The sequence below is a fragment of the Stenella coeruleoalba genome (assembly GCF_951394435.1).
Source record: "Stenella coeruleoalba genome assembly, chromosome: 13".
Classification (NCBI taxonomy): domain Eukaryota; kingdom Metazoa; phylum Chordata; class Mammalia; order Artiodactyla; family Delphinidae; genus Stenella; species Stenella coeruleoalba.
The window spans coordinates 13,732,077-13,872,589 of NC_137159.1; the positions used below are offsets into that span (position 1 = coordinate 13,732,077).

Genomic DNA, 140,513 nt, shown 5'->3' on the forward strand with positions numbered 1-140,513 from the left:
TTTCTGGTTTCCCAGTGCATATAAAAGTTATGTTTATACTATACTGTAGTCTGTTAAGCGTACAGTAGCTTTATGTCTAAACAAATGCACATACCTTAATTGTAAAAACTTTATTGCTAAAAAGTATTAACCATCATCTGAGCCTTCAGCAAGTCGTAGCAGTAACATCATAGATTACTGATCACAGACCACCGTAACACATAAAATAGTGAAAAAGTTTGAAATATTGCTAGCGTTACCAAAGTGTGACAGAGACATGAAGTAAGCAAATGTTGGAAAAACAGCACCAGTACATTTGCTCAACGCAGAGTTGTCACAAACCTTCAATTTGTAAAAAACACTGTCTCTGAGAAGCACAATAAACTGAAGTGCAATAAAAAACAAGGTCTGCCTGTAGAGCACTTAAAAATTCTCTAAAAGTCTAAAAGCATCTCAAAACCAAATGTACTTTTTTTAACCTATGCAGCCCAAGGTAGAAAACAAAGGTCACCACCTGCTCTGAAATTCAACAAATGGGAAGAATGTTCTAGAACAAGAGTAGAACAGGGGTTCTGTCGGAAGTTAGGGCGAGGTTGCTGCTTCTGAATCCACCAGGGGCCAAGAAATGCAGCTCAAGGAGATGTACTGTCAGTGAAAAGCACTGATAGCTAACTCCTCATTTGTCCAGTATCTCAGGGCAGGTGAAAGCATTGACTACTGGTGCTGATGACTTAATTCCATTCTGTGACTCAAATTTCACCTGTTTCCTGGCTGAAATACATGGTTAAGTGTGGCAGAGACTGCAGGTTGCCTTCCTAACAACCATTCTCCCCTTCTTCCTTACCAACAGAACTTTCATTTTATTACAGGTGGCGATGTGCCAGGCTCAAAGACTACATTTCCCAGACTTCCTTGCGGCCAAACGTGGCTAGTAAGTCACTGCGTAGAGCTTCCAGGAAAGACTTCAAAGGGGCTAACTCAGCTGGAAGCCTGTTCTTTCCCCACTCCTCTCCTCCTCCTTCCTGCCTGGAACACAGATTTGATCAGAGGTGAAACTGAGGCCACACGTCAAGGCTGTGGAGCAGAATGACAGGAGCCTGGGTTCCCTGATAGCGTGAAGCCACCACACATACCCCAGACTGCCTGCAGCACACAGGGTGCTAACTGATACACACTAGCACAGACACGGACCCTCAGCCCAGATTTCCAGAACCACCTGTCAAAGCTTTCACAATGTAATAATTTCCTGTGAAATTCCTCTGTAGGGCTGACTAGCTCCTTAATCTAAAATAACTAAAAGCAACAGTCTTGTGTTGAATGAAAGGAAACCTAAAATGCATTTCTAACCTGATCAAAAGGGGAAAGCTCCCGAAACAGTCTTGAACGCTAACAGATAACGTGTTTCCTTTTAAGGTACATCTTTGCTTCAGAGGGGAAAGGACACCAAAGACCTTCATTTGAAGGGCAGCACTTGCTCTGTGGCTGAATGCAGTCTTCAAACGGAGTAAACAGACCAGTCCCGGGCTTCCCTGGTGGCGCAGTGGTTGAGAGTCCGCCTGCCGATGCAGGGGACACGGGTTCGTGCCCCGGTCCGGGAAGATCCCACATGCCGCGGAGCGGCTGGGCCCGTGAACCATGGCCGCTGAGCCTGCGCGTCCGGGGCCTGTGCTCCACAACGGCAGAGGCTACGACAGTGAGAGGCCCGCGTACCGCAAAAAAAAAAAAAAAAAAGACCAGTCCCAACGGGAGACTGGCATATCATTACACAACCCCCATAGTGTAGGGGACCAGTATAAGTAAGCAGAGTGTGGAGAAGTTAGAAACTCACCTAGAAACTGGGGACAATAGAAAGAAATGGGAATATCTTCTAGAATACCAGAGCAAGGAGTCCCATTGCTTTGAGAGACAAGAACGCTTCAAGGCCTCTATATATTACAAAAGATTTTGGAGCACTGTGTGTGACAAAAGCATCACCTTGCTGCATTTTCATTACACTTCTCTCAGATCACCCTCACTGAGAGTAGAGACCAAGTCTGCCTTGTTCACCACTCTCCTCCCGGAACCTAGAGTGCTCAAGAGAAACTCACTCTCAGCTTCATTACCTACTGTACTGGCCTCCCAGGGTCTAAACTCCTCCTCTCCCCAACCATCTTTCAGACCACTGTGGCCAGAGTGGACCTTAAAGACACACAAATCGGGAAATTTCCTGGCGGTCCAGTGGTTAGGACTTCACGCTTTCACTGCCGAGGGCGCAGGTTCGATCCCTGGTTAGGGAACTAAGATTCCCGCAAGCTGCGGGGTGCAGCCAACCCCCCCCCCCAACACACACATAAATCATTACATCTCTCCTTTCTCTTCTCTCCCATCATCCTCCAGTAGCTAGGTCACTGGTGGGAATTAACCTCACTAAAGGGTCTTTGTACTTTTCTACTTTTCTGCACCTACCAGCAGTCCATAAGCTCCTGGAGGCCCAGGAACTTGCTTCCTCCCAGTGCCTGGCGCTTAAAAAAAAATTCCATGTTTAATGACTGAAGATGTCATTCCATGATATGTTAAATACTTTCTGCATTTAACAGGCACACAACTGCTTAAGTTACTAATGGATTCTATCGCACAAGCCAGTATTTAGCTTGAAGCACTTTGCACTTTCCTAAGCTGGAAGGAAGCATAGCTAAGGAGGTACAAAATTCCCTGACACACACGAGCCCTTGCTTAGGCAGTGCTTCTAATGTTCAGAATTATTACATTTGCTAGCGTGGAAGGCTCACGGGAGCGTAACACCCCGCTGCAAGGAAAAGGTTTTTGGAAAAAGAAAAAATACTTTCTATCATACATATTGACAGGAGATTTCAGTGAAGCTTTGTGACTGGATCTTTACACTATCGTCCCTTAATGCAAGGCTGGCTGGCTTGCCTAACCACCCATCCATCTATCCATCCATCCATGCACGCACGCATCCATTCATGCCGGACCTCGCGGCTTCTTGGCCCTCAGCCTTGAAAGCGCAGAATCCTGACCACTGGACCGCCAGGGAATTCCCAACGCAAGGCTTTTTTAAACAGTGGATCCCGACCCCTTAGACAGTCATGAAATCAATTGTTTTGACGAGCATTAACCAAATAATAAAAAATATCAGAGTACACCACACATAAGCATTAAATATATAGTTCTGATGAGTCTCTCTCTCTGAGAAAATACACAGAAGCAGCACAAATAGATCCTTGGTCTCTACCACCTTAGTGTGTCACGGTGATGACAAGACCATTCGTCCTCTGTTCCTCCTCGGCAAAGCTGGGTGTTCACGCCCCACTCCACCAGCAGCCTGGGCAGAGCTGTTACCGGGCCCCTCTTTCCGGTCACACGCTATTCACTTGGTCAGAGGGTCCCAGGCAACCACAGGGTGAGTATGAGGGGCAGGAACCTGTAAACATTAACCCGATTCCCCCCTTAGAAACTGGGGACAGTGCCCAGCCGCCTCCTCTTCTCACACTGCCGGTGGCCCAGAAACAGGATGAGATGGTGACAAAGATATCTGCTTAAATTCTTCACATGCAGACCCTCAGCAAATACAGACAGCGATGTTCTCTTACCTCCATACTCCCTCCCTCCTACCTCTGGCACCTGTCACATTTATACAGACTGGTTCCACAAAACACTTTTCAAATGTGCATTTCTTTTTAATTTTTAAAAATATACACAGGAGAAGCCATGTGTTTTACATAGGAATACACACATTAACAAAGCATTTCTTATAGTTTTCCAAAACTCTATTATATCAGTCTGAAATTTATAAATTAAATATATCAGAACCTTTTAAGTTAAAATGATATCCCTGAAACTACTGGATATGCTAGACTTTTCTCAAGATCGAATGAACAGAGAATGTGAATATGGTTTGTGTTAAATAAGGTTTATTGTTAGCTTTATTGCCTATAGTCTATAAGATGCAACTTTATTGTGCCTTTGCAAACAGGATACATTTCTTAAAAAAACTGATCAAAATTTTCCATACATATAGCTCTATATGATAGATTACAGTGCAACACTATTGTTACATAATTATAGAAATACTATAGAACCCAAGAGCACAGGGTAAGCAAAAGAAATACAATCCTGAGCCATCTGAACAAGATGATTTGATGAATCCTTTTAGTATAAGTCTAGAAAACATGGAGGAGGGCAAAAAAATACATGCACACTGCAGTCAGGAGCAAAATACATTAAATACCTGTTCCTTGCTAGACACAGGTGGGGGTAATGGTGAATTTCAGACACATGCACACTCATTCACGCTCCCATTTTCTTCTCTTAGCTTCCCTCCCATCCCCGATACATTCACTCCCACCCCTTCCCCAAAGAAAAGATCAGGCACTAAGTCCTCGTGAGCCCCACATCTGCCTTGCTGGAGAACATTAAAATAAGAGTGTAGGTCATCACCCATAACGTGAAACAAAGCATGTGCTATAAGCCAGTTCCAGCTGCTTCTGCCTCTTTGGAAGTAAGTGAAGCATATGCTCACTACAGTATCAAACTGTAGAGGGAAATGTCTTGAAAACGAAACTGTTTTCTCTCCCTACGTCTTGAAGTAGAATCAACAGCGGAAAAACTCGCCCTAAAACTAATTGCCTCATCTGCTATTAAAATACATTTGTCATTCCATTTTTGGTATCTATTCAATTATCGTTAAGAACAGTTCATGAAGTTTGTACCTGCTTATGGTAAACACCACCGTGCTACATAAAACCTGCCACAGCTGGACAGGCTTACGAAGCACCAAACCTTCTGTTGTGTTCCTTGCTGACATGCCCCCAAGACCAGAGCATTCTGGTGTTACCAAAGATAATGTACGAAGAGTTAAGTAATTAAAGGTATTTGGTCTGTGTCTTCACCTTACACATCCTAGTGATGAAATTAACCAAACATGCCTCCATGCCTTCCCTGAAAATAACCTGAGTCAGCTGACTAAGTAGACTGGCCAGCCTGACTGTCAATCCACTTAATCAGAGGTTGAGCTGGAAAACCAGAGGGCTAATGTCTACCAGCAGCTTGTCTTGTGCAGATAAACCAAAGTTCCTGGTTTTTGCAGTATCTACTGTTCCAAAGGCTGAAACCACCGAGGTGGAAAATAACTCACAGCGTAAAATATACTGAACTTAAACTGCATAACCTGTGGGACTACCTGGAGAGAAAAAAGGATCCTCGTTCCCCCACAAAATGTGGCGTGGGGTTTAGTGTCTCTGTATACATCAGCTGCTACACAAAAATCAAAACAAAAGATTTACTTCATAATCTCCTTAGTTTCAATCAAATGCTCATTCACCCACAAAATACTCACACACCCTATGAATATGAGGTGGCTCTTTTCTTCAAAATTTTAAAAATCAAGAGGCACCAATACCCGTTCATTTATGTATTAGAAGCATCTTATGATCACCACTAAAGCAACAGAAATGGCATTTGTGATGATCACACAAAGGAGAAAGAAAGATCAAAAGACAACCTTAGCCACTGCACTTCAGATGGTACTTGAAAGCACAGATGCTCTAAATCAGAATCTAAGAATCTGATAAGGTTTTACTGGTTTAGCATAGTCCCATGGCCTCTGTCCATGACTGGTAAATGGAAATGGTTTCCTAAAGAAATTTAAGAAACCACTCTGGAATTCTGTTTTCAATGGACGTAACTAGTCTGACTGTAAAAACCTTGGCTCTTTTTCACGACCTTTTGCAGGAGGAAGCAGAGAGCGACGAAGCGCATCCTCCCGCACTGCTGACTGACGGCCTCAGTAATGACATGGTCCTGACACCATTGGTGAAGGTGTTTCTAGAGCAGAAAGGACAGCACGTTGTATTTCAGCATCTTTGGTTAAGGTCTGGCCTCTTCAAATCCACCTCTCTCCTTCACATTTAGTCACCAGTGAATTTGAAGTCCATGCATTTAATTAAAGAAGGTTAGAAGACATCATTTGCACGTTAAATTGTCAGATCAATAGAGTTTCAAATTTTTGGCCCTAACCCTGCCCAGTGGGACCACAAGGACCTCGCACAGGAAGCTGTAAAATCCAATGCTTCCATTAAAGCATATTCTTTCTAAAGTTTCATGAGCTGCACAGAAAACTGTCAGCAGGATTTCCAACACGGGGAGAGGGACAAAGCAGAGCTCTCGCCTGATTTTCTCCTTGAAACTGGCCTGAGCCAGCTGTGTGAAGTGTCTGGCCGCCAATAGACGTTTACCACCAGCCTCTGGAGCAATGTCTGTATTGTCCCAACCTTATGTAAAGCCTAAATGTTGTGCAGGTATTTGAGGTGGAAAGGTGAGAGGAAGTTGTAACTAAAACTAAAACTACATCTGGCCTAGTGAGAAAAAGGTAAAAAAAAAAAAAAGACACTCTGGGTTTCATTCAAAGGAAAAAATACATAATAAAGCAATTTTACATCCTCGGCCAGAGTGTCGCCTGGAGTTCTCTACCTTCTCCTGGAGTCCAGGGAGCTTCTCTCTGCTCCCTTCCTTCACTGTGTTAGTGGACAGAGGGTGCCAACAGGAAAGCCATGAGGCTGAGCCGGAGGCTGGGCACGGCGGGCGGCTCGGCAGGCCAATCGATCCCTGGCTAAGCCCCCCAGCACACAGTACCTCCTGCCATCAGCCTGATCACACACAGCAATCAAGCAGTACCCCTTTCCTTTACAAACAAATCCCCGTTCCCTCAGGTGAACATTTCAGGATACACCAGCCAGGCTAGGATACACTACAGCAAATGCTGCCCGTTTCCAATTAACTTAGCACCAAATCTGGTATCTCCCTCCCCCGCAAATGAAGTCAATCTGCAGTTTAAAATGTGAAGCGTCACGTTTCTCTTTGCTTCTGTGTTTTCTTCTTTCTTCATTTTCTCATGAAAGTTTTCCTCTATTGGTATTCGGTTCCATGTCAGACGACACAGAGTTGCAAAGTATTTGGTGATTTCCATATGACATTCTTCTCAAAATGAAGTAGCTTCATGGGTTTAAGTCAGAATTATGTCCACAGAAGTCTTTTCCACGTAGTTCAGCATCCAGAGAAAGACTCTTACGCATGGCTATTTCTGGACAGTGCATTAAATGAAGATACCTCACAAGAGAAAAGATCATTATCTGTATCCATGAGAATAATATACAGATTCACAGTCAGTGAGATGATATGCTTTGCAGAAGAGAGGCATTGAACAGTATACTATTCAAATATAAAAACAGCAATGAACATATTCTGCACTACAGAAAATCTGTTAGCTTCTAAGTTTAAGGGTTGCAAGTGATGAGTCTGGTAACTGCATTTTAGGACCGGAACATGCTTCTTCCCCTCCAGATACACAATGTTTGATGCTGGTGCACATATATATATACACACACACATATATATATATACATACACGCAACACTGTGCCTGCAATGATATACAAACGCAATATAAACAGCCAAGTCCTGAAAGCAGATTTGACAGAAGAGGGCTACCAAGACCAAGAGAGCAAATATCAACTTAAGAACACTTCTAACGTCACAATTTTGTTTTATTGAACACTCTTTTAAAACAAGCACCTCTTGGCAATAAAAGCAAAGAAACAACAGTACTGCTTCCACTCTGTTCTAGTGGAAGACTGCTCACACCAACCTGCTAATAAATTGGTGATGGAATTTTATAACAGGCAGCCTGCTGGGGCTACAAGCAGACCTCAGATGCAGGTCTGCTGACTACTTGGTGAGAGCTGGAGCAGAGGAAAACATCAAAAAGCAAATTTGGAATCTATCACAGCTCTCTTCCTTAAGGAAAAAGACCCCTGCAAATTAGTTTCATAACCACAATTCAGTTTTTCAAACTTTTTCTGAAGAATTTTCATTTAATTATGTACACATAACAGGAAATAAAACTTTTTCACAAACATTCTCAAGGCTTACAGTTATCAGGAGAATGACAAAAGTAAAAGCAGGAGAGATATTAAACACATGGCAGGAAGGTAAATTTCTGTTTCTGCTCTTAAAAAGTAAAAAAATCACCATATAATTAAGTACAAAAACCTGCATTGAATGACAACTGCTGGTGTATTTACTTGATCAGAAATGAAGACCAAGAATATAATAAAGCCCTATGATAATATTCATCTGGAGCACTCCCCTCAGTGTGTACACACTAAAATGTTGGCAAAGTTTCCGGAGCATTAGCTTATATAAACATGGGAGTCCTTGGTTAGCTGCATTAAATGGAACGTTCTCTCGATTCAGTTTCACTTACAAATTGCAAACTAAAGTTATTTCTTCAGAAAAATATCTGTTTGGCATCCCCTGGACTTTGTTCCATTGGACAATATGGACATTTTAATCTAAAGACAAGAAAGAAAACATTAAATCAAGGAACAGGATCAGTACTGAGCATTCAATTTTTATCTAGTTATAGAGTCTTTAACAATTACACACACACACACACACACACACACACACACGTCTGTTTTTTGCTTTGAGGATTAACTGTGCTTTCCCTTAATGTAACAGCCAAGCTTTGAAGGGTCACAAAGAAACACCATCCAAGCCAGACGCTAAACTCCAAGGCTCTTCTTCAGTGGAAATCAGTGAAAACTATTTTGAAAACAAAGACAACTGTTCTGAAAATTGCTTTCGGGGTTTCAGAAGTAAATCCAATTTTTCTTCTCCAAGGTTTAGCTTATACCTATCTCAAAATGACTTTCAGAGGTACTGGTGTCACAATCCACTCACATGCAGCAACCCTGATGCCAGCTGCTAAGCCTACAAGGCACGCAGCCTACCCAGAGCCGCCTACGTGCCCTGGCGTGGCACACAATACCCTGCAGTGGCACGTGAAACCAGCATGGTCTGAACCCCGACCAAGCTCTGGCTTCAAGTCACCACCTACCTGCACTCCCAGGGTTTCTGGGAAGAACATGAACTGCTCCAGGGCCTTCTCTTAAAAGAAAGACTTCACCATAATGGGTCTGAAATGAACTCCAATGAGAAATTTTCCAGCTGCCTTAGCTAGAAATAGGGTTTTGAGACTGTATTTTTAAGTTTGGGTTCATTATGTATAGAAATTATAAATGTATATACCTGTTGAATTACAATTCTACAAATTTATAAATCACATATAGATACGGTAATTCACTTTATAGTAACAAAAGTTCAATGTTCATCATCAGGGAGCCGGTTAAATAAATCATCACATTTCCATATGACAGAATAATCTACAGCTTTAAAAAAGAACGAGGGCTCTTTCTACACCATAAAAAAATCTCCAAGGTGTACCACTAAGTGAAAAAAAGCAAAGTTCAGAACAGTGTATAGTATGCTACCATTTGTGTAAAAGGGAGGGGAAGGGCTGGGATGACAATGTACCACCCACCCAAAAAGTTAAGAGTTAAAGATCACGGTTATAAATCTAATCAATAAATTCATGAACAAAGACTAATAAAGACTGAGAAAAGATACCACCCACTAAACTAAATAAGTAGTTAAGAAATCTATTTCTTTCTAAATTCTAGCTACATTTATTTATCCTTGTTACTTATCTTCCCACTAAGTTCCAAAAGAGTATTTGTTTCTTTTTTTTTTTTTTTTTTTTTACTGCCACTGAAAAAGTCAGACACTTACTTGCTACCATTAAACATTTTATTCAGGGCATCTCTTGATATAATGTGACCACAGACCAATTTCATGGGTGGATTGTTATCTGTGGTTTGCTGACGAAGAATAGGACAGGCAAATATTGAGTGATACCAGCACTTTTTACCAAGGTCCACTTCAATCTGTTTTTAAAAAAAGGTAAAAGGCTCAAGTTATATTACAGAAAACCATCCACATGTCAGAACGTACTCTGCAGCAAAGAACATTTATCAAACCTACTCATCTGAAGGTAACTTTTTACAGCACTCTTCTAAACTAACCAAAGATGGACAGTCTTTGGGATTCAAAGTATTACCTCACAATTCTAAATTATTTTTAACACTACGTATCAAACCAAATTCTGCTGCCTGAGAGCAAGAGTCAAAGGCAAGGCAACACTCTAGAAGTCAAATGCTCTTGAAAATCCATCAGCAAATATCGAAGAGTAAACCCGCGAGACTCCTGACTGTTTTTACAGCACCCTTAGCTAGGTGATGCAATTCAGCGTGATAATTCCTTTAAAGGCAGACTAAACATTGTTTACTGCTGTGTGGGCTTCAGATCCAGATCTTTTCCATGTTTTATGTGTAACTGTCCAGAGAAACTACCTGAAACAAGGGCTTTAAATTAAAGTTCAGCAGGAGAATTCGCAACCCATCCATCTGAGCTCACAGCACTTGTATCAGCTCTCTCTCTTTGCAGTGAACAAAACAAAAGCTATGAAACCACCTTAGCATAGTGGTTAGCACAGCACAGAGGCTCCACAAACATGAGTTCTTACTGTTTTCTTTCCTTTTAAACCTAAAATGGCTGTAGCAACATAATAGTCTATTGCTCAGATTCTTTCAAGAAAGGTGGCAAAGGGTAACAATAATCCCGAGAAAAAATGACCAGATCATCCCCCCCACCGCCCTCCCCGCAACTGTTTTATCACCCTGACACACGGGCTTTGGGTGAATTCAGATTTCAGTGTGCTTTGCTCTAGTGCGCAAGTGTCAAAGATACTGACAATACACCTGGGAAACTGCCAGGTTCTTGCAGGCACCTGCCTCAGCAAAGCGAGTGAAGACTCAAATTCGTTTCACTTGCTCAGATGAGCAGCAGCCATGCAGGGTCCTGCTCGTGTCCCGACCACGCTCAGGACTGGCAGTGCACCTGCGCCTTTAATCAGGACAGATCTCTGAGAAGCTGGGGCAACCAACCGACAGTTACCAGCTGGAAGAACAGGGTAATTGCAGATAAACCTGCGCACAGGGGTGGCAGAAAAAAAGCAAAAAGCCAAATGCATATTTTGGCCCTTTAGGATCTGTGACCAAGTCAAGACAGGAATGGTAATTCCCGTCAAAGTTTTAGTGCCTACTGTCAGAGGCCTGATGGACACATACACACACGATGACCTTTGTTATTGCTCCATGTCATAACCACTACGGCAACAAAACCTGACTACCTACTATGTGTCCTATATTATTCTAAGCATCCCTCTGTTACCTCCAGCCTTTAATAGCCCCATAAAGAGAAGGACGGTCCCCATTTCAGAGACGGACAAACCACTGCTTTGAGAAGTTACAGAGCTGGCAAGTGACTGGAGCAGATATTTAAAACCATGGCCCAGTCCATGACAACGGTGGACACACAGCACGGGAGGGCCACTGATGACCGCAGATGTCACTGCGACGACCTTTAACAGCTATATACTTATTTTAACTGGTATTAGAAAAATATAACCAGCACAAGCCCATGATCTCATAAATATCAATGTTCCAGACAAAACTAAATCAAGTGGACTCCCTGCTTTCATATTTTAAAAAGCTAAGTACCTGCACTTAGAACATACCACACGCTACAGTATATCCACCCTCCCCACTTCTGATGCCTTCCTTCATTAGCTGTCACTGCCACTCTAAGTCAAAATGGTAAGAAAGATCTTCCAGCGCCTCCAAAATGTACTAGCTCCCCACTTCTACTGTTTAGTCATGTCTACATACACATAAAAGAACCCCTGTCAAAAGGCTACAGTAATGTTCCCTGACTAAAAGGCAAGACAGGCATTTAAAATCCTTAACATCCACGTTCTTCTAATGACAGGAGAGGTAATAACTAACAGAAAATGGCACTCACAGGTAATTCATCTTTCTGGTTCCAAACTCCAGTGCACTGCCTCTGTTCGATCACAGCTTTGATATTAATTAAAGCTGGCAGTGCCACACAACCTGCTGAGAAACTGGGAAGGCAGAAGAGGAAATGTTAATGCCAGGCCAGGTGTCAGAAAGCTTGGTCCTAGGAAACATCAACTCCTCCAGACTCCGTGCTATGTGCAGAGGACCCTGGCCATTGGATTCAAAGCATTACAAAGCCCCCTATTTTGCGTGCGTGCACGCACACACAGTCTTAGTTTACAAAACCACCAGATTTAATGAGCTCTGCCTACCAGTCATTAATGGCATTCTTTTTTTAAAATTATTTTATTTTATTTTATTTTTGGCTGCATTGGGTCTTTGTTGCTGTGCGTGGGCTTTCTCTAGTTGGGGCGAGCAGGGGCTACTCTTCATTGCAGTGGCTGGGCTTCTCACTGCAGTGGCTTCTCTTGTTGCGGAGCACGGGCTCTAGGCACGCAGGCTTCAGCAGTTGTGGCACGTGGGCTTCAGTAGTTGTGGCTCGCGAGCTCTAGAGTGCAGGCTCAGTAGTTGTGGTGCACAGGCTTAGCTGCTCCGCGGCATGCGGCATCTTCCTGGACCAGGGCTCGAACCCGTGTCCCCTGCGTTGGCAGGCGGATTCTCAACTACTGTGCCACCAGGGAAGTCTATTAATGGCATTCTTAACATTAATGACACTCTGAAACATTTTCTTTCACAGTTCCTTCCAGACCCAGATCACCCCTGTACAGGGCAGAAGCACCTTTCTCATCTAGAAGTGCTGGCGGTCAGCTCTCCACTGAGTCCCCTTCAGGACTGTCCTCATTTGGAGAAAGCGACCTGACCAGGGACACGTTCGATGACTGCTCCACCTGAGGATACAAAAGTTGCACCAATTTGGGACAACTCCACAGGCCACTGCAGCTCCAGAGCTCCGCAGGGCAGGGGTGGACTGAGGCCTCTGGTGAGACTGGATCACAGTCCAGCTTCTCCCTCTGCCTGACCCTGCTGCTTTCATTCCCCACAGGAGCTGATCCCAGCACACTTCCTGCACGTGAGTCTCCGCTCATTTCAGAGTCTGTCCCAGAGAACCAGACCTGCAGCCCCACCACACCTTACACTTAACTGCACGAGTCTGTCTCCTCCGTTCAGGTGGAGCCCCTGTGGAATGCAGGCTGCGCCTTATTCATCTCTGTGTCTCACACAATGCCTGGCACGTAGCAGGGATTCAAAACACTGGAGGAGCCAAATAAATAGAAGAGCTAAAAAGGTTCTTTTTTTTTTTTTTTTTTGGCTGCGCAGCAAGGCACATGTAGGATCTTAGCTCCCCGACCAGGGATCGAACCTGCGCCCCCTGCAGTGGAAGCAGAGTCCTAACCACTGGACCGCCAGGGAAGTCCCCAGAAAGTTATTTCTTAAAACTGGTTCTTAAGCCTTTTGGATCTCAGGACCCCTTTACCGGCTTAAACATTAAGGATCTCAAAGAGCATTTAATTTTGTGGGTTATACCTATCATTATTTATTGTATTAGAAATTAAAACTGAGAATTAAAATATTGATTAATTCACTTAAAAATAAAAAACATGTTATAAATAACAGTCTCACAAAAAATAACTGTATTTTCCAAACCAAAAATAAACCTGTGAGAAGAGCAGCATTGCTTTACGTTTTTACAAATCTTTCTAATGTCTGGCTTAACAGAAGACAGCTGGATTCTTACGACTTCCTCCGCATTCAATCTGTTGCAATGTATTCTTTTGGTTGAAGTAAGTGAAAGAAATCTAGCCTCACACAGATGTGTAGCACTTACACCACCTTTTCAGGTAACTGTGGATAGTCTTCTTTAATGCCACACCAAAACTCAACAAATAGTAGTTTTGTTTTGTTTTGAATTGAGCTGCCCCGGGTCTTTGGTTGCAGCACGCGGGATCTTCAGTTGTAGCATGTGGAATCTTTAGTTGTGGCATGCGGGATCTAGTTCCCTGACCAGGGATTGAACCCAGCCCCCGCTCCCCCCGCTGCATTGGGAGCATGGAGTCTTAACCGATGGACCACCAGGGAAGTCCCAACAAGTACTAGTTTTTTTTAATGTTAGTTGGAAAGTGGAATCTGAATCCTTGCCATTGTACTTTTCGTACCCTGCTCCACTAAAACCCAATGGTCTCGGACTCTGAATGAATCTTTTACTCATGCATGATTTTGTGAGATCTTACTGATCTTCCAAGTGTTAGCACATTTCATTATGTAATATCAAAAAATTCAAATTCATTATTATTACCACCAATCTCATCAGAAATGTCTTTAAGCATTGGGGAACTGTCAAGCTTACAGTGGTCGGTTCAAGTCTTCCCAACTTTCTATTTTAGCTTACAATCTTGAATTTTACCACTGGAGCAAAAGATACCACCAGTTGCTTTCCCTGACGCGACAAGCTTAATTCATTCATCTGAATAAATATCTGCTAAAAACCTGAGTCTGAGTAACTATAGTCTGTCTTCTAAGACGTAAAAGTGAAAACTGTGTTCAAGTGAAAACTGTGTTCCAGGAAAAAAGCAACTAGTTTTTAGCTCATAACTCAAACATTATACAGATGCTTTTTCTTGAGACAATCATCATACTGTCTCATGATTTGGCATGAGCTGAAGTGCTTTATCTGAGCTTCCTATTTGGGCACACAGAATGTTAAAAAGATGTATATTCAAAGGTCGAAATTTAATAAAGTGAGTGACTTTTAACGTTTTGTCAAGAACAATCTTAAGTAAAATTAAAATATCTGCAAGTGTGTGGTGGATGAGGAATACAGCCAGTCCTTGTGGGGTTTGGGACCACTGCCCCGATCTGTGCTAAGGCTGGAGCAGTTTAACCCACAACGTGAACACAGTGGAAAAGGCTCTCAGAGACCCCCCAAAGGATCACAGACCACACTTAGAACTAGGTCACTGCCAATTGTGACGATCTCTTGAAATACCAACTGTACTCTTCTTCAGAAAGACACATGTTCTCTCAGCTTTAAACGTCAAGAACTAGACAACAAATTAAGCAGAACTGACCAATGCAACGCACATTTCAATAACAGGACAATTTCCATACCTGACACTGAGCGGGGACTCCACGGAGAGCCCCAGGAGGGCACAGGCATCCCGTGTAAAGATGTCACAGATGTCAGCCCACTGGTTTGCGTCAAGCAGGTGAACATATGGTGAGTTCTCAATCCCTTGTCTCAGGTACACGAGGCTTCCCATCAAAACCTGAATGTCTAAACAAAAGCAGAAGCAATTTGGAGGTGTGATGATCACACCTGAAACAGAGCTTTCAGGCAATACATTGAAAAAGGCAAGAATTCCCCCAGCTGACATGGCATAAAATAACTTACTGACAATGTCTTTTAAAATTCTGGTACTTAAGCTTGGTTTCTATTAAAGAAACAGCACAGAGAAAGAGAAGAAGAAAAGGGAAGCAGTAAATACTGAACTTATAATTTATACACAGCATAGTATAATTACCATTATCTAGAGAAGTAATAGTAATGTCATAAATGGGGTCATCACATATCTTTGGCTGTAAAACTAGTCAGTCCCTCTACACTGACACCTGGGGGTAACTGCTGCTGCCCTGTTGCAGCTTCAGACACTCTGTCGTGGCCATAACAGCAGTACGGTGGGGGGATGCAAGTGAATACTTTACGTTTTCTCTGTCTCCTCTTAGGTTACTGTAGAATCCCCCAAAATGCAATGTCTCTCTCTGACTTTTCAATTAAGAGGCTTTAATGCTTTTTGTTCTAGAGCCAGCCAAGAAGCTTTTTTTAGTAAGTGATTTATCATCTACAATTGTTTCAGTTTATTAGCAAATGTATATTAGATCTAGTTAAGATAAACTTAAATTCCAGTGGCGGCCATGGTCCTGTTCCAACCATTAAAAACAGCTGACTCTAGACTCACCTTTTTGATGATTCAGGGCAAATGGCTGAAAATTTTTCGCATATTGTAATGCCTCTCGTTGATTTGTAGTTCCACCCATTAACAAGCTAATAAAATAGAGCCTGTGTAGCTTAAATTCCAAGGAGCTGTTCTGGGCTATGAGCATTTCTCGGTTTGATACCGCCCATCTAAAGAAAAAGCAAAAAAGATATTTTTTTTTTCCAAAAAAGATTTTTAACAGTAATTGAGAGCACGAGCATGTGTGTTAAAAATGGTTTCAAACACCTAACACCAAAAAATGGGTTTAGTCTGCCATCTTGTGGAAGTCAGTGGTAACATCAAGCCCTAGGCCCAGAGACTTTCGTAAAGAAAGTAAACAAACTATACCTAAAGATGCTTTGCAGCCAGTGAAAGAAAGAAAAAATATTAAGTTAGATGACAATTACATATTTAATAAGGTTTAAAGACAAGACTGTCTCTGACATATTTGGAACTGTACCAGGCCACACTATGAAGCAGGTGTCAGCCATGAGACTGACTACTCACTGCCTAGATCCACTACTCTTTTCCTGTTAAACTGGCATGTTTATAAATGAAACACAAGATGCTGAAGGGGAACATCTATGTTTAAACTTTCACTGGTGCAAGATCTGGTGCTATACGTGCTTTGAGACTAAAAACAGTAATCGTAAGTATTTACCCTCAAGATGCTTTCAGTCTAATCAGGCAGATAAAGCTGTGTAAATAACATACAGTGTCAACACACAGCACCAAAAAGATTTGTACAAACAGTGCTAATGAGGGAAAGAACAACATGCAGTTTTGAATCATCCAAAGTACAGTGACGCAGGCCTCTAGAGTACGAACAGTTGGGGCTTCCCTGGTGGCGCAGTGGTTGAGAGTCCGCCTGCTGATGCAGGGGACACGGGTTCGTGTCCCGGTCCGGGAAGATCCCACATGCTGCGGAGCGCCTGGGCCCGTGAGCCATGGCCGCTGAGCCTGCGCGTCCAGAGCCTGAGCTCCGCAACGGGAGAGGCCACAACGGTGAGAGGCCCGCGTACCGCCAAAAAAAAAAATTAAAAAAAAATAATAATAGAGTACAAACAGTTGGAATAACCTTGAGCTGGGACTACCAGTTAAAGGTGAGTACTAAAGCAGAAAAGCATTATCAGACAGTTGCTAAAATCAGATTTGCAAGCAAGTGGTAAGAAACACTGCTTCACTTCTTTAAACATATTAAGATGTAGAAGATGTTAGTATCATTCTTCTTTAATCTGATCTTTACTTGGACAAATATTCCCCACCTAACCCGATTCACTAAGGACCCTCAGAATCTGAACTACTGGGTATGAATATAAACACTGAGTTACTCTACAAACTACAAGAGTAAAATGCTTCAAGTTATTCATAATGAATCAGTTGACTGGGATTAGATTTCATGAAGCAGCACTTTCACTGGATCCTGCCCTTCCCAAAAAGGTCTGCACATGCATATGAATATTCGAATCAATTTGTTGATACATCCACGTCTTAGAGTCAAATCATGAAGCTTCTCTGACCTCAAAATCAATGTGATTTTTAAAAATAATAATCACTTGGGCCTTGGAAATATTTGCTTAAATTTATTTAAGTAAGTCTTGGATCCTTACGTGGCACTAAGATTAATGCAGTCTGGCTGCAACACCAAGTCTGGAGGCTTGGTGACACCAACCAGGTACCTCCAGCAGCTCTCTTTTATGAATGCCCAGCACCAGCCGCCAGTACCAAAAGTACTGTGCATCTGCCCGTCTCCAGTCTGTCAGGTACCTTCCCGACTTCCAGGTCCAAGCAAGCATATTTAAACCAGATCACTTACCAAAGTTTTTCCTACTCCATTCTAACTCATAAAAACATGAGTATGTTTTCCTACTACCAAGTAAAGAAAGGCAGTGAGCCTTTTCTTTTTTCAGTTTCTGATAATGAGGTATATATCCAAGCGTTTGCAAGAGTCAAAGAAGGGAACTAACAGAGAGTAACTACAAACTTTAGTAAACGATGAAGATCAACAGAAAAGGGCAAAGTCCTTAAGTGGGCAACTCACAAAGGAGGAAAAACTCTATTTTTATAGGCAAATGTTCACGATACAATGTTAAAGGGGAGGAAAAGTTGTGATATATAGGAAAAAAAAAATTCTACTCGCCAAAATTTTTAACAGGAATGACTCTAGGAAAGTTGGATTCACACATCAACTGCTACAGTGTGGATTATGACTCACTGGAATAGGGCACCAGCTATTAGAGCAGCACCAGGGGGCTAAAAACACCCAGGAGGACACAGCGATGAACAGCAGCTAATAGCAGTCCAGATGACAGTGATTTTTAAGATAGAAGAATTTGGGCTTCCCTGGTGGCGCAGTGGTTGAGAGTCCGCCTGCCGATGCAGGGGACACGGGTTCGTGCCCTGGTCCGGGAAGATCCCACATGCTGCAGAGCAGCTGGGCCCGTGAGCCATGGCCGCTGAGCCTGCGCTCTGCAACGGGAGAGGCCCGCGTACCGCAAAAAAAAAAAAAAAAAAAAAAAGAGGAGAGTTTTCTATAATGAACATATATTACTTATTTTTATACTTAACTTTTTTAGCTAATGTAAAACTAAACAAAATTTCTTAACTTTCTTTTTTCATCAAAGAGCTAACGGTAATTGCAAATTACTTTTGTTAAAAGTAATTCAGGCTATGAATTAGAAATTCAAGCTTTTCAAGCTATAAATATATATACCTCATTTTTAAACTTGGAGAGGCATTTAGACAATGTAATTCCTAATTTACACCTTGAATTTATTTTGACACACTTTCAAATTTTGCTATAGACAGGGCTACAAAATAATCAGGAAAAACTAGCATTGCTAATTGCTGTCCCCCTACAATATTCTTAGAAAAGTAGATACCGATTACAAAAAAGAGCTGCAGAGAGTGTAGGGAGAATGCAAAACCTAAATTCATAGAATACAAGTTTTCCCGTGTTTCTCAAGGGTCATGTTTCTTGTCATTCTATTCTGAAACACTGTATTATCTTCATTTAACTTCTGAATAGTATATTGAGCTTAAATCTCACAAGGCCAGGGATTAGAATAAACATTTCTAAGTTTCTCCCTCTCTGGCAAGATGCCATTTTCTAAGCTAAGGCTGATCTACCCCATTTTTAGCCCCGCAGACACGTAAAAGCACATTTAAGCGTTAGGGTGAAACGCTTGCTGATGCGGCCTCGCCCTCATCCCCAGGATTGTACCCGGGCCCCCATGTTTGTATTTTCTTGACCCTAATTCCCGGGCCACAGTTAACCAGCCAGGTGAGTATAGGTTTAACACTCTGTGTTGCCTCCTAACGAGAGAGTTCATCTATGTTGATGTCCTTCATGATCACTTCGTGGTCCTACGTCTCTAGTTGTGTAAGTTCTTGATGGGGTTGTCTCTCTGGACAATCATCATTAACACCTGCCTTACCTAATCTTTGGAATCTGGGTACGAATTTCACAGCAGCTTTCTTATCCACGCTAGCAGCCTCCCTAGACAGTTTAACGTTAGTCGATTCACGATGATTTCTGAAATGCTGAAACCATCCTTTACTGGCAGTAAAGTCCTTCCTCAATCTCCTTTTTAAACTGTTTTCTTTCAATGAGGCAACTAATAACTTAAGCACTTTGGCCTGAATGTTAGCCAAACTGATGGGAGGTGTTTTGGTTTGTTTTGTTTGTTTTTACAAACAAAGTAGAAGTAAATGCACCATCATTTAAATCACAAGCAGCTTTCTGTTCCCAGTGCGATTTACATTAAAAGGTGTTGAAGCGACTTTAACCTTGGTTTTGACATTCATAGGACTTTTCAATATGCAGTGTACCATAGCTTCATGTAGGCCTAGGCCTTGTCCTAGCTTCACTTTGCTGTCATCATTTTCAAATCTTCCTCGATGCATTCAGTTTCACTTCTAGCAATTCATCTTTGTTGACCAAGTCCCTCTTTCAATGATCCATTTCTGTAATGTGTCATGTGGGCTTATCAGCAGAGGCAAGGAAGCAATACAACCACACCTTTGCTGTCTGAGGGCGAAATGAATTGCACTGTGACCAATCACCAACAGACTGAAAAAGCAGTGAGGTGACCAGTCATGGTCACGATGCACATGTGTTATTACGTATCTGTGGACTGAAGAGCTGGCAGAGAAGTTTTTATTTTATGCAATTACTCACAATACTTCATGGTGACCGAAATCTGAACTGTGTTGTTGGGGAATTGGTGTTATTTAACTAAACTGTGGTAAATGAAATTTGGGCACACTGGAATCGTGCAGAGAGAACTGTCCATCGGTTCAACAGAGAAAAGAAATAGGAGAGGAAAAACATAAGGCTCTCAGAGGCAGGAGGTTACTTTATAAAGGCAAAGACAGCCCAGAGTGATACAATGGAGAAAGAAGCTTGGGAACGGGGCCTGTCATCACTGAGATCTCTGCCCCTCCACTCTTGTTTCTAAGAGGGAAGGCTGGAAAACCAAGAGGTTGATGCCGACAGGCAGCACAGGGAAGGTGAAGAACACGGTGGCTGGCCAACAGGGTAAATTAGAGGCATCTGCCATGTGGTATAAAGAATTAAAGGAGGAAAATAAGAGGCCTCTTCAGAACAGAATGGAGGCAGAGAGAGGTGCAGGCCAAGAAAAACATGCAAACAAATTCAGACAACCTGATGTAGCGACATGCACCACCATCAACAGTGATGTGTCCAGGTGAATGAAAGCTGGTCCAGATAGAGGACTTGTTCCTTCTATGAAATTAGAGGACATGGTCCTATCTCCCAGTGCAGGTGCTAGTTACATTTTTACAATAGTACAATCAAATGGAGTAGCTGAGAACGGAATTGAAAAATTCAAGGCCCAGGCTCAATGACCATATTTTCTACAAGTTCCCTACTCATCTCTCCATCCACAGAACTCGAGAGGTTCTTTATTTGAACCTCTCCCAGCTCTTCACACACAAACTACTTGGTAGGACAGTTTCTGGTCTCTTAAAGCAGGGGCTCTGCCTTGCTCAGCTCGGTGCCCCTTCTACTCTGCATGGGGTACAGTGATAGAGGGCACAGGTTAATAGAGCCAAACATGCATGGCCCTTTAAATCCTGGCTCTGTGGGGTGAATCGGGGCAGTCTGTCACTTAATGCTCTCAAGTCCGTTTCCTTACTGTAAAGCGGGGGCAACTCAGAGGGTTATGGGCATTAAATGAGGGGGCTCGTAGAAGCACTGAGCCGGGAGACTGGCACAGACAATAATAAGCTACTTAACATGTGTTTACCGAGGGGATAGGCTTAACATTCTCCAAAGTCATTAGTAAGAAAATGACATTTAAAAGAGTTACTTGGGCATTTCCATGTAATACTCACTGCTGCTTTGATTTTTATAGAACCAACTCTGTGGGAATCAGCATGTACCAGTTAATCCCCTTCAAAATTTTTTGAAGTCGTCTTCGCTAGAAGTTCACACTGAATATTGGACTGTGTGATTCACTGAGCAGGAATAAGGGGTAGAACAGACCTTAATTAACCTGGTAACAACAAATCCAAAACCAACAAAGCACACGGGACTGCAAAAGCACAAAACTACAATCGGCACCGAAAACTGAATCCACTCGTCTACAAAGCACTAGAAGACATGTGACGGAAAGACAAAGAACAGTTAATAAGCGAACGGGGTGCTGTATTCGGGCTAATGGCGTTCCTAGCGGAAAACTTTTGATTTTTAATTTTTAAAAAACGAACGATCACTATACTACAACCAGCAAGCTACATGTAAACATTCAGGTAAATTATTAGCTTTACTGTGGTTTCTAAAATAAATTCTGCTCCCACATCTCCAATGTGTGCCACAAGAGCAATGCCAGCTTTGGAACCATTCCTGGTTTAGAGAAACACCGGAGACCAGAACAATGACACCCAATAAGGTCACCATGTCACAATTCTCTCTGCTCACTGCCACTGCGGTGACTAGTAGAGAGAACTTCTGGGCCTCTTCCATTAAAAGACCCCAAAACAATACTACTTACTTAGGTGATTAAGTCAGAAGCAATCCATATCGACGCAATTATCCCACAGAAACATGAAGCATTAATTATCTTCAGCGTCAGGCCTCCGAAAAGACTTGGCCCATTGTTAGCTCCATGTTTAGAATTTCCATATTAATCCAAAAATAATTAAAACAAGATTCTACCTTCAGAGCTAGCTGTTCTTTCCCAGAAACCTAACTGACAGCACTGGTCTGTTTATCTCTCCTCTCACCATTCTGCCAGCCTGGGCTGGGATCTGTTTCTGATAATAGTGAATAAAAATGCCTCTCTCCAGTTCCTACGGCACACTCCACTACAACCTTTCACAGCGTTTTAAAAAGGCTTACAAATACCTTCTTCTTCTAGTCTACCTTGGGGCTATCTTCTTGGGGGTACAGGCTGAAGCTCAGGGAAATGAGTGACATGCGTTTACTCCACAGGTGTGGACTGGCTGAATGTTACTGGTGACCGAATCAAGTGCTGAAAAAATCCAGAAACTGGAATTCAGCCAGAAAAGTGAAGAACCCTATCACTTTGCTTTAGGATAGCTAGCATTGGATTTCTGGGATATTTTCAAATGGCAATTCAGATATGAGTTGAGTCCATCGCTGGAACTACTAACGTTTTACTCATCTCGGAGTTGCTGTGGATCTCTGTCCTCCTTCCATGCTGTTTAAGAAACCACACGAACTACCGTGTTTCACGTTTGAATCATACCTTCAACTTTACATGAGGTTCTTAGTAACACAGGGCTTGGCGGCCATACCCAATAGCTACCTCTGACAAGTGGCCACTGCACTGGACAGCACAGTTCTATAGATTAGGGATTTTTTTTTTTTTTTGGTGGTACGCGGGCCTCTCACTGCTGTGGCCTCTCCCGTTGCGGAGCACGGGCTCCGGACGCGCAGGCTCAGCGGCCATGGCTCACGGGCCCAGCCGCTCCGCGGCATGTGGGATCTTCCCGGACCGGGGCACGAACCCGCGTCCCCCGCATCGGCAGGTGGACCCTCAACCACTGCGCCACCAGGGAAGCCCGTGATTTTTTAATAAAGTACTTAAATATGACTTTGCCTTATTTACTGCTAGTTTCCCACCACAAAACCAAGTTTTTGATAAGCTTAAATTAATAACCGTTCAGCATTTTATAAGAACAAATTCTAGAGTCCCTTTAGTTCCCCCTCCTGGCCTAGTTCAACTCCTTATTCTTTTAAACACTTAATCTCAGTGACAGTTTCTTTCAATTTTCCCTTTTTGTAAAAGAAGATTCTTAATCTCTCTATAGTCGTAGCTTGCCCACTCATCTCCAGTAATGCCCAGGTCCCTGGTGAGGAGGGATCCAGGTAAGAGATGGCCATGTCTCTTCTTCTTCCTGAGGAGTACCTACTGTCTTGGAACCTCATACAGACTTTTGCCAGCAACAAACAGAGAACAGACAACAGAAAATGATGTCCTCACCCCAGATATTTTTTCCCCTTTGGCCTTTATACTCCATTGTGCTTTTTTCTCTTCTGTGTTCTTGCCACTGGGCACCTCTTTCCATTTTCAATTAGCTTCTTTTTAATAGTCGCTCTCTCCACCAGACTTAGTGCATGGTCCCCGTGAATTAAAACAATACCCCTCAACTCAGCTCTTCTGCCCTTTCAGAATTAACAACCCCTGGGACACAACAAAACAAAAAAAGAAACAAGACAAAACAGAACCCCCTCAGACTGGGGGAGGGAAACCCAACTTGTTCAAACCTTGATTCCTCTTCTCCAAAAGTACATCTATCAGAGTCTTCATTCTGTGGTTCTATGTAGCTATTAAAAATGCCTGAATCAGCAAGACTGCCTGCCTACAGGAAGACAAAACTAACAACGAGAAAACAGACACCAGAAACAGCGTAATCCCGGTCACCCTCTTTGCCAGTGGCGGCCAAGGCTCTATGACCAGGCACCTTGGCTTGCTTCCTTCATTTTCACTTTCTAAAACCCTTCTCTGCTTATAAATTGTGTTTTATGCACTGATACCACAATTTCTCTAAGTCCAGCAACCATTTTCTTCTCCTCAGACCCACCGTTCACACACAGCACCAAGAAACCACAATGGCAAGCTCACCTCATATTCCTCTGTGGTTTTTATTTCTAGCCTCACCTAATCGCTAGGCTTAGAGATGGGATTCCTCTCATACTTCAACAGCTTGCCTGATACTGTTCATGGCCTGTCTAATTGAAAACTCTGCAGTGATCTAGACTAATGAAATAGTTTTTCTCTCTTCTTCTGTGAAAAATTCTATAACATCTCTTTCTTATAATCATTCAGTTAGTTTCTGTTCTCTTAATGGCATTCTACTGAGACTTTGCAAATAGAACTGCAAATTCCTCTAAACAAGTGCTATGAGGCCCCTGGGCCTGCTCTGGGTATTGAAAAAAAACAGGTTCCCAAGTCTGCAAGGTTGAGAGTCAGATTCTAGACTGCGGCAAATCCACCAAGGCAGGATTACTCTTTGAAACACCTTTAGGAAGGCAACCAAGCAGCTTCCCCTCGAGACAGCACTTTCAAAACGTCAGTACCTGGCACAGAGTTACAGACAGTTTCTATTTTTCTAATTTTCTCCATCTCCTCAGAGGAAGTTACTGTTATTCTTTTGTTGACACCAGTTATTTTTGGCTTTGCTTCTGTCTGCCACATGAAGGAGGAGGTCATGTTTGCTCAAAGTTCTCCTTCAAATTATTCCATCTTTTATTGAGTGCCTGCTAAGAAATAAGCACTATGCTAGATGCCAAGAGGAACTCAAAAAACAGATAAAGTGATCTGGATGAGGAGAAAAATCTGTACACAAACTCAGAAATACAGGGGCAGGAACAGAAGAGTAGGCAGGGTCCTGACTAGATCTGTATATATAATGAGCTGTTCTTCTGCCGCTTCTCTCTGCCATGTCACCATTCCTTACTCACTTCTTTTCCACCGTCTCTTATTAGTTGCGATTAACAGGTAATGCTCGCCAGACTTCCCTCTCATCTAGGCCTTCCATGACCTCTATCCACATTAATCTTTTTGGTTGGCCGCTGCCTCAACTGCCTAGGCTGCCTCGAGAGCTGCTGCAGGCTTTCACCTTTTGCTTTCTCTCTCGGGTGGTTCCACGGTGGTTTCTGTACCCCCCAGCAGGTACAAAAGAAGATGCCACACATGAAATATGAAAGATTTTCCACTGTGTATCTGAACCAAAATCCCTGAAACTCATGTCCCACATTTTTAAATTTTTGGTACAAGTTGAGTACAGTGAATTGTCCATACCTTGCCCATAAAATATGTTGAATGAGTATTTGCTTTGCATCCACCAATAGGCAAGAATTGGAGAAGTCTGAGTTTCTGTAATGGAGATTTCTGTTAAACTAAGATTTTCCAAACTTATGTTCTACAGATCACCAATTTTGTGAGTTTTAATAGGTGTCAGGAGACAGGGAGTCTGGTTAAATACGCATGGGAAACACTGGGTTTTACAGAGTTAAATGAGTTTCTTTACCGTAGGACTGCTGATGGCCCCTCTAACATGCTAAAGTGAATCTCTCATTTCTCTTAATTAACTTTTACTGGAATATAGTTGCTTTACAATGTTGTGTTAGTATCTATTGTACAGCAAAGTGAACCAGCTCTATGTATAAATGTATCCCCTCTTTTTTGGATTTCCTTCCCATTTAGGTCACCACAGAGCACTGAGTAGAGTTCCCTGTGCTGTACAGCAGGTTCTCATTAGTTATCTATTTTACACATAGTATCAATAGCGTATACACGTCCATCCCAATCTCCCGATTCATCCCACCTCCCCCTTCCCCCCTTGGTGTCCATATGCTTGTTCTCTACATCTGTGTCTCTATTTCTGCTTTGCAACTAAGTTCATCTGTATCGTTTTTCTAGATTCCACATGTAAGCAATATTAATACACTATTTGTTTTTCTCTTTCTCCCTTACTTCTAAAGTGACTCTCTTACAGGAGAATATTAGGGAATACCATGTGAAGCTTTCCTCGACTGACCTTTTGACTCCATATCCTTTTTTTCATGGAGCAACTTCCAGGCTCGATTCCCCCTCTGTAAACCCAGTACTTACTTCACGGGGTTATTATGAGGATTGAATAAACTAATACAAATAAAATGCTTAGAACAATGCTAGGCATATAATAAGCACTCCAAAAGAGACAACTATAATTAGGACTACATCCCCATATGCAGATATTTAACATGGCAATATTCCCAGAAAAGCGAAAGGAGAAAATTTCTACTGTACAGTTGGCCCTCCGAATCCACAGTTGCGGAACCTGCAGGTATGGAGGGCCTCTGCAGGTTCCGCAGCCGTGGATACGGAGAGGCAAGGCTACCAGGCCAGTTTACATAAGGGACTTGAGCATCCATGAATCTTGGTATCCACAGGGGTCCCTAGAACCAATCCCCCATGGATACCGAGGGACTGCTGTACAGTAGTTTCCACTGTTAGTGCCAGGTGGATGGAATGAGTCCTCCCTTTGCCCGAGAGGCACTGCTTGAGGCTACAAATAACAGAAAACATTTACAGAAATCATTGATATATATGCCATAGTTACCAGTCAGAAACTTAGATCTTACAGAAAAAGCCCAAAGTTAAAAGGGTCTTATGAATTTTCTTCATTCCAAAAGGAACAAGCCTTGAGAATTTTGAGGGCTAAGGCAGTCCAAATACTCAGCACAGTCTCTGGTACATAAGCACTCAATAAAAGTTTGATGATGAACCTGAGAAATTAATGGATAAATGACTATTACCTCAAATAACAACTCATATATTATTTCTAAATCACTATAAGACAACTGTGAAACCCATTACATTTTTATATTTAGGCTCCCTCACTCTCCTTTATAATTGTTTAATCATTTAGGTGGAATATAAAAAGTAGACAGAAGAATGGCTGCCATATTTTGTTTAAGAGGTGTTATTAGAGGTACTTGATTAAATTTAATCTCACAGGGATGTCACAATAAAATCTAAAAAAAATCAAACTATAAAGGTAATATGCATAGTACACAGTGGTGCTGCTTAAGTGACGTTTACATCTTTAAAGAATTAAAATAAATGAGGTGGTGCAGTGGTGGTGCAGTGGTTAAGAATCCGCCTGCCAACACAGGGGACACGGGTTCGATCCCTGGTCCGGGAAGATCCCACATGCCGCAGAGCAACTAAGCCCATGCGCCACAACTACTGAGCCTGCGCTCTAGAGCCTGCGAGCCACAACTTCTGAGCCCGCATGCCATAACTACTGAAGTCTGTGTGCCCTAGAGCCCGCGTGCCACAGCTACTAAAGCCCATGCGCTCTAGGGCCCGCACTCTAGGGCTGCAACTACTGAGCTCGTGTGCTGCAGCTACTGAAGCCCACGCTCCGCAATGAGAAGCCACTGCACCACAACGAAGAGTAGCCCCTGCTCGCCGCAAATAGAGAAAATCCACATGCAGCAACGAAAATAAAATAAACGAGTTACCTCATATTTACAATTTATAAAGAAATTTGATATTTATAAATTTACACAGGACTCTATCTCTGCCTGTTCACCTAGGCTGGTTTTAGAACTCTGCAAAATTTTCTAAGAACTGAGAAATGATGAGAAACAGAAAACTAACCTATGAAAAATTAAATGGGTTAGTAGAAGGAAAAGGAAGTGTATTTTTTAAAACTCATGAAGGATCTTCCCAACTATTTTTTTTCCTGATAACAACGATATCAAATACTTCCAGTTTTAAAATCCCAGGATTCTAAGGCTATGACCTCAAAATAATATCACTGCTTCTATCACCCAGTTTCTTCCTTTTATTTTATAACTTTCCTTCCTTCCTCCTTCCCTTTCTTCCTTTCTTTCTTTTTAAAACAAATAACCTGATAATTCTCACATTAAAAAATTCTAGGACAGGGGTCAGCAAACTATGGCCACCGGCCAAACAGGACTTGCTGCCTGTTTTGTATGCCAGATGGTCAAGACGGTTTTTTTACATTGTTAAAGGGTTGTAAAATAAAATAAAGAAAAATATGTAACGGAGACCTTATGTGGCCTGCAAAGCCTAAAATATTTACTACCTGGCCCTTTATGAAAAACTCTGCTGACTCTGTACTCGGATAATATTTATCAGAGCTAACCCAGTAATTTCGTATAATTCACATCAATGACCAGTTCACAGTGAATTATTTTATGACGGCAATTAGAGTAAAACTCCATAACAATATTTGTTCTCTTTATGTATACCACTTGGTTCCAATAACCAATTAAACTGCTTTTTTTTTTTTTTTTTCAGAATGCAAGCAGTGAACCCAGAACATTATGGAAGTTCAAATATCAAACTCAGACCATCTGAACAACAGTCCTTCAGTTATAAAGCTAGTCTAAAGCGGAGGTGTAGCCTAGCTAGAGGAAACCCTCTTCTCTCATGGGAATTCAGACCAACTGATAAGTGAAATAAGCCCTAACCATCTTCTCATATTGCATATCCCCCAAACTCACTTCGCTAAAAGAAATAAAATAATTCTCCCTTGATGCCTCTGAAGTCTACCCCAGGTGAGATATATATATAATCTCAAAATCTCTAACGTGTTTTCTGATTCCATTTTCTTACAGAGTTCTCTCAAAGTACTTAAAAGAAAACAAACTCAGTAACTCACTCCAGAGCAGGTCTCAGAACTCGGACTTTTAACGCTTCTAATATTCGGTTTAACTCCACAAATGGTTCTTTCTGGCTCGGGTCTACAGAAAGACCAGATTCCTGAAAAAATTGAAAGAACTTTCATTAGCAGTAATCAGAATAAAGAGATATGGTACAAGCATATTCTACATTATAAAATGTGAGGCAAATCACTAAAGATAATTTCTTTTTACCATGCATTTCTCTGGCAGAGACTGATGACTGAGCCCCAGCATCATTCTTCCTCCTTTTCTATAATAGTAAAACCCCAAATTTTAGCTGGGCACATAACCATACGGAATAAAGCTGGACATGGCTTTGCAAGATGTAAGTTCTGGCCAGTGAAACATAAGTATATACTCTTTGCCCCTTCCTGTAACACAAAATGTCTAGCTGGGGTTCGGGCTATCCTGGACCATGTGGACAAGGGACACCTTAGAAACAGCAGAGCTACAAGCAGCCGAGGTCCCTAAGAGCTTCACGGCACGCGGCTACCACATATGCAGTGGATGGCTTACTACCTCCGATTTCTGTGTGAGAGAAATAAACTTCATTCTTGTTTAAGGCATTGGTATTTTGGGTCTCTGTTACTTGTAAACAAAACTTAATCCTAAATGACACAATTTATTTTAGGAAATTTATATGGACACGTACACAAAATCCCATAACATACAGAGAAAGACTTGAGTTATTGCTTATCTGAATTGTTTAACAGAAAAGGCTTACATTAGAGGTCTGGTTTACAGACTGGCTTTAAATTATTTCATCCTTACGGTCCTTCATTTTTCTAAATGGAAAATACAACAGCACAGAATGTAAGCCACAGAACAGAGTCTGAAGACACACGAATTGGAACTGAATCCAAGTTCCTCCACTAAGAACCTGTATGGCCTTGGGCTGGTTACTTCTCCAGACCTCAGATTCCACCTCTGTAGAATGGGAGCAGTCATTTCTTCCTCAACCATTTCTTCCTCACAGGGTTGCAGTGAGGAATAAGGCAGGGCTTGGAGGGTGGTAAATACTCCATACAGGGCAGCTGCTAATATTATGACTATGTGGTATTGGGAAACTGTTCTGAGACCCCTAACTTCATGTCTAATGGAATAAAAGACAAATGCTGCTCACTTGAAGTAAATTTTAGCTTGAAATTCATTTGATAAACAAAGTTCTTTAAGCTGGGCTAGATGAGAAAAGCAAATATAAACCTCTTTGTCCTTTTCTCCTCTGCTATACTAACCTTCCCTCTTAAAAGAGATGTTTTATACATACTACTGTATATAGAAGATAACTAATAAGAACCTACTGTACAGCACAGGGAACTCTATTCAGTGCTCTGTAAGGACCTATATGGGAACGGAGTCAAGAAGAAAGTGTGAATATGTGTATGTATGGCCAGTTCACTTTGCTGTGCAGCAGAAACTATCACAACACTGTAAATCAACTATACTCCAATAAAAAAATTAATTAAAAAAATAAATAAAATGCCCTGGCCTTATTCCAAACAAACAAACAAACAAAAAAAAACAAAAGAGGAGATGTTTGAAAAAGTAGCATCACTTCTGACCCTTGATTGATGACCTGGGACCAACATTCTGGGGCAGGAATAAGGAAATAATTTGAATAACAAGTTCTAGGACTATAATTTTCACCAACTTTAAAAAAAAAAACAAAACTTCCTAGCAAACTGAAGTCAGCCCAGATGATTAAAATGTAAAAACCTGCCTATGGCTGAGAAGACTTAAAAACTGCAAGGACTTCCCTTGTTTCCATTTCCTGCTCTCACAGGTGGCACACTGTTACCTGGCAGAGCTCCTCAGCTACATCCAGCATTCCTTGTCGAAAGAAGTGCTCCACCATCACCTCATTGAGAAGCCTTTGGCTGTCTGCCTGCCAGCAGCCATCTATTCCCACACTGCTAATGTCAGAATCAAAATTCTGAAAAACAAGAAAGCACGTCATGAATTGACCAGGATACATCACTTGGTATGTTTTCACCCCACCTAACTTAACAGAAACAATGGCCTTTGTTTCACTCTGAGACGCCTCAAATAAGTACCCAATTCCAATTCATCTGTAGCCTATGACAGGAAGTAGCTTTTCCATTGCTCTTTTCTAAAACTTGCCACTCTCACTCATTATCTCTGGGAGGGTAAACAAGCACATTTTTTGAGGGTATTTTGGGGAAATACATAAATTTAACAATGACTTCTGTGAGTAAATTGATTTCTAGGTATTATACAATAGCAATATTTTCAGAGGTGTGCAGTGATCCCTGTAAAAGCATGTTCAGTGCAGCACTAACAGGAAAAAAAAAAAAAAGAAAACCCATTATGTCCAGCATAGGATTATTCAATAATCCGTGGCACATCCCAACAACTGCTGTGCCAAGGTGGAGACTGGGGATAGGAGAACGGCCAGATAGTTCAAAGAACAGGCTCTGGGGCCAATCTACCCGGGTTTGAATCCTGGTTCTATCTTACTAGATGTGTGATCTTGGCCAAAATTACTCAAGGTCTGTGAACCTCAGTTTCCTTATCTTAAGCAGAGAAAAATACTTTTATGGGTTGAACTGCATCCTTTCACAATTCCTGTGTTGAAGTCCTAACTCCCAATACTTTATAAAGTTAAAATGAGGTCATTAAGGAGAGCCCTAATCCAACAGGACTGGTATCCTTATAAAAGGAGGAAATCAGGACACAGACAGGCATAAAGGGAAGACCATGTGTTACAGACCGAACGTCTGTGTCCCTCCCAAATTCCTACATGGAAGCCCCAGCAACCAGTGTGACTGTATCTGGAGACAGAGTCTGGGAGAAAGTGCTAAAGGTTAAATGAAGTCCTAAGGGTGGGGCCCTAATCCGGGAGGCCTGGTGCTCTTGTAAAGACAAGGAACAAACACCAGGGCTTAGCTCGCTTGCTAGCTCGCTCTCCACCACATGAGGACACAGCGAGAAGGTGGCCAGCTGCAAGCCAGGAAGGAGGGTGTCTGCCTTCAACAGGCAATGAATTGGCCAGCACCTTGATCTTGGACTTCTCAGTCTCTAGAACTATGAGAAAACACGTTTCTGTTGTTTAAACCACCCAGTCTATGGAATTTTGTTATGGTAGCGCAAGCAGAGGAAGACATCACATGATGAAACAGGAAGAAGATGGCTATCTGCAAGTCAGGGAGAAAGGCCTCAGAAGATACCAACCCTGCCACACCTTGATACGGAACTTCCTGTCTCCAGAACTGTGGGAAAATAAACGTCTGTGTAAGCCACCCAGTCTGTGGTACTTTGTTATGGCAGCCCTCATAAATTAATATACTTCCTTACTGGTTCAATGACATGGTAACTGCTACTATGCTAGTATTACTATTCATAATTAAAAAGTGAGGTTCATTGCTCTGTATCTACTAACATGGAAAAATGTCCATAACACCTTAAGTGAAAAAAAGCAACTTCTACAAAACTACAAAGTTATGACTCCATTTGTTAAAAAAAAAAAGAATCCTTAAAAACCCAACCTGTCTCTCCCACTGAATGCAGTTACAAAATCAGGACTGAAACAAAAAAGTGAATAGTAGTAAGTGCACTGGGGAGGAAGGCAAAGAGCTGGCAGTGAGTTTACTACTTTTCTCCCTCCAGTATCTCTTAGCCTGGATGCAATGCAGCCAGAACCCACAACTGGGCACCCGGGATGTAGACAGAGCGCTCCAGGAGAAGCCCTTCGGTGCTGGCATGGGGAACAGGAGTGTATTCTCCTACCACATAGAGAGCGGGGGAAATCGCATGCTTTTTTCCCTCCCTTTTCTTGTACTGTAGCCAGGCAGTCTGTAGTTAAATCAGTTTCTATTTCTACCCTTCACAGCAGTACCTAGATTATGTTTGACTGAATAACCATGGGACAAGAATCTTGGGAGAACTTTAGAACTCTGTCTACCATAGCAGGAAGCCTAAAACTCTGAGGCACCTTTAGAAAGGGATCCTTCCTCTCCAGTCAGAGAAGCTATGGTCCCAAGAGCGAGGGGCAAAAACCCCTCTTGCATCTTTTCTCTCTGTCCTTCCACCTTGTAGCCCCAGATATAGGCAGAGTTATGGTAAATATACAGGAGAGCAGGGTAGGTAAAGCCCCGGATTTCTGGCTGGGTGACTAAAAAGGCAGCCCCAGAGAACCATAAAGTAGCAGGGAGATCACAGAGAGGAAGGAACGCAGGAAAGTGATCCCCCCACCAAGTTGTTTAGGAACTCCTGGGCTCACCCTCAAGTTATACAGGCATGGGTCTGACCCTCAGCAGCATACCACAGACTTTGAAAACTGAACTAAGAGACAGCCCTAGTTTCCAGGTCCCAGGATGGCCACTGGTCGGCACACAAACAGAACATATCTGAATAGCTCTGTAATGGCTTTGGAAACGAAGCTGACATTGAAACTATTTTAAAACTCAGAGAAGACTGAGGAGCCCGAACCCAACCAGGTCAAGTCCGCTAAAACAAAAACATCAATATTCTCCACAGAACTTAAATAAGACCCAGAGGCTCAAAACATAATATTAAAAATGTCCAAAATACAATCCAAAATTATTTGTCATATGAAGACCTAGGAAAACCTAAATTCACATAAGATGTTCAACAGACAACAATGCAAAGATGACAGATGTTGGTATCATCAAAGACGTTAGAACAATTATAAAATTGCTTCAAGAAGGAAGGGCAAACACTTCTGAAAAGACAGAAAGTCTCAGCAAGAAACAAGACACAGTAATCAAAATTAAAAACTTGTTGCATGGACTCAACAGCAGAACAGAGGTGACAGAGCAAAAGTCAGTGAAGATCAATAGAAATGATCTAATCTGAATAACCAAAGATTGAGAAAAAACGAACAGAGCCTCAGGGCCCTGCATGACAATAACAAAAGATCTAACAGTCGTGTCAATGGAGTGCTAGAACAACAGAAGAGTATAGTGTAGAAAAAAATGTTTTTAATATTTCCGAAACCTGGCAAAAGACATAAATCTAGAGATTCAAGAAGCTCAACAGACTCCTAAAAGGATAAATTCAAAGAAATCCACACTTAGACACTTCGTAATCAAACTGTTAAAAACTTAAGAGAAAGAAAAAATCTTCAAATAGTTATCAAGAAAAGTGATGCACTACTTATAGGGGAACTATGATTCAAATGACTACAGATTTCTCAATAGAAACCATGAAGACCAGAAGAAAGTGGCACACTTTTCAAGTACTAAAAGAAAAGAACTGTCATCCCCAAATTTTGTACCAAGTGAAAATATCCTTCAGGAATGAAGGTGAAATAAAGACATTCTCAGATGAAGGAAAGCTGAGTTTGTTGGCAGAAGACCTGCTCTAAAACAATCGCTAAAAGTTCTCCTGATAGAAGGGAAATTATACTAGAAGAAGACAACTCGGAACATCAAGAGTGAAGGAAAAACAAAGCTACCTCTGAAAGCTTTCCCTGCTCAATTTTACTTCCACCGCCTTATCTTTCATAGGCATTACCCCCTGGTAAACCTCTTGCTTTTCTTTCTTTCTTTCTTTTTTTTTGAAGCACATGAATTTAATTAGACGAGATCATTTAGATTTACTGAAATTACAATCTTAGTCAATCATTGCTTAAATACAGTCCACACGACACAGGATTATTTTACAGTACATACACGAACAGGTAGTAATAGAACTGCAAACCACCTACCATTTACGATCACTACAATGCAGGAGAGCTCTCCTCTCCAACAGTAAGCCCATTTTTCTTTAAAGAGCTATCTCTTCTTAGGTGTCAAGTCAGTAGCCTAAAACTAAATGTGCACATTAACATTTGGAATTACTCAGACAAAAACAAAAAGCAAAACTACTCTGAGTCTTCATTTTTCTTCATTTTCTTTTTATAGACCTCTTTCTTGGCCTGGTACTTAATCTAAAGAATGGAAATAATACAGGGTATCTAGATGCTACAGCAATAGTCTCCACGCCCATACTGAATAGACTATCTAGCACCGAAGAAAAGCCAGAATTGTTTGGATAAGGTTCTCTAATTTCCCATCTGCTTATCAGATTCCGCCTGTTGAGAGAGGATTTCATAACAGTTCATCAATACTTTTAAGCAAATTATTATATCTTTATGCTGTCTATGACAACTAGAACACTAGAAGTGAAGATGGTGCTATGTTGTTCCTCTTCTGGACTAAGGTACAAGCCTAGAAGGGTGACTGATGTACACTCTCCCATATTTTATTTCCCCTGACAAATGGCCATTCAAATGACTAAAGGAATGGGTATCAGATGACAGAATTTATTATGAACTCAGAAATCTGCCTATAACTGTATAACTGTCTGAATGCACCCTATAAGCAAGAATCACTGAGACTGATTAAGATTCCTCACTGATCTATCAACCTCATTCAATCCAAATACAACCTTCAGATTTCTACTTATTCATTTAATGGTTACTCCCCAACCGCATCAACCCCCAACAAATTTATCAGGTGTCTATTATTCTGCAGGAAAGAAAGAAAAAACTTTGGAAGACACAATGGTCAGCTCAAAGCACAGACCACATTAAAACAGACAATTTTTTTGGTAGTATATACTTAGTCAGGATTTTAATAGCTACCACCAGACAGTAACTGCTCCAATCAAACAAAACAATTCCTTTAAATCTTTGCTTAATATACATACCAAAGGTAAATGTTCATCTAGAAAACTTGATGACTTTAAAATGAAAGAGTTTAACATATAAACAAATTTAGATGGTTTTACAATGATGCTCTTCATGTAACTTTATTCCTATAATGTGTACCACGGTCACTACTACACAGGTGGTAAGAAAAATTGAATACCCTTGCACTCAGGATACCTCTACTACATTCAAGTTCTAGAACTTATTTGCTAGTCTTGGAAAATACAACTAAGCATGAATAAGCAATGCATTCAATGAAAATTTCTGAGCTCCCTTCTACCGTTCTGATTTTCCAGTTTAAACCACTGAGGTCGATAAGTAAATTTTTTTCATAGCTTATTTTCTGCTCACATGCAGTAAAAATTAAAGCTAAAATTATATATTAAAAAAAAAAGGTTGAGGAAATGCAATACAGTATCAGAACTCCTTTTGTTTTAACTGCACATTCTTACTGTTGCATCAGAGCAAGGATCAGTTCTAGCCCCTGTTGCTAGGTGACCAAACTCATTTCCATGGCTGCCCAGGAAATCAGCAGCACCGCAAACCAGCCAAGAAGTGGCTAGTGACGAGAAACATCTGTCTATTACCACTTCTGTTTTACTATACTTTTTCCTTTTATATTTTTAAAGGAAAAGAAAAAAAAAGTGGAAAGATGTTCTTAAATGTGAAGGCAGGATTCAAAAAAGAATCAAAAGCAGAAAAGCACACATTCAAGGGTGTGTCCGCCTAGAAAAGATATTATGGCTTAAAAAGAGAAATCAGGACACATAAATTCGTACACCACCTCATGTACTTTTAGTATCATTCACATTTTTGATGGGTTAAAAGTTTTAAAATCTGGAAGCTAGGCAGAGGAGGAGTAAATGACTTTAACAGACCATCACTATGAAACCATGAAATCTAAAACCATCCTACCTCTCTGCCGTATCATGAACATGCTTACAAATTGGTTAGATTTAAGGACTGGCTTTCATTGCTCACCATCCATTTCTGAAACACGTTTTATGAAATTATAATTATTGAGCAGGCAGTGATAACCATACACGATAAAACTCAGCATTTGTTTTAATTCCTAAGTGCCAACTCTTGAATACTGTTCATTTTTTTTAAACTTCTCCGTCTACTTTTGAAGAAAAATTGGCCTGTGAACCTAACTGTGTGCTACTGTTGCACCCACCAGGAATCAACTTCCCTTCTAAGCACCCAGTTAACCTGATTTAGCAGTGAGAGGTAAACTGCAAAGCATATTTAACAGAGAACAAAAAGACCTGGATTCTGGTTCCACGCAGGCTGGGAAAAGATACCGACTTCACTACAACCCCCAAGAGATTAGTATCCAAAAGAGGTTTTTTTTAAAAAAATTCCTACCAATCAATAAAAAAGACAAATAACCCAGTAGAAAACAATGGACAAATAACCAAGAAATTCACAAAGGAGAAAATTCACATGGTCAAACATATGAAAAGATGCTCAACTTCAAAGATGATGAAGGAAATGCAAATTAATACAAATGGATACTATTTCACATCCATCTGATTGATTTAAATTTTTTAAAAGTCTGATAGGGCTTCCCTGGTGGCGCAGTGGCTGAGAGTCCGCCTGCCGATGCAGGGGACAAGGGTTCATGCCCCGGTCCGGCAAGATCCCACATGCTGTGGAGCGGCTGGGCCCGTGAGCCGTGGCCGCTGAGCCTGCGCGTCCGGAGCCTGTGCTCCGCAAGGCGAGAGGCCACAACAGTGAGAGGGCCGTGTACCGCAAAAAACAAAAACAAAAAACAAAAGTCTGATAATACCAAGTGTAAGTAGGAATTGAGGAAACAGAAACTGTTATATATGTTCAGTAGGACTATAAATTGTTATAAACCCTTTAGGGAAAAATTGCTAAATTTTTACTAGTAAACTTAGTAAAGGTGATGATGAGGTATATGCCCTGTAATAAAATAATCCGTATGTAGGTATATACCAGACGGCAGTGCTTTGCCAACTATGGGTTGGAAAATAAATTTAGTAGTGTCTCATAATGAGCATTTATAAATGTTGCTCCTTTTAGACATTCCACTCTCCTCTGCATGACATTCATACCTCTCCTTTAGTTTTCAAAGTTAAGAGATAGGTGGATTAGCCAGATCAAGAAAGGTGTGGGGGGGCGATTAGGGGGTGCACACTGATAAGTTATTTCTTTATAAACGAAGGGGAGTCATGTGGCGTGGCCAGACATGTGTCAGACTACTCTGTTGGGCTTTTAAGATCCTTAAAATGCCCCACAATCTAACCACCTGTCACATTTACATCCCCGTCCTTCACAATTATTTTACATGTTATTTCACATACCTTTCTGCTCTGGTCAATCTGCTTCCCCAACTTCCTCCTTATCTGAACCAACTACAGAAATCTGAGTGACTATTTTACTAATTCTCCCAAAGAAGGCACACACCTCTTACCACTCTAGAAGCACAGGACAGAAATTCATACATACAGTGGGTGCCCTCAGGGCACCAGGAATTAATTCTTTCAAAGAACTCCAGCTGGGAAAGGCTCTTCAAAGTCTTAAAATCTGGGCTTTTATCCCAGCTCTTCCATTTGCTTTCTAGTTCTGTGATCTCAGGCAGGTTACTTAACCAAAGTCTTGGTTTTCACATCTGTGTATGCCGACCACAATCTCTACCTCACAAGGTGTTGCTAACGACTAAATTAAATAATGTACATGAAGATATCTACTATCAGTACCTAGTCCCTGGTAAGCCTTCAATAATACAGATGCTGAATCTGAGGGCCACGCCTTGCCACCAAATCTTCTGATTCTACATTTAAAAGAGCTTCATTTTAGAAAACATAAATAAAAATAAAAACACAAAAGCACTTTAACAGAGTCATTAATAATAAATTCATTAATTTAAAGTCACCTGAATACTATTACAGACTGGATTAGCTGGCACAGCGTAATAGGGACGGGGTCTGTTTCCCCTCTCAACCCAACCTAGCTTGGATGCTAGACCAAGCAAGCTGCTTCCTCTCGACGCAGGCAAAAGTGGGTTTGTGCCCCCTCCAGATCCAGTGGGGCTCTCTGACCCTGTATCCTAATCTGAGACTTGACTGCAAAGGTCCAGGCTTTCCTCTGTGGACTAGACTATAATTCAACAAATAATTATCATTACCAACTAAATAATGTAGTTTCATTCTGCTCAGAGCCTAAAACTAATAATGTAATGGGACACATGGCAGAGAAAGCGGAACTCAACTCCTCTTCTGAGAATGATCTCCAGACTGAAAAGGACAAAACCAATATCGTTTCACGGAAACTGAAGCCCAGTACAAGTGAAGAGACCCAGAGAGCAACTAGCTGCTTAAGTCAGGACTCTTGGTTCCTACAAACAGAAATCTCTTTTGCCCAAGCAAGTAGGATTTAAAAGGAGGCACAGGGGCTTCCCTGGTGGCGCAGTGGCTGGGAGTCTGCCTGCCGATGCAGGGGACACGGGTTCGTGCCCTGGTCCGGGAAGATCCCACATGCCGCGGAGTGGCTGGGCCCGTGAGCCACGGCCACTGAGCCTGCGCGTCCGGAGCCTCTGCTCCGCAACGGGAGAGGCCACAACAGTGAGAGGCCCGCGTACTGCCAAATAAAATAAAAAGAGGCACAGGTAACCAGGGGTAGACAGGAGGATAAACGGGTCTCAAAAGATTTCCCCTCCCTTATTCTCGTGACATGTCGGTTTTGCTTCCCACAAGAGACCAGATTCTTTCAAGGGCTACTAATCACTCCAGGGCTCACATATTTTCAGCCCTTCTTTCCATAAGGGCTCTAATGAGAAAGATCCTAGGGAAGGACGTTGAGGTACCCACCCTGGAGCAAACGAAGGTGGCCAAGCCTGGATGGCTCAGGCCCATCCTCACACCATGCAGCACTGTGGCCAAAGTGGACACGGTATCGAGAACACGGCTGCCTCTATTCAAACCACATAATTTAAAAAGAACAGCTTCCATCCTGACCCCAAAAATATGGGATTTTTATTAAATGCCTTGCTAGTAGTTGGTGGCGGGGGGCGGGGGGGAAGGCGGTTAGTTTGACATGTTTTATTTTTAGGGAATTTGTTCCTAGCTTCTAATCACTGTTGTCTTTTTATAACTTTGTTCAACATGCCTTTTCAATAATTCTAAAAATTCCACCCAAAACATAAATCAAATTATCTGCCTATATTTCAGAACTCAAAACTTAGCTTTTTCATCTTAGACTAAACTTTCTAGCCTTTTTAATTTCCTTCATTTCCTCCCTTAATCTCCTTCCTTCGTTAACGTCTCTCTACTACGAGGATTTATCCATTACACAGTAAGAACTTTAGAGCCAACCTCACCCACTCAAACCAAATGACTTTTTAAGGCTGAAGCCCCAAATTTTCTCCTGCCAGTATCTTTTTCTCCTCTCATACCCCAGTCATACCTACATAAAAGGCAGTTCCAAACGGCTCACCCAGAACTATCTTAAAATATTCTCTATTTCACTTTTTATAGCCTTACTCCATTTTTTTAAATAATCATCATGTTGCCTCACCAGTGCAGATGCTCCATCTAGTGGCAGAAGATTTTCGCCCTTAAAACATGACCAGCCCTGCAATGGCCTAACTGATTTCCTAGCACAGCACAGTGTTTAAGAACAAACGCTTGAGTGATACCTTTTCCCAAACATCAATTCACCACTTCCAAGCTGTACACCTGGGGTATGTTACTTAGTATTTCTGAATCTTAGTTTCCCCATATGTGAAATGGGAATAATGTACGTGCATCGTGGGCTATAAATGTATAAAAAGCTCTCAGCTCAGTATCTGGAACACGGTCAACACTCCATTAAGTGAGAGCTGTATTTTCCTACTCCTGACTTCTCCTTAGTCTAATTTCATCCTGTCTAACGAAGACAAGCAAGTGCTCAAATGCTTTCATCGTTCCCTCCCTTTCCCCCTCATCTCCTTGGAACAAATCCTGACGCCTTCCATCACTGGCCTGTCCCCAGCCTGATCTTGTCCTAGTCCTGACAAGGGCAGCCGCTCCAATCCAGTCAGTCCCTGAGAGTCTTTAACAGGAGTCAAGCATTTTCTCAGCTGTTCAGCTCCTTTCCGGGTGCCACAGAAGAACCACACCTCACTGCTCTGCTGCTCTAAATCTTACCCATTCTTCCAAATCAAATTTAAAATATCAACTCCAGAAACCTTTGATTTTTTTTTGCGGTACGTGGGCCCCTCACTGCCGTGGCCTCTCCCGTTGCGGAGCACAGGCTCCAGACGTGCAGGCCCAGCGGCCATGGCTCACGGGACCAGCCGCTCCGCGGCATGTGGGATCCTTCTGGACCGGGGCACGAACCTGTGTCCCCTGCATCGGCAGGCGGACTCCCAACCACTGCGCCACCAGGGAAGCCCTTCCCTTTCCCTTTTATAGTAAGCAGAGTCCATCCTATGCAAACTTACTTTATGTTGCCTCAGAATCTTTCCAGTTCTTTTATGTGTACAAAAAGCACCCTTACATGAACAAACTAGACCACAATCTTCTAAAGCACTGTATGTTTCACTTTCCACTGTCCCACAGCAAATTTTAGACACTTTAAAATCTTAGCACTATTTCTCACACACACACACACACACACACACACACACACAGGAGTCTAAAGCAATAATTGTTTTTATTGACTTTTCTTAGGAATTAAACTTTAAAAAAGTCAAAAGACTAAGTAAAACACTAAAATACACTAAACAGGAGAGAATTCTAGATTTTCTTAAAATAGAGAAGGAATTTAAAAATTATAAAATAAATATTAAAAACACATTTAAAATTTTTACCACAAAACCCAATGGTTGTTGTTATTATGTATTATAAACTATGATTATACTACAAGCATCTGGAGATAGTCAACACGTTAAAGCACAAATCTTCAATAACTTTTTATGTTGGCAATAATTAAAAGCCAGAAAATGTCTTGGTTAACATCATAAACTTCTCTTCTGTGTACATTTTCAGCGAAGTGATGACTAAAGAACTATAAAAGGAGCACTGAAACATTAAAGGAAAAAATAAATCATTTAAGCATGTCAAAAATTTACTGAAGTTCCTCACTCAACAACCAACCTGCTCATAAAGGAGTCACCGGCTTCTTTACTGTCCTCCTCTCAGCAGGGTGGGAACATGTGTCCATAACATGGTACTCACAGGCCGCTGGATGACATTCCAGTTTATTACTCAAGGCTGTTTGTTGTGTAAAGGCTTGAGCCACAATGGCTTCAGCTTCATCCTGTTTGTTTACCAGTCCACACAAGTCCACCCAGCCTTTATAGCAGGCGGCCCCGGAAGCTTGCACAAATTTACCAGGTGCAAACTAGAAGAGCCCGAAGACTTTACAGGCAAAGGAGTCTTGACAACAGCAGCCAACACAGAGTTCCTCATACGCATGGGAAGCTCATGTACAAGGTCTAGGTAGTTCTAGCAGGGTAACAGCTTCGTTTACAGCTGAGGCTAAGTAGATGCCCCCACCCCACCCCAAAAAAGGGGAGAGAATGCACTGGAAAATGTTAGCGAACTGGGCTAAGAGATCCAAGCTTTCTGCTGTGCCCCAGGACTATAATTCAACAAATATCACCACTATCAACTTAATGATCTTATTTCGTATGATAGATCAGAAGAATCTAGAAGCCGGGTCACCTAGAACCTAAACTACTTTCACAGGAACATAAAACCTACCAAAAAAAAAAAGCCCTTTTGAAAAAGCCCTTATAACTTCCAAGTACCTGAAAAATGTCTTCAAAGGAGAAATGAGTAAATTAAAATATTTAATTAGCAGCATTCACCTCAAACACATCCCCCCTAAAAAAGTCAGAATATAGATTACTCACTATGTGTTCCCTTGTTATCCAATCTCAGAAAGAGAACTTCCATTTCTAGCACCAAATACATTTAAATGCTTTGTCTCAAAGATTAGTCAGAACATGATAACCCTTGTGAATATCTATAAAGACTTGCCAGGTCGGGAGGAAGACATGTTTAGCAAGTCACCAGTAGCTGGGGGACAAGAGTGAAAGAGGGTTCTGATGATAATTATGACAGGACAAGACATAAGCTAGGAAATGAGGACATATGGTCACCCTACCAGTGGCAGAATGCAAAGCTCCTGAATTATTTGCCCAAATGTTCCAAATCTTGGTGGCCAGTAGTCCGCACACTTGAGGTGCGACTGCTGAGGCCGTCCCTACCTATTCCCAGAATCTGGGCTCTTTTCTCAGACGCTTTCTCTGATTGGCTGCTTTGGAAGCTTCAGCTATTCTCACCGTCATGGCATGTTCTGGTCCTGCTGCCCCCCGACACTGGCATAACTGCAGGCAGCCTGGTGGTCAATGTCTCCAGGAACCTCCTGGGGTCTGAACCATCATTAGAACGCCTTGGTCACTGTCAGCCACCAAAATCCGAAGCTTCCTAAACACCACCAGCAGTTACCTCACCCTAAAGAAACGGAGGGTTCCTCACCCACAGTGGTTTAAGACCACCTCTAAAGTGCCCCCGTCACCATTCCAGGAGGTCTTTAAGCAGCACACGCCAACAATCACTTCACGCACCAGCTGACCGCATCCTGCGCCACAGCCCCCAGAAGGCTGAGGCTGAAGCCACTTCCAAAGCTGTGTTCGCTCCCCTGCAATTAACAAACAGGCATCACAACCTCAAAGCTATTTCGGAGCACACTTGCTGCCTTCCCAGCCCCTGCTGGCAACGGCCATCACTGACCCAAAAATGAGGCTGCTGCCGCCAACACCACTCCTCTGCCTCTGGCTGAGGTGAAGCCCACGGCGCTGTGGGAGTGGCGAGAGCTCTCCAAAAGGGCACTAACACTTCTGAAGGCACAGCTACCCAAACAGTCCCCTGAGCCCCACCACTCACAGTCCTGTCACACCGCACCTACCAGTTAACCACATCTCCTTACAAGCATCTAGTGCTCACTGAGGCTGCCTCGAGCCTAGCTTTTCAACACTACTGCTCTGTAGGATTATTTCTAACAGACTTACCCACGAGTCAGAGCCACTCTGGATTCCACGAGTTTCTACGTTACAGCTACTGTTCTCGTGTATACATATGGAGCAGCTCATAAGACTGGTTTAACTACAAACAGCTCTCCCCAAAAGTTCCTCCTACCCTCCCGGAAGTTTACAATGTGTGAACAAAAATGTCCATAACCAGTCACAAACTCCCCGACGTCTGACTATTTCAAACTCCTCTGAAAGAGTCAGAGGTATCACACAGTAACCTTAGGCCACTTCTCTTAGTCGCCACTAGGACTATGAACTCCAAGGGCAAAATTGGCCCAGTGCTAAAGGTGAAAGCTGCTTAAAAGTAAACCACCAAGTTAAAGATTTAAGAGATGTCGCAAGAGCAACTATATTCCAATAAAAATTAAAAAAGAAAAATCACCCAATACAAGTGACAGGTCTTGCTAGCTAGCAACCAACCCACTCACACAGAAAGCAACACTGGAGAAAAGTGACTAGCATGCTCACAGGAAGACAACAAGAGTTAGAATGATGCAGGGGAGACAGATGCAAGCGTGTTATCCTAATCATCCCATAACAGAGGCAGAGTCATGGCCTGGGAATTACTCAGGAAGTAGGAAAAGTTACTTCTATAAACAAACTCCCTCATAGTAAGTTAAAATTTCTTGGAAATTTACTCATCGTGACACTAGGAGCGGTAATCATTTAAGCAAATGGGTAAAAAACAAGGCTGTAAAAAGGGAAGGTTTTTGGTGTGTTTTCTTTTTGTTTTTTAAATAACAGCAACAGGGAACCTGAATAACATAGGAAAACCAGATGTGCAAAAGTTTATTAAAAGCAAGGATAAAAGAAACAACATAAAATAATCTGAGACAGCTAATGTTACTGAAGCAGTGACAGGAGATGAAGGATGATGGTAAAGCACGCCAGACACTCCCTTCAACACCATACCTTATCAATGGCTTTTCCAACCCGAGAAACACTGCTGTGGATGTCTTTGTGGTCTGAGGCCAATTTTTGAACAGTATCCTTTATTCTCTTACAGCACTGTGTCAAAACAAGTGAAAGCGTCCCTGATAATTCAGCATCTTGACCTATAAAAAAAGAAAGAAAGGAAGAAGACTGGTTATTCACAAAAGCAAATCCAAAGATGGCAAGTTACACATTGGCCCTTTGGAACATGAAAGATGGAAGTAAAGTGAAGAAAAATCAGTGTCTGCTTTGAACAGATGGTCACATTCATAGATAATATTTTCCAAGTGAATTCTAAGAAAGCTATCTTAATTTTTTATTGTTTGGAATAAATTTTAATATTTTACCATGAAATAAATCACTTTTGTAATTACTAAAATCAGGAGACAATACTACTGTGAAGGCATTTTTCAGAAGATACGCCTACATGAATACTCACTTACTCAATCCACTTAAACTGTCCAAGGCATTCTCACATTCTGATTATTACTAGATTTCCTAAAGAGAGATAAATCTAAATGCTTTATGTTCTACATAAAGAAGAAAAAACAAACTTCTTTGGATACCATGATGAAAACAGTGAAAAGAGAAACAGGGCAGAAAAGAGTTAACATACCCCCACCTGTAAGCAAGAGTGAGCCACTCTGAACCAGTTAGGGGGTAGGAACCCTCCTGAAATCCAAGTTCCCAGATGCCAGCCGAGGGTCAACCTTGCAAGCAGGCCCGGAACCGGAGGGTTCCTACCACCCTAACTGGTTAAGAAAGGCTCACTGTGCCTAAACTGTTTGTATAATGTGGTTTGTGCTGAGCTACCTTTCTTCTTGGCATCCCTGGACTTTCGGTATCTGCTAGACAGAGGGGGCCTGTATGACTAGTACCCAGTAAACACCTGAATACTGTGTCTCTAAATGAGCTTCCCTGGTAGGTAACACTTCACACTCGTTAGGATTTGATGTTAGAGGAGTTAAGCGTGTCCTGTGTGACTCCACTGGGAGAGGACTCTTGGAAGCTTTCTTCTGGTTTCCTCTGGACTATGTCTCATGTGACTTTTCCCTTGGCTGATTTTTGCCTTGTATCTTTTTGCTGTAATAAATGTTAGCCATAAGTATGGGTGTGACTACCTGCTGAGTCCAGCGCATCCTCCTGGTAATCGCTAGAACCTAAAGGTAGTCTTGGGGACCCTGACACACACAATTAATCAACTGGAAGTTACTACAGTTTATATCCTCTTTCCCTGTGTTACTTCCTCAGGAAATAGGGAGGAGGAAGAGAAAGAGAAGAACCAAGAGAGGACAAATTCAGTTATACTTTTCAATTACCTCATAGATCTACACATCCAAACCTGTAAGCAACAGACCTGGCTCCTGAAATCCTGCTCACTGGTGGTTCTTAAACTTTAATTTACATCAGGAATTTGGCTGCGCTAAGACCCAGCGCAGCCAAATTAAAAAAAAAAAAAAAAAAAAGCCTGAACGTACAGTAGCCTTAGGATGTTTATTCATTCCACAGCTATTTATTGGGCACTCAATTATGTGACAGGTACAGAAGTGTCCAGGCAAAAATCTCTGCCCTAAAACCTACCTTCTGGTGAGGAAGATAAACACAAAGCCAGTCAATTATACAGTACCACAAAAAAGGATACGTGCCACTGGCAGGGGTTGGGGGAAGCAGAGTGAAACAAATGGGGAGTGTATGTGGCTTGAGCAACTGTAATCTTAAACAGGTGGACATCGTAGGCCTCACTGAGAAAATGACTTCTGGGTAAAGACTTGAAAGAAGCGAGGGAATTAGCCATGTGGAGACCTCGGGGTGGGGTGAAGGGTAGCAGAATACGCCACCCCAAAATCGCTTCTTTGGCGTAAGGATGATTTTGAGCTGATTATTCTGAGAAACAGCAGACACAGAAGCTCTGAAAACAGAGTAGAAGTTACCCTTTGGTAAAGGAAACCTAAATTTATAAAATAAATCTCCATTTGTAAGGGTATCTCCCTCTCTGTACCAGGCAGAGAAGAATGGCTCTAAACCTCTAAAGAAATTTTTTTATCATGACGACAGCTCAGACTTAGATCTGTATAACAAACCTTATTCTTGTTTACTGTGCTTTTCCTGGTAACCTCTCCATTACTGGCCTCCCCATACCAACCTTTCTTTTGTCTTTAGCTGAAGATGGTATTTAAGCCTGAATTCTAAGCTACCTCTTTGAGTTACTCATTTTTCCCTGAGAATCTCCCACACACACATGAGGTATACATGTTAACAAACTGTCTGTTTTTCACTGGTTAATCTGTCTTTTAATATAGTATTCTCAGCCAAGAACTTGCAAGGGTAGAAAGGAAATTATTCTTCCTCCCCTACAGAGGAAAGCGTTCCAGACTGAGGGGGACAAAGCCCTATTGCAGAAATATACCTAGATTATTCAAGAAATAGCAAAGAGGCCAGTGTGGCTAGAGTAGATTTCTGGCAAAGGAAATCAGTAGGAGAGGAAGCCCAGGAGACCGGGGCGGGAGTCCCGATCTTGTAGGGCCTTTCTGGTACTGTAAAGTCTTTGCCTTTCACTTTCTTTGAGTGATAGGAATGCCCATTGCAAAGTTTTGAGCAGAACAGCTACATAAACTGACGTAACATTTTAATACAGTCATTCTGGCTGATGATAGGAGTACAAGACAGAAGCAGGGCGATGAGTCAGGAGGCTGTGGCAGCAATCCAGATGAGAACAGTGGCTCAGCCCAGGGTGTTAGGTGTGGAGGTGGTGAGAAGTGGTTGGATTCCGGACATATTCTGAGGGCAAAGCCAACAGGATTTTGACTGGGTATGAGGGAAGAAAAGGACTCACAGATGACTCCAAGGTTTTCACCCCAAGTCAACCAGAAAGACAAAGCTGTCTTCAATTCAGATGAAAAAGATTAAAGGCTGAGCAGTTATGAGGGGGAGGGAGACATAAAAGAGTTCAGTTTGGGGCTTGTGAAAGCTGAGATGTTGAGGAGTCACCCCAGTGCATATGTGTAAGAGTGAGTTGGATATATAAACTTGGAGTTCAAGTGTAAGGTCAAGGTTGGATACAAATTTGCGAGTTACTGGCATACATATGATACTAAGTGAAATCAACAAGAGAGAGTCGGGGCAGACACACAGAAGTGATAAAAGGAGGGAGTCCTGGGAACTCCAAGTTTATGAGACCAAGACAAAGTAGAACTGGAAAAGGGGACTAACAAAGACTACTGAAATACTAACTCTGGTGTGGGAGGAAAATCAAGGAAATATGGTGTTCGGAAAGCCAAGTGAAGAAAGTGTGCCAAGGAGGAGGGAGTAACCAACTGCGTTAAATGTGCTATGTATCAAGTAAGATGTGGACTGAGAGCTGACCACTGACCTACAATACAGAAGTAATCAGTGACCATGACAATAGTTTTTCCAGAGTTTTAAGAAAAGGAATCTTGAAGATTGTAGGGACTGTGAAGAGGGAATATAGCAAGTCTGACTCAATGACAACCACTGAGAGAAGTAAAAAGATAACTGGAGATAGTGCCCATAAGGTACCCAATCCAATGTGGGGTGGCCAAAATAGAAACTACCCTCACTTCTAAATACAACTGCACAAAGTATATATCAGGTGCTTCCAATTTCTAATAACACAGTTTAGGCTAAGAGAATACTTGGTAATCCAGGAAAATTTTTAAATCTGTCTAAAAGGTGTCCCATACATACTTGGGGCCAAAAGAATCTAATTGCTTCAGTAAGCTCTGCTCTGACCATTTCTGGTCTTTCTGTATCTAAACCTTATCTAAGGTCAATGGCTTTATCTTCTCTATGAACTTCTCTGCCCACAGACTTACTCAGTCTTCTCAGTTCCTAATGAATTCTGTTCTCTCCACCACTCCTCTGGCACGGAATCATACACTATTTAACGATTTCATGTATATATGCCACCATCAATCTCAACTAGATGTAAGACCCAAAGGGAAGACAAGTTCTTATTGTAAACTGTATACTCCACAGTCTTATATGCCTTGCACATCTGCAGGCACTATTAATATAAGTATTTGGATTGATGGTAAATAAAGGGGGAAAAAAGTTAAAAAGAAAGTCATATTGAACAAATGGTGCTGGGATAACGAGCTATCCGTATGCAAAAGAATCATACCATAGAGAAAAATTAAATCAAAATGGAATGAAGACTGAAACGTAAGAGCTGAAACTATCGAATTCTTGGAAGAAAGTGGGTGCATTCTTGACCCTGGATTGGGCAATGGTTTCTGAGATATGACACCAAAAGCAAAAGCAACCAAAGAAAAAATAATTAAATTGGACTTCATCAAAACTAAATTTTGGGGGCTTCCCTGGTGGCGCAGTGGTTGGGAGTCCGCCTGCCGATGCAGGGGACACGAGTTCGTGCCCCGGTCCGGGAAGATCCCACATGCCGCGGAGCGGCTGGGCCCGTGAGCCATGGCCGCTGAGCCTGCGCGTCCGGAGCCTGTGCTCCGCGACAGGAGAGGCCGTGGCGGTGAGAGGCCCATGCACCGCAAAAAAAAAAAAAAAAAAAAAGAGCAAAGAATCTGAATAGACATTTTTTCCAAATAAGATATACTGGGAATTCCCTGCTGGTCCAGTGGCTAGAACTCGGCGCTTTCACTGCCGTGGCCCGGGTTCAATCCCTGGTCAGGGAACTAACATCCCACAAGCTGTGTAGTGCAGTCAAAACAACAACAACAACAAAAGATATACAAATAATCAATAAGCACAGGAAAAGGTGCTCAACATCTTTAATCAACAGGGAAATGCAAACCAAAACTACAGTGAGAGGGACTTCCCTGGTGGCACAGTGGTTAAGAATCCACCTGCCAATGCAGGGACACAGGTTCGATCCCTGGTCCGGGAAGATCCCACATGCTGCGGAGCAACTAAGCCCGTGAGCCACAACTGAGCCCAAGTGCCACAAATACTGAAGCCTGCGTTTTTTTTTGTTGAGGAACCCATGCTCCTCAACAAGAGAAGCCACCGCAATGAGAAGCTGGCACCCCAAGGAAGAGTAGTCCCTGCTCGCCACAACTAGAGAAAGCCTGTGCGCAGCAACGAAGACCCAACACAGCCAAAAATAAATAAATAAATAAATAAAATTTATATATAAAAAAAAATACAGTGAGAAACCACTTCACACCCACTGGGATAGCTATAACAAAAAAGATGGACAGGGCTTCCCTGGTGGCGCAGTGGTTGAGAGTCCGCCTGCCGATGCAGGGGACACGGGTTCGTGCCCCGGTCCGGGAAGATCCCACATGCCGCGGGGCAGCTGGGCCCATGAGCCATGGCCACTGAGCCTGTGCGTCCGGAGCCTGCGCGTCCGGAGCCTGTGCTCCGCAATGGGAGAGGCCACAATAGTGAGAGGCCCGCGTAACGCAAAAAATAAATAAATAAATAAATAAATAAATAAATAAAAAAGATGGACAACAACAAGTGTTGGCAAGAATATAGAGACTCAGACCCACATCCATTCCTGATGGAACGTAAAATGGTGCAAAAGCGGTAGAAAACATTCCTCAGAAAGTTAAACAAAGTTACCACATGACCCAAGAATTCCACTCCTAGGTATATACCCAAGAGAAATGAAAACGTATGTCCATACACGAACTTATATATGCTCATAGCAGCATTTAATAGCTCCAAAGTGGAAGCAATCCAAATGTCCAAATGATGAATCGATAAACAAAATGTGGCAAATCCATATGACAGAGTATTATTCAGCTATAAAAAGGAATGCTGATACATGCTACAACATGGAGGAGCCTCGAAAACAGTAAGTGAAATAGCCAGACACAACAGGCCACAAATTGTTTAATTCTACTTCTATGAAATGTCCAGAACAGGCAAGGAGATTCATGGTTGCCAGGGGGCGGGGGAAGGGTGGAACAGAGAGTGACTGTTAGTGATATGAGGTTTCTTCTGGGAGTGATGAAAATGTTCTGGAATTAGATAATGGTATGGCTGCACAACTCTGAATGTACTAAGAGCTAGTGAAATACACACTTTAAAAGGGTGATTTTTATGGTATGAGAACTGTAACTCAATTTTTAAAAAAACCTAAAAAATGCAAACCATAACTCCTATCCATCCAGACATGTTTGTTTCTACAGTCAGTAGACAACAAAGTAAGCAAATGGTTAAGGAACAGAAAAGCAGAGCCCAAGCTGGAGAGAGGGCATTTGGAATTTACCAGCTGAACTTCTATGCCCCATCCCTGAAATCCATCGATATTTTCGAATCTTAGCAACTTAGTTTTTATAAATGATAGATACTAGTAATATAAGGTCAATTAATTAACACTGAGAGAGTCTTCAGTATGCCCCAAGGAAAAATAATTTCTACAAACTATTTGGAAGCCCAAGAAAAGTATAATGGAATAATCTGAAAGAGAACCCTGGGAAAGCCCTGCTCAGAGAGAAGGATTCCACTAATGCATTTTCAAATGGATTCAGTGGAAAGCAGCCAAAGGTAAAAACAGGTTTGAAAATCACTGTAATAACAAACTGACTGAGACCAAACTTCTAAGTCCTGAAGGGAGTGTCCTAATGTTCTTTTGATTTATTTGTCTGAAAACAAAACATGCTTCAAGGAGAACCATTCTGTGAAAGAAATCTAACTGGATTCAGTTCCTAGGAGGAAAGCTGGGCAATTACTGTGGCAGCCATCTTTACCATAACTAAACCAGCTATGAAGGTGAACGCTGGATTCCAGGTTTGCCACTGGAGTGGCCGCTCTTTACCCAGGATGAGGTCCCGTGCCAACTGTGTCTGGCAATGCGATAGACCTCCCTGTACTCAGAACCCATACACAAACATGAAAGAAATCGTTCTGAGACAGTGCTCACCACTTAGTCACCACGAGTACTTTTTTTTTCTAATACTTTATTTTTTGAGAGCAGTTATAAAACTGGGAGAGAGCAGAGGAACAGCGAGCAGCTAAACGTGAAAGGTTGGCAGCTGAGAGGGCGTTGGTTCACGGTGTTGGTAGTGCCAGAGCCTCCAGTGCTGGGCTTGAAATTGAGACTGTGTAATACACTATCTGTTATTTTTCTGTTCATTCAGTAAATAGTTATTGAATGCCTGGTAAGTGCTGGTTGCCATGCTAAACGTTTACAACAAAATTGAGAGGAGGCACTGAGATTTCCCCTATATATGTTGCCCCTATACATGTACAGTTTAACGGCTCATTTCTTTTTATTTAGTCCACTGTCTGGACGTAAGTACACTTTGCTTATCCATACACCTACTGAAGGACATCTTGGTTGTTTCCAAGTTCTGGCAATTATGAATAAAGCTGCTATAAACATCCATGAGCAGGTTTTTGTGTGGACCTAAGTTTCAACTCCTTTGGGTAAATACCAAGGAGCCCTGATTGCCGCATCTCACGGTAAGAGTAATGTTTAGTTTTGTAAGAAACCACCAAACTGTCCTCCAAAGTGGCTGCACCAGAAAAGTACTTTTTTTTTTTAAGGTCACTTTTATTATTAGACTTGATTCAACAGGCAAAATAATTAGCATGTCAGTAAGAGATTTTAAATCCAAACAAAGAACCAACACACACGGTTGGTCTAAGTTAAAGATAATTTTTCTTTTAGTGCAATAGAGTAGTACCTTTTATAAACAAATTTTAAGCATGATATTCTCAGAAATTGGAATAGGCATGGTCTCCTCCAAAATCAGACATCTGCCAAACTAAATTAAACATATTTGAGTTAACTCCTAAATTGTTTTTATAGAGCCCAGCTAAGACTTCAAGCTCTGCCCCCGTTCAGCTTCACTGCCCAGCCATTTCAGGATTTGTGTCCATTAGTTTCACAGAAACTGTAAATTAGAAAAATATTTGTTTGCATAGCTTCCTGTACTTCTCTATCAGGGTTTCACACTACATTGTAAATATTTATTTGTCTATCACCCCCACGAAATTACTTGAAGGTAGAAAATATGAGTGTTTAATCTCCAGCGGTTAGCATGGCAACCAGCACATATCAGGCATTCAATAACTATTTACTGAATGAACAGAAAAATAACAGATCGTGTATTACACAGTCTCAATTTCAAGCCCAGCACTGGAGGCTCTGGCACTACCAACACCGTGAACCAACGCCCTCTCAGCTGCCAACCTTTCACGTTTAGCTGCTCGCTGTTCCTCTGCTCTCTCCCAGGATGCTTAAGCTGTACTACTCCCAAGAGCATTGCACCCTAAATTTCCCAAACACCAAATAAATACACCAATCAATACACTCACCAATTTTCAAATAAAACACATTCACAAAGTAGAGTCCCCCCAGTTATAAGTTCCTTCTCTTTTCCAAATAATGACACTCCCCAAAAATACCCTTCAACATGTAGGTGAAGACTTGGAATAAGAACTCACAGGCTTGTGTTTTGAGCCACAGTTTCCTTATTTGTAAAAGAAAATTATCCCAAAGCTTGCCAAAGAAATGAAATACTTCTCAACTTTAGTACATAATGTGTTCCTATAAAAGTGTACCCAGGGGCTTCCCTGGTGGCACAGTGGTTGAGAGTCCGCCTGCCGATGCTGGGGACACGGGTTCGTGCCCTGGTCCGGGAAGATCCCACGTGCCGCAGAGGGGCTGGGCCCGTGAGCCATGGCCGCTGAGCCTGCGCGTCCAGAGCCTGTGCTCCGCAACGGGAAAGGCCACAACAGTGACAGGCCCGCGTACAGAAAAAAAAAAAGGGTATTTTGTTCCCACAAAGCAAAAAATTATAAAATTCCTAATTTAACTTGGTTTTACAAATAACTTTTAATACAGTTTGATCATTTTGCTCATATATTTGTTCCATTATTTTCCTTCATTACTAATCACATGGCTTAAAACAGCCATGTGAACAACTCTGTGACATGATTTACTCATCATTTTGGGCCACCTAATACAAGCAAGACAATGTTATCATTAAGACTGAAAACTGAGTTTGCATCCCTACTCAGCGTTTGCATTTTCAATTTTGTTTGCCACTTATTTTTATGGTAGCCCAGGGAAAAAAACCACAAAAAATTACACCCACACAGTTGTTAAAGTGTTGTTAAAACTGAACAGCTGGTTGGTAGGTAGCTCTACAAATGCCATCAGTTGATATGTCTGCTCATCGGTAGATAATGAAAAGTTCTAATTTGGTCCATAAAAGGCAGTTTAGAGGTATCAACTACACCACAAAGTACATTGCTGCCTAAGAGTCAAACACGTGAGAGATGAGACTCATGATAATTGAGACCACTCTATAAAAGATGGTGAGGCACAACATAGAAAGGTGTTGCTATGATGACGATTATTAACGTTTCCCAAAAAGCTGAAAACCTCACCACCTAGGATTAGGACAGTTTGGTAGAAATAAATAAGACTCCCCAGAAATCACTAAGACTTTACTTAACGCTTTTATGAATATTGTGGAGGCAGGAAAAAATGTAAATATCCAAGTTTATAAATAAAACATATATGGCACTTGAGCTCTTCTGAGTTATTACAAGTTAACTCCACTTTCATAAAATGGACAGATTTTAAATTTGGAATTAAGGGGAAAGCAAAATGGCACACAAGTTTTAATCCAGATAAACAGAAAGAAATCCATTTACTAAACATAATCCTAACTGTACCTAAATGAAAACTCAGACCTCACAGAACTATACTCCAGAATTCATTCTAGATTAGTTCCTTTAAAAAATAATTAAAGAGGGGCTTCCCTGCCGGCGCAGTGGTTAAGAATCCGCCTGCCAATGCAGGGGACACAAGTTCGAGCCCTGGTCCGGGAAGATCCCACATGCAGCAGAGCAATTAAGCCCGTGCGCCACAACTACTGAGCCTGTGCTCTAGCCCATGAGCCACAACTACTGAGCCCGCGTTCCACAACTACTGAAGCCCACACACCTACGGCCCATGCTCCACAACAAGAGAAGCCACCACAATGAGAAGCATGTGCACTACAACGAAGAGTAGCCCCTGCTTGCCGCAACTTGAGAAAGCCTGTGCACAGCAACGAAGATCCAACACAGCCAAAAACAAATAAATTTATTTTTTTTAAAAAAGGGGAGGGAGAAATCACAACATTAAGAGTCAATGAACATTTGAGTGCTGAATGTTGTCAGCAGCGTTGAGGGTATGGATTAAGTGTTCTATACAGATTAAGCAATTTAGGATAGGAAGGAATTCCCTGGCGGTCCAGTGGTTAGGACTCGGCACTTTCACTGCTGGGGCCCGGGTTCGATCCCTGGTCAGGGAACTAAGATCCCAAAAGCCCAAACCGAACCAAACCAAATTAAAATAAAATGAAATATTATCTCAGTAAGCATGACTAAAGACAAAAAAGCTTAAAAAGAAAAAAAGAAATTTAGGATGGGAATAAAAGGAGATAAAGGATAAGAGTCCAAGACTGATTCTAAAGAAGTTGTGGACAAGGTGAACATATGTGCTTGCAAGATATTAAAACAGAAAAACTTGAAACTCTAAAAGGTAAGGCTGGTATTAAAAATAATAATAAAAGGGCTACTTCATACTGTGAGTAGCAAACCAAACTGTGGCCTATTGACGTTCTGAGCTTCTTATGAGCTACCTCAGCACCTAGAACACAGCAGCTGCTCATCAGAGATTTATTCAGAGGAAAAGGAAAAGGCACAAAGAGAAAACACTCATTTTTTTTCTAGAGGCAGTACATCCTGAAAACAAAATGAACTTTTTGGTATATGTAATGTACAAATGTACTGGCAAATGTACAAAGTAAAGGATAGTATTTGTTGGTCAACCTCTGACCTTTCTGAACAGAAAGGCAGATTCACAGATAGGTGTTCTGATCCACTGCACCAAATCACAGCCTAGTGGGCTGCAAAACCCACCACGAGAGAAAACAAAAACACAAAAATTTATCTTTGAGAGCTAAGTGACGTGGTACAGACTAACAGCGCTCCTGGAGCAGACAGCAAGTCCAACATGACGGGCACAAGTTGGAAAGGTGATGCTCTACAGTAGCCTGTGAGGCAAGAACTACCCAGAGAAGAGGAGGAAGATGCAGGCACACGTTTTTCAATGTCTGTGGGATATTTTTAGAGAGCCTGTTCGCTCCGTTCAAATTAGAAATATAGAGAATTAATCTCTAGACATCTATTTATCTCTGAAATGAATAGGTGAACCAGATAGGGCTTCTTTTAGCATTTGAATGTGAGTTTCACATTTAAAAATCAAACCCAAATTTCTACCTTCCCCTCTCCTAAACTTCCCATTTTCCTCCTGGTTCTATAATTGTCTACCTGTCATTCATGCTCAGACCTTAGATTAACCTTTGATTTTTCCAGCCCTTCTCTCCTACTCTGCACCAAGTCCTGGTAACTCCTTCCCTCAGGAGAGCCCACGCATGGGTCTCCATCCCTACCACCGCTACCCCAAAACAGGTGCCTATTTCATCAGATCGAGGTTGACAATAAACCTTAACTAGGCTTCTTGCCTCTAGTCAAACCTCACTCCCAACTCCGATCAACTTAAGTGCTAACTGGTCTCAGATCATGTCCCTGTCCCTTCCCTGTTCAAGATGCACCTCCCTCCCCTGCCCCAAGTCATTCAGTATCTTCCCAGTCTACCGCCTTCCCTGATAGCCATGACCCTATAAAACCTGATTCCAATTTAATTTTCATTCTTTTTACTCTTATCTCCGCACTATGGTCCTTCACTGTTCCCAGGACACCTTTGTTCTCGCCAACCTCCTCTCCTGGCAGCCCGCCCTATATTCCCACTCTCCACATTCAGTCTGTTACTGAAACTTCCCACAGGTTAGAAGAGTCTGTCCCTGTCTCAAACCCTACCCTATTGTTGGTACCATTCAATCAGCATTTGGCCTATCCTCTACACATGGCCTTGCATTGTAAAAACATACTGGGCTCATCTCCCCAACTACTCAGGAAGTTCTTACAGCATGATGAGGACGATTGCTTGTCCTCTGTAACTTGCACAAGACTTAGCCTAGTTCCACATATACTTGGTGATTAATAACTACTGATCAAGTGCTCTACAGTTCAACTGAAATAGCCCACCTCCAAGCAGCTCCTTCTAAGGGGTCCTCTCTTCCCATTTCTCTGAATTGCTAGTATTTATACCAAGCAGAAACACTTATCTATTATAGCGTACTGTGCTATGGCCATGGTTTTTTCCCCTCTCAAATGTAAAAGTCTGGCCTCATTATCCAAATACAGCTCCTTGAAGACTCTGTTTTGTATAGCTTTTGAATATTCCTTATAGCAGCAGTCCCCAACCTTTTTGGCACCAGGGACCAGTTCCGTGGAAGACAATTTTTCCACGGACCGGGGGGTGGGGTTGGTTTTGGGATGATTCAACGCATTACATTTATCGTGCACTACATTTATTGTGCACTTTATTTCTGTTATTATTACTTTGTAATATATAATGAAATAATTATACGACTCACCATAATGCAGAATCAGTGGGACCCGTGAGCTTGTTTTCCTGCAACGAGATGGTCCCATCTGGGGGTGATGGAGACAGTGACACCTGAAGTGTGTTGCTTATGTCCAGTCTACTCCATAAGATGCACCTTAATTGTCACTTGCCACTCACTGATAGGGTTTTGATATGAGTCTGCAAGAAGTTGATTTATTATGGTCTCTGTGCAGTCAGATCTGTCTGCTAATGATAACCTGTATCTGCAGCCACTCCCCAGCGCTAGCATCAGCACCTCAGCCCCACCTCAGATCACCAGGCATTAGATTCTCATAAGGAGCGCGCAGCCTAGATCCCTCGCATGCACAGTTCACAGTAGGGTTTGAGCTGCTATGAGAATCTAATGCCTGATGATTGGACGTGGAGCTGAGGCGGTGATGTTAGTGATGGGGAGCGGCTGTAAATACGGATGAAGCTTCGATTGCTGGCCCGCCACTTACCTCCTGCTGTGCAGCCCAGTTCCTAACCGGCTACGTCCTGGCCCAGGAGTTGGGGACCTCTGCCTTACAGTGTTAAGCAGACCACTGGATATAGAATGGTAGTTAACAAACACCAGTAATAAAGATATCTAAATAGTCAGAGTGTCTCAATTAAAACACTGCTTAACACTGCTTAAAGGTACAGACCTTAAAAATAACAAGTAGGGGCTTCCCTGGTGGCGCAGTGGTTGAGAGTCTGCCTGCCGATGCAGGGGACACGGTTTCGTGCCCTGGTCCGGGAAGATCCCACATGCCGCGGAGCGGCTGGGCCCGTGAGCCATGGCCGCTGAGCCTGTGCGTCCGGGGCCTGTGCTCCGCAACGGGAGAGGCCACAACAGTGAGAGGCCCGCGTACCGCAAAACAAACAAACAACAACAAAAAAACGAGTAAACCTTGTTTTACAGATTTCAAAGCCAGTTCATATCATCTATTTAATTCCCATAACTCCGTAATATAACTTATCAGTCTACTGAAGAGGAAAGAGGCTATGCAAGATTGTAGAACCAGTGAAGTGGCAGAACAAGGACTCAAATCCAGATCTCCTGAGCTCAAGGACAGACAAAGCTTTATGTTCTTCTCCACAAGCACGGACTCATCCTCTTACCTCCTGAACTAGCCTCCACCTTCCTGGAGGACTGAGGCCATGTATACAATGTTTCTTTTTAAAGAAGTCTCTCTTTATCTTCTCCCAAATGTCTTCATATACCAATACTAAGATATTAAATCTATATGGATTCCACAGATACAACAAACTCATCAAAGGTAACACACTGTGCCCAGGCCTCTTAAGTGGAGAAAGACTTGGCAACATAAGCCTTATGGACTCCCTGAACAATGTTCCCAAATAAGATGAAAGCTTATTTCTAAAAGCCTCAAGTTCTGCCAGAGATCCTAGTCTCTGTTCTTTGAGGCATTAGACTGCACGTAATCTAAGAGGAAGGCCAGACGAAATGCCCTGTTGAGAGCATCACCTCCCTGGTGTCTATCAACTTCTGGGAGTTACATGTACACAACTCAGGGCCAGGGCCCCCCCCCAACAGTTCTCCCCTCAACTGCATTTTGGGGTCATTTTCAAAGATTTTACAGATCAAGAAGCAGGGCCCAAAATAAAAACAAGACAGTTTTAATATCCCAAGTGAATAGTAGTTTGCCTAAAACACCACTCTCACTACTCGAACTACTAAGATTAAGACATGAAAACAATGGAATTTCTCTACTAACTCTAGTATGACAGTATCACAGAAGTGTTGGCAAGTTTCTCCCTTACCGATGTTATTATCCAGAGTCAGAAACTACTTAAGAGATAAGATAACCCTAGGAAAATTATACCAATCATTAAAGCAATTTCAAATAAGTTCCCAAAGGTAACATGAATTGAGTTGTATTCTCTAGTCTACAGATTAAGTCATACCAGCAACTCAGTATTTGAATTATATGAACATTACAGTTAGAAGCCAAGGCAAAAGCTAATAAAGAAACCATCTCAAAGAACACTGTTATCAAATGTAACTTGTAGCTGCTCAACTATCACAGACATCTATCACTTCTGTCTGGGTGTGCAAGTCTTCCTTTCTAGAACTCTCCCCTCTGAGCAACAGTGGATCACATGGCCATACATCTGACATTTGCTAAGCACAGCCCAAGGTGGCTAATGGACTCCACCCACCAGGCCCAGTTACTAATTCAGGAAAAGCTTATGACCTGAACCAAGACAATAAAGATATTCCCTGGTAATTTTGTTGCAAATACAGAAAACAGGCATGTTCCTGTATCTGGGATCACAAGCAGTACAAGGATGACATGAGTCCACTGGCCATCTTTACTTCCATGTGGAAAAAGCTCTGCTGAGAATGAAGCCAACCATGGAAAGCACAGCTGAGAGAGGAAGAGACCAAAATCAGTCCTCACAACACCCTCTGTGCCCCTGGAGCCGCTAACCTAACCTCAGCATTTTTAGTTATGAGTCAACAAATTCCATCTTAATTAAAACTATTCGGCCACTTGCAACCAAAAGGATCCTGAGTAATATACTAGTCTGAATGAGTATGGCGCCAAAGGACAAAGGAATATCTCCTAAATGAGCCTGAAAAGGAATGGGTGACAGTTAAATCTGCTTCTAAACCCAACTGAAAACACCAACACTAACCTATTATTATTATTCTCACCATATATAAAATAGGCCCAAGTAGCTTGGTGACTGGTCTATTCTCTTCCTTGAGTATTTCAACAATGGCTATTGTTAATCCATGCAAACTTTTCTGACCTACTTATCTGCTACCTTCCAGACTAGATGTTCAACGTAGATGTCAAATTTTATTCAATTCAGAACTTTAAAGGTATTATTCTCTCAGGAGTGTCTTGTCTAGCAAAAAGTTTGATTAACAAATGGAAGACCAAGCTACATAGTCTACTTGAAGTACACCAAAGAATAAAGGTGAATAAAAAGACAAAGCACCAGTCCACCAAACCCTGATCCTTTTACAATTCATTCAACACAGTACACTCAACACTGGTAGGCTCTGAAAAGCAGAGAATTTACATATATAAATAAACATACTTTTCAATATGTATGTAGTATATACAACCCAAATTCTAGAATGCAAAGGTATGCCTAACATGCGACCATGGACCTCTGGTTTTTGTCTACTGACACAATACCACAAAAATTAGTTTAAAACATGATCATCTATTTTGTTTTTTCTTTCATGTTTAATTGCCTACTTCTCATTTGTCACCCTCAAATTTAAAAAAAAAGGAAGCAATTCTGCAGATAGTAACTAAATTCTCTTTGATTCTCCAAAGAGATAAATAAAGATAGAGGATCATACTTTAAAAGATTTTTTTTTTTTTTTTTTTGCGATACGCGGGCCTCTCACTGTTGTGGCCTCTCCCGTTGCGGAGCACAGGCTCCGGACGCGCAGGCTCAGTGGCCATGGCTCACGGGCCCAGCCGCTCTGCGGTATGTGGGATCTTCCCGGACCGGGGCACGAACCCGTGTCCCCTGCATCGGCAGGCGGACTGTCAACCACGGCACCACCAGGGAAGCCCTAAAACAGTTTTATTACTAAGCGTCAGAACACACACACACACACACACACACACACGGAGTTTTAGATGATAATATGTATTGATCACACCCACAAATGAAATTGTCTTTACAAACTTGCAAATTGAGATAATACTAAGCCTAAATCACAGTAAGTAGAACCACAGGTCCAATGCTTCAAAGAAAAAATAAACAGTGATAAATTATCATTTCCCTGAATCCTCTTAAAATTTTTTCTGGAAACTAGCATCTCTGGCTGTGAAGTGGTCCAAGAATAAGAAAGACTGAGATGGAGATTTTTTTACTGGGTATCCTTTTTTATCATTTGAATTTATACCATTTACATGTATTATCTACTCAAAATAAATACAATTTTAAATTTAGAAAATTCCTTGAGAATCACTTTCAGAAACTATATGAGAACTCCCTTTAATAACAGCCTAAAAATAATAATTTTTTAAAATACTGTACATCCTTTACACTTACAAAGATTATAATTTTTTCAAGTATACCACATACATGTCATAAAGCCATTACCCAATTGTTTCAGCCTAATTTTCTATCACGAAATATGAATTTAGAGTATCAGCAATACATGATATATAGTTCTTTTATGTTCTCCCTTTCACCACAGAAGTACAATGAGAAACAAAATATAAATATACTTGCCAAAAAAAGATAATAAATAATCACAAGTCAAATCACCAAAATGTATCTATACCATTTATCTGTTAATCAAGGGCTGTCCAAAGTGTGGTTCCAATACCACTGATGTGAATGGTGACTTTAGTTGTATGTGAAATAATATTTTAATAGTTACAAATTTATTTTTAATACGTAGTTGATTATACCTAACACACCAAATCTATGATTTCACAAATATCACTGCCTAAAATGAGGATAAATCTACTTAGGTGAAATTGTGAATCCATTTGAAAAATAAGAGTGCACATGCGTGAGGGAAGTTTGAGAAGAACCAGCACAGCATCCACGTGAGATCAAGGGCACTCTGTGAACAATCGCCGAACAGCATCAACGGCATCAACTATACTGATTCTTAAATTAGACTGAACTTCACACTCACAGGGAAACTCTCATTGAAGAGCTGATACAACTAAATGACAACAGTGCTCTCTTCTTCCCTCAGAGTTGAGGAAATGCCACATGGGGCAATTTAGAGCAAATGAGAGATCTTAGGGCAGGCCAGGCAAGCACCCTTTGGGCAGTGTTTTCGATCTGGAATCAGAGTGGTGAGAGTGGACCTGGGTTGTCAATGGGCTTACAAATTAAACTCCACTGATGTTTGATCAGTTTCTACCACAAACCATCCTAACTGTCCTCACTTGGTATAGCTGTCCACTCACAACTTTAGAAAAAAGAAATTTAAACATAAGAAAGTGTAATTCAACCTCCAAAACTGACCTGATCCCCTGACCCTCGCTAATGGACACTTCTAAATCAGGCAGTCACTCACCAACAGTATGATGCAAACTAGGGGATCTATGAAGTCCAAGATTCTACTTTATTCACACCACATTCTTACAAGAATATCACCACAAATGAGCCCAGAGAATGAGATCCCAAGCCCTAATGGAGGGTCCCAATTGGAGCCCCTCCCTCAGGTCACCAGAGGCCACCAGATCACTTGCCCAGACAGGTACATTCAGAGCCTTGCAAACTTCCCTTTAAACTTGAAAATGGAGTTCCAAATTCAGATTTCAGTCGATATGACTTTGAGAAGGGTATATCTAAGATTCAATGTAATACCCTGCAGAGAACTTTAGAAATTACCTGCTTTGAAAAATACCATAACCCAGATAGCAAAGCATGATGTCTGTTGTTTTTATATGTAAGAACACCATAAGAAAGTAGACTTTATTTTGAAAACTAGACCTGGCACTTGTGGTACTTATTTTTCTTTCATGTTTTATAGCTGCCTTTAGTCACTTAATCCTATTACTAAAGAATTTTTTAAAAATCAAAGAGATTATTAATTTAAGACTGCAATTTGGTAGACAAGAAGGTTAAAAAAATAGGAGGCTGAAGAGGGAACACACACAATTCACCACATCAGACTGAATAGCACAGCAAACTCTGTGGCTAATACCCCGTTGACCGTAAGTTCCTTGAAAAGTTCCCAAGCAAAGAGGTCTAAAACACATTCCTGCTTCAGCAAGTTCTCAAAATTATTTTACCCATCTGGGATGGGCCCCAAATCCCCTAAAATGAGGCTCACAATCACATTTCCCTACAATTAATATGCCCTCTGTCTTCTCATGGAAGAAAGGGATTTTACTTTCCATCTTCTGCCTCTCAAGCTCTGCCTATCCAAGCCCTCAATCTCTGACCTGGTCCCCAAAAATGAAATGTTCCTTCCACCGCTCCAAGTCTGCACCCTGCACCCACTCCTTCCCTTTCTGTCTTTAACAAAACAAAGATCTCCTCTCCAGTTTAAGGCAGAGGGGGCACACCTTCAGCCCCATTACTTAAGCAGCCCCTCACCCCTCAATCTGCATTATTTTTCTTAACTCCCAGTCACCTAGTTTATTTTAACAATTCTATGAAACTGCAAGCAAAGAGGGTCACTGACTCCCAATAGCAAATACGAGTTGACCAACCTCTCTTTTTCTAAGCCTGTCCTTTCTGTTTCCGGGGGCACCTCCTGGCCCTCCGCTCTTCAACAGGAGTTCAAGCCTGTGGTTAGATCCTAGAGTCGTTCTTCCCTGCAGCCTAAGTAATCTCCTTCACTCTCCTCTGTAGGAATGACACCAGGAAACCATCTTAAACCTTACTTTCCTCCTAAACTCCATCTATACATCTTCAGCCACCAGTAGACATTATGCCCTTGGCTATCTTCATTGGCCTTTCAAGGCCAACTTTGTCCAAAACCAAGTTCACCAGAGCCTTGCCAGGAGTCCCACCCCACTCCACCTCTCCTTCCCCATCACAGGCAGCCGTCTAGGTCTGCTCATTTTTCCATATTCATATTCCAAGTCGTACCCCCACTATGGTCTCTGGTTTGCTTCTTCCCCGGAGTTCAAACGTGACTGCCAGTGTCCACGATGAGATGTTGCTGTTAAGACTCCCTCACCATGGATGAGCACTAACTCTCAACTGAAAGCAGTCTGGGAAAGGAAGGTGCACAAGAAGGAAGGAGAGGTGGAGAGAAGCTCGGCTATTGCCACTGTCCTCAATCGCTCCGACCACAGTATCGACATCACCCCAGCTACCAAACCTCCCTTGTCAGAAACTTCTGTTCAGCCTCTGAGTTGAGACCTCCCAACCTCTTCAATAAATCCATTAAATAAAGTCCTTTATTTCTTGCTCCCATCTGGGATGGGATTTGGGGCCCATGCCAGATGGATAAAACACTATGGATATTTTAATCTAAGGATACCAGACCTTTAACAAAACCAAAACCCAAAACCCTTCCCAACCAGCTTCCACAAGTTAACTCTGGCAACGTATCTGCCCCCAGGGCCCAGGGCAATAATATAGGGGAAACCCCTTCTAGAGAAAATCTGTTTTCTGAAAGGAAATCACGTAAAAACTTGACCAGGTAACGCAACTAACTAACAACTTATGTTACAATGTGTTTCCGGAGAGTTGCCTCTGTCTCTTCGCAGGCTAGGAGAGCTGAACAGTTTGATTTAGCCAGTTTCCTAGGAATCGTGTCGGTGCCGCTGCGGAGTTGAAGAAAAGCTACTTCTACACAGAGTCAAATTATGGACTTGCAGGAGCGGCTGTTCCGTTAATCCACAGCTAAGAATAACACTCGAGTTTCTAATTTAAGAAAAAGAAAGAAAAAAAAGAGAAGAAAGGCGAGGAAAGTCCCCGGGCTAAGTGTTCGGAGCAGGGGAGGAGGGGGGCTCGCTGCACTGACCCTCTCATGGCCCGGATCCTTGGGCCCAAGGCAATTGACGAGGAGCGCCCACCCCGGGAGTGTAGCAGTTTGCAGGTGCGAAGGACCGGCCCCCAACCCCGTTTAACCCGGGCTGGAGCCCGTGGCTCCGGAATGGGTTTCCGGGTGGGTTCGCGCTGACTCGTAATTAACAACGAGGACGGGGCAGGTTCGAGACAAATCGGGCGAGAGAAGGAGAAAAAGTCACAGGGGCCTGGTGGGTCTCCGCGCCCCGGGGAAGGCGGGACCGGGCACCCTCCTAGCCCGCCGGGGCCTGAGGGACGCGGGCGGGTGGGCCCGGCCCCGCGCGCCCACCCGGGCCGCCCTACCGTGGCTCTGCAGGATCTCGTGCTTGAGGCCGCCCGTGTAGTCGATGAGCTCCTCCAGGCCGCGCTCGCACAGCTGCCCGTAGCCTGAGAACTTGTGCAGCACCTTCTCCAGCTCGCGCTCCACCGTCACGCACTGATCCATCCCGGAGGCGGCGGCGGCGGCGTTCGGCTCCCCGGTGCCCGGGTGTCCGCAGCCGTTCGGCCCGGGCCCGGCCGAGGCCGCGTCCTGCTCCTCGTCCCCCAGGCGGGCGGCGCGGGCGGCCGAGGCGGCGGACGCGCTAGCCCCGGCGCCGGGGGACCCCGGCGAAGCCCGTGCCCGCCTGCCCCATGGCGCCCCGACCCCGGCGCGTCGCCGCTGCTCCCGCTCGCTGGTCACACCCGGCCCCGCGCCCCCGATCCCCGCGTTCGGCTGCCAGCCTAGGCGCCGCCGATTGTTTTTGTTTTCACGGGAACCGACCGATGACCTGGTTCTCCCGGGCGGCACCAAGCGCCACCGACCCGAGGGGGAGGCAACCACCCCAGCTAGAGAAGGAGGAGGCGCGGGCCGTACCAAGCGCACCCTCGAGGGGGGGGACAACCCGGCGAGCGCGGGCGGAGGAACGCGACGAGCGTCCGCTTGCGCCGCCGCTCTAAAGCTGTGGGCCGTACCACACGGGAGGCGTGCAAGGGAGCGGGAGAGGGTGGAGCAAGGACCCAATTGGTCCGAAGAGCTAAATAGGGAACTTTGGAGACAGCCCCAGAGATTTGAGAGCGCTACAACTACGCGCTCCGTAAACAAGAGGGTGGAAACCGTCCCAAACCACTCCGCCCAGAAACGGGGAAAACGAACCAATGGGCGCCGGGAATACGTAAGGAACAAACATCCTCCAATCCCTGGCCGAGGCGTAACCCTTCAGCCAATCCGAGACTAGGGGCCAAACCAATAGGCTCGCTGTTGGAGGGGGTGACTTGGAGAGCATCCCGGGAAGCAAGTCGTTTCTAGAAAGCCAAGAGGGAAAACAAGGCAGAAATAAAAAGGTCTATTTCCCGTAGGACTTCGCTCTAACCCTGAGTTATTTCATCCCCCATCACTCCTGGGGGTACTGTCGTTCCGAAGTTCTGGAAGACCGACTTTCCACCCCGGAGGAAAAATCAAGCCTGGCCAGGAGTGGTGGGTGGTGCTGCAGGCGAGGGTCGCTAAAGAGAATGGAAGGGGGGGGTGATTCTGGGGCGGGAGAGGGGGGCTGCCTGCTGGCCGGGCGCGGTCCGCGGTGCTGTCTCGACTCTTGCGACACTTGGAAGGTCACACGCCTCACACCTCCACCCCCGCAGGCCTCGGCCCTTTGGCCCCTAGGCCTGGAGCCTCTCCTGACCGGTTGCCTCACCCCGCGTCTAATGCGGGCAGCTTCGCGGAATGCAAATTCGCGTCGGAGGTCCTGACGGCCTGGCCCCTGCCTCTTCGGCGCCTTACTCCTTTGAATCGGATGGAGTAACCCCCTTTGCGTAAATCCTTTCCTTGACTTGCCGTGGCGCCTCCAACCTTGGCCTATACCTGCTTGCCCACTGAGCTGCACCTGCACGAGGAGCCAAGCTGGTTCTTGCTTCAGGGCCTCTGTCCTTAGCTTTTCTTTGGCCTTGGAAATCTCTTCCACCTTGTCATCCACCTTGTCATTAGCACACTTGTCCCACAGAGGGTCCTCCCCTGACCACACTAATGTATCTTCTACCCTCCCGCACTCCCTCCTCCATTGGATGTAATAAACTATATCATTTATTATAATACCTATTATACTACCAGTTTTATTCTTTTCGCTCTATTTATTAAAATCTGAAATGATCGGATTAAATTATTCGTTTACTTTTCTGTTTGCACCTCTTCAATAAAGTTCCACGAAGGCAGCCACCTTGCCTGTCTTTTCTGTGCCTGGAACAGTGTCTGGCAACATAGTATGAAATCTTTTTTTTTTTTTAATTAAGGTAAAATCTCTTTGAGCCTCAATTTCCTTTTTTTATAATTTGGAAATAATCAGAATTAATAACACTTCACGTCATTGTTAGGAAAAGTAAGTGAGATAATTTGTGTAAACACCCAGAAGCACGTGATAACCACATGATAAATAGTGATGGTGGTTGTTACTGTTGTTGTCAGTTCCCAGGAGTAAATCTGAGATGGCAGTTTAAAGTCATGGAATCATGTTGGTCTAGCACCCAATCCTGTAATTTATTTCTTGGTAATTCTCAAGGGCAGCCCCAACGGTTGCTGTTACATATCTTCTTTCTCTTCCCCACCTAACCTGATTTCCTTTCTCCTTTCTTGGCAGGTGGCCCTGATTCCGGCTTCACTGAGAAAGTGAAAAACATCCAACTCCAGCACCCTCTGCCACTCTTCTCAAAGTATGTCTACCTGTAGCATCCATTTTGTTAACTGTTGTCAAATACCTAAAGGAAGAAGAGTCCCTTCTCCCTTCCTAAGCTGCCAGCTGACCTGGGGACATGGGGGAAACCTTCATGTAACCCTCCTCAAGCTGTTTCCCTTTTCCTCTCAGTCCTTCCATGGCCAAACTGCCCAAACAAATCCTCTGCACTTGTTCCTCCTGTTTCTCCAAGGATTTCCTTGATAAACTCAGTCACCCTTTTCTCACTCTTTTTTTCCTTGACCTCCGGAATGGGTTTCTGGGTGGGTTCACACCATCACTATTTATCATGCAACACATGAAAATTGTGCCTAACCTTCACTTTTAAAATGCTTCCTTCACCGTCAAGGCATTGCCATGGTATGGTTCCGTCACCCCTTCTCCCTTCCTGGCTCTTCTTTCTCGTTTAGTCACCTATGTGGATGAGCATTCGTCCCAGCTTCTATCCTCAACCTTCTCTTTACCCTTTACCTGCTCTACTGTGAGAACACATTAAACTTGCCCCTCTCCAGCCTTGATGTGTCTCATAAACCAGCTTCACATTCCCCCCAACTAGCAAGGCATCATCATCCAGAGGACTCGTTACCTCCAGTCAACATGTCAGGAACAGAATCCGTATCTCCCTTCTACAACAGACTTTCCTCCTCTTGACTCCTCAGTTTTTGTCAGCATTACCTTAACTCTCCCATGTTCCTCTGCCACTTCACCATCCTCATCATTAACTTACCTCTAGGATTCTGGAAAACCTTTTCCCCATCAGATTTCTTGACTCCACTAACCTGTTTCCATTGCCAACTACATCCTTCTCAAGATCCGTCTACTAAGTCAGCTGCTTTCAGTCACCCCAGAATTATTGGTGCTTCCCAGGATTTTGTCCTCATCAGTATCCCTAAGGATAAAGATTGTCTCACTCCCTTTTCCATTCACCCTCCACATGTTCTGTTGAGTCTAACTTCCTAATGTCTTAAATGAGGCTTTTTAGTTTCTACATCCTTCACCTTCCTTAGTACTTTTGACATGTTTCCAAGGTTATAATTGCTTCTCTTACCTGCCTTTATCTCTTACCTCTACAGTCCCACCAGGTGACTCTTCATTCCCCTCAAAAGGTTGTTATAAGAATTAAATCAGACAATCCATGTAAGGCACTCAATATAATAATGCCTGCCATATGGTAAGAGCTATTATTATCCACTGAACAGAAGTAATCACGACTCCCCATTACTTGCAGCTTCAAATCCTAATTCTCAGCTGCATGGTCTGCCTAGCATAGTGACACATCACAATCCCCCATCCAAACACTGGGCACTTTCATACTTTCAAGGTGAGCTGAGTACAGCTTCTTCATGCTTTTTCTTCTTCTAGAATGCTTTTCTTTATTCTCAGCTACTCAGATCCTCCCCTTTCTTCAAGTAACAGGACAATTCCTATTACTATTGATACCTTTCACTACTGATACCTTTTTCCAGATCTTGGTCTACCACTCCCCAATATGGTAGTCATCAGCCATATGTAGCTATTTAAAATTTTAATTAAAAAATTTTTAAATTCATTTTCTCAATTTTACTAACCACATTTCAACTACTCAGTAACCACACATGGCTAGTAGCTACTGTCTTAATCAGCACAGTATGAACATTTTCTTTGCTGTAGAAAGTTCAGTTGAACAGTACTGATCTAGACCATGACCATAGTAAAGTTACCAGCCACTCCTTTAACTGCTGGAGGACTTCACTGTTCAGTCATTTAATGCTTAAATGCATACTGCCCCTGTATTTTTAGTTAACTTTTCCAATGTGTACCTTGTTTTCTCAACTAGATTGTTAGCACCTAGGTCAGGGCTGACTTTTCTTTCCTCTCCTATGATTTAATCAACACAGAAAAAGTGCTCTAGGTATTTGTTAAAGGAAAGAAAATAAACAAGAGGAGAAGAGGCCTCAAATTTAACCGAGGAGAGAAAAATAGTAATTTTAAGGGCAGAGATCTTTACGTCCTCTCCTTACTTTGTATTGGCCCTTCCTACCCAGTGCACAATTGCTTTAAGCCTAAACCTTGATTTCTCAGAGAAGGGTCTGTAGAAGCAACAACCGAAAAAGTCCATTTTCAGAACAACTGCAAATTATTTTTCTATGATTGCATTTTTACCACACAACAAAAAATAATTCACTACACACGAACACCAACCAGCCAACAAACAAAAACCCCATCCAGTATCAAATGGACTCCTGCCCCATATTTTGTTCAGTCTAGAGAACCTTTCATTTGCAATTATTCTGGTCTTTGCATTGGTCCTCCCCTCCACTCCAGATTCCTTTCTCTGTAACATTTAAGAAAACAATCCAAAGAAAGAACGAAGAGGGGAAAAACCCCTTTGTCTTATGACCAAAATACATGTTCATTGTAAGAAAATCAGAAAATACAAATAGGTGAACAGAAATAATCAACCCGTGAAATCCCAAGACCCAGAAAAAAAAAATCAGTTTTAACATCTGGGGTGAATGTCCAGAGTTTTTCCTGCATATACACATAGACCCCTATGTGAAGGGTAGCCCTCGTTATATGTAACTATTTTGTAAACCACTTTTACTGTCCACTTAACATTTCTCTAACAAAAAGAAGTTTTTAGAACTGCTCATGCCATCTTTTTGAAATGTTTAATAGTTAACTATAACTTAGCATTCACCCTTATTCTCATATGTATTCTTTTCATTTTGACTTATTCTTAGCTTGAAACTAGACAGAGACAAGACAGAAAAAGTCAAAATTTCATCTTTCAGATTTGAGAATCTGTTAAAAAACTGCTTTAAAAATATGCTTTTATGCAAAATGCACTTTCAGATATGAATAAGAAAGACTATGTTTATAATTATAAAAAAACAGACCTTGTTTAGGAGACCTTGCTCATTTACTGACTGTTCTAGCTGACAGCCAATATGAAAGTAAGGTTAAATTGACAAAATGCATTATTATGAAATGCTGGATTACAAAAAATAACATTCCTTTTCATCGTTTCTTTAAAAATCAATTTTTATCATTTTTAAGCCAAAAAAATAATCTCCACATGGACATTTCTGGAAATTGCTACTAAGAATAATTTAAGAAATGGGTGGACTTCCCTGGTAGCGCAGTGGTTAAGAATATGCCTGCCAATGCAGGGGACACGGGTTCGATCCCTGGTCTGGGAAGATCCCACATGCCCCGGAGCAACTAAGCCCGTGCGCCACAACTACTGAGCCTGTGCTCTAGAGCCCACAAGCCACAATTACTGAAGCCCGTGCGTTTAAAGCCTGTGCACCGCAACAAGAGAAGCCACAGCAATGAGAAGCCCGCGCACCTCAACGAAGAGTAGCCCCAACTCACCTCAACTGGAGAAAGCTCGCGAGCAGCAACGAAAACCCAACGCAGTCAAAAATAAAATTAAAAAAAAGAAATGGGTGAAAGCATAACTACTAGCAAAAAATATTGATCTGAATGTTTTTCACTTCTTTTATATCTCCTCTGTGGTTCGGGGCATATTGCCACTTACATGCCTGTTTGCCGACATGGATGATACTTGCCTACCATAATGACCTACTGTTAGGGATTGGACAGGCAGTGTTGACAATAATGCCTTTCCTTCTGTATCCATTACCACCTTCTTTCCGCATCACTAATGTTTGTAGGAGACAGCCTCTCTCACCAGCAAAGCCCACCCCAATGTAGCCTTCACCCCTTCTGTAAGCCACTCACTGGTTGCCTTCTAGTTTAGATACCCCCTTATAGATCTCGACGAGGATGATATGTAGGCATTGCCCTCGTATATGACGTCCCGTAGGGAGGTATTTACACCTTTTGGACCTGCTCCCTCAAGTTGTATTGGTCTGAATCTTTTTCTTTTTGGAATCCTGGTGTCTTTCTTTACTTTGTTTCCTGCTCACTCTTTTGTGTGGTTTACCAGGTCAGGTGTAACCACAAGGGTGTTAGCACTGTAACCCTGAAGTAATTCATTCAACCCCTCTCAGGCTCAGTTTCCTTATATGTAAAATGAGAAGCTTGAAATAGATGACCTTTAAGTCCCTTCCAGTTCTAGAATTACAGAGATGTCAGTGTTTATTAAGCAACATGTGAGGTGCTACACAGCCGAACAGGAATGGGTAGATGCACCCTCCCTGCTTTTGAAATCTTTGATTCTGAATCATTACTTCCTCATTATGGAAATGCAATGGGTTCCCCCCAACCCCGGCTTTGTTTGTTTATCCTAGTAATAATAATAGCTGTCATTTATTGAGTGCTTACAATATGCCAGGCACTTTGCTTTAAATGTGTGATTATCCAAAGCAATCTTTTGAAGTAAATATTATTTTTATCCGTATTTTACAGATGAAGAAACTGAGGCAGAGAGGAATTAAGTAATTTCTCGAAGATTACACAGCTAATACACAGTGGAGCTGGAGTTTGAATTTGAGTCTGTCTGACTCCAAAACCCATAAGCAGTGTACCTCAAAAAAGCAAAATTATGCTCCATGATTACTTGTTAACATGGGGTTTCTAATAAAACAAAAGATCATTTATCCTAAGTAGTGTGGTTAGGTAATAGGAGTCTAGGGCTAAAATTCACAAAAATTGTAACATTTCTACTTAAGATTCTTTGGTAAGAATCTTAACCAAACAGCCTTTATTTTTTTTTTAAATAACAGTATCTACTTCACCCACCTTGCAACATCTCTGAGTTATATATATTTATTTATAAAGTAATATAAATATGTTTTCAATAGTAAATGCATACATGTAATTAGTAAATGTATAAGAATATATATGTATATGTAGATATATAGAGAGTACTCTGTAAACCATGAAGCCCTATAAAAATTTGGGGTGCTGTTATTTCCTCTTATTATGTATGCATTTGATTCATCTGTTTATGTATCTTACTATGCCTCTCTTCAGGGCAGAGTCTAGGTTGTAAAGATTCATGACTTTTGACAACCTGGGGGAGACTCCAGATAGTAAACTAAGCAAGTGCTTAAAAATGGCCTTTTGAGACTTCCAGTTCCACAAACGTGAAGTAATCCCATTCCTCCAGGCTGTTCCTAAAAAACTCTGGACATAGCACAGAAAACAAACATAGGAATGTTTTGAAAGGTAGGAAGAACATACATAGGAACAAACATAGGAATGTTTTGAAAGGTAGGAAGAAGTTGGGCTGCATAGGGGTCTTGGCACTTGAGAAATGCCATGGTGGTAAATTCACAGGTTTCCTCTCATATCTCAGATGGGGCACTGCAGAAGCCTTCAACCCAGCACCACAAACAGGCACAGACAAAAGCTCCAAGAAAAGCCCTCACCAACGAATGGAAAAAAGAATGGCCTAACAATGAAAACTTTGTTGGCAATATCCGTCCTACTCCAGCCAAACACACAAAAAATTGTATCCTCTCCCCCTAGCATGGTATCAGCAGAGCTGAGCAGGGACTTAATTTCCACTCAACCCCTTTAATCCATGGACGTGGAGGCAGCACTCCAATTCCTCTGCAGGATGGTTTTGGCAGGGCTGAGTCAGGAAGCTGATCTTCCATCTCCTGCCTGGCAAAAGCAGGTGGTGCTCCAATTCCCCCAGCAAGTGGTATCAAACACGTTGAGCAGGGAGCTGAACTTACAGCCCCATTAAGAGGCAACAAGACAGTGGGAGTTGGCGCCCCGAGTGCACTGGGAAGTTGTCAGTGGAGCAAGGGGAGTGCTGAACTTCCACCCCACCTATTTGCGACAAGGCAGCATGAGTCAGTGCTCCACTTTTGCCGAGGTGGTGTTGGCAGGGCTTAGAGAGAAACTAAACATACATACCCAGCCGCCCATATGCTAAATCTCAACAGGGGGCTGCCTGCTAAAGAATAAGGAAAAAGAAGACGAAAATGAAGTGTGATCCAGAGCTTTGTTAATATGCTATCAAGAATGTCCACTATCCAATTTTTCTAAAAAATTACTCATCCAACAACCAGGAAAATCACAACATGAATGAGAAAAGACAATCAATAGATGCCAACAATGAGATGAATCAAATGTTGGAATTATCTGATAATTATGTTAAAGCTATCAAAAAAATACTTCAATCATTTACAGACTTTCTTGAAACTGAAGACAAATAATTCAGCAAAGATATAGAAATTATTTAAAAAAATGAAATGGAAATGATAGAACTGAAAAATACATAAGTAAAATTAAAAACTTGCTGTTGGGCTTCCCTGGTGGTGCAGTGGTTGGGAGTCCGCCTGCCAATGCAGGGGACACAGGTTCGTGCCCCGGTCCGGGAAGATCCCACATGCCGCGGAGCGGCTGGGCCCGTGAACCATGGCTGCTGGGCCTGCGTGTCCAGAGCCTGTGCTCCGCAACGGGAGAGGCCGCAACAGTGAGAGGCCTGCGTACCGCAAAAAAAAAAAAAAAAAAAAAAAAAAAAATTTGCTGTTTGGGCTCAATAATAGAGTGAAGATAGCAGAGGATAGAATCAGTGAACTTGAGGAACAGACCAGTAGAACTTACGCACTCTGAAAAACAGAGAGAAAATAGTCTGGAATAAAATGGACAGAGTCTCAGTGACTGTGGGGTGTTTTGTTTTTTAAAGTAACAATCATATCACTGTAGTCACAGGAGAGGAGAATGAGAGGAAGACTTAAAAAGTATTCAAAGAAATAATAGCTGAAAACTTCCCTAACTTGGCAAAAGATATAAACCTACGAATTCAAGTTGAACAAATACCAAATACTGTTAGATAAACCCAAAGAGTTCTACTCCAAGACATATGACAGTTAAACTTCTGAAAAATAAAAAGAAAATATCTTGAAAACAGCCAGAAAGAAATGACACCATTTTGTATAGGGGAAAACCAAAACAAATTGCAACAGATTTCTCACCTGAACCACAGAGGCCAGGAGGAAGTGGCACATTTTTCTTTTTTATTTTGAATTTTAGAATTTTTTAATTTTTTTACACAGCAGGTTCTTATTAGTTATCCATTTCATACATATTAGTGTATATGTGTCAATCCCAATCTCCCAATTCATCACACCACCACCACCACTCCCCCTGACACTTTCCCCCCTTGGAGTCCATACGTTTGTTCCCTATATCTGTGTCTCTATTTCTGCCCTGCAAACTGGTTCATCTGTACCATTTTTCTAGGTTCCACATATATTCATTAATATGATATTTGTTTTTCTAACTTATTTCACTGTGTATGACATAGATCCAGCCACATCTCTACATTTCATTCCTTTTTGTGGGTGAGTAATATTCCATTGTATATACGTACCACTTCTTCTTTATCCATTCGTCTGTCAGTGGTCATTTAGGTTGCTTCCATGACCTGGCTATTGTAAATAGTGCTGCAATGAACATTGGCTTGCATGTGTCTTTCTGAATTATGGTTTTCCCTGAGTATATGCCCGGTAGTGGGATTGCTGGGTCACATGGTAATTCTATTTTTAGTTTTTTAAGAAACCTCCATACTGTTCTCCATAGTGGCTGTATCAATTTACATTCCCACCAACAGTATAAGAGGGTTCCCTTTTCTCCACACCCTCTCCAGCATTTGTTGTTTGTAGATTTTCTGATGATACGCATTCTAACCGATGTGAGGTAATACCTCATTGTAGTTTTGATTTGCATTTTTCTAATAATTAGTGATGTTGAGCAGCTTTTCATGTGCTTATTGGCCATCTGTACGTCTTCTTTGGAGAAAAGTCTATTTAGATCTTCAGCCCATTTTTTGATTGGGTTCTTTGTTTTTTTAATATTGAGCTACATGAGATGTTTATATATTTTGGAGATTAATCCTTTGTCTGTTGATTTGTTTGCAAATATTTTCTCCCATTCTGAGGGTTGTCTTTTTGTCTTGTTTATGGTTTCCTTTGCTGTGCAAAAGCTTTTAAGTTTCATTAGGTCCCATTTGTTTATTTTTTGTTTTTATTTCCATTACTCTGGGAGGTGGGTCAAAAAGGATCTTGCTGTGATTTATGTCAAAGAGTGTTCTTCCTATGTTTTCCGCTAAGAGTTTTATAGTGTCCGGTCTTACACTTAGGTCTTTAATCCATTTTGAATTCATTTTGTGTATGGTGTTAGGGAGTGTTCTAATTTCATGCTTTTACATGTAGCTGTCCAGTTTTCCCAGCACCACTTATTGAAGAGACTGTCCTTTCTCCATTGTATATCCTTGCCTCCTTTTTCGTAGATTAGTTGACCATAGGTGTGTGGGTTTATCTCTGGGCTTTCTATCCTGTTCCATTGATCTATATTTCTGTTTTTCTGCCAGTACTATATTGTCTTGCTTACTGTAGCTTTGTAGTCTGATCAGGAAGTCTGATTCCTCCAGCTCCGTTTTTTTTCCTCAAGACTGCTTTGGCTGTTCGGGGTCTTTTGTGTCTCCATATAAATTTTAAGATTTTTTGTTCTAGTTCTGTAAAGAATGCCACTGGTAATTTGATAGGGATTGCATTGAATCTGTAGATTGCTTTGGGTAATATAGTCATTTTCACAATGTTGGTTCTTCCAATCCAAGAACATGGTATATCTCTCCATCTGTTGGTATCATCTTTAATTTCTTTCATCAGTGTCTTATAGTTTTCTGCATACAGGTCTTTTGTCTCCCTAGGTAGGTTTATTCCTAGGTATTTTATTCTTTTTGTTGCAGTGGTAAATGGGCGTGTTTCCTTAATTTCTCTTTCATATTTTTCATCATTAGTGTATAGGAATGCAAGAGATTTCTGTGCATTAATTCTGTATCCTGCAACTTTACCAGATGCATTGATCAGCTCTAGTAGTTTTCTGGTGGCACCTTTAGGATTCTCTATGTTTAGTATCATGTCACCTGCAAACAGTGAAAGTTTTACTTCTTCTTTTCCAATTTGGATTCCTTTTATTTCTTTTTCTTCTCTGATTACTGTGGCTAGCACTTCCAAAACTATGTTGAATAATAGTGGCAAGAGTGGACACCCTTATCTTGTTCCTGATCTTAGAGGAACTGCTTTCAGTTTTTCACCATTAAGAATAATGTTTGCTGTGGGTTTGTCATATATGGCCTTTATTAAGTTGAGGTAGGTTCCCTCTATGCCCACTTTCTGGAGAGTTTTTATCATAAATGGGTGTTGAATTTTGTCAAAAGCTTTTTCTGCATCTGTTGAGATGATCATATGGTTTTAATTCTTCAATTTGTTAATATGGTGTATCACATTGATTGATTTGCATATATTGAAGAATCCTTGCATCCCTGGGATAAATCCCACTTGATCATGGTATATGATCCTTTTAATGTGTGTTGGATTCTGTTTGCTAGTATTTTGTTGAGGATTTTTGCATCTATATTCATCAGTGATATTGCTGTGTCATTTTCTTTTTTTGTACTGTCTTTGTCTGGTTTTGGTATCAGGGTGATGGTGGCCTCATAGAATGAGTTTGGGAGTGTTCCATCATCTGCAGTTTTTTGGAATAGTTTGAGAAGGATGGGTGTTAGCTCTTCTCTAAATGTTTGATAGAATTCACCTATGAAGCCATCTGGTCCTGGACTTTTTTGTTGGAAGATTTTTAATCACAGTTTCAATTTCATTACTTGTGATTGGTCTGTTCATATTTTCTGTTTCTTCCTGGTTCAGTCTTAGAAGGTTATCCCTTTCTAAGAATTTGTCCATTTCTTCCAGGTTGTCCATTTTATTGGCATAGAGTTGCTTGTAGTAGTCTCTTAGGGTGCTTTGTATTTCTGTGGTGTCTGTTGTAACTTCTCCTTTTTCATTTCTAATTTTATTGATTTGAGTCCTCCCTCTTTTTCTTGATGAGTCTGACTAATGGTTTATCAATTTTGTTTACCTTCTGAAAGAACCAGCTTTTAGTTTTATGGATCTTTGCTATTGTTTTCTTTGTTTCTATTTCATTTATTTCTACTCTGATCTTTATGATTTCTTTTCTTCTACTCCCTTTGGGTTTTGTTTGCTCTTCTCTCTCTAGCTCCTTTAGGTGTAAGGTTAGATTACTTCTTTGAGATTTTTCTTGTTTCTTGAGGTAGGTTGTACTGCTATAAACTTCCCTCTTAGAACTGCTTTTGCTGCATCCCATAGGTTTTGGATCATTGTGTTTTCATTGTCATTTGTCTCAAGGTATTTTTTGATTTCCTCTTTGATTTCTTCAGTGATCTCTCGGTTATTTAGTAATGTATTGTTTAGCCTCCACGTGTTTGTGTTTTTAAAATTTTTCCCTGTAATTGATTTCTAATCTCATAGTGTTGTGGTCAGAAAAGATGCTTGATATTATTTCAGTTTTCTTAAATTTACTGAGGTTTGATTTGTGACCCAAGATGTGATCTATCCTGGAGATGATCCATGTGCACTTGAGAAGAAAGTGTAATCTGCTCTTTTTGGATGGAATGTCCTATAAATATCAATTAAATCTATCTGGTCTATTGTGTCATTTAAAGCTTGTGTTGCCTTATTAATTTTCTGTCTAGATGATCTGTCCATTGGTATAAGTGAGGTGTTAAGGTCCCCCACTATTATTGTGTTACTGTTGATTTCCTCTTTTATAGCTGTTAACAGTTGCCTTATGTATTGAGGTGCTCCAGTGTTGGCTGCATATATATTTATAATTGTTATATCTTTTTCTTGGAGTGATCCCTTGATCATTATGTAGTGTCCTTCCTTGTCTCTTGTAAAATTCTTTATTTTAAAATCTATTTTATCTGATATGAGTATTGCTACTCCAGCTTTCTTTTGAATTCCATTTACATGGAATATCTTTTTCCATCCCCTCACTTTCAGTCTGTATGAGTCCCTAGGTCTGAAGTGGGTCTCTTGTAGACAGCATGTATATGGGTCTTGTTTTTGTATCCATTCAGCCAGCCTGTGTCTTTTGGTTGGAACATTTAATCCATTCATGTTTAAGATATTTATCAATATGTATGTTCCTGTTACCATTTTCTTAATTGTTATGGGTTTGTTTTTGTAGGTCCTTTTCTTCTCTTGTGTTTCCCACTTAAAGAAGGTCCTTTAGCATTTGTTGTAGAGCTGGTTTGGTGATGCTGAATTCTCTTAGCTTCTGCTTGTCTTCAAAGCTTTTGATTTCTCTGTCGAATCTGAATGGGAGCTTTGCCAGGTAGAGTAATCTTGGTTGTAGATTCTCCTCTTTGATCACTTTAAATATATCATGCCACTCCCTTCTGGCTTGTAGAGCTTCTACTGAGAAATCAGTTGTTAACCTTATGGGAGTTCCCTTGTACGTTGTTTGTCATTTTTCCCTTGTTGCTTTCAATAATTTTTCTTTGTCTTTAATTTTTGTCAATTTGATTACTATGTGTCTCAGCGTGTTTCTCCTTGGGTTTATCCTGCTTGGGACTCTCTGTGCTTCCTGGACTTGGGTGGCTGTTTCCTTTCCTATGTTAGGGAAGTTTTTGACTATAATCTCTTCAAATATTTTCTTGGGTCCTTTCTCTCTCTCTTCTCCTTCTGGGACCCCTATAATGCGAATGTTGTTGCGTTTAATGTTGTCCCAGAGGTCTCTTAGGCTGTCTTCATTTCTTTTCATTCTTATTTCTTTATTCTGTTCTGCAGCAGTGAATTCTACCATTCTGTCTTCCAGGTCACTTATTCATTCTTCTGCCTCAATTATTCTGTTATTGATTCCTTCTAGTGTATTTTTCATTGCAGTTATTGTATTGTTCATCTGTTTGTTTGTTCTTTAATTCTTCTAGGTGTTTGTTCTTTAATTCTTCTACGTCTTTGTTAAACATTTCTTGCAACTTCTCGATCTTTGCCTGTTTTCTTTTTCTGCGGTCCTGGATCATCTTCACTATAATTATTCGGAATTCTTTTTCTGGAGGTTTCCTACCTCTACTTCATTTAGTTGTTTTTCTGGGGTTTTATCTTGTTCCTTCATCTGGTACATAGTGCTCTGCCTTTTCATCTTGTCTGTCTTTCTGTGAATGAATTTTTTGTTCCACAGGCAGGATTGTAGTTCTTCTTGCTTCTGCTGTCTGCCCTCTGGTGGATGAGGCTATCTAAGAGGCTTGTGCAAGTTTCCTGATGGGAGGGACTGGTGGTGGGTAGAGCTGGGTGTTGTTCTGGTGGGCAGAGCTCAGTAAAACTTTAATCCACTTGTCTGCTGATGGGTGGGGCTGGGTTCCCTCCCTGTTAGTTGTTTGGCCTGAGGCGACCCAACACTGGAGCGTACCTGGCCCTTTGGTGGGGTTAATGGTGACTCTGGGAGAGCTCCTACCAAGGAGTACTTCCCAGAACTTCTGCTGTCAGTGACCTTGTCCTCACATTGAGCCACCGCCACCCCCTGCCTCTGCAGGAGACCCTCCAACACTAGCAGGTAGGTCTGGTTCAGTCTCCTATGGGGTCACTGCTCCTTTCCCTGGGTCCCGATGCGCACACTACTTTGTGTGTGCCCTCCAAGAGTGGAGTCTCTGTTTCCCCCAGTCCTGTTGGAGTCCTGCAATCAAATCCCGCTAGCCTTCAAAGTCAGATTCTCTAGGAATCCCTCCTCCCATTGCCAGACCCCCAGGTTGGAAAGCCTGACGTGGGGCTCAGAACCCTCACTCCAGTGGTGGACTTCTGTGGTATAAGTGTTTTCCAGTTTGTGAGTCACCCACCCAGCAGTTATGGGATTTGATTTTATTGTGATTGCGCCCCTCCTACCATCTCACTGTGGCTTCTGCTTTGTCTTTGGATGTGGGGTGTCTTTTCTGGTGAGTTCCAGTGTCTTCCTGTCGATGACCGTTCAGCAGTTAGTTGTGATTCCAGTGCTCTCCCAAGAGGGACTGAGCACACGTCCTTCTATTCCACCATCTTGAACCAATCTTGGCACAACATTTTTCAGGTACTAAAAGGAAAGGATTGTCAATGCAGAATTCTATGTCCAGTGAAAATATTTTTCAGTAATGAAAGGGAAATCTTGGCATTCTTGTTGAAGGAAAATGAGGAGAATTTGTCACCCGCAGACATACCAAAAAGAATATTTTCCAAACAAAGAAAACAAAAAAGAAAATTGGAACATCAGAAAGAAAGAAGGAACATAATAAGCAAAAATACTGGTATGTACTATAGACTTTCCTTCTCTTCTTGGGTTTTCTAAATTTCTAAATTTACAGTGCAAGCAAAAATTATAATACTGTTTGATGTGGTTCTAAATGTATGTAGAGTAAGTGTTTAAGACAATTATATTAAGAGGGAAGGCAACACATAAAGGGAGATAAGCTTTCTATACTTAACTTGAATTGGTAAAAGGACACTAGTAGACTGTGATAAGTATGTATAGTGTTATACCTAGAGCAACCACTAAAAAAAAAATTTGCAAAGAGTAAAATTAAAAATACTATAGATAAGGGGAAAATGGGGAGTTACTGCTTAAGGGGTACGGAGTTTCTGTTTGGGATGATGAAAAAGTTACTGAAATGAATAGTGGTGATGGCTGTACGACACAGTGTACTGAGTTGCATATTTAAAATGATTAAATATGGGAAATTTTATGTTATGTATATTTTGCCAAAATTTTAAGCATAGGTAATTAAAATAGCTAATTAAAAAAAAACATAGCAGTGGTAATCATTTTGCAATATATAAGTGTATCAAATCAACATGTTGTACATCTTAAACTTACAGAATGTTATATATCAATTATATCTTTGTAAAGTTGGGGAAAAACACTATAGATAAATCAAAATGTAATTCTTCCAAAATGTTCAAGTAGGAACTTCCCTGGTGGCACAGTGGTTAACAATCTGCCTGCCAGTGCAGGGGACACAGGTTTGAGCCCTGGTCAGGGAAGATCTCACATGCCGCAGAGCAACTAAACCCATACACAACTACTGAGCCTGTGCTCTAGAGCCCATGAGCCACACCTACTGAGCCCACATTCCACAACTGCTGAAGCCCACGCACCTAGAGCCCATGCTCCACAACAAGATAAGCCACCGCAATGAGAAGCCTGCGCACTGCAACGAAGAGTAGCCCCCACTAGCCACAACTAGAGAAAAGCCCACACACAGCAACAAAGACCCAACGCAGCCATAAATAAATAAATAAATGTATTAAAAAAAAAAGTTCAAGTAATCCACAGTATGTCTGGGAAAAAGAAACCAGAGAAATAGAAAACAAAGAGAAGACACAGAAAGCAAAAAATAGAATGGCAGACTTAAGCTCTAACATATCATTAATTACATTAAATGTAAATGATCTAAGTACACCAATTAGAGGACAAGATTGGCAGAGTGGATTAAAAAACATGACCTAACTATATTATGTCTATAATCAGCTCATGTCAAATATAATCATATAAGTAGACTGAATGTAAAAGAATTTTAAAAAATATCATATAAACATTAATCAAAAGAAAGTAGGAGTAGCTATGTTAATATCACATAAAGACAACTTCAGAGCAAAGAAAACTACCAGAGATAGAGGTGGCCATTATGTCATAATGAAAGGGTCAATTCACCAAGAAGACATACGAATTAAAAATATGTATGCACCAGACAACAGAGCTGCAAATTATGTGGAACAAAAACTGACAGAGCTAGAAGAAATAGGCAAATTCACAATAATAGTTGGAGGCTTCAACACCCTTCTTTCAATAGTTGATAGAACAGCTAGACAGAAAATCAAGATATAAAAGAACTTAACATCACCAACAACCAGTAAGATCTCATCAACATCTATAGATACCAACCCAATAACAGCAAAATATGCATTCTTTTCTTTTTAAAATTTATTATTTATTTATTTATTTTGGCTGCACTGGGGTTAGTTGTGGCACACAGGATCTTTGTTGCAGCATGCGGGATCTTTTTTGTTGCGGCGCGCAAACTTCTTAGTTGTGGCATGCGGGCTTCTTAGTTGCAGCATGCAAACTCTTAGTTGCAGCATGCATGCAGGATCTAGTTCCCTGACCAGGGATCGAACCTGAGCCCTCTGCATTGGGAGCTCAGAGCCTTGCCCACTGGACCACCAGGGAAGTTCCAAAATATGCATTCTTATGAGGTGTCCATGGAATATATATCAAGACAGATCATATGCTGGGCCATAAAACAATTCTCAGTAAATTTAAAAGAATTTGAAATCATACTGCGTATGTTATCCAAACACAGTGGAATCAAACTAAAAATGAATAACAGAACAATAACAGGAAAATCTCCAAACACTTGGAAACTAAACAACACACTTCTGAAAAATACATGGGTCAAAGAAAAGTCTCACCTCAAGAAACTAGGAAAAGAAGTGCAAGATAAACTGAAAGCAAGGAGAAGGAAGAAAATAATAAATATAAAGAGAGATATGAATAAAATTGAAAATAGGAAAACAATAGAGAAAATCAGTGAAAGAAAATTAACAAACCTCCAGCAAGGCTGACAGTGAATAAAAGAAGACACTAATTATCAATATCAGAAATTAAACGGAATATCACTACAGACTCTGCAGACATCAAAAAGATAAGGAAATACTACAACTCTATACATATAAATTTAACAACTTAGATGAAATGAGCCAGTTACTCAGAAACACAGACTACCACAACTTGCTCAATATGAAACAGATCATTTGTATTTTTTTGTTGTGTTTTGTTTTGTTTTGTTTTTTTGGTCACGTATGGCTTGTGGGATCTTAGTTCCCCAATCAGGAATTGAACCTGGGCTTGGCAGTGAAAGTGTGGAGTCCTAACCACTGAACCACCAGAGAATTCCCTGAAACAGATCATTTGAATAGCCCTACAGCTGTTAAGGAACTTGAGTGCATAACTTTTTAACTCTCAAAAAAGAAATCTCTAGGCTTACATGGTGTCTCTGGAGAATTCTGCCAAAAGAAGATTTGACACCAATTCTATACAGTCTCTACAGAGAATACCTAATTCATTCTATGAAGCTAGTATTACCCTGGTACCAAGACCAGATAAAGACAGCAAGCCAAAAGAAAACTATAAACCAATATATCTCATGAACTTAGGTGCAGTAATACCCATGAAATAGTAAATTCATTCCAGCAATGTGTAAAAAGATTTATATACCATAATACAAGGAATACAAGGCTGGTTCAGTGTTCAAGTATCAACTCATAAATCCACCAAATCAACAGACTGAAGAAGAAAAAGCATATAATCATATCAATTGATGCAGAAAAGGCATTTGACAACATCCAACATCTGTTTGTGATAAAAAGACTCAGTAATGGGAATTCCCTGGCAATCCAGTGGTTAGGTATTGGTGCTTTCACTGCCAGGATGGGTTCAGTCCCTGATTGGGGAACTAAGATCCTGCAAGCCAAGTGGTGTGGCCAAAAAAAAAAAAAAAGGCCTCAGTAAGCTAGGAATAAAGGGGAACCTTCTCAACTTGTTAAAGAACATCTACAGAAACGTACAGCTAACATAGTTACTGGCGTAAGGCTGAATGCTTTCCCCCTAAGATGTCCTTGGATGTCCACTTTCACCACTATAGTGAAGTGGCTAGAAGTTCTAGCCAGTTCAATAAAGCAAGAAAAAGAAATTAAAAGACATGACATACATATTAGAAAGGAGGAAATAATACTGTCCCTATCGCCAATGATGTTAGTGTCGACATAGAAAATTCCAAAGAATTTACACACACATGCACACACACACACACACACACAATCCCAGAACTATTTAGTGAGTTCAGCAAGATCTCAAGATACAAGGTCGATGCACAAAACCCAATTGCATTTCTATGTATTGACATTAACAACATGTGGAAACTGAAATTAAAACCACAATGCCATTTACAATTGCTCCAAAGAAAAATACTTACATATAAATCTAATAAAACATATACAACATCTGTATTCTGAAAATTACAAAATGCTGATGAAAGAAATAAGAGAAGACCTAAACAAATGGATAAACACACTGTGTTCATACATTACTCAGTATAGTAAAGATATGAATTCTCCCCAAATTGATTGCTATAGATTTAATGCAATTCTGGTCAAAATCTCAGCAAGGTATTTTATAACATAGACAAGCTTGCTGTAAAATTTATAGGTAAAGGTGCAGGACCTAGAATAGTTATAATAATTTTGAAAAAAAAAGAATGAAGTAGGAGGAATCACTCTATCCAATGTTAAATCTTAATATATAGCTACAGTAACCAAGACTGTATGATACTGGCACACGGATAGACTGATAGATCAATGGAATAGAATAGAGAACACAGAAATAGGCCCACACAAATATGGCCAAGTGATTTTTAGCAAAGGTTCAGGAGAAATTCAATAGAGGAAGGATAGCCTTTTCAGCAAATAGGGCTGGAGTTATTGGGCATTCATAAGCCAAACAGAAGTGAACCTCAACCTAAGTCAAACACTTTTTACAAAAATTATCTCAAAATGGATTAAGAACTTAAATGTAAAACTTAAAAAAAAAAAAAAAACATTGGCCAAACATCTTTGGTGCCTAGGGATAAACAAAGAATTTTTGTATATGACACCAAATACAGTATCTATAAAATGAAAAAATTGTTCATGAACCTCATCAAAATTAAAACCTTTTGCTCTGTGAAAGATCCTGTGAAGAGGATGAAAAAGACAAACTATAGACTGAGAGTATAATTGCAAACCACATATCTGACAAAGAACTTATTTCTAGAATACATAAAGAACTCTCAAAACTGAACAGTTAAAAAAAAAACAGTCCAATTAGAAAACGGGCAAAGGGGACTTCCCTGGTGGTGCAGTGGTTAATCCGCCAACCAGTGCAGGGGACATGGGTTCGAGCCCTGGTCCGGGAAGATCCCACATGCCGAGGAGCAACTAAGCCTGTGCGCCACAACTACTGAGCCTGCACTCTAGCGCCTGCGAGCCACAACTACCGAGACCGCATGCCACAACTACCAAAGCCTGCCCAACTAGAGCCTGTGCTCCGCAACAAGAGAAGCCATCTCAATAAGAAGCCCGCACACCGCAACGAAGAGCAGCCCCCGCTCACCTCAAGCAGAGAAAGCCCATGCACAGCAACAAAGACCCAAGGCAGCCAGAAATAAATAAATTATTTTTAAAAAACACAGGAAAGAAAACGGAGAAGGACGTGAACATGTGTAGCACTGAAGAGGATTTACAGATGGCAAATAAGCACATAAAAAGCTGTTCAAAAGTAAATAGCAATTATACATATACATGTATCTATTCTTTTTCAAATTCTTTTCCCATTTAGGTTATTACAGAGCACTGAGCACTTTGCTGTACACCTGGAACTAACACAACATTGTTAGTAATCAACTATACTCCAAAATAAAATAAAAATTTTTTAAAAACAAGAAAAAGGCAAAAAATTAGCAATTAGCAAAATACAAACTTAAACCACAATGAGATATCACTATATACGTATCAGGATGGCTAAAATAAAATGTAGCAGTATGCCAAATGAGGGTGAGGATGCAGAGAAACTAGACCACTCACACATTGCAGATGGGAATGTAAAAAGATACAGCCATTCTGGAGAAGAGTGGCAGTTTCTTACAAAACTAAACCTGCACTTACCATGTAACCCAGCAGTTGTTTACAAAAGTTTTATTTGTGATAGCTCCCAGCAGGAAACAACCCAAATGCCCTTCAATAGGTGACTGGTTAAACAAACTGTGGTACACCCATACCGTGGACTATTACTCAGCAGTTAAGAGGAGAGAACTGTTGATACACATGACAGCATGGATAAATCTCAGGGAATTATGCTGAGTGAAAACAAGCCAATCTCAGAAGGTATTTTTATATAGCATTCTTGAATGACAAAATTATAGCAATAGAGAACATATTGGAGTCTGTCAGGGATTGGGGATAGTAGGAGGGGCAGGGGTGGCTGTGGCTACATGAGAGTAACGAGGGATCTTTGTGATGGAGCTCTTCTGCATCTTGATTCTGATGGCCACACGATTCTACCTATGTGATAAAATTGCATAGAAGTAAGCTTCAGCATACACACACACACACACACACATACACGTGCATGTAAAATAAATAAATTTGATGGGTTGTACCAGTGTTAGTATCCTGGTTGTGATATAGGCCTATGTAGGATCTCTCTGCATTATTCTAACTGTGTAGGAATCTACAATTAACTCAAAAAAAATTTTTTACCTGGCCTTTTGAGAATAATTATGATAATGAAGGGGAAAGGTAACCACTCTTTATGTCCCTACTTATTATATCTACATCCTCTTCTCTTTGTTTTTAGGTTTACCTGGTTCCTTTTTTCCAGTGGTTAATTCTGAGTTATGTTTAATCCCCCTTCTTCTATCTTCTCCATTTTTCCTGTCAAATAATAGGTTTTTGGGGTCTGATGCAAGATTATTTAAAGTTATATTTAAATATAGAAACTATGATCATAGTTCTCAAACTTTTGACTGATTTTCCTTACTGTCCCAAGGGCGATAAGGAGAGCGTTATGCTCTCTAGTGGACAGCACGTGAGAAGTATGTAAACAGTGAGCTTCTGTTGCTACCAAAGAAATGCCTCCATTACGAATCCTCTAAATCGTCTTGTGTGTTGAAACAAGTGAGGGGATTTTTTTCTGCTCAACTCATACTGAGCTCCTGCCTTTACCCTTGGTTGAGAATCAGGCATTACTTTTTTTTGGAAAAGAGTAATAGCTTACTAGAATTCCAAGAGGGTAATGTTTACCAGTAGAAATAAAGGTCAGGATATAAGGAAGACCACATAACTGGTTTCAAACATTTGAAAGGAATAGTAACATGTCCTTGGCAAGTACGGCGTAGTTTTGTGCCCCCGTACCTCAGCATATGCTATTCTATCTTCCTGGAATGCCTTCCTTCCGTCTTTCAAATCTTGCTTAGGTGTCTGACTACTTCTGACCCCTTTCTTTATCCTACAGATATAATAATTCCATATGCTGTACTACTCCTACAAAGAATACATACTTATATTGTGACATATAAAATGGAAAGAAGCAGTGCAACACAGTGATTAAGAACTTGAACTCGACACCAAACTGAGTTTGAATCTCAGTTCCACTATCTGTATGACCATGACCAAGTTATTTAACCTCTTCTTGCCTCAATTTCCTCATCTATAAAATGGTGATAGTAATAATATTTACCTCATAGAGTTGTTATAAGATGAAATTAATCAATATACGTAAAATCCTTAGAAGAGTACCTGGCATGTAGTAAGCACTATATTAAGTGTTAGCTATTGTCTTTATGTATATATTTATTTCACTTAATCAGACCATAAGCTACTTGAGGGGAGTGTAAGTTATCTATTGCCATATTCAAATTACTCTAAAACTTAATGATTAAAACAACAAACATTATCTCATGGTTTTGTGGGTCAGAAATCTGGGAACACTTAGGTGGGTCCTCTGGTGCAGGTTTTCTCACAAGGCTGCAGTCAAGGCGTTAGCTAGGTTGGCAGTTATCTGAAGGCTCAACTAGGGGAGGATCATGTGGTTTTTGGCAGGATTAAATTCCTCATGGATTGTTGGACCGAGTTCTCAGTTCCTCACTACCTGTTGGCCACCCTCGGTTCCTTTCAACTGGGCAGCTCACAACGTGGCAGCTGGCTTCCATTGAACGAACAAGCAAGAGAGTCTGAGCAAGAGATGTCACCCTAACTTTATACCCTAATCTCAGAAGTGACATCCCTCACCTTTCCTGCATTCTGTTTGTGAGAAGCACGTTACTAGGTCCAGCCCACATTCAAGGTGAGGGAATTACACAAGAGCAGGAATAAGAGGAGGCAGGGCTCCCGGGGACCCATCTTAGGGGCTGCCTCCCTCCTCCCACGTGCAGATTACACTCATTGCCTCCCAAAGTCCCCCAAAGTCTCATTTCATTATAGGCAGGAACTGTAACTACAGCTACCTTTTCTTATGGATTTGAACAAAGGGAAAACAGTAACATTCTTCTTTGTTTTGAAGGAAAAATATAGAATCTCTTGTCACAAAAACTTAAGCTATGTGAACAAAATTCTATAAATAAAAATGTATTAAAGAACAAGATATTTTTTAGCCGTTATTTTTTTTTAATTTTTATTTGAGTATATTTGATTTACCCTTAGCACTTATTTTGAATGCCCTGCAATCTTTTGGAGAATTTAATAACTACACACATTTTAAACATTCATCATTTGATTTCATTTCCATGTTTGGTTTGAGTGTGAAGATATTCCAAGAGATCAGGAGGTAAAACTTAATTTTACATCTTAAATTTCAATAAGCTCATCCGTGTCGTATTTATCTTGTCTATTTATAGTTGGATTCATAATGCCAAGGAACGTGGATAATTTAAACTCCTTTTTCCAAAACAACTCCTGATCATGGTTGTCCAAGAAGGTACAACCAACTAAAACACAGCATTGTGTTCAAATAGAACTCTTCTCATCTAGCCATCTCCAGGGCATTTCTCCAATCTCTAGCTATAGGTGCATTCATTCACCTGTGATATGAAAGAGACACAGAGGAGGTATATGACATACCTTGCTTTCTATCCATGAGACATATTTTCCCGAGGCATAAGCAAAAGCCATCTGCTTTGCCATGGAGCCTCTGGTGGATGTATAATAGCTGTTGGAGAGGGCGTTTGGAGAAAGGGCAGAGGGAAGGGGATTTCTCCTTGTGAAGAGCTGAGTTCAGTGCCGTGAGACAAACCAGAGGAGTTTGGAGCCGACAGGTCTCCTCAAGGGGTATGCATTGATGGTGCAATAATTAAAGTCTATTTTTCTTGTTCCCGGTCCAGAAAACTTTTTTTTCTGTTTTAAAACTTTGGGATTTTTAAGACAAACTTAAGGTTTTAGATTTAAATTATCAATATAAAGGGAGATTTTCAAGCTACTTCATCTATCAGGGCTAAAAACCTGTAGGGATCTTCAGGATAGTAGTTTTATTTTTCCTGAGAAGCTACGAAGGATATAATTCATAAAAAATCAAATGGTGTATTATAAATAGTAAATAGTTCTGTCTGTGGACCGCCAATCTCCTGAAATAGCACTTCTAGGAATCTCTGAGCAATGCCTACTTACTAAATCCAGTAACCTTCCTGTCCTGCTTTTGCTACTGACCCATTTGTTTTTGAAACTTCTTCCTGGCATGAACCTTCAGTTCTGATCTAAATCAATCTCCTCATTTTCTCTGCTCACACTGTCCTTGCTTCTGTCCACACCCCTCTGCTAATGTAATGCCCTTTTCTCAAGCCTCTGAACTCTGATCCTATCCCTCAGAGCCCAGCTTATGTTACAGTTTTTCCTTGAAGCCTCCCCACACCATGGGAGCCCTCCTGGATCTCTGCCTCCTGTGGATTACTCTTGCAGATAAAATTTGTCACTGCTTATTTTGGTTCTTAACCAAATATTCTTTTTTTAGTTATCATATAACCTTTTCATGAGTGAATGTCCATCACAAAGCTGTCATGTCATGGTATTTGTTTTCAATTTTCAAAGACCTGTGGAGGGACTTCTCTGGTGGTCCAGTGGGTAAGACTCCACGCTCCCAATGCAGCGGGCCTGGGTTCGATCCCTGGTCGGAGAACTAGATCCCACATGCATGCCGCAACTAAGAGTCCACATGCCGCTAAAGATCCCACATTGCTACAACTAAAGATCCTGCATGCCACAACTAAGACCCAGCACAGCCTAAATAAATATATACTAAAAAAAAAAAGACCTGTGGAGATTAATAGGTTGTAAAGTGGAAGTTTGTCCTGCAGATGCTGTACAACACTACCAGGTGGTGGTGAAGAGTGCTGCATATTCTTGAGATGGAAGGGTGCAGAAACAGAAGAATGTGTCTTTCCTGAATTAAATGGTGGGTTTCTGCCTGAAATATTAAAATTAGACTTCCAAATCACAGTACAGAAATAAACTAAAACAACTTCAAATTAAACACGTAAAGCTGGTATTTCTTTAGAGTATCTTACTAAAAATATTATATGGTGTATCTGCATGTGCATGCATTTGTATGTCTGTATTCTATGATACATGTGGATTCCTTTCCTCGTGGTTACTTAATTATTTCTGAAACTATAATTTTCAAATTTTCCTGAATTTTTACTTAAACTAAGTCCTTTTGTGGGCAGTTTGTCAAGTTTACTACCTTTTCTGGCAAGACTTTTATTGTGACTGCTGCTGGGCTCAGAAGTAAAACATCTACAAACTTCTGAACTAAATTGTAATAATGGTGACAGGTTTTATTCACCCTTCTTGGGTAGCTTCTCACAGAGTTTTCCAACCTGTCTCTCACTTGCTCTCCAGTCATTTCTCAGTACAAAATACACAGGACACTGTTTGATAGTCAGCAGCCAAAAATTCTTATATATTTTCCACCAAACAGAAGATAATACTCAGCCCCTTAGGAAAATTCATCTTAATTTTACACTCTCGCATGGCCGTCTCAGGCAGGGAGTCCTTTAGGCATTTTTTATTTACTAACCTAAGTTACCAATTTAACAACTTTTTCCCTTGGCAAATTATATTGTGTACGTGTGTGTGTGTGTGTGTGTGTGTGTGTGTGTGTGTGATTTCAGTGGTTTCTTCATATTACATTTAAAGTGACAGTATCCCTTTTGGGAGACAGAAAAATAGCTGGTTTCATCATACTCCATAACTAAATTATAGGGTTTTTTTTTTCTTTTTTTTTTTTTTTTTTTTTTGCGGTACACGGGCCTCTCACTGTTGTGGCCTCTCCCGTTGAGGAGCACAGGCTCCGGAGGCGCAGGCTCAGCGGCCATGGCTCACAGGCCCAGCCGCTCCACGGCACGTGGGATCTTCCCGGACCGGGGCACGAACCCGCATCCCCTGCATCGGCAGGCGGACTCTCAACCACTGCGCCACCAGGGAAGCCCAAGGGTTTTTTAAAATAAATTTATTTATTATATTTTTGGCTGCATTGGGTCTTTGTTGCTGCGCACGGGCTTTTCTATAGTTGCGAGCGGGGGCTACTCTTTGTTGCGGTGCGCGGTCTTCTCACTGTGGTGGCTTCTCTTGTTGCAGAGCACGGGCTCTAGGCACACGGGCTAAGTACTTGTGGCTCACAGGCTCTAGAGCGCAGGCTCAGTAGTTGTGGCGCACGGGCTGCATTGCTCTGCGGCATGTGGGATCTTCCCGGACCAGGGCTCGAACCTGTGTCCCCTGCATTGGCAGGCGGATTCTTAACCACTGTGCCACCAGGGAAGTCCCTATAGGTTTTTTAAAAATTTTCTCTTTCCTGCACCTCTCCCAACTTAGCGCAAGTGTTTAAGTAGTATAGTACGTAGTCCTAAATTAAAATTCTATTTAAAATTCAAAAATTAAAATATGTCAGGGTACTAACTGCTACAAAAAGTTCTAGACCTCCTCCCCTACCATTAATATTACCACAATATTATAAATTTCATTTGTTGGAAATGAAATTTTAAGTTTAAGACTAATAAATAATTAGCAATTTAACAAATTACATTTAATATTTGTTGATGAGAGTTTATGACAGTGAAGCTGCTTAATTTCTCAACATGTTGCCCTTATACACACACAAAAAGTGAAAAGTGCTCTCCATAAGAGACTCCATGTTGTCGCTGTGATCAGAGTCCTGGTTCTCTCTTTAGAATTCAGGGAGCATCTAAAATTCAAGATTCAATACTGTTGGAAAAGAAGTGATAAAGCCTTGATCCAACAACTCCCAAGAATGAAAATTCTGGAACAATTTCCTGGGCTGGTCTTCTTCTCCTGTTACCCAGTCTCTGGACCCAGAAGGAGTTGAGAGGAAATATGATAGAGTTGCTCTATTAGTTATCTCTTGCTACATAACAAATTATCCCCAAACTTAAGAGCTTAAAACAACAAACATTAATTGCCTCACTTAATTTCTGAGGTTCAGGAATCCAGGAGTGGCTTAGCTGGGTGGTTCTAGCTTAGGGTCTTAAAAATAGATGACTCATTTATATATACATGTGTATATATATGTATATGTATATTTATATATAAATGAGTCATCTATTTTTATAAATTTATATAATTTTATATATAAAATTGCAAAAAAGTGAGCACATTTTATTTTACATGAACATTACATTTAATTAGAATGTATCATGTGTTTCGTTATCATTTCAATTAACTTCTGATTTTTTTTTTTTTGCCTCTTTGATCAGGTCTTTATTCAAAATTAGCTGTCCAAAATGGTTTGACCTTTACCGAATAAACAAATTTAAGTTTATACAGCAGCCTTCTTTTCCTCTGTGGTGGGTTTCTTTTCTGTGGGCTTCTTTTCAGCTGCTGGTTTCTTGGTCACAAGAAATGCTGTAAAAACTTTTTCAGACAGCACAGGTTTGCTCCTCTCAGAGAAATGCAGCAACATAGCAAATAATTAATAAATGGGAAAAAAGACTAATGAAAGCATCAGTGTCAAATCATGGGGCAGATTAAGCAGAGAGCCATTAAAGTGAAATTGACAGCCCATAGTAGAAAGAGAAAGATGATGAAGTACAAAGGGCATGGAACATGGAATCAAAAGTTTGGTGTTCCAGCCCAGTTTTTCCAGTTGTTTGGCCTTAGGTAGGACACTTACTTCTCTGTGACTTTGTTTCCTGAACTATAAATTGAGGAGATTAGAGGATCATGGTACCAGAAATCTCTTCTTAAAATGATGTAGGTCTGTGTGTCTAAGCTCTAATTGGCAAGACATAGACGTATACAAGACAATAAAGAAAAGACAAACAAAATACACACTTAAGGAAATAACTGAAGAAAAAATTTCTGAATCAAACAAACAAACAACTTAAAGGTCAAGAAAGTTCAAGCTGCCTCCAAAGAATAATGATCAAAGAAAAACTCATTCCCACCATTCTCCCACCCCGAGTCAAGCATATTTGAAAGAATAATCGATCATAAATGAAGCAATAAATGAAAGTCTAATTATAATAAAAGATATGAACTCTGCATTTTCAAAAGATTATAATAAAGAAATTTAACAAAGATACAGTAGATTTGAACAATACAATGAATAAAATGTAACTGATTGAAAAAGTCTATAAAGGTACTTCCTTTCAGATGAAAAGATTCAAATGAATCTTTTATAGGAACTACACGATAAGCATAAAGAGTATCAATTCTATAAATGACTTTATACAGTTTCAAGTAATTTTTTTAAGTAACCATAAGGGAAAATAGTAAAACATTATTTTTACAAAAGTTCTCTTCAAAGAAGAAATATAGGGGCTTCCCTGGTGGTGCAGTGGCTAAGAATCGGCCTGCCAATGCAGGGGACATGGGTTCGATCCCTGGTCCGGGAAAATCCCACATGCCATGGAGCAGCTAAGCCCGTGTGCCACAACTACCAAGCCTGCGCTCTAGAGCTTGCGAGCCACAACTGCTGAGCCCACATGCCTAGAACTTGTGCTCTGCAACAAGACAAGCCCCTGCAATGAGAAGCCCGTGCGCTGCAACAGAGTAGCCCCCGCTCGCCGCAACTAGAGAAAGCCTGCCCGCAGCAACGAAGATCCAATACAGCCAAAAATAAATAAATAAAACAAATAAATTTTTTTAAAAACTCATAAAAAAGAAGAAATACAGACTATAATAATGGAATTTTAAATTAGCTGTATTGAGGTATAGTTAACATACAATAAACTGCATGTATTTAATGTGTACAATTTGACAAGTTTTGAGATATGTATACACCCATGAAAACATCACCACAATCCACACAATGAGCACACCCATCACCCCAAAAATGTTCCTTGTGCCCCTCCGTAATCTCTCCTGCACTGCCCTGCCTCCTGCCCATCCACATGATCTACTTCCTGTCACTATAAATTACTTCACATTTTCTAGAGTTTTATATGGATGGAATTATACAGTATGTACTCTTTTTGCCTGGCCTCTTACTCAGCATAATTATTTTGAGATTCATCCATGTTATAACTTGTATGATCAATTCATTCATTTTTATTGCTCAGTAGTTTTCTGTTGTATGGATATACCACAATTTGTTTATCCATTCACCTTTGATGGACATTTGAGTTGTTTCCAGTTTGAGGCTATTACAAATAAAGCTGGTATGAATATTTGTGCACCAGTCATTGTATGGACATACACTTTAATTTCTCTTAGGTAAATGCCTAGGAATTGAATGACTAGGTTATATAGTAAGTGTATGCTTAAGTTTTAAGAAACTGACAAAGTGTTTTTCAAAGTGCTAGTCCCATATTTCATTCCTACCAGCAGAATGTAGGAGGTATAGCTCCTCCACATCCTTGCTTGTATGGACTTGGTATGGACAGTCTTTTAAATTAGACATTCTAATTGAGGCATAGCAATATCTCGTGATTTTAAATTTGCATTTCCCTAATGCTAATGATTTTTAAGCATCTTTTCATATGCTTATTTGCCATCTGTGTATCTTCTTTAGTGACGTATCTTCTTTTGCCCATTTTTTATCAGTTGTCAGGTTTTTAAAAGAATTCTAGTAATCTTGAGAGTATTTATATATCCTGGACACAAGTCCTTTATCAGATATGTAACTTACAAATGCTTCTCCAAGACTGTGCCTTGTCTTTTCACTCTCTTACCACTGTTTTCCAAAGTGCAGAAGTTCTTGATTTTGGCAAAATCAATTTTTTTTTCTTTTATGGATTGTGCTTTTGGTGTTGTTTCCATGAAATCTTTGCCTAACCCCAAATCACAAGAGTTTCTTCCATATATTCTTCTAGAAGATTTATAGTTTTAGGTTCTGCATTTAGTTCTATGAACTAGCATCAATTAATTTTTCTGCGTAGTGTGAGGTATGGATCAAAGTTCTTTTCTTTCTTTCTTTCTTTCTTTTTTTGGCATATGGTTATCCAATTGTTCCAGCAGAATTTGTTGAAAAGAAATGTAATTTCTTTGGATGTTTGTGAAAAATCAGTTGTCTATGTATGTGTGGGTCTATTTTGGGCCTCTATGTTCTTTCCATTCATCTGTTTGTCTATCTTTTTTTTAAAAGTATTTTAAAAATTTTATTTTATTTATTTTTGGCTGCATTGGGTCTTCATTGCTGCATGCGGGCTTTCTCTAGTTGCAGTGAGCAGGGGCTACTCTTCTTTGTGGTGCATGGGCTTCTCATTGCAGTGGCTTGTTGCAGAGCACAAGCTCTAGGCGCATGGGCTTCAGTAGGTGTGGCGCACGGGCTTCAGTAGTTGTGGCTCACGGGCTCTAGAGTGCAGGCTCAGTAGTTGTGTTGCATGGGCTTAATTGCTCCGCGGCAATGGGGGATCTTCCCAGACCAGGGCTCGAACCCGTGTCCCCTGCATTGGCAGGCAGATTCTTAACCACTGTGCCACCAGGGAAGCCCCTGTTTGTCTGTCTTGATACCAGTTCCATATTGTCTAGATTACTGTAGTTTTACAATGTCTTGAATTCAAGTAGTGGAAGTTCTTCAACTTTGTTCTCCTTTCACAGAGTTGTTTGTCTTTCTAGGTACTTTGTATTTCCATATGAATTTTATAATGAACTTGTCAATGTTTACAGAAAAAGCCTATTGGGATTTTGGTTGAGATTGCATTTAATATATAAATCAATTTGGGGACCGTTGGCATCTTAACAATATTGAGTCTTCCAACCCATGAACAAGGTGTGTCTCTTCCTTTATTTAGATCTTTTTAAATCTTTCTCAGCAATATTTTGTAATTTTCAGAATACAGCTGTTATACATCTCTTTTTCAGGTTAATCACTAAGTATTTCATATTCTTTATGCAAATATAAGTGGTCTTTTAAAAGTTTTTTGTTTCCAATTGTTCTTTGACCATGTATGGAAATAGAATTGAATTTTGTATATTGACTTTATATCCTACAACCTTGCTAAACTCACTTCTAATCAATGATCACTTCTAATACCTCTTTTGCAAACTCCGTTGGATTTCCTAAATGATCATGTCTGCAAATAACAATAGTTTTACTCTTTTCTTTTCAATCTGGATTCATTTTATTTCTTTTTCTTGCCTGATTTCATTGGCTGTACTTTCCAGTACCAAGTTGAATAACAGTGGTGAGAATGCACATCCTTGTCTGTTCCTGATCTTAGGGAGAAAGTATTCAGGCTTTCACCACTAAGTATGACAGCAGCTGTAGATTTTTTTTAGATGCCCTTTATCAGGTTGAAGAAATTCCCTCATGCTTTTGTAATTACTGATATAGTTAGGTTTAAGTCTATCATTCTGACACGTCTTTTCTAATTGCCCTATATGTACCTTGTTCTCCTTTTCTTCATTTTCTTTGTATTGAGGATTTTTTGATTCCTTTTTATATCTTGAGTTGGGTATTGGCTATTACTTTTTCTGTTGTTCAATGGTTGATTTAATGTCTATAGTATATTTCCCTTGATGCATCACAGTCTACCTTGAAGTGATATTATGCCACTTCATGTACAGTATGCAAACCTTAAAATAGTATACTTCTACTTCTTAGCTCCTGGCTTTTATGCTACTGTTGTCATGTATTAGAGTTAATACGTGTATTAGAAACCCCACAATGCATTGTTCTTATGTTTTCTTAAACAGTTATCTTTTAAAGATATTTAAATAAGAAAAAAGGGCAAATATTTACCCATATAGTTACCATTTCCAGTGTTTTTCATTCCTTTACATAGATTTATATTTCCACCTGATACATTTTTCCTTCTGTTTGAAGGACTTCCTTTAACATTTATTTCAGTCTTGGTCTGCTGGTGATTAATCCTTTCATTTCCTATATATTTCAAAAAGTCTTTATATTGCCTGGGTTTTTTGTTTTCTGGGTTTTTTTTTTTTTTTTTGACTGTGTGGCATGTGGGATCTTAGTTCCCCAACCAGGGATTGAACCATTACGCCCTACATTGGAAGGTGAAGTCTTAACCACTGGACCACCAGGGAAGTCCCTAGGCTGACAGATTTTTTTTTTCTTTTAGTATATTAAACACGCTACTCTCTGCCATCTAACTTGCATTGTTTCCAAAGAGAAATCTGATGCTTCTTTGTGTCTTTCTACATAACTTGTATCTTTTCTTTGGTTGCTTTTATCACTTTTTTTTTGTGAACTGATAATGATGTACCTTGGTGTAGTTTTTTTATATTTCTTGTGTTTGAGATTTGTCAAGCTACTTGAATCTTTGAATTTATAATTTTCATCAAATATGAAAAAAAAAGTTTGACCATTGCTTCTTCAAATATTTTGCAGATCCCCACCCTGTCTCCATTGAGGACTCCAATTACATTTATATTAGGCTACTTGAAGTTGCCCCAAAGATCACTGATTTTCTGTTCCTTTTTTCTTGAATTATTTTTTAAATCTATGCTTCAGTTTGGATAGTTTCTATTGCTATGCCTTGATGTTCACTAATCTTCTTTATGTCAATTTATAATCTGCCATTAATGACATCCAGTGTATTTATCACCTTAGATATTATAGTACTCATCTCTACATATTCAATTAGGTATTTTTTTAATATATTTTATGTTTCTACTTAAGTTTTTGAACATATGGAACACAGTTATAATAACTCTTTTTTTAACATCTTTATTGGAGTATAATTGCTTTACAATGGTATGTTCATTTCTGCTTTATAACAAAGTGAATCAGCTATACATATACATATATCCCCATATCTCCTGTAATAACTCTTTTAATGTCATTGACTGCTAATCTAACAGCTGTGTAAGTTCTAGTTTAGTTTTGTTTTATTGATTCAATCCTCATCAAGGGCCATATTTTCCTGCTTCTTTGTATGTCTAGTAATCCTTGACTGGATGCCAAACATTGTGAATTTTGCCTTGTTGGGAGGTGGCTATTTTTATTCCTGTGAATGTTCTTGAACTTTGTTCTGAAATGCACTTAAGATAATTGGAAACACTTTGATCCTTTCAGGTCTTTCTTTTACAATTGTTAGGTGAGACCAGGGCCATGTTTAGTCAAAGGTTAGTTATTTTTTACTACTGAGGTAAGATCCTTTTGAGTACTCTACCCAACGTGCCATAAATTATGAGACTATTCAGTTTGGCTAATGGGAACAGGTCCTATTCCCGGCCCTCTGTGAGTTTCTCTAATCCTTTTGGATGGTTAATTCCCAAGCCTTGAGTAATTTCCTTATACATATGCACTGATTAGCACTCTGCTCAATACTCAAGAGGGACATTCTAAAGATCTTCAGGGTTCTCTTTCTCTATCTCTCTGGTACTCTGTCCTGTAATGTATAGCCATCTTGGTCTCTCCAGACTCTCAGCTTCATTTCCTCCATTCAGGGAGTCCAGTGAATCCCCTTTCTATGCTCTAGACTGGAAACTCTCTAAAGGTAAAAAGCCGGGACAATTACAGGGCCTAACTCATTTTTTTCTTATCTCTCAGGAATCACCTTCTTTCATTGCCAGTGTGCAATATTGAAAATTATTGTTTCAAATATTTTGTCTGGTTCTGCTGTTGTTGCTTCAGGTGGGAGGGTAAATCCATTTCCCATTACTCCATGTTGGCCAAAAGCTCAAGTCCATTAGTCTTTTATAAGAACTATACAATAATCTTAAATAAGCTTAAATTCTACAGAGAATTATGTGTGTGTGTGTGTGTGTGTGTGTGTGTATATATATATATAAAATTTTATACGTATACCAAATTATGTGAGTAAATGACAAAAATTTGTTAAAAGTGAATATTCTCTTCAGAAAGTCCAGAAATAATAATGGCATGTTTTTAAACAATGGAAATCCTAGATAAAACATTTTAAAATCACTGGAATAGAGCCAAAAACAATATGTTTCCTTCAGATGCTTACACTGACAAAAAGAGAGAAAAGAGAAACCCAATTAGTCAAATTATATTTTAGAAAAATAGAAAAGGAAACTAGGAAAGGTATAGTAATAAATTTAAAAGTAGAAATATGGTATTGGAAAATGATAACTTAGTATGAAAGATAAATAAAACTTAAAATTAGCTCTTTGAAGAATAAAATACAGGTAAACTATCAGCCCAACTAATTTTTTTAGAGCACAGAAAGTACACAAATTAAGAATGCCCAAAATGAGGATGAAGATATTGCAACCAATAAATACACGTATAGGGAAATGATGTAAGCCAAAATGCAGTAGTCTCCCCTTAATTTCTGTTTTGCTTTCCCCAGTTTTCAGTGACCAGCAATCAACCACAGTTTGAAAATACCTACAATACAATAAGATATTTCGAGAGAGAGAGAGACCATATTCATATAACTTTTATGACAGTGTATTGTTCTATTATATTAGTAATATTGTTGTTAATCTCTGAGGTTGCCCAATTTATAAGTTAAACTTTATCATATGTATGGATAGGAAAGAATGTAGTATACATAGGGTTTGGTACTACCCGAGATTTCAGGCATCCACTGGGGTTCTTGGAATGTATCCCCCTTGGATAAGGGGGGACTACTGTATTACTTACTAGTTATCATTGGGAGCTGGGGTTACATATAACTTTTATTTATCTCTTTCTCTGTTGTGTGTATGTGTGTGTTTTACATTTTCTGCAAAGAACATATGATACTTTGTAATAAAAAAGGTATTTGGAAAAAAAGTTTATGCAACAAGATTTAGAAAACTTAAAGGAAGTAAGAAGGAAAGAAAGAAAAACATTTATCCAGTTGATTCACAGAAGGAAAAATTGGAGTGGCCAAGAAAAGATTAAAGAGATGTTCACCCTTACTAGTAATCAGAGAAGCACAAAATAAAACAATGTGAGAACATTCCACATCTTTGAGTTTGCATAAGTTAGTAAGTCTGATAATGCCACATGCTGGCAAGGATGTAAGACCCAGGAGCTCTTATATTCTGCTAGCAATAGTGTAAACTTATAATGTTGCACTTTGGTTCTCTGGGAAACAGGCTCTGAGACAGAGATCTGTGTACGGAAGATATTGGAGAGTGTGCTTGGGAGCAATACCTGTAAGGAGGGAGAGAAGTAACATTCAGCAAAAAGAGAAGTTGAGCACTCCTTACTCCTCTTCCCCAAGACCCTGGCAACCATGAATAGGCTTTCTATCTTTATGAATTTTATTTCATATGAATGTAATCATATGACATATGTCCTTTTGTGAATGGCTTCTTTTACTCAGCATGTTTTGAACAACTCTGTGCCCACAAATCTGATAACTTGAATGAAATGGACCAATTTCTTGAAATACACAATCTACCAAAACTCACAGAAGGAGGAATAGGCAATATGAGTAGGCCTAAATCTATTTAAAAAATTCAATCAATAATTAATGAACTTTCAAAACAGAATGCACCAGGTCTAGATTGTTTCCCTGGTGAATTTTACCAAATATCTAAGGAAGAAATTATACCAATTCTCTATAATCTCTTCCAGAAAATAGAAATAGAGGGAATACTTCCTAACTCATTCTGTGAGGCCAGCATTACCCTAACCAATTACCCAAACCAGAGAAATATATTACAAGAAGGAAAAAAAAAAAAACTACACGGTGATATCTCTCATGAATAATGGTGCAAAAATTCTCAATAAAATGTTAACAAATAGAATCCAAAACTGTATTTTTAAAATGTATACACTATGGCCAAGTGGGATTTATTACTCCAGGTTTGCAGAGCTTGCTCAATATTTGAAAATCAGTCAATATAATCTACCACATCAGCACACTAAAGAAGAAACATCATACGATGAAATGCAGAAAGAACACTCAACAAAATCCAACACCCATTTATAATAAAAACTCAGCAAACTAGGAATAGAGAGGAACTTCCTAAGCTTGATGAAGAATATGTATAATAAACCTGTAGCTAACATCATACTTACTGGTGGAAAGCTAGACTCTTTCCCTCTAAGATCAGGAACTAAGCAACGATGTCTCCTCTCACCACTCCTATTCAAATTGTACTAAAAGTCCTTGTTAAAGCAATAAGGCAAGAAGAGTAAAGAAAAAGCATACAGGCCAAGAAGGAAGAAATAAAACTTTGTTCGTGCAGATGACATGACTATCTACGCAGAAAATCTCAAAGAATTGACACGGTAGCAACAACAACAACAAAATCCAAAATCCCTGGAATTAATAAGAGATTATAGCAAAGTTGCCAAACATAAGGTTAACATACAAAAGTCAGTTGCTTTGCACAGCAAAGGAAACCATTAACAAAACAAAACAAAAAATCACCTATAGATAGGGATTGCAAACGATGTGACTGACAAAGGGTTAATATCCAAAGGGTTAATATCCAAAATATACAAACAGCTCATACAACTCAATATTGCAAAAACAAACAACTTAATTAAAAAATGGGCAGAAGACCTAAATAGGCATTTCTCCAAAGAAAACATACAGATGGCCAAAAAGCACTTGAAAATGTGCTTTCAATATCGCTAATTATTTAAGAAATGAAAATCAAAAGCACAATGTGGTATCACCTCACACTGGTCAGAATGGCTTTCATCAAAAAGTGTATAAATAATAAATGCTGGAGAGGGTGTGGAGTAAAGGGAGCCCTCCTACATTGTTAGTGGGAATGTAAATTGGTGCAGCCACTATGGAAAACAGTATGGAAGTTCCTTAAAAAACCAAAAGTAGAGTTACCGTATGATCCAGCAATCCCACTCCTGAGTATATTTCCAGAAAAACATAAAACAAAAACTGTAATTCAAAAAGATACTTGCACCCCAATGTTCATAGCAGCACTATTTACAATAGCCAAGACATGGAAGCACCCTAAATGTCAATCAACAGATGAATGGATAAAGAAGATGTGGTATGTATATGTGTGTATATATATATTTATATATATACACACATGTACATACATATATATTTATATACATATGTGTGTGTATATATATGTGTGTGTATATATATATATATATATATATACATATACAATGGAATATTACTCAGCCATAAAAAGAATGAAATATTGCCATTTGCAGCAACATAGATGGACCTAGAGAATATTATATTTAGTGAAGTAAGTCAGACAAAGAAAGATAAATACTATATGATATTACTTATATGCTGAATCTAAAAAATGATACAAATGAATCTATATGCAAAACAGAAACAGACTCAGAGACATAGAAAACAAACTTATGGTTACCAAAATGGAGAGGAAGGGAGGGAGGGACAAATTAGGAGTATGGAATTAACATACAAACTACTATACATAAAACAGATGAGCAATAAGGATTCACTGTATAACACAGGGAATTATATTCAATATCTTGTAATAACCTGTGATGGAATAGAATCTGAAAAAATATATGTAACTGAATCACTTTGCTGTACACCTGAAACTAACACAATATTGTAAATCAGCTACACTTCCAAAAAACAGTCAATTGCTTTGGTATGTGCCAGCAATAACCAATTGGAATTTTAAAATTTAAAAATTACACCATTGGGCTTCCCTGGTGGCACAGTGACCGAGAGTCTGCCTGCCGATGCAGGGGACACGGGTTCGTGCCCCGGTCCGGGAGGATCCCACATGCCGCGGAGCGGCTGGGCCCGTGAGCCATGGCCGCTGAGCCTGCGCGTCCGGAGCCTGTGCTCCGCAACAGGAGAGGCCACAACAGTGAGAGGCCCGCGTACCGCAAAAAAAAAAAAAATACACCATTTACATTAGCACCCTCCCCCCTCAGAAGGACATACTTAGGTATAAATCTAACAGAATATGAACAGAGCTATTTAAAGAAAACTACAAAACTCTTATAAAAGAATTGTGGAAAGGAGATCAATATTATTAAGATGTCAGTTTTTCATACTTGAGATCAATGCAATCACAATCAAAATCCCAAGTTATTTTATGGATGTTGACAGACAGATTCTAATGTTTAGAGAGACAAAAGACTCAGAATAGCCAACACAATATTGAAAAGAAGAACAGGGAGTTCCCTGGTGGTCCAGTGGTTAGGATTTGGCACTTTCACTGCAGAGGCCTGGGTTCAACCCCTGGTTGGGGAACTAAGATCCTGCAAGCTGCATGTGGCCAAAAAAAAAAAAGAACAAAGTTGGAAAACTGACACTACAAAACTTTAAGACTTATGGTAAAGCTACAGTAATCAAGACAGTATGATATTTGGCAGAAGAAGAGATAAATAGGTCAATGTAAAGAAATAGAGAGCCCAGAAATAGAATCACACAATATAGTCAACTGATCTTTGACAAAGGAGCAAAGACAATTCAATGGAAAAAGGATAGTCTTTTCAACAAATAATGCTGGAACAACTGGACATCCACATGGAAAAAAAAGAATCTGGGCATATACCTTACGTCTTTCACAAAAATTAACTCAAAAAGGATCCTAAGTCTGAAGGTAAAATGCAAACTATAAAACTTCTAGAAGATAACAGAAGAAAAAATCAGCACAATCCATGAAAGAAAAAACTGTGAAGTTGAACTTCAAAAAAATTAAAAACTTCTGGTCAGAGAAAGACACTAAGTGAATGAAAAGACAAGTCAAAAAGACTAGGGGAAAATATTTGCAAGACACATACTTGATAAATGACATGTATCCAAAATATACAAAGAACTCTTAAAACTCAACAATAAGAAGACAACCCAATTGTAAAATGGGCAAAAGATCGAGCAGAGGGCTTCCCTGGTGGCACAGTGGTTGGGAATCCGCCTGCCAACGTGGGAGACACGGGTTCGAGCCCTGGTCTGGGAGGATCCCACAGGCCGCGGAGCGGCTGGGCCCCCGTGCTGCAGCTGCTGAGCCTGCGCTCTGGAGCCCGCGAACCACAACTACTAAGCCCACGTGCCGCAACTGCTGGGGCCTGCACGCCTGGAGCCCATGCTCTGCAACAAGAGAGGCCAGTGCTGTGAGAGGCCTGTGCACTGCGGCGAAGGGTGGCCCCCGCTCGGTGCAACTGGGGGGGCCTGTGTGCAGCAGTGGGGACCCAACACAGCCAAAAAATATAATAAAAAATTTAAAAAAAGATCGAGCAGACACATCACCAAAAAGACATACAGATATCAAATAAGCATATGAAAATATGCTCACCATTATATGTCATAAGGAAATTGCAAATTAAAACCAATGAGATGCCACTACACACCGATTAGATTGGCTAAAATCAAAACATTGACAACACCAAATGCTGACGAAGTTGTAGAACAACAGGAACACATTGGGGGTGGGAGTACAAAATGGTACAGTCACTTTGTAGAGTTTTTGTTTTGCTTTGGTTTTGTTTGCTTTTTCCTAGTAAAAAAATGTATTTACTTAGAAGCATTCAGAATGTCAACAAAAGAGCTGCAACTTTTTTTCTTTCTTTTGCAATCACCGAGTGGTATTCAGTTAACAGAACAATTATTTCATATAAGCTGCATCAGAGACAACTGAAGATGAAAAACTACCATCCCCATATATAACTAATTTGTGCTGTGCACCAACAAGAACCTGCTCTAAATTTCCTTGCCAATTTACAACCCCCATACCGTACCAGGCAAGGTGAGTGGCTGTGGAAAGTACCACCAGGACACAGCTATCTAAATACACATTCAGTAGTGTGTTAACTGTACAAAAAAAGGCACTGTACAGTTCAAAAACAAATCATACACAGCCTTACCTTTCAATTTTTTTCTTTAAAAGGGGTGAGTTTTGTACAGGGGGGTTAAATACTTCATGGACAAGAAAAAAAAACTGCACTAGAACCAACTTATTCATCATCTTCTTCTTCCTCTTCATCCTCATCTTCCTCTTCTTCCTTCTTTTTCTTTCTTTTTTCAGCCTTGACAATTCCCTTTGTTGCTGCATCAGGCTTCCCTTTAGCTCCTTATGCAGCAATATACTTTCTGTACTCTTCCTTCAGCTTAGGAAACTTCTCATAAAGCTGCTTTTCATCTGCAGCAGTGTTACTCCACATCTCTCCCAGTTTTTTTGCAACATCACCAATGGATAGGCCAGGATGTTCTCCTTTGATTTTTGGACGATACTCAGGACAAAACAAGAAAAAGGCTGAAGGAGACCTCTTAGGTGCATTGGGATCCTTGAACTTCTTTTGTGTTTCCCTTTAGGAGGGATAGAAGTTTTCATTTTTCTTTCATAACAGGCCTTGTCTGCCTTTACCATGTCATTGAATTTTCCTTTCTCTTTAGCAGACATGGTCTTCCACCTCTCTGAGCACTTGTTAGAAAACTCTGAGAAGTTAACTAAAACATCTGAGTGCTTCTTCTTGTGCTCCTCCTAGCAAGTTTTCCAAAGAATGCATATGATGACATTTGGCCTCTCGGCTTCTTAGGATCTCCTTTGCCCATGTTTAAGTATTTTTCCTCAGTGAGGCACAGAGTTGCCCAGTTCCTGTCCGGCTCTCACTTGCCCAGGCGCTGTCTCTATGGAGCTCAATGACTGTATAGCCACTCTGGAAGACAGTTCAGCAGTTTCTTACAAAACAAAACATACTCTTACCATACAATCCAGCAGTTGCACTCCTTGATATTTACCTAATGAGTTAAAAACAAATTCACATCAAAACTTGTGCACGTGTTTATAGCAAGCTTATTCATACCTGCAAACACTTGGAAGTAACCCAGATGTCCTTCAGTAGGTATATATATAAACAAACTGTGGTATATTTATACAATAGAGTATTTTTCATCATAAAAAGTAATGAGCTATGAAGCCATGAAAAGACATGGAGTAACCTTAAATGCGTATTTCTAAGTGGAAGAAGCCAGTCTGAAAAGCCTGCATACTGTATGATCCCAACTATACAACATTCTAGAAAAGGAAGAATAGAGACAGTAAAAAATCAGGATTCTCGGGAAAAGAGGGAAGGACGAACAGGAGGAGCACAGAGAATCGTCAGGACGGTGAAACTACTCTGTATGATACTGTAATGGATACATTTCATTATACATTTTTCAAAACACATAGAATCATACAACACAAAGAATGAACCCTAATGTAAACTATGGCCTTAGTTAATAATAATGTATCAGTATTCATGTATCAATTGTTAACAAATGCATCACACTAATGCAAGATGATAGTAATAAAACTGGGGAGGAGGGGGTTGGATAAAGAAGATATATGTTTCTCTAAACCTAAAACTGTTCTAAAAATAAAGTCTATCAATTATTTTTTTATAACTCTATCTCTATAGTTAATTTAAAAAAGGTAAAAACTTTTCAACAGGATTTTCTAACCTATTTAAAAGTTTCTAAAGCACTCTAGTGGGTTTTGAACACATTTATTTAAAATGTAAATGTAGCATATTCCGATTAGCTTGCAGGAACAATTGATTGTCATTAGGGAAGATGAAAATTGACTAGCCAAATGTCAACATAGATTTTTCCATAATTGTTGGATGAGATTGAAATATAAATCACTTGGAATTGATTATTTTTGTGAGGTGTCTTTTAGAGCTATTTTAGATATTAAAACAAAACTTTAAATCCCTACAAACAAAATGTCAAATCCAGATTTTAGCTAACATTGTTACTGTGTACTAGACACAGCTCTGAGCACTTTACATGTATTAATGATGTATAGTATTCCAATAAAAATCCAACAGGTCGGTACCACTATTCATCCTATCATCCTGTTTTACAGATGAAGAAACAAGAAAGAGAGAAAGAGAAAGAGAAAGAGAGAGAGAGAGAGAGAGAGAGAGAGAGAAAGAAGGAAAAAAGAAAGAGAAAGAAAGAAAGAAAGAAAGAAAGAAAGAAAGAAAGAAAGAAAGAAAGAAAAGAAAGAAAGAAAGAGAAAGGAAGGAAGGAAGGAAGGAAGGAAGAAAGAAAGAAAGGAAGGAAGAAAAAGGGGAGGGAGGGAAGGAAGGAAGGGAAAAAGAAAAAGGGAAAAACGGTTAGGTAACATCATCAAGGTCATACAGACTTTAAGTGGACTAGCTGAGATTTGAACCCCAACAGTCTGTCTCTAAAACTTATATAAATTATTTAAAATATAAATAGATTAAGTATTCCAATTAAAAGGCAGAGGCTATCAGATTGGATTTAAAAATCAAGATCTAATTAAATGCTGTTTACAACATACGTACTTCACATGTAAATACACACATAGGTTGAAAGTAAAAGGATGGATAAAATACACCATGCAAACATTAATCATAATAAATCTGAAATGGCAATGTTAGTATCAGACAAAATAGACACAAAACAAAGAGTATGAATAGAAAATTAAAAGGGACATTTTCATGATAAAAGGATCAATTCATCAATAAGACATGAACATTATAATATGTACTCACCTAATAAAAAAGTTTCAAAATACACTAAGCAAAAACTGCAGAACTAAATGAAGACATAGACAAATCCACAATCATGTTTGAAGAGTTTAATATCTTTCAGTAGTTGATAGAACAAGCAGGCAAAAAGTCAGTAACGACACAAGAGTTCAACAATACTGTTAAGTGACTTGATCTAATTGACATTAGTAAAACATTACCTAGCGAAACATAGGATGCACACTCTTTTCGTGTGGCAATCATCATAAAGAAAATCTTGCACATGTTCATTTTTTGTAATAATGAAACACTTGAAACAAAACTAGAGAATTCATAAATAGTAGCATTTTATACAAAGAAAAATCATACAGCAGCTAAATAATCAGAGCTAATTTCATTCATATGGATCAAGATGGATCGATCTAAAACATCTAATAATGAGTAAAAGAAGCAAGTTGCAGAATGATAAGTACAGTATGATAACAATTTATTAAAAGCCTTAAAACATACAAAACAATGTTGTATTTTAGTTATGGATACGACATACTTAATGAAAATACGTTAGCTGTTTGGGAATGACATATTGCCACTTCACGACAGTGGTTACCTCAAAGAAAAAGGGGAGGGAAATGAGATCAGGCATTCAAATGTATTAGTAATATATTTTTTTAAGAAAAAAGGAACTAATTAAAACTACTTTTGCCATTACTTAAAATATTGAAAAACTAGATATTATCAGAGTGATCGACCGTAAGAGAATCCAACATTCCACCTACACCTATGTTGCTGAAAGCCTCTGGGGCAACGCACACAACCAAGCAAGATGGTGTCCTCTCAGATTGATGATTGACTGTTTTGGGGGAGAGAGTCTTAGTGCCCTTCCTTCAGTCTCAAAGGATGAGATGGCTCTCTTCCTATCCAATCCGTCTATGTCTACCTATAATCTCCATCTCCCAGTCCCAACTCCAGGATCCTACTGCATCAATTACTGCCTCCCTCTCATGCTTGTTCAATCTCTTGCTCTTGATAGCCTATGAACATGCTCAGACCTCTGGCAATTAAAAAAGAAAACTGACCTTGGCCTTGATAATGTCATCTTTCTTTTTACCTGCAACTGAATTTTTCAAGAGGAAAGTCTAATTACTGCCATCCATTTTCTCAACTTGCAGCAATCTGGCACCCACTCCTATCAGTCCTTTGAAACGGCTGTGGCAAGCTCACCAATGATCTAGTTTCCAAATCCAGAGGTTATTATGCAGTCCTTATCTCACCTACCTCTCTGAGACACTCTCTTTCTGAAATTTTTAACCCCTGGACTGTAAGAGCCACAGCTTTCCCATTTACCTTGGTCCTCTCTTCTTCAGGCTTCTTCTTTGGCTTCTCATTGCCCACCCCCTCCACCTCAATGACTATTCTAACTAACCTTATCTACCTTATCTCTTCTTCTACCTATGTGCTGGTGATCTCTAAAATCTCCGCCTCTACCAGGACCACTTCCAGACTTCTAGACCTACGCGTCCAATTGACAGATAGTCCTCTCCACCTGGACATTCCACAAATATCTCAAATTCAACAAATGCAAAATAAACTCATTATCTTTCCTATGGTTCTATCTCCTCCTGCTTCCCATCTGCATTCCTTGTCTTAGTCAATGCATCTACTGCCACCCTAGTTACCCAGCCGTTAGATCTTCCTAATTCCTCATCCCTCAAATATCAACACACACTAAGTTTTGTTGCTCCTGTGTTAGTTCAGGCCCAGCTCATTTCTCACCTGTGCCATTGCCATAGTCTTCTGCCCAGAAATCTACCTTCAGGGTTTTCCTCAAACCATCCGTTCTCCTCCCTACTGCCAAAGTCATTTTTCTAAAATGCAAGTTTGATAAGTTCCCTCTCTTGCTTCAGATCCCTCAGTGACTTCCCTCGGTCCATGCCACAAAGTTCAAGTTCCTCAGCATGTCTTACAAGGTCCTTCATAATCTAGCCCCTGCTCACTCATTCAGACTCATCTCTAGTCCCTCCTCTGTTAGACTCCAATAGTAATTGAAGAAATTAGTATTGAAACACTTCTAAAGTATCAACACACAACTATTGAACTATTAAAATAAGTGAAAAAAAGTTTAAAAAACTTTATTTAATAGCACCAAACTGAAATTACTGAAATGTCCACCAAAGGAAGAATGGATAAGGAAATTGTGGCATCCTCAAGGGATAATATTACCAGTAAAAATGAATGAGCCACTGCCATACACAACAAGAACATGGACGAATTTCACAGACATAATAATGAGCAAAAGAAGGCAGACATAGGAGAATACAATCTGCATGGTTCTGTTTATATAAAGTGCAAAAGTAGATGGAAAGAGTGATGGAAACCAGAATAGTGGTTACTTCTGGCAGTGGTATTGACTGGAAAGGAGCACAAGAGAAATAGCTGGGGAGCCAGAAACATTCCAATTCTTCATCTGGGGGGACTACATGGATTCTATCTCTGTCTATCTACCTCCCTCCCTCTCTCTCTCTCTCTCTCTCTCTCTCTCTGTAAATATTAATCAAGACATATAGTTAAGATTTGCATACTTTGCTGTATATATGTTACATCTTCATTTAAAAATTGCTGGGAATTCCCTGGCAGTCCACTGATTAGGACTCAGCGCTTTCACTGCCATGGCCCAGGTTCAATCCCTGGTTGGGGAACTAAGATTCCACAAGCCACGCAACACAGCCAAAAAATTAAAAATAAACAAAAATTGCTTAATTTTTAGAAAGTTTGATAACTGGGTATGGAGAGACAGATATATTGCTGGCTGCACTGTAAATTGATAACAATCTTTTGGAAAGCAGTCAGGCAGTATGTAATGAGAATTAATACTTGACATCATTTCACCCACCAATTCCACTTTTGGTAAAAAAAATTTCCTAAGAAAATAACAGGGAAAAAAATTAGAGAGCACTTGTAAAAACATGTTTAGAACAGTATTATCCACAAAAATGGAAAGTACAAACCAAATGTCCAATTACTGGGAAAAGTTTAAGTAAACTGTGGTAAAGGAATACAATAGAATTGCATATAACCATTTTAAATTGTCTTGCAACTTGGTCAAATACATAAAAAATTGTATCAAAATAATAATTCCAAAATTAGAATGCAAATATAATATATCAGTTATCTATTATGCCCTACAAACTACCTATAATTTAGTGGCTTTTTTTTTTTTTCCTTTTGGCCACACCATGCAGCTCGTGGGATCTTAGTTCCCCAGCCAGGGATTGAACCCACTCCCTCAACAAGTGAAAGTGCAGTCCTAACCACTGGACTGCCAGGGAATTCCCTAAAATTTAGTGGTGTAAAACAGCCGTTTTATTTGCTCACACTTCTGTGGGTTAGCAATTTGGTCTGAATTTAGCTGCATGGTGTTTTAGCTGGCCTGACCTGGGGTCACTCTTGTGATTGCAGTCATCTGGCAGCTCGACTGGGGCTGGATGGTCTTAGACGGCTTCATTCACCTGGCTGGAGTTTGGTGCTGGCCGAAAGGTAGGCCTTTCTCTCTACATACTCTCTCATAGCAAGGAGACTAGGTCAAGCTTCTTCACAGGATGGTGGCAGCATTGCAAGGGGGCAAGAGCAGAAACTGCAATCTCTTGATCAAAGCCAGTCACAAGCCAGCAGAAATTCAAGAGGGGCGGCAACAGACTCTATACCTTGATGAGAAGAACATCTAGGTCACGTTGCAAAGGGTGTTATGAGAAGGGATGGTGGAGTATGTGGTCATTAAACAACTTACACACCAATGATTCACAGCCAATCCCACAAGGAACATATTAATCATGGGTAGTACACTAATAAGGATTGAAGAAAGATCCAAAAAGCTGTAGCAAGTTGTTTTATACATATGATTTCTTTTCTGTAAAATTGTTTGCAATTTGTTTTTAAAACTAAGAAAAGAAATTTACATACCAAAATATATTCATTTGACCACGTTAAAAGAGAACACAGACGACTGTTTTGTGCACAAGCAGTGCTCATAAAAGGTATCAGATAAGTAACTCCAGCGTTTCAGCTTCTATATTTAATGACAGAGCAGGTATGGCAGGGACCGAATCAGTTTTCCAGGAAGCTTCAAACAAAGATTTTCTGAAAGATTCCCCACAGTTTGTGACAGAAGAAAATGCTACATACCTGCTTATGAGCAAAGTTTTTATTTCACCTAGAACTTCTTAGTAGCACTGGCCTACACTACCAAAACAGGGTCCCCACTCATTATTTCAGATTTCTTCCACTCACTGAACATGTGTCCTCATATTCTTATTTCTAAAAACTTTGTACTTTACATCCATACTCATTTGCTACCCATTATTGTATTTATTTTACCATTTTGTCCTGATTTCTTCTTGCTTAGATGCCGAAGATTTCTCCTAGATATAAGGACGTACAGCCCCTAAAACTTAGTGTGACTAAACTGAACTCGTGTCCCGTCAAACCTGCTGCTTTCTGCCCCCCTAGGTTAGTGGCATCTTCATCATTTTAGGCACATCCAGGCTCAAAACTCTGGAGTCACCTCCATTCCCTCCCTCTCCCTCTTCAGCTAGCATCCTGTTGGCTTCCTCAGCCAGCTGAGTTGACCTTTGAAAAGCCTCTTCTGACTGCTTCCATTAATCCTCAAGGAACCCCAATTCAGAACCTTATCAACTCTTGCCTAATTACAGCTTCCTCTATCTCTTCATGATTTTTTTTCCATGCCTCATGCTGACACCTGCATTATCCTTATAAGATAGACCAGTCCAGGTACCCTGATCAGGAAATTCAAGTACCACTTGTCTTCTAGGTTATGGACAGAAGGGGATATTTACCTCCTTCCCTGCCCTTAACAGTTGAGGTTTTGTGACATAAAAGATTGGACACCAAGCTTGAACTCTTGGAGAGTCAGGAGGGGAGTCTGAGGGTTGAAGATGAGGTACATCTAAGGTTATGGGGTAATGCTTTGTGGATCAAAATGTCATCTACAGACCAACAGAACCAGTAGCAGGTGCGAGTTTGCAAAAATGCAGAATTTCAAGAGCTACCCCAGACCTACCCCAGAGTCAAAATCTGCATCTTAGCACTATCCATGTGATTGACGTGCACACTAAAGTTTGGGAAACGTTCTAAGGGGCACCGTTTGTGCACTACTTTAATCCTGTTGGCCTCAGATCTTACTCCAGTGGAGACTCCTGGAGCTTAGTTTCTCAAAGTAGCATAACCCACGTGAGATTGCCTGCCCTCAGGGCAGGGCCAGCTTCATTCGTCTGAGATGGGTCTGTGCACTCGCACACAGAAGAGCCCCGCACTGGGTCTAATGCTCTGCTGTCACCGCCTTGAAATTGTCAACGGTTTTTGAACAAGGGGCTCTGTATTTTCATTTTGCACTGAGTCCCGCAGATTATGTAGCTGGTCCTGCTCCAGGATAGGGAGAAACAGCAAAGTCTGGGTCACAGGCTGAGTGATTTCTCTTTAGGACATCCATAAGCTCCCAGACTCTTCTATGATCCTAATGGAATTGGGAGGGTGGGGAGAACTCCTCCCCAACACCTTCATCTGCAATGAAACTGGGTTTTTGCAACTCTGACAAATGGGGGAATGAAGCAAATTTGATTTGATTTTGGAACACAAAAGAGTATAATAGTACTTGCATTTCAGGTTACAGAGCAAATTCTTACCCCTTCCATGAAGACTTTATTATGTCAGGCGTATATTTAAAATTCTGTGGTGGCTTTCCATTACCCAGAAACTAAAGTACAAACCTTGTAGTAAAACATTCGAGGTTTTGTTTGATCTAATGCCACCCTAGTCTACTGCCCACTTAATTCTCTCTTGAACCTTAAAGATGAGGGATAGGGGTGGAAGGAGTCAAGTCTTCCCTCCACCCCTATCCCCCATCCACCCAGACCACATACTTGACTCCAAATAGCCAACCCTGATATTAGGTTCTTATGAGTACACAGAACCTTTAAGCATTTATACAAATAAATAATATGCACTTTGTTTCCTTTCCTTATACAAAAGGTAGCATGCTGTATTCACTGTTCTCTCCATTCTTTTACTTATGCTACTGTCGTCAGCTTGGGATATTTTTCTATATCATCTTCATTACTATGTCAAGCAATCCTTCAACACTCATTGCAAACCCCCTGAGCATTCCCAAATCCCACTAGTTGCAATTTAAGATTATGTTCCTGGGAAATTAAATAGGAACTGTACAACTGAACTGTAATTAGCTGTTCAATATCTCAGAAAGTGTCTTAGTTTTGACTTAAAAATGGCATTTCATATGGGTAATCAGATAGATTTAAATTTAAATAGACTTTTCCCTCCCTTCTTTAGATTGCTATAGGATTCTTTTCTTACTGAGAAGCATAGCATTTAGTGAACTATATTCTTTTATTCCAACACTTCTCATCGATAATATTAACCTTGTATGAATCTAAGTCTTTCTAGGTTCGTAATTGTCTTTTTTTTTTTTGGCTGCGTTGGGTATTCGTTGCTGGGCACGGGTTTTCTCTGGTTGAGGCGAGCGGGGCTACTCTTCGTTGTGGTGCATGGGCTTCTCATTGCGGTGGTTTCTCTTGTTGCGAAGCACGGGCTCTAGGTGCACAGGCTTCAGTAGTTGTGGCACGTGGGCTCAGTGGTTGTGGCACACGGGCTTCGTTGCTCCGCGGCATGTGGGATCTTCCCGGACCAGGGTTTGAACCCGTGTCCCCTGCACTGGCAGGTGGATTCTTAACCACTGTGCCACCAGGGAAGGCCTTCATAATTGTCTTTTATGCCTACGTCACACATGGCTCTTACTCAAGAGTACTGACTCTTACTGCCTCCACCATCCTTATGACCAGCACAACCTGCACACGTTGTCATCAACTTTACAACCCACTGCTTAGGTAAGCAAAGCATGAAGTCACTCAGGCATTGCAGCTGGTGTTGCTTCCAACTATGTGGGTTTTTGGGTTTTTTTTTTTTTTCTTTCTACTCTGCTTGCTGGTTCTAAATGAGATCATAACAACAGCAGTTGGCACATCACACAGATCATGTTCTCTAATTAATCAATAACCTCATCACTAATTCATGTTAGGAAAACTTGTGCTGAAGACCTCCTCTTGCAGATGGACTCTCCATACCCAGCATGTATGCCCTCCAACAGCTCTGGGCCCACAGCCAAAAAATTCAGTGACCGAAAGGGAAGAAAAGAAGACCAGTCCTGTTAGAAAATGTTTGGATAAGGATTCTGATTGTCCTGGCTGGGGTCCTATGCCCATCCCTGGACCAGTCACTGTGTCAAGAGAGATGGAATAATATTATTGTCCACTGCTATAACAAGGACCATGTTATTAACAGAAGAAGCTGGGGAGGCAAAGGTATCCTGAATAGATAAGAACACTCATTTCTACTCCACGTTGAATTGAAACAGATTCCCTGACCTTCACCTTCACCAAGTGGGTTCTTTTTTGTTTTGTTTTGTTTGTTTGTTGGCCATGCAGCATGTGGAATCTTAGTTCCCCGACCAGGGATCAAACCCATGCCCCCTGCATTGGAAGTGTGGAGTCTTAACCACTGGACTGCCAGGGAAGCCCCACCGAGTGGGTTTTAATTTACCGCTTGTGTTATGTACAGGCATACCTTGCTTTATTGTGCTTCACTTTATCGTGCTTCACAGATATTGTGTTTTTTACAAGTTGAAGGTTTGTGGCAACCTTACATTAAGCAAGTCTATTGGAACCATTTTTCCAAAAACATTTACTCACTTCGTGTCTCTGTGTCACATTTTGGTAATTCTCACAATATTCCAAACTTTTTCATTATGATTGTATTTGTTATAGTGACCTATGATCTTTTATGTTACTATTGTAGTTGTTTTGGAGTGCCGTGAACCATGCCCATATAGGATGGTGACCTTAATAAATGTGTGTGTTCTGGCTTCTCCACTGAATGGCCATTCCCCCGTCCCTCTCCTCTCCTCGGGCCTCCCTATTCCATGAGACAGAACAATATGAAATTAGGCCAGTCAATAACCCTACAATGGCCTGTTGGTGTTCAAGTGAAAGGAAGAGTCACAAGTCACTCACTTTAAATCAAAAGCTGGAAATGATGAAGCTTAGTGAGGAAGGGATGTCAAAGCCAAGATAGGTGGAAAGCTAGGCCTCTTGCGCCAAACAGCCAAGTTGTGAATGCAAAGATAAGGTTCTTGAAGGAAATTAAAAGCGCTACTCCAGTGAGCACATGAATGATGAGAAAGCAAAACAGCCTTATTGCAAATATGGAGAAAGTTTTGGTGGCCTGGATAGAAGGTCAAACCAGCCACAATGTTCCCTTAAACCAAAGCCTAATTCAGAGCAAGGCCCTAACTCTCTTCAGTTCTATGAAGTCTGAGAGAGGTGAGGAAGTTGCAGAAGAACAGTCTAAAGCCGGCAGAGGCTGGTTCATGAAGTTTAAGGAAAGACGCCATCTCCGTAACATAAAAGTGCAAGGCGAAGCAGCAAGCGCTGATGTAGAAGCTGCAGCAAGTTATCCAGAAGCTCTAGCTCAGATCATCAATGAAGGTGGCTACACTAAACAACAGATTTTCAGTGTAGATGAACCAGCCTTCTATTGGAAGAAGATGCCATCTAGGATTTTCATAGCCAGAGAGGAGAAGTCAATGCCTGGCTTCAATGCCTCAAAGGGGCTGACTCTCTTATTAGGGGCTAATGCAGCTGGCGACTTTAAGTTGAAGCTAGTGTTCATACACCATTTTGAAAATCCTAGGGCCTTTAAGAGTTACACTAAATATACTCTGCTTGTGCTCTATAAACGGAACAACAAAGCCTGGATGACAGCACACGTGTTTACAACATGGTTTACTGAATATTTTAAGCCCACTGTTGCAACCTATTGCTCAGAAAAGAAAGAGTCCTTTCAAAATATTACTGCCCGTTGACAATGCACCTGGTCACCCAAGAGCTCAGAAGGAGAAGCATGACAACATTAAAGTTGTTTTCATGCCTGCTAACAATCTCCATTCTGCAGCCTGTAGATCAAAGAGTAATTTTGACTTTTAAGTCTTATTATGTAAGAAATAGATTTTATAAGGCTATAGCTGCTGTAGACAGTGATTCTTCTGATGGATCTAAGCAAAGTAAATTGAAAACCTTCTGGAAAGGATCCACCATTCTAAATGCCATCAAGAACATTTGTGATTCATTGGAAGTCAAAAGACCAACATTAACAGGAATTTGGAAGAAGTTGACTTTGAGGAGTTCAAGACTTCTGTGGAGGAAGTAACTGCAGATGTGGTGGAAATAGCAAGAGAACTAGAATTAGAAGTAGAGCCTGAAGATGTGACTGAATTGCTGCAGTTGCATGGGAAAACTTTAACGAATGAGGAATGGCTTCTTATTGGATGAGCAAAGAAAGTGGTTTCGTGAGATGGAAACCACTCCTGGTGGAGATCTATGAATATTATTGAAATGAAAACAAACAATTTAGAATATTACATAAAAGTAGTTGATAAAGCAGCACAGGGTTTGAGAGGATTGACTCTCTCAAAATTTTGAAAGAAGTTTTACTGGGGGTAAAATGCTATCAGACAGAGAAATCGTTCTTGAAAGGAAGAGTCAATTGATGTGGCAAACTTCACTGCTGTCTTATTTTAAGAAACTGCCACAGCCATCCCAACCTTCAGCTACCACCACCCTGATCAGTCAGCGGCCCCCAACATGGAGGCAGAGACCCTCCGCCAGCAAAAATATTATGAGTTGCTGAAGGCTCAGATGATCGCATTTTTTTAATCAATAAAGTATTTTTAATTAAGGTATGTACATTGTTTTTTTAGACATAATGCTATTGCACACTCAATAGACTACAGTATAGTGTAAACATAACTGTTATATGCGCTGGGAAACCAAAATATTCACGTGACTTGCTTTATTGCAATATTTGCTTTATTGCTGTGATCTGGAACCGAACCCACAATATCTCCGAGGATACCTGTAAATAATTGTCACATACTTGTTATATGAATAAATTTAATCTCTTTTCCACAAGAAAACCTTCAAATATGTTAACAGCTTATTTGTCCTCCCTGTTTCTTCCCTTCTCCAGCCAGTAACCCCACTGCTGGTTTCCTCCTAGGTTTGGCCGTTCCTTCTTTTTCTCCTTCTCTGGCCCTTCTTCCTTGAGCCTTTCCCTACCCCACGATGTGGTCTTTTGTGGGCTTTTACCTTGACCCTTTTCTCTTCTTCACCGTCTACATTCTCCCTGGGTCAGTTAGCCATTGCCTGCTGCTCTGTCACTAGCACACCACACCAGCACTTCCTATGCTTTCAGACCTTTCTGACTCTATGCTTTTTCTGACAGTGTTTACCTTGTCACAGTTAAATAAAATCATGCAACACCTCCACTTAGGAATTGTATACATTATTTATTTTATTTTATTTTATTGAATAACTTCGCCTTACAATGTTGTAATTTCCGCTGTACAGCAAAGTGATTCAGTTATACGTTTATATATTCTTTTTCCTATTCTTTTCCATTATGGTTTATCACAGGATATTGACTATAGTTCCCTGTGCTATACAGTAGGACCTTGTTGTTTATCCATCCTATATATACTAGTTTGAGAATTTTATAAATTACTTAATCATTTGTATAAGTTAGGATTGTATTTGCTTGCACATAAAAGATAGATGGTGGGACTTCCCTGGTGGCGCAGTGGTTAAGAATCCACTTGCCAGTGCAGAGGACGCAGGTTTGATCCCTGGTCCAGGAGGATCCCACATGCCACGGAGCGGCTGGGCCCATGTGTCACAACTACTGAGCTCAAGCACCACAACTACTAAAGCCCAAGCGCCTAGAGCCCATGCTCCGCAACAAGAGAAACCACCACAATAAATATAAAATAAGTTTTTATATATATATATATATATATATATATATATATATAAGTTTGAGTCAGGTGCTATTATTAGCCCATATGGTAGACAAGTGTAAGTGGCCAGCCCAACATTTCTCTCCCCCATTCCTAACAACACTCTGGAAAATGGGGAGAATGAGAGAATCTACTTCATAGGATACTGTTGTGAGTTTTAGATGAGTGAATACATGACTATTGCAAATAAAGCCACTATACACATTCATGTACATCTTTGTATGGATATATGCTTTCTTTTCTCTTGGGAAAATAGCTAAGAGTGGAATGGCTGGGTCATAGGGTTGGTATATGTTTAACTTTAAAAAAAAAAGCCAAATGGTTTTTCCAAAGTGGACATACCATTTTATATTCTCATCAGCAGTGTGTGAGAGTTCTAGCTCTTCTACATCATGGTCAACACTTGTAACGGTGAATTTTAAATTCTAGCCATTCTAGTGAGTGTATAATGATATTTCATTATGGTTTTAATTTATGTTTTCCTAATGGCTCAAGATGTTGAACACTTTTGCAGATGTTTATTTGCCAGCTATGTATCTTATGTATGTTTTCTTTAATTGTCTATTCAAATCTTTTGCCAACTTTTGCATGGGTTGTTGTTTTGCTTATAACTGACTTTTGAGAGTTTTTATATGTTCTGGATCCAAGACTTCTATAAGACACATGATTTTAAAATATTTTTCTTTCTATCTATGGCTACTCCTTTCACTCTCTTAACAGTATCTTTAAAGAATAGAAATATTAACTTTAAGTCCAATTTATTAGTTTTTGTGGATTGTACTTTTGATAGCACATCTAAGAAATCTTTATCTAAACCAAGGTCACAAAGATTATCTCCCATGTTTTCTTCTAAAAATTTAATACTTTCAGACCAAAGATCTATTTTGAGTAAATTTTTGTATATGACACAGGATATGGACTGAAATACAGTGTGTTTGGGTTTTTTTTCATATGGATAGCCAATCGTTCCAACACCATTTAATGATAAGACTATCTTTTCTTGCTAAATTGTCCTGCACATTTGTAAAAAATAAGTTGTCCATATATGTATAGGTTTATTGCTGAACTCTCTATTCTGTTCCACTAATATATTTTCCTAATTTTGTGCCAGTACTACACAATCTTGATTACTGTAGTTTTATAATAATCTTTGAAATCAGATAATGTAAGTTCTCTACCTTTGTTCTACTTTTCAATGATGTTTTTACTTTTTCAGGTGCCTGCATTTCCATATGAATTTTAGAATCAGCTTGCATTTCTACCATAAAAAAGTCTGATAGGATTTTGATTAAGATTGCATTAAATCTATATATCAATTTGTGGGTAAATGACATCTTAACAATATTGAGTCTTCTGACCCATGAACTCTCTGTCCTTTAATTTCTTTAGTTTCTCTCAACAATGTTTCATAGTTTTCAGTGTGCATGTCTTTCATATCTTTTGTCAGAATTATCTCTTTCAATTTTTTATGTTGTTGTAAATGGAAACTTTTATTTCAATTTCCAGTTGTTTGTTGCTAATATGTAGGACAATTGATTTTTGTCTGTTGCTCCTGTATTCTACAAACTTGCTAAATTCACTTATTCTAAACCCACAACGGAATAGGGATATTATATTGGATTTCCTACATGTGATCTATCATATCATCTCAAATTAAAACAGTTTTGCTTCTTCTTGCCCAATCAGGATGCCTTTTATTTCTTTTTATGGCCTGATTGCACTGCGTAGAATCCCCAGCATGATGTTAAATAGAAAGGAAAAGCATTCCGTTTTCACCACAGAGTGTGATGGTATTGTAGGAATTTGTATTTGCCCTTTATCAGAATGAGGAAGTTCCCTTCTATTCCTCATTTGCTGAGAATTTTTATCAGGAATGAATGTTAGATTTTGACAAATACTTCTCCTGCATCTATTGAGTTGGTCATATGACTTTTCTTTTTGAGTTTATTGATACGGCAAATTACAGTGACTAATTTTCAAATGTTAAACCAACCTGGAATTCCTGGGATAAACCTCACTTACTTACAATGTATTATCTTTTTTATTTATTGTTGGCTTGATTCACTAAGATTTTGTTTAGAATTTTTGCAGGTATGTTTATAAAGGATATTGTTTTGTAGTTTTCTTCTATAATGTCTTTCTTTGGTTTTGATATCAAAGAAGAATTTGTGTAATACTGATATTATTTGTTTCTTAAATGTGGTAGAATTCACCAGTGAAGTTATTTGGGCCTGGAGTTTTCTTTGTGGGAAGGTTTTTAACTACAAATTCAGTTTCTTTAATAAATATAAGGCTAGTCAGTCCATCTGTTTCTTCTTTAGTAGTACTTTAGTAGTACTTTAGTAGTTTGTGTCATTCAAGGCATTTGACCATTGTTTCTAAGTTATTGAATTTATTGGCATAAAGATGTTTATAATGTTCCTTTATTATCCTTTTAATATCTGTAGAATATGTTGTGATTTCACCTCCCACTCTTTATGCTATCATTGTCATATTTATTTTACTTATATGTGTTATAAACCCCATAATGCTTTTTTATTATTATTTCATCATTTTCATTTAAAAAGCAGTCATCTTTTAAAGAGATTTAAATTTTAAAAAGTTGTATATTTACCATATAGCTATCATTTACAGTGCTCTTCATTCCCTTGTGTAGATCTATATTTCCATCTGGTATCACTTTCCTTCTGTTCATAAGATTTTCTTTAACATTTTTTGGAATGTAGTTTGGCTCATGATAAATTCTTTCATCTCTTGTATGTCTAAAAATGTCTATGATTTTTTTAAATTTAGATGTAATTCAGATATCATAAAATTCACTCTTTAAAGGTGTATAATTCAGTAGCTTTTAGTATATTCACAAAGTTGTGCAACTATCACCACTATTTAACTCCAGAATATTTCATCAGTCCCCATAAATCCATACCTGTTAATAGTCACTCCTCATTCTTCCCTCCCCCCAGACCCTGATAACCGTTAATCTACTTTCTGTCTCTATGTCCTTAATTTTTGAAAGATATTTTTATTGAGTAAAATATTCTAGGTTGACAGGTTTTTGGTTTTGTTTTTTTACATTTCTTTAAAGATATTTTCCCACTGTCATCTCATATTATTTTTGACAAGAAAACTAAAGTTTTCCTTATATGTGCCCCTCTGTGAGGTAGCTTTTTCCCTGGCTGCTTTTAAGATTTTTCTCTTTGTTATTGTTTTTGAGCAATTTGATTATGATGTGTTTTGGTGTATTTTTCTTCATAGTTCTTGTTTTGAAGGTCCATTGAGCATCTTGGATCTGTGGGTTTATGGTTTTCACGAAATTTGAAAAAATTTTGGCCATTGTTTCTTCAAACATTGTTGAGCTCCCCTTGTTCCCCTTCTACCTCATCTGGGTCTCCAATTGCATGTGTATTAGGCTTGAAGTTGCCTTATAGCTCTTTATTTTTTCTTTTTCAAATTCACTTTTTTCTCTGTATTTCATTGGAGACTTTCTAGTGTTGGGTCTTCACTAATCATTTTCTTTTTTTTTTTTTTTTTTTTTTTTTTGCGGTACGCGGGCCTCTCACTGTTGTGGCCCCTCCCGCTGCGGAGCACAGGCTCCGGACGGACGCACAGGCTCAGCGGCCATGGCTCACGGGCCCAGCCGTTCCGCGGCACGTGGGATCTTCCCGGACCGGGGCACGAACCCATGTCCCCTGCACCGGCAGGCGGACTCTCAACCACTGCGCCACCAGGGGAGCCCTTCACGAATCATTTTCTAAGTAATGTCTAATCTGCAACAAATCACATCCAGTGTGTTTTTCATCCTGGACATTGTAGTTTTCATCTCCGTAAGTTCAGTTTGGATGGTTTTCTATCCTCATGTCTCTACTTGACTTTCTGAACATATGGAATACAGTTATAATAGCTGTTTTAATTTAGCTGACTGCTTATTCTAACAGCTGTGTCAGTTCTGGTTCATTTTTGATTGATTTTTCTCCTCATTATGGGACATATTTTCCTGCTGCTTTGCATGTCTGGCAATCTATGGGTGCCAGGCATTGTTAATTTCACCTTGTTGGGAGGTGGATTTTTTAAAAAATCAATGTTTTAAGGCATTTATAAGTTTACAACAAAACTGAGAGAGAGAGACTTCTCACATATTCCCCTGTCCCCATACATGCATAGCTTCTCCCATTTTCAACATCACTCACCAAAATCGTACACTTACCAAGGATGAACCTACACTGACACATCATGATAACCCAAAGTCCAAAGTTTACCTTAGGGTACACTCTTTTTAAAAAATATTTATTTATTTATTTATTTATTCATTCTAGCTGCACCAGGTCTTAGTTGCGGCACACAGGATCTTTCGTCCGGCATGAGGACTTCTTAGTTGTAGCATGCAGACTCAATTGCGGCATGCGGGATCTAGTTCTCCGACCAGGGATCGAACCCAGGCACCCTGCATTGGGAGCATGGAGTCCTACCCACTGGACCACCAGGGAAGTCCCAGGGTTCACTCTTGTTGTTGAACGTTCTATGGGTTTGGATAAAAGTATAATGGCATTATATCAGGCATTATAATGTCAGGCAGAGTATTTTCACTGCCCAACAAATCCTCTGTGCTCTGCTTATTCAACTCCCTCCCCAACCCCTTCCCACAGGTGGACATTTTTGATCCTTACAGATATTCTTGAAATTTGTTCTGGAATGCAGTTACGTTACTTGGAAACAATCTAATACTTTTGGGTTTTGCTTTCATGACTTGTCAGGTAGGACCAGACCAGTGCTCAGTTTGGAGTTAATTGTTCCCCTCTTGAGGCAACACACTTCTCTGCAAGCTTCCCAATGACCTGGCAGTCTTCCAGCCTGTGTGAATGCCAGTCCCTCTTACCTCTAATGTTTATGGGTGATTCTTTACCTAGCTTTGCATAGTTTCCTCACACACATGTGCTGATCAGTACTCAAAGGGCACACTCTAAAAATCTTCAGAGCGGTCTCTCTGTGAAGCTCTCCCTCCTTGATACTCTGTCCTGCAAACTCTATCCTCTTTGGTCTTCAGTGCTTTGAGCTTGATCTCCTCAATGCAGGGAGATCACTGGTCTCTGCCTGGGCTCCTCCTCCCTGTGTCATTGCCTTGAAACTCTCTGTACACAGCAAATTGAGACAAGGAATAGTCCATACACATACAAATGTATTACTAAATGTTTAAGCATATATGGGTGGTTCAGAGGTATGGACTTAGCCTAGGATGGAGGTTGAGAAAGGGGATTGCCAGCATGGGCTTAGGCAGCTGCTTGTGGCTTAATGGATGACACTGGGCTTCAGCTAGTCTCAGTAGAGGAATATGCTCAGTAGAGCATATTCCAGGACAGGGAGCAGCTTCCAAAGAGATTTTTCTCCTAAAGTGAGTGATATCAGTAGCCAACATGCCAGAGGCAGGAGAATTAGCAAGACATGGATCTGAGGTTGCTTCATGGAGAGGGAAAGAGCTGCAGATTTAAGAATGTTCTGAATTGGACAGATAGAGAACAGAGGAAAGGTATTTCAAGGAATGTTTGAAGAAATTCTGAAGTGTAAGGAAAAGTAAAGGTGAGTGGAAAGAGGAGGTCAGCGATGGGAGACATTCCACGGAAGGCTCTGTGGAATATGGATGTTGCATTTGGTATGGCCTATGAAAGAGAAAGAAAAGCCAATGCTGACTCTGATATTCAGAATTTTGTTCACCCCTGGGGAAGCCTTTGGGGATAGCTCTCCATGGCTCTCTAGTTTAGGACACTGCTGACCACCTGTGGTAGCTAAGCAAAGAGCAGGCATAGTAGGGGCGGGACACACTCAGTTCACAAAGGGCTGACTTGCAAACCTATACCTTAAAATGACTGTAAACACTAGCCATATATCCCCATTTGAGAATATCCCCCCGCAAAAGACATCTCAGAGTCGCATGCATATGTGACCAATGCTAACAATCCCCAGGTTATTAAATTTGGGTGAAAAAATTCCCCATCGTCTTTGTCTTTGACTTCATCAGTGCCAATTGTCTACGTGGAGCACCTCTAGATGCTTCTCTCTTCTGTTTGCTTGCAGTAGAATAGCATATAACATCCAGCTGAAAGTTTGGGGAAGAAAATAAAGATGGTTCATACTGAGATGGATTCTTCTCAGAGCTAGGGACGAGTTGGGTTTTCCATATACACTTGGAAGCTCCCTTTTTTTTCAACAACAGCAATAGCTGGAATTCATAGTACGCTTGCTGTGTAGCAGACAGTCCCCTACATGCTTTTCATAGATTATTAATTTACATTCATACAAACCTTGTGAAATTGACACAAATGTTCCCTATGTTCCAGATGATGACCTGAGGCACAGAGAGATTAAGTAATCTGTGCTTCCCCAGAAGCAAAGCCCAAGACAAACACTTTGGGGTGAGTAGTTTAATTGGGAAAATGATCCTGGGGGCAGGAGTGAGGGAGGAAGGGAGTGAAATGGGAAGGAAAGGAAACCAACACAAGGATGTGTATTGAGTTGACCAGCATTACAGAGACTGGTTGCTTGATTCCATGGGATCTTCTGAGAATTTTCCAGCCAAGGAAGACAGAAGGCAAATTTGCACATCAGCTACCTCCAGCCCCATTCCATTAGTCAGCATTTGCCCCCATAGTACATAAAGTGCTGTACTTCCAAGCTGCGCATGAGTGAGAGCTGAGAGGAGTCCTGTAGCCATACCACGAGGCGTGTCAGAAAAGCCCCGGGACTGAAATCAAGAGGCATGTAGCGTAGATGCTATCAGGCTACACCATCTAGACTTGCATAGAACTGGTCATTTCATCAATGGCCAGAATAAGAGGTGAGGCTGAGAGCTTCTGAAACGCACAAGAGGTATTTTGCTCAAGGTTCCACCACTAGTGTTTGGTGGAACATGGCAGAGCTGAGACATGAATGCAAGGCCCTCTGAGAGCTCTTGCCAGGAACATGGCATCCTTGGTATGTTTCACTCTTGCTGTTGCTGGGGAGACTGAGGGCGGGAGAGGATAGGGGAAGAGGTGGGCAGTGGTGTGGCTTTAATTATTTTGTAATGTAGTACATCTTATAGTCCCTGCTAGGCATTGCACCTTGAGTTGTCATAGTAGCAAAATTTGCAAGACTCACACAAATCTACTGCAGGACCCAGAGTCCCCTGGGAGAGGGTCAGACACCCGCACCTGCAAAACCACCTGGAGTGGGAGGCCGGACAGCAAGCGACGAGGTAGTGTGGGTACTTTTACTGTGACAGATGACTTTTTCCCACACACCCTTCATGGTTAGGCTGCTCCCCATTTGGTCCTTTTAATACACAGGAGTTTTCTAAGTAATCCCAGGGTCCCATGCTGTCTTCCACTTCAACTGTTCATGAACCATTACATGATTTCCTGTAAAACATTCTTCTGGCTTGATCATCATCTCCTGTTATCTATTTTGTTTTAAATAGTTGTAACTTTTTACAGCAGCATTGGCTTTGAACTCGGATAGATGTCGGTTTGAATCCCAGCTCCACGGCTTACTAGCTTTGTGACTCTGGCAAGTTACTTCCCTGATCATAAAGTAAAAGCACATCTTGTTTTAAAACCTGAAAACAGCCCCAGGCTTTGTTGGCTGTCAAAGTTCTTATCAAAGCACAGATTATACTCGGTTCATAGGATTTGGCTCTGCTAAACACAAGGAAGTTTCTGGAGCAAATAATGCAGAATCATTACTCTCTTACATTTATTCAACAAGGGTCTGAACCAGGCATCATTCTAGGTGTTGGAGATAGAGCAGTGAACAAGTCAGGCAACAGCCTTACCCTTAAGGAGTTTACATTCTAGTTGTGGGATGTCAGACAACACACAAGTAAATGATTAATTAAAGTAAGCTCTATGGAAAAAAAGAAAACAGGACACTATATTAGAAAGTGACTTTGGGAAGAGACAGGGCAGGAAGAAAGTTACTTTAGCCAGGCTAGTTAGGAAAGGCTTCTCTGAGGAGGTGACACTTGAGCTAAGCCATGAAGAATGAGTCTGAGCCAGCCATATGTAGTCACTTATTGCTGCATAAGAAATTACCTCAAAACTTAGCAGCTTAAAACAACAAACATTTATTACTTCATGGTTTCTGTGGGTCAGTGATCCAGGCATGGCTTGGCTGGATGTCTCTGGCTCAGGGTCTCCCACAGGTTAAAATCCAGGTATTAGCTGGGCCTGCAGTCAACTCAAGGTTCTTCTGGGGGAGGATCAGATTACAACCTGACCCACGTGGTTGTTGGAAGGCCTCCTTGCTGTCTGTTGGCCTGAGACATCAGTTCCTCACCATGAGGGCCTTTCCACAGTGTACCACACAGTAGGCAGCTGACTTCCCTCAACGTGAGCCAGAGAATGAGAGAGAGCGAGTGTACCCAAAATGAGGACCACCTTCCTTTTGTAACCCATCACCTGTACCCCATTTTATTTGCTAAAAGCATGTCACTAAATCCAAACCATGTTCTAGAGGAGGGGATAACACAAAGGTGTGAATACCAAGAGGCAGGGATGATTGGGGCCATCTTAGAGGTTTCCTGCCATACCATGCAAAGAGCTGGGAAAGTGTTCAAGGAGAAGAAAGAAAATGCAAAGGTCCTGAGTGCGAGAAACCCTAATTATGTTTCAGGAAGCGAGAGCAAGCTGAGGGAGGTAGAACGTACTGAATAGAGTTAAAAAGCGATGGTAGGAGATGAGATAGTCAGAAGGCAGACCATGCAGGGTCCAAAAAGAAGTTTTGATTTTATTCTAAGTACAGTGGGGATCCAATGAAGGGTTTTTAAGCAAGGGAGTCAAGGATGTAATCCAACCACTTGACGTTTTCCAGAGCTCTATGATGGATGGAGTCCCACCGGGACTTGATAGAGCAAGTGTGGTGGGTGAAGGAAAATAACTTCTGGGCTCAAAAAATCTTAATGGCGCCCAAATGCTTATTCATCTAAGTATAAAGACCTCAGAGTCCTATAAAATATTCCCCTTATCTCCCACCACTCCCCTAACCTTCAGTCAAAGTGAAGTTCCCCAAGCATGTACTATGTTTTCTTGTCTCTGAGCTTATGCTGTTTCCTCTGCTTGAAGGACCATCCCACCATCTCCACCTGTCAAACTTGAACACTTCTTTCAAGACCCTTCTTAAGTCCCACCTCCTATGTGAAGCCGTTCTCAATTCTTCCCTTCCTTGAACCCTTCTTTTTCTTTGTTTAATCTACTTTTTGATTTTACCTTGTCTTTCCTAGTATCAGTAGTTCATATCTAGATTGTAAGTTCCTTGAGATCAGGCACTCTACTTTCCTTATTTTTGGAACTTTATTTTTGGACTTGAGCATATATAATCCCTGTTCAACAAATATTTGTCAACTTGAATTAAACTGGAACTATCAATAGATGATTACAGCAACTTTGGTTGGCTGTGAGGGTTTCCTGAGAAATAAGTTTCCCTTTGGTTGACACTAAGCTATAATTTTCCTACCACAATTCACAAGCTATAAACATTATGTTCTTTGACCATAATGGAATTAAATTAGATATTAATAACAGAATATTCTCAGAAAAGTCTCCAAATATTTGGAAACTAAAAAAACACACTTCTAAATAATACATGGGTGAAAAAATAAATTAAAAGGGTAATTAAAACTTATTTTGAACTGATAAAAATAAAACAAATCAGAATTTGTAGGATACTCCTAAGGCAATTTTGAGGGAGAAATTTATAACATCAGACACCTATATTAGAAGAATTCAAATCAATGATATTAACACTCTAGAAAAATAAAAGCAAATTAAACCCAAAGGAAGCAAATAAGAAAGATCAAAGTATAAATCAATAAAATAGAAACAGGAAAACAATAGAGAAATCAATGAAAGCAAAAATGCCTCTCTGAGAAAATCAATAAGTTGATAAAATTCTTGCCAGACTTATTAAGGAAAAAAGAATATATAAATGAAAAATATTAAGAATGAGAGAGGTGTTATCACTTCAGATTCTACATATATATTCTTTATATATTTATTTATTTCATTTATTTATTTGTTTATTTATTTATCGGCTGCATAGTGTCTTCTTTGCTGCACGCAGGCTTTCTCTAGTTGTGGCGAGCGAGTGCATTTTTTTAAATTAATTAATTATTTATCTTTAGCTGTGTTGGGTGTTCGTTGCTGTGCGCGGGCTTTTCTCTAGTTGCCGCGACAGGAGGCTACTCTTTGTTGCCGTGCACGGGCTTCTCATTATGATGGCTTTTCTTGTTGTGGAGCACAGGCTCTAGGCGCGCAGGCTTCAGTAGTTGTGGCTTGCGGGCTCTAGAGCGCAGGCTCAGTAGTTGTGGCACATGAGCTTAGTTGCTCCACGGCATGTGGGATCTTCCTGGACCAGGGCTCAAACCCATGTCCCCTGCACTGGCAGGTGGATTCTTAACCACTGCACCACCAGGGAAGCCCCAGATTCTACATATATTTAAAAGACAATTAGGAATTATTATGAATAACTTTATGCTAATAAATATGACAACTTAGATGAAATAGACAATTTCCTTTAAAAACACAAATTACCAAAGCTCACTCAAGAAGAAATAAATAATCTAAAGAGCAATATATCTATTTAGGAAAGTGGCATAATTCAAAACTCTCCTCCAAAGAAACTCTAGGCTGAGATGACTTCATGGGTGAATTCTATTAGACATTTAAAGAAGAAATAATACCAGTTCTATACAAACACTTCCAAAAATATCAGAGAAGAGAACAGCTCTCAGCCCATTCTAAGAGGTCAGGATTATCTTTAAAATGAAACAAGACAAAGGCATTACACTATAGAACAAAATCCCTCACGAACAAAAGTTCTATACAAAACGTTAGCAAATTGAATTCAATAATACATTAAAAGTATAAAACATCATATTGATATGATCAAATGAGGTATATCCTGGAACCAAGACTTAGAAGGTCCATTTAACATTTAAAAATCAATCAATATATCAGTACTGCAACAGGACTTCCCTGGTGATCCAGTGGCTAAGACTCCAGGCTCCCAATGCAGGGGGCACAGTTTCCATCCCTGGTGGGGGAAGATCCTGCATGCTGCATGGCTCAGCTAAAAAAGAAAAAGTCAAGGGGCTCCCCTGGTGGCACAGTGGTAGAGAGTCCGCCTGCCGATGCAGGGGACACGGGTTCGTGCCCCGGTCTGGGAAGATCCCACATGCTGCGGAGTGGCTAGGCCCATGAGCCATGGCTGCTGAGCCTGCGCGTCCGGAGCCTGTGCTCTGCAACGGGAGAGGCCACAACAGTGAGAGGCCTGCATACCACACACACAAAAAAAGTCAAAAAATATATATACTTCAACATACAAACTAAAAATAAAAATCATAAACTTATCTAAACAAAACCCAACATTCATTTCTGATAAATACTCTCAGTAAGCTAAAATTAGAAGGGAACTTCCTCAGTTTCATAAAGGTCATCTAAAGAAGCCTACAGCTACCATTATACTTAATGATGAAAACCTAAATACTTCCCTCTTAAGATCAGGAACCAGGTAAGAATGTCTGCTGTTATCACTTTAATTCAAAACTTGGAGTAGTTCTAGCCAGTGCAATCAGACAAGAAAGAGAAATAAAAGGTATGCAAATTGAAAAGGAGGAATTCAAACTGTTTTTTTTTTTCAAATGACATAATCACCTATGTACAAAATATGATGGAATCTTTTTTTTAAAGCTATTAGAACTAATAATTGAGACCAGTAAGGTTGCAGGATACAAGTTCAATATACAAAAATCAATTGTAGTTCTCTGTAGTAGCAACAAATAATCAGAAATTTGAATATAAAAACATTACTATATACAATAACATAAAAAAGCAATACTTAGTGACAAACTTAACAAAAGAAGTAAAAGATCTGTATACTAAAACTACAAAATATTGCTGAAAGAAATTAAAGAAGACCTAAATAAATGGAAATATATACCTTGTTCATGGATCTGAAGACTCAGTATCATAAAGATGTCAGCTGTCCTTGAATTAATCTATAGACTCAATGCAATTAAAATCAAACTCCCAGCAGGATTTTTTGTAGAAATTGACAGGCTGATGCTAAAACTTTTATGGAACTGCAAAGAATCTAGAATAGCCAAACCACTCTGAAAAAGACATACAAATTTCAAGGTATAACACTGCCTGATTTCAATAATTATTATAAAGCTACACTAATGAAGACAGTGTGGTATTAGCATAAAGATAGAAAAATAAATCAATGGAACAAAATAGTAAGTCCAGAAATAAACTCATACATATATCTGGACAACTGGTTTTTGACAAAGGCACAATGCAGTGGAGAATAAATAGTCTTTTCAACAAATTCTGCTTGAACAATTGTATATACTTATAAAAAAAAAGAACTTAGATCCATAACTCACACCATATGCAAAATTTTTTTTTTTTTTTTTTTTTTTTTTTTTTTTTTGCGGTATGCGAGCCTCTCCCGTTGCGGAGCACAGGCTCCGGACGCGCAGGCTCAGCGACCATGGCTTATGAGCCCAGCCACTCCGCGGCATGTGGGATCTTCCCAGACCGTGGCACGAACCCATGTCCCCTGCATCGGCAGGTGGACTCGCAACCACCGTGCCACCAGGGAAGCCCCATATGCAAAATTTAACTCAAAATAGGTCATAGACCTAAATGTAAAAGCATAGATCTGGGCTTCCCTGGTGGTGCAGTGGTTGAGAGTCCGCCTGCCGATGCAGGGGACACGTGTTCGTGCCCCAGTCCGGGAAGATCCCACACGCCGTGGAGTGGCTAGGCCCGTGAGCCATGGCCGCTGAGCCTGCGCGTCCGGAGCCTGTGCTCCACAACGGGAAAGACCACAACAGTGAGAGGCCCGCGTACCGCAAAAAAAAAAAAGCATAGATCTATAAAACTATTAAAAGAAAACAGGAGTAAATCTTTTTGACCTTGGGTTAGGCAAGGGTTTCTCAGATAAAACATCAAAAACACAATTCATAAAAGAACAAGTTGATTAATTGGACTTAGTTAAAATTTAAAATTTCTACTCTTTAAAAGACACTCTTAAGAAAATGAAAAGACAAGACACACACTGTGAAAAATCTTTGCAAAATATATATCTGATTGCAGAATATATACTCTCAAAATACAAAAATAAGATAACAAACCAATAAAAACTGACTAAAAGATTTGAACAGACAAGTTAAGGTACAGAGATGGCAAATAAACATAAGAAAAGATGCTCAACATCATTGTCATTAGGAAATGTGAATTAAAACCACAATGATAGGGGGGAAGTGGTAGGGGGCAGGTGGTGGTGGTGGGATGGATTGGGAGATTGGGATTGACATATATACACTAATAGGTATAAAATAGATAACTATTAAGAACCTGCTGTACAAAAAATAAATAAATAAAATAAAATTTTAAAATTCAAAAATAAATCCCACAATGAGATAACACTACTTAGCTATTAGAATAAATAAAATTAAAAAGACTTGTCATACCAAGTGTTGATGAAGATGTGGAGAAACTAAAACTCTTGTGAACTTATGGTGACAATGTCAATATTACAACCAAGCAATTTGGCAGTTTCTTAAGATGTTGAACATACAATGACCATATGATCCACCCAATTCACTCCTAAGTATTTACTCAAGAGAAAAATTAATTTGTGACCATATAAAGACTTGTACACAAATGTTTACAGAAGCTTTATTTGTAATAGCCCCAAACTGGAAACACCTCAACGGTCCATCAGCAGGTAAATGGATAAACAGACCATGGCATATCCATAGAATGGATTACTACTCAGCAATAAAAAGGACTGAACCACTGCTACATATAATGACATGGATGAATCTTAAAATTATCATGCAGAGTGAAAGAAGCCAGCCAAAAAAGAGTACATACTATATGATTAAAGTGTGGAAAATTCAAAACTAATCTATAGTGACAGAAAGGAGATTGATGACTGCTTGGAGATAGGGGACAAGGAGGTGTGGGAGGCAGCGATTAGAAAAGCACAAGTGAAAACTTTTAGAGGTGACAGATATCTTCACTATCTTGATTGTAGTGATGATTACACATGTAAAAATGGTACACTTTAAACATATGTAGTTTATTATAAACTTTATATATAAACTTTAGTAAACTTTATTTACATATAAACTTAATCTGTATAATTGACATACAGTAAACTATATATAAAACTTTTTTTAACTTGGGCCCTGAAGTGAAAATGTCACTTCCTGTCATATTTCATTGGCCAGTGAAAGTCATATGACCTCACCTAACTCCAAGGGGTCAGAAAAGAACATTCTTACCACATGCCTGAAAGGAGAGAGAATATTTGTGTATAATTCTAAAAAGTACCATACTCAGCAGTAAGCATGCTGATTGTTTATAAATGGAACACTTGTCCCAGTTGTTATATAATAGAATTCACATTCATTATAATTCATTCACATTCAACCACCAAACAACAGTGGACTTAGCAGCTCTTACTCAGAAGACCTGCAAAGATACAGCTATTCTGCTTACAATGGTGAAGAACATACAAAGTCAAATTAGCCATGTAACCCAGAATTCTTCCTACTCATTTTGAAATTAGTGCTTCCTAGAATCTAGGAAAATGTGAACAACCACTTGGTCTAGCTTCTGTCTCCTAGCCAATTAAGTTTAAGGTGGATCATAGAAGAGAGATGGTGGGTCAGAGATTCCATAATGACAAATTCCTTCTCCTGCATTTATTCTCTTCATCGTCAGGAAATTGTTCCTCATATCCAACTAAAAAAAAGTTTTTTTAATTTAAACTAATTTCCTTTTGTTTTCTTCTTTTCAGTCAAAAATATTAAAACAAAAGCTCTATGTCATAGAAAGAGGTTAGCGCCTTAATATACAAAACCATTTGCATATCAGTATTTAACTTTTTTTTAGCAACATGGCAGATTGTATTAATACAGCCCCCATCTCACACCTAACAGGCTTTCTTTCTGAAAAACACATAGAAATACTGTCTGCTATATTATTTTCTGTACCTTTTAAATACATTTTAAAATATTTCTGATTATTTAAAAGAAAAACAGGGAATTCCCTGGCAGTACAGTGGTTAGGACTCCACGCTTTCACTGCCGAAGGTGCATATTTAATCCCTGGTCAGGGAAGTAAGATCCTGCGTGCAGCGTGGCACGGCCAATAAAATACACATACACACACACAAATATATATATGAGCAATAAACTTACAAGATGAGAAAGAAGTAATTTATTATTCCAAGAAGCAATTTAAATCAAAACAGCAATGAGATGCCATTTCAGATGTAAAATTGGCAAATATTTTTAAAAATGAAAATGCCCAATATGTTCAAACCTGTATTTACAGTAGGATAATCAACTGGTACAAACTTGTTTGTTGTGTGAGAATAGTGGGATTCTGCATAGTTTAGATTTTCTTCTTTTTGATAATACCTGTTTTCTATAATAAATATGTACTACTTTTATAACAAAATACTCACTTTTAATTGAAAGCAATATTGCTATTTTAAAGTTCTCTCTTATCCTTCTCTTCTCCATGCTCTCCAGCTCCAACTTCTTTCATCTTTCCTATTTTCATTCTGAAATCAGATTTACCAAGGTTTTCAGGATGTTCTTCATTTTCTCTATGTCCTTAATTCAGTTGCACTTAGTTTTTGAGTTATCCCATCAAAACAGGTTTGAGTTTTTGAAAAAAGCTTTTCTGCTTTCTTCTTTAAATAATCAACTTATATTTGCATTGCATTTCACCTAAAGCATTCATTAGCCAGATTGACATTTTAAAAATGTTCCTATTATCCATGTTCTTTGTCCAAAAAATAGATTTATTACATACCTTCTATGTACTCTGGTACCATCCCTGTGTGTCATAGCAGAGATGTATGGGTATCATGTACATGGGTAAATACACATCTGTATGTACGTCCATTTGTACATAACATATTCCAGTCACTGGGCTTAGTGCCTTATCAGCTTTACTTCATTAAACCCTCATAACAATCTCATGAGATCATTGTTTTATTTCTGTTTTAGAAATAAGGCTTAGAGAGGGGCTGTAATATGCCAGAGAATAGCTGATAAGGGTAGGAGCTAAGCCTTGCAGACGGTGTCCAGGAAGGTTTACGTACAGAAATAAAACCATCTACAGCAGACTATGCATGCCACAAATGTGATAAAAAAATAAAGAATTTTCTGGACCTTCACTGATTTCAATAATTCTATCCCACACAGCTGGCTTCATGGGTGTGTCAACGAAATAGATGCTCAGGACCCCAGGTTCAGAGGGATCCTGCGGCTGCTTGGAGTTTAATGCTCTGCAGTGGCCATCTTGAAATTCTAAATAATTTTTCCTTTGGCTTTGTGTTTTGTAAGTGAGGTCTGATGAACACTGGAGCATGTGCCGAGGCCTTGGAGCCTTCAGCTTCCATGCAGTCTGCCTGCGGTCAGCTCCCCGCCTCCTGGCAGCTGGCCCTCCGTTGCCTGGTGCCCAGGGCCCCTGCCCAGTCTCTCTGTCTCCACGACTGCCCTTCCCACTGGGGGGCATTTCCATGTTCTGCTGCCTCCCTCAGTGGGGCCCTGGGCTCAGGTCTGCAGAGGGTTGGGGGACAAGTCGCTGAGATCATGCCTCTCGCCCACCCCTAATCCAGGTATGAGCATGTCCTGGTGCTGAGTTGCAGTCCTTTCAGGACCCACCATCTGCTGCTGGTAGCGGCGGGGGGGGGGGGGGGAGTGGAGTCTGCCAATGGAGGGGGGTGTCCAGAGGAGGTCCAAATGCCTGTGAGGACCTGCACTTACCCTGTGAATGTCCCCTGCCCAAGGGAGAGTTACATTAAATTGCAAATTAAAAACCACTGTAATAGGTCAAGAGAGCGAGGGGGAAAGAAAGGAAAAGCTTTATATAGTACCCCTCATGGCACTTTTTTCCTGCTTTTTGAACAAAGGGCTTGCATTTTCATTTTGTCCTGGGTGGGAAAACTCTGCAGCAATGCCAGCTGTCCCATGGTCTGACCACGTGTCATTGTAGCTTCAGGTGATCAGAGAAGGGAACAGTTTACTCCAGGAGGAAAGGTGACTTATTATTTGCTTATTCCACACTTATTTACCTTTGTCGTCAAAGTGTTTGTACAGAGTCCTCCCGCTTGCTGTTCCCGGTGTTGGAAGATGAGGGCACCAGTGACTGCTGGCCGCTGGCTGGCCCGGGGAGAAGGGCTGTGTATTAAATGACAGCAGCATGCAAAGCAGAGCTGCCCTGCCAGGGTGCCTTCCTCTCAGCTTTGTTTAAAGTCATGTTCTGTAGGTATGTCTCCGGTGAAAAGAGGTTCCTCCTTTTTTTTTTTTTGCGGTACGCGGGCCTCTCACTGCTGTGGCCTCTCCCGTTGCGGAGCACAGGCTCCGGACGCGCAGGCTCAGCGGCCATGGCTCACGGGCCCAGCCGCTCCGCGGCATGTGGGATCTTCCCAGACCGGGGCACGAACCCGTGTCCCCTGCATCGGCAGACGGACTCTCAACCACTGCGCCACCAGGGAAGCCCGAGGTTCCTCCTTTTGAAGATTCCGGCTTGAGTGCCAAACAGGTCTCTGCATATCGCTTCAGGACATTGCTTATTCCTGCAGATAAGGGCCTAGTGCACTGGAAAACACAACGCGGTACCAACGCTGTGGTCATAGTCAGTCAACAGCGTCCTCTCCACAGAGAAAGGACTGGACGGGCAGTTCTCACAATCACAGCAGGGAATGTTCCTGGAGAAGGCACTCAGGCAAGTCTGATTTTCTCACAGGAAAAAAATTAAAATGTAATTAGGTAGCTCCATGCCTAGGGCTTGATCTTAACTCTTCTCTCTCTCTCATTTTTTTAAAATTAATTAATTTATTTATTTTTGGCTGCGTTGGGTCTTTGTTGCTGCACACGGACTTTCTCTAGTTGTGGCGAGCGGAGGCTACTCTTCGTTGTGGCGCACAGGCTTCTCATTGCAGTGGCTTCTCTTGTTGCGGAGCATGGGCTCTAGGCACGTGGGCTTCAGTAATTGTGGCACATGGGCTCAGTAGTTGTGGCTCGCGGGCTCTAGAGCACAGGCTCAGTAGCTGTGGCGCACGGGCTTATTTGCTCCACGGCACGTGGGATCTTCCGGACCAGGGCTCGAACCTGTCTCCCCTGCATTGGAGATGGATTCTTAACCACTGCGCCACCAGGGAGGTCCCAACTGTTCTCTTTTAATGATCATAAATGCCATATTCAGATCAGCCATAAATACATCATTGTACACTGTCCAATAGTAAGCTTTCAAAATGCAAACCTATTAGTCTGGTAATAAAGAAATAGATCCTATAAATTTTAAGTTAAATTTGTTTAATTGTTTAGAAGATTCCTTAGGTAGGGGGCTTGTGCAGGGATGGGAAGTATGGGAGGAGAGGGTCCAGAAAGGGCAGAGGATCTATGGGAAGAGAGGGGAGAAGCCAGGGGGACAGTAGGTTTCAGGGGGTGGATGTATGCACTGCCTGGCATCACGTCACAACAGTGTGTATCTGGCAAAGTGATCCCAGGAGAAATTGCTGGAGGGTGAGCTGCTCTACCCATATCATCCTTTTTATTATTAGTTACTCATGAAGTGAACATTTATGTCCCTGAAATAAGAAATCTCAAATACATTTACGCACAGGAGATAGACTTAAAATTGCCCCCTTACCTGCCTCAAATCTGTGCTTAGCTGGGTATATCAACCAGACATACAATGATAAACACCCAATCTATCTACTCAATCTACCCATAGCACTTAGATTTCTAGCCTTTTTTTTTAACCATTTCTAGCCATTTTTACCATTTTTTTTTTACCAAAATGTGTTCTCGATAATGGAGTTAGAGAACAAAGTGAGGAAAATGGGGTTATTTCCTTTGTCTTTATCTGCCCCTCTCCTTGCCCCCCACCAGCAGGCAAAGTAGCAAATGTTGGGATTCGTTTTCCCATGCTCCCTGTCTACCATTCTGAGGTCCCTGCCAGCCCCACTTTTGTTCCTCTGGCTTGTGGAATTGATTGTGTCTTGGAGGCAGAGAGCTCTATGGGCAAAAAATAGAGGCAGAAGAGAAGAACAAATCCCAGGGGCCCCAAGGTAAAGGTCTCAGGCTGTTCTCTGGGCCCACCCCTCTCCCTGGCCACCCAATCTAGAGAGGGCTCAAGGCTGTTTATGAGGGCCAGGACTAGAAGGGGTGCACATCACTTCCTCTTGACTCCCACTGGCCAGAATTCAGTCACTTACCCAATCTACCTGCAAGAAAGACTACAAGCTGGTCTGCCTAGACTCCTGGAAAGAGGCAGTGGTGCGGTGGATCTGTGGTACCACCTCTGCCATGTTAAACAGCTGGTGCCAGAGAACCTAGGAAAAGTCCAGAAATTGGAAACACAGCACTTTGGAAGCCCAGGGTGCTGGGCGGGGCTGAAAACTAGAGGATTTGCTAAAAGTTTCATAAGATATAGTTGAACCTGGTGCAACCAGGCACTTTCCCTTTGAGCCTTTGAAAATTAAAAAAATGATATACAAAGTTAAGAATTCACTAGAAGGGGTGAAAGATAAATTTGAAGAAATCTCTGGAAAAGTAGAACTAAAAGCAAAGAGAGGAAAATTGGAGAAAGAAGAGAAAAAATTATAGGATTGATTTAGGAGTTTCAATATCTCACTAGTAGGAGATCCACAAAAGTGAGAAAATGGACAGAGAAATTATTGAAAAGTTTCCCAGCTGAAGGTCACGAGTTGCCATATTGAAACTGAGCACTGAACACAATGAAGGAAAGGAGACCTGCACTAAAACACATCATCATAAAAGTTCAGAACACCAAGGATGAAAAGAAGAGTCAAATTACAGAGAGAACGGTCCAGTCACAACAGAAGCCATAAGACAGTGGTTCAATGCCTTCAAAATTCTGAGGGGAAATGATTTCCAATTTAGAAGTCTCTACTTGGCCAGACTATCATTCAAATAGGAAGAGTAACTGCAACTAACTCCTAAGTGGTTTAAGAAAAAATATACACATATTCAAAATAAAGACATGATGAAGCAAGTACAGCAAAAATGTTAACAACTGGTGAATTGGTGAAGGGTATTAAGGAGGTTTTGGTAATAGACTTCCAAGTCTTTTAAGTTTGGGGGAAAAAAAAAGAATAAGAGTAGAATAAAGGAATTTTTAGGTGTGTAAGGTCTCCAAAGTTCACTTTCTTACTAAATCACTGTAGTTGTGTTCCATGCAAACAAGGGAGTGAAATAACAAAGTGTAACCAGGATCAAAAAAACAGAATCGGGCTTCCCTGGTGGCGCAGTGGTTGAGAGTCCGCCTGCCGATGCAGGGGACGCGGGTTCGTGCCCTGGTCCGGGAAGATCCCACATGCCGCGGAGCGGCTGGGCCCGTGAGCCATGGCCGCTGAGCCTGCGCGTCCGGAGCTTGTGCTCCGCAACGGGAGAGGCCACAACAGCGAGAGGCCCGCGTACCGCAAAAAAAAAAAAAAAACCAGGATCCAACATGGAAGAGAAGTGAAGGGTAGTCCTGGAATGACTACATAGCTATTACAATAGCTATGTAATTGGTCTGCAGGGTAACAAGTCTAGCCTAGAGCAGGAGGACCAAGGACAGGTTTATTTCCAATAAAACATGGAATTGATAGATTAGCCATCTGAGTAATTTGATAGTTCAGACAGAGAGTTTGGGAATGAATAAGTGGACAGTGCCCTAGAAAATAGAACAAACCAAAATTTGAGTTAATTATTAACTCCAGGAAAAATGAACAATTGCACAAGAAAGGAAATATAAATGATGTGGTTCAGTCATGAACAAGATTTATATGGACACATTAATATAAAAGTGAATATGTAATATAATCGCGTTGGGAACGAGGGGCGAGAAATGGTGTGTGAATGAAGGGTGTCAAAGAGATCATTCCTCATCTTCCATGGTAAGAAATCAATAGATAATGTATAAAATGGAAAAATCAAGAAGAGCAGTAAAAACCTATTATTAAGAAATACAGAAGTAAACATGAGAAAAATACTTAATAGAATTGAAGGCAGTTGCCTCTGAGGAATGGGAATCAGAGTGGGTAGGGACAAGCAGAGGATCTGTTTTTTATAAGTAGGGTTTGTCTGGGACAGTCCCAATTTATCCTAGATAGTCTGGCATAATTTTGTTACCGTTGCCCCTTCCACTCTCAAAATTGTCCCAATTTTGAAGCCTTGGAGTGTTACTTGATATGGGTAAATACTTTAATAAAAATAAGAAGGGAGGGCTCTTTGGACCCTAAGTTAAATAACCTTGTTTCATCCAGCTCAACCAAAGGCATTGACTTTCTTTTCCTCTAAAATTAATTCTTTATTTTAAATTAAATACAAATTGTTTCAAAGCACTTTTTACATTCACTACCTCATTTAATCTTTACAACAGCTTCATGAGGTAAGCAGCCTTTCCCATTTTATAGGTGATAAAAATGAGGTTCACAGCGGTCTTGTGACTTCTTAACAAGGTGACACAGCTAGTAGATACTAGTCTACACTGGACCAGCCCCTCCAATTATGGGTCCCATGCTCTTGCCACAATATCAAATGATAAGGCATTTAAATCATCCCACAAATGAACAGAATCTGAGATTCTGAACCCAGATTAGCAGCCTAGCTGTTAGAAAAACAGATTATGAAAAACGATAAACATTTCAAACATCCTTTTGTCATCCTGGTCTTGGAACAGAAATTCTAATTAATCTGCCCAGTTAGGCATAGTGGAAACTGAAATCATCCTCATGGGAGGACAGCCCACACCTCCCTTAGAGTCCTGGAGGATGAATCCCTGCTGCTAAACCTCAAGACGAGGGCAGCAGTTCTAGTGGGGGTTTTTTTTGTTGTTTGTTTTTTAATATTTACTTATTTATTTTGGCTGTACTGGGTCTTAGCTGCTGCACGTGGGATCTTTAGTTGCAGCATGCTGACTCTTAGTTGTGGCATGCATGCGGGATCTAGTTCCCCGACCAGGGATCAAACCTGGGCCCCCTGCATTGGGAGCACGGAGTCTTACCCACTGGACCACCAGGGAAGTCCCTGTTTTATGTTTTAAAACACAATTTTAAATTACAAAAATAATGTATGATTACTTCAGAAAAAGAATAGAGATAAAGCACAAGAGAAAAAAATTAAATCATCTAAATCCCATCACATAAAGATGCATACAGTTATCTTTCTTTTTAGTAGCTGCCTAATAGTTCACCTGGGTTTTCCCTTTTTTTCTCTTTTTCTATTATTAACTTTACAATAATAACAAAACTCTGCACATGCTTCTTTGTGCACACATTCTATCCTTTCCTCAGGATAAGTTCCCTGAAGTGAGATCACTGTGCCAAAGAGCATATATTTCAGGGGGCCTTCTAACTCGCGCTGTAAATTGCTCTCCTGAAAGGTTGTACATTCCCATCAATAGAGGATGTAAATGTCCATATCCCTATTTCCCACCAACCCTGCGTGTTCCTTTATCAGTGCTGTAATCTTTCTTAAGTGTTTTAACCTTGAGGAACAAATCCAGGGTGTTGAGGATGGGAGGCAGTTAAGACAAACAAGAAATGTCCAAAGTGTTCTTTAGTAACTCCTTTCCAGTCCCTTCTATAATATTTTTCCAATTTGAAACTCTGGCCTGGCTGGTTCCATCCTCAGCCACCCCAATTTTCCCCACCTGCCCCTCTTGCACTCTTTCCTCTCCAGTGAGTACATTTCTTTGAGGTGAAGGACATCACTTTATATGTCAAGGTTTGAACA

The 140,513-nt window shown here is 40.5% G+C and overlaps 1 protein-coding gene and 1 pseudogene across 3 annotated transcripts; both read right to left on the reverse strand.

The window, feature by feature from the left end:
* Positions 1–3,651: 3,651 nt before the first annotated feature.
* RMND5A (required for meiotic nuclear division 5 homolog A) lies at positions 3,652–64,944 on the reverse strand. 2 transcript variants are annotated; one of them, XM_079941039.1, is made up of 9 exons: positions 64,283–64,941; positions 44,032–44,174; positions 30,198–30,332; positions 28,378–28,478; positions 15,688–15,854; positions 14,840–15,005; positions 11,736–11,838; positions 9,606–9,760; positions 3,652–8,326 (listed from the first exon to the last, which is right to left on the reverse strand). In XM_079941039.1, exons 1-9 carry the CDS (start codon positions 64,422–64,424, stop codon positions 8,263–8,265), a joined length of 1,176 nt encoding a protein of 391 aa, XP_079797165.1. In that variant the 5' UTR covers positions 64,425–64,941; the 3' UTR covers positions 3,652–8,262. The 2 variants fall into 2 exon arrangements, with proteins under 2 accessions (XP_079797165.1, XP_079797166.1); XM_079941040.1 differs by lacking the exons at positions 3,652–8,326; positions 9,606–9,760; positions 11,736–11,838 and adding an exon at positions 11,845–12,621 and having other exon boundaries at positions 64,283–64,944.
* Positions 64,945–104,028: 39,084 nt separating this feature from the next.
* On the reverse strand, positions 104,029–104,842 carry LOC307195742 (high mobility group protein B1-like; annotated as a pseudogene). Its single transcript has one exon. The product of its transcript is annotated as a high mobility group protein B1-like (transcript).
* Positions 104,843–140,513: the final 35,671 nt, after the last annotated feature.

What these genes read in the sequence shown, in the direction of transcription:
- RMND5A (XM_079941039.1), bottom strand. Translation starts at nt 64,424, where the DNA reads ATGGATCAGTGCGTGACGGTGGAGCGCGAGCTGGAGAAGGTGCTGCAC. An exon ending in GTTCTGAGACCTGCTCTGGA is followed by an intron (nt 15,855 to 28,377) that starts GTGAGTTACTGA and finishes CTTTTTCTTTAG; the next exon opens with ATGGGCGGTATCAAACCGAG. An exon ending in GAGTCCCCGCTCAGTGTCAG is followed by an intron (nt 11,839 to 14,839) that starts GTATGGAAATTG and finishes CTGCCTTCCCAG; the next exon opens with TTTCTCAGCAGGTTGTGTGG.